We start from the raw sequence: 144,179 nt of genomic DNA, 5'->3' as shown, positions 1-144,179 counted from the left end.
GCGCCGGGGCCCCCAACACAACCAGGGCGGTCGCCCCCTCGCGGTCTGGAGGAGGCACAAGCCCTCCTCCGGTCCTCCTGGGCGTCCCGGCTAGGCTCCACCCCCAGCCGCATGCGACAAGCTGTTTGGATGTAGCAGAATCAACAATATAATATTGTCTTTCTGAACTGAACTGAATCCATCAATTCATTGATTCATGCATTCACTTCTAAATTAGCTTCTTTCTGGTCAGGATGGAGTAAAATAAAATGCATTCTAACATGAACAAGTGGAAGGCAGTAGCTTACCCATAGTGGTATGTCAGTGAATCAAAGGACACACTCTTATTACCCACAATCACACTCACATACACCCACAAGTAATTGCAAATGCCTACAACTGGCCAATCCAAATCAAGCACCAAATTGGTATAGGAATGCGCATTAAAATTTTTATAACCTAAAAAGATTGACTGGGATTTTTTTTTTTGGACTTACCACTGAGACACACTACTGCTGTGATACAATGCCGTACATTGTGATTTAGGACTCGAGATGCAGCTGTACAATGGGTGACACCTCGGCACCACACTTGTACAAATGCAATGGAGCAGTGTGAGGTTTTTTTACAGTGGCTGGAGTGCCAATCCTGCCACCAACCCCCTGAGTTCTCCATTGAGCAAGACCCTTAACCTGCAATTGCTTCTTCCTGGGTAATAACGTTAACGGGCATCCAGCCCTGCAAGCAGATCCTCCACCTTGCTAAGGAAAATTTGGGGGTTAGTGGCAGGATTGGCACTCCAGCCACTGTAAAAAAAACAAAAACTCACAGTGTTCCAGTGTTGTGCTGAGGTGTTATCTGTAACATGGCTACACTCGAGCCCCAATCCGGGTGTTTTGTCATGTGGTGGGTTCAGCAATGTGCTATAAAATCAGTGCATGCTCCCAACCTCTCTCCCTCTCTCTCTATATACTTTGTGATGGTGTAATACGAAAAGTTTAGGAAGATCTTTTACAATTAACACTCATGAGTTCTTGCTAGCTGTGGTAATAATTAAATATTATAATAAAGAAAATGTGGGCCTTCATAGATTTAGTTAAAGAGGAATTTCTGTTGTGTTGATGACATGAAGTAGACACTCCTCCGCTATAAACTGCCACACTGTTAGTGAAAAGTGTCTGGATTAGAAGGGAGCTTAAAGGTCAGTTCTACTTAGTGTTTTTTTCTCTATATTTAAATATATTTGTAATATAGTGAGTGGCTACATAGAAATTATTGTCTACTATTTATAGGAACCACTGAAAAATGTGAGCTGTGTGATTTGTTGAATTTCCTACATATTGAGAGTTCTATACCATATATTCTTTTTTATATTCTAATTTAATTAGAATTAATTTCACCATTTCAGTTCCAGATCTTCATTGACTATTTACAAAGGAATAAAAATAATAACTATTGGGGCTATATATCTATCTATCCATTGTAAAACCTATCAAGCAGCAATCTATTCTAAAATTAATGGGAAAAAGGCAAGCAGCAAACCTTGAATGGGGTATCTATCCATAGCAGGAGGTAAGTGTAAATAATGTCCAAAAAATTTAAAAAAAATTAGAGGTAATGGACAGTTTGTCATAAAACTGAAATCTACAGGGTCCCCTCACCTCTGCATAATTAAAATGCAGAGAAGTTCTAAATCTAATAGTCTGTCACACTCATTTTGGCCATTTGTACCATTAAGGTGGGTTACATAAGCATCAAAGCTTGCATGCTCTTTTCTTGATACCAGCTGCATTGTAAAAGTGGATTCAGAGGAGCTCCTGGGGTTAGTTTTGACAGAAAGGAAACCATACTGGACCAGAGATCAATAACCAGCTAATTAAAACATATAAAGAGAACCAAGCAGGCAAATATTGTTATGAATTACCTTTAAAATGCCATAGGTGTCCACAGAGAGTGAAAAAAGAGATCTAATGACCAGGAAATGTGCTTAGGGCTCAGTACACGGTTTACATATTCAACCCTCAGAAACAAATCAGAGCCAACAATATGCTCTTTCATGGAGAGATGGTACTGTTAGTCACAGAATAGAAAACTCTTAGATCTTCATAAAGGCCTAGTAATGTTGGATCAATACATTTTTTTGTAGGCAGGACTTGAAAGAGGAAAGGCTTGTGCAATCATGCTTAAATGCTTCAAAGTACTAGTGTTTTCACATTTTTTTACGAAAGTACCTGAGTCCACACTAAAATTAACAAAAACGCATAGAATGTAAATGTTCATCTACACTGGGCATATGCACGCATTGACAGAAAACTTCTTGAAGGGATGGTAATGCTGCTGATCACAGGATTTATTATAATATAGTAGTAGCCTTTAATTATTTGCTTTTTGCACGTGTACTGTATTCAGCATTTGAACTGTACTTAACGTAATTTAGATGCATGCCGGTAAACAACACAACAAGCACCATGGAAAGCAACACTTCTTTGTGTGCCATGTTGGAATATGTTTTTCTTCCACGAAGGGTGACTAATCTGAGAACAAGACATTGCAATGATCGGGCTCAAATCAGAAAAGGACTACATAATAAGCATGAACAAATCAGAGCGCAGTTAGCGTATGTAGTTTTGAAAGTCTAACCTTTCACCCATCCAGATTGGAGTTTTCAGAACTACACGGCACTGGACAGCATTATCAAAATTCTTCATTTTTGGTGGTTAAAGTGTGGACGAAAGGTGAAAGTGGAGATTAATGTCTGTGTTTTTAACTGGAGAGGAACAAAAGTAACATTTGGATATTTCATAGTTTGAGTGAGTAAATAGCTTGGCTGCTGAGTTTTAGATATACTGTACTACAGTTTCTCGAGAGGTTTGAACAGGGGAAGGGATGCTTAACGAATTACAATACTTCAGATGTTATGGTTATGAACCAGGAGTCCCAAACGCTAAAGAATTCTAAACTTCCAAAAATGCCCACTAGAGGGGGATATCAACATGAAGCCCTGGCTAGTAATAAAAGCAAATGCAGAATCTTTATAAATTAAAAGATTTATTCCTCACAAAAAATATTTTACTCACAATGAAGCTCTGTGGATCACAAAGGCAAAAAGGAATTGCTTGTAACAAAGGCAATACAGGTAGAACAAAGTCCCAATACAGAATTCAAATAGAGTGGTTGAAAAAAACAGCAAGAGGGTCAAAATTCCAAAATATATCAAAGACACGAGCACAGCAAAAACACAACTCACTGACTCCAGTGTGCATTCACAATGAACCGCCAGGAACAGTGGAAGACTCTCTGGATTTACAAGGTGGAGGGCAGTTCTTGGCGGTGCACCCACCTCTTGGAGAGCTCACAAAACACATGGAACACAACAAAGACAGCTTATATACATAGACTAAACCAAAAATAAAGAATGATGCACATAATCAATAAAAATAAAAGAATCATAAAGGAACAAAAGAGTCACGAAACATGAATTTGAATTTGAAAACCAGCCAGGGAATAAACCCTAGCTGAGACATGACAGTTTGGTAATGAATGTCTGAATTAGGATCTTTGCATGGTAAAGTGTGGAGTTGGTCAATGTTATGTCTGTGATAGAACGCTGGACGAATGGATGGACAGCGTTATCGTCGGATCGACGGAGAGCCATGACAGTTTTAGCTTCTCAGAAATAACATTGATGTTATAAACTGTACAATAAGGGGGTAACTGTAGTAACATGTGACTTCAGAGAAAAATCACAGACCTATGAAAGAGCAGCCCTACCCATAGGATCTCAGTCATTTTATGATTTAACTTAAGGAGATAAAATACCATCTAATGCTTAATATGCCAGAGGCAGTCTGTCAGAAAAGAGGGTGGAATGGGACCGGAGTGATGGAGGAAATCTGGGTGTTATGTGCATTGAAATTAAAATTGCACAACCATGCTAAATAATAATAAGCTAAGTGGAAACATGTACTGTAAGCGATTAAAGAAAAGACCTGATAAGATTCATAAGATGGGACTTCTGGAAAAAATGTACCAGTGTGAGTCTTGTGTTTTCAAACAGAAATAAAATGCAATTTATCAGCAAGGAAGGATTTGAATCAGGCTAAAACAGCATCACAAATTCCAATGTGAGATTTAGGTCATGTATTAAAGGAAGATAAAGTTGCAGATTTGTTAATGCTATTAAGAGTACTGTTGGCCCTTCTGAGCTGTGAAGGAGCCCCTCTGAGAATGAAGGCGAAAGTCTGAGAGCTGTGTGTATGATGAATGAAAATGAGGTGTGGCCAGTGAGGGCAAAACATGAGCCAAAGTTAGAAGGAAAAAAAGGATAAGAATAATCAAGTGGAAATGCTGAAGAGAATAATTCTACTATGTAGATTCAGACTGAGGGAGCCCATGCATGGGAAGTGAAAGACAGTAAAGGAAGGGGTGCACTGCAATATAGACATCAAGACCAAAGAAGATGTACAGGGAAGCAGAAGTGTATGAGAGGAAGGAGTTTCACCTCTATGGATGCCACAGAAAGTGAAGAAAGGGAGTTTAGTGACATCCTGAATAAAGTCTAGGGAGGTTGGTGACCTCTGGTGGCCTCTGACATTCAAGAAGGTGCAATGACGAGCAGACATGCAATATACAGTGTTCTTAGCCCTCTAGTCCACTAAAGTAGTAGTTGAATTAATGTTAGTAAGAATGTATTATGTAACATAGCTATCTGCTTTTCCATTAAACTTTAATTTATGTTGTGCCTGTAATAATTGTCATAAAGACTGCAATTTTTTTATTATCAAAACAAATTCAGTTTAGTGGATTTAAAGTAGGATTTTAGTACAAGGTCTAATTTGATAAGTAGATGAGTCACTAGAAGGAAAAGGCACAATAAGCATTAGAAAATGATTAATGCAAGGTGAAGAATATTTAAAAATAACACATGTTTTAAATAATAGGCTGCAAATAATATTCAAGAAACATACTGTATTAATGAAGGACAATGAAGGAGAGGGTAGGTTTCATTTAAATTTCCTCACTAATCTAGGAGGCACTTCATAAATATGCATGAGGAGAGAGCAAGTACCACAATGTGTAATGATATTTTTTTTAACAATTGATGGATAAAATGGTTCTGAAGAGGTAGAAATCCAGCGTGAGAAAATATCAAACACCATTGATGAGAACTTAACATTAATGCCGGGTTTTCTTACCAATCAAATTAAGATCTAATTGAGCATAACATGCTGCTTTCAGCTATGCATGAGCCTACAATGGACACATGAGCATTAGAAATGGACAATGGAGCAATGGAAGAAGATGAATCACATGTACGTTTAGATCATTAGGATGGCTGTGTGTGTGTGTCATTTACTTGGGGAAGAGATGGCAGCAGGATGTACTATGGGAAGAAGGCAAGCTGACAGAGGCAGTGTGATTATCTGGTCAGTGTTCTTCTGGGAAACCTCAGGTCCTCGTGTTCATGTGGAAATTACTTTGACACATACCACCTACCAGTGGTGGGTAGTAACGAGTTACATTTACTCCATTACATTTACATGAGTAACTTTAAAAAAAAATTGTACTTCTACAAGTAGTTTTACTGCACCATACTTTTTATTTTTACTTGAGTACATTTGTGAAGAAGAAACGCTACTCTTACTTCTCTACATTGGGCAACACTTGACTCGTTACTTTTTTCCATTTACACATTTTATACGCTATATTTTACTCGGAGAGAAGTCGCCAGTGGATCTAATGCATGAATGTTTCACCAATCAGACGTAGCAACAATAATCACATGACTCCGTTTCACCAATCAGATGTAGCAACAATAATCACATGACTCAGTTTCATTAATCAGACGTAGCCATGCAGTCACATGACCACAGACAAACTTCCTGCGTCTGCAGCCTGTGAGAGACTTTTTAGTCATGTGGGGCTTCTGTTCACTGCCAAACGGTCACAGCATCACTGCAGGAACCTTGACAGCCAACTTCTGCTGAAGCTTAACCATCACTTTACTGAGTGAAGAACAAGCACGTTTTAACCAAACATGTACATACACAGAGAATCAAGGTAAAGTGAGACTTCTTGTACGTGCACAAGCTGCCTTGTTCTAATTTTATCACAGGAATTTCTATCAGCTGTGCTATTTGAGGTCTCAGGAGCAAGTGCATATGCAGTATTATACTGTCAGTGTACAGCATATCTTGTCACTGTAAGTAGTTTGCACTGTTCAATCATATATGTTAACTACTGTAGGAATTGGCTTCAATCTTGCTTTGTTGTGTTCAATCATATAAAACTGAGATTTGGAACTTTGTGTAAAAACTGAGATTTATTTGTGCATCTTTATTTTGTAAAGATGTTATTTATGTTTACTCATTTTTTATTTTATTTGGAAATAGCAGAATTTTCACATTATTTTATATTTTTGTCTGTCTTATTACAACATTTCTAAAGAAGAAATTATTTATTATGATCAAACAGTTACTCAGTAGTCTTTTCACCAAATACTTTTTTACTCTTACTTGAGTAATTTTATGGATGACTACTTTTTACTTTTACTTGAGTAATATTATTTTAAAGTAACGCTACTCTTACTTGAGTAAAATTTTTGGCTACTCTACCCACCTCTGCCACCTACCTAAAGGTTGTTGCAGGCCACATACATCTTTTCATTGCAATGATATTCCTTGCTGGCAGTGGCCTCTTTATGCAGGATAATGCATCCTACTACACGCAGAAAAAATTGGTCAGGAATGATTTGAGGAACATCACAAAGAGCTCACAGCTAACAGCTTGGTGCCAGATACCATAGGACACCTTCAGAGGTCTTGCGAGTCCTTGCCTTGATGGCTTAGAGCTATTTTGTCAGCAGCATAAAGGGACCTACACAGTACAAGGTAGGTGGTTTTAATGTTGAGGCTGATCAGTACATGTTTTTCTTTAATGAACTTGTGGAGTATTTCACTGCATATTGTACTGTGTAAAGAATTGCATGTGACAAATTGAATTAAATAAAAATTTGATTTGATCTGGAGTCACAATCTGAAGAAACATTTTATTTTGTGGGAAAATATTGAGAATGCAGATTTTTTTCACATTTAGAGTAGGCCTGATGCTTTAACTCTTTGAGGGCTGAATATTTTTCCAAAAAACAGTTTCTGAAAGCAATGGTTTCAAACAGAAAGCAACATAAAACATCTGTTGCTGCATGCTGCGGCTGCCAGTTTGCCAAGAATGTGCAGCAGGCTTGCTGCCAGGGTGTCTTTGCGTGACTGGGGCAGCAGCAGCAGGAGTCATGGTCGCAGTGCATTGCAATCTGGTTTCTACCTCTTATCATTGTTAAGTGTCAGTCCTCCTGGCGAACAGTGCCGTAGGCATGTCAACTAGATGAACCTGTTCAGCACCACAAATAGCTGGGGACCAGTCAGCTAAAGCTGGAACCTCACATTCGTTTTCGATCACTTGTATCAAAATTGGAGTCCGGCAAGTCATAGTCCAGTTCAGAGATAATAGGCGAAACTTCGTCCATGGAGTATTTTGCTTTATGCCTTCGCTTTGATCTCTCGCTAGATGTCAGTCCCATTTTTGCCGTTGTTTGCGCCCTGCTACTCACGCGAGCACAGGAAATCTCGGTCAAACCAATGAAGCTAACTTTCCTTCTAGCAAAAAGAGACCAACTAAAAGATAACAGTTGGATTTGTCACCATTTATAGTTCGTCAACTCCTCCTTTTGACGGAAGTCGACAACAGCCCTAAAGGAGTTAACTGAGTTCTTTGCATAGGTACATATGGTAAAGATGGAAAAGTCCTAAGTGGGGCTCTGAATTGAACCACCAAATTCAGCAGTTGAGGATGAGCCCTTCTTGAAGATGTGAAAGAAGATGTGATACCTCATTATGTAGATAATCTGAAGACCTTTGGTGAGTTACCATCTAACACAAAGTATGAGAGATATGTAAACTCTTTTGGGAAATTTCTCAAGGACTTTCTCAATGGCTTTCATAAATGCTAGAAGGTGAACAATGATGTGTTAAGATAGCTGATTAGTAAGGTCTAATATTGAGCATATAGAGTATGAGTGGTAAAGTCTTGAGTTAGAGGTGTGTAGGCACAAACATAAGTCATAAGAAATCATGCTTGGCAAAAACTGCAACCTTTTTCCTTCTTTTTTCAGATGGTCCTAACACTAGATGATAAATGTTACCTCCCACAGGACGATTTGTTTGTATCCGTGACCTTTACCTTCAAAACTAACAACCTGTAGAACACACAGAAGGTTAATTTTTGTGTTAAGAAAAATGTGATGTTTCAATTATTATTGATTTATCTTTCATTAAAATCTGCTATAAAAATGTTTAAATGTCTACTATAAGAAAATGGCATATCAAAAATTGTATGAGGGCAGAGATGAGTCAGTGAACCTTTTGCAGTTGGATGGTAAGCTGATTATTAGAATCCTCCCTATGGTTTGATCAACAATATGCCATTGTCTCCTCAAACCACAGGAGATCACGTTGCACTGAGGCACATCCATGTGCCTCAGCATTCTGTCGCTTATTTACATAGATTATCATTGATTTTCACATTTTTAACAGTGGTAGTGACATATTAATCAATACCAAAATTAAAAGAAAGTGAAAAAAAAATTCCATTAGTTCATTAAAAAAGTAATTTAAATAACTTAAGAGGCAGAGTTCAGGAAACAAGTAAAATGAGTTAACAGTTTTAAAAACGTCTTCAGTTGCAAACGGCAATATCAGTAGTGATGTTACCTGAAGAGACATTTGTTTGCTTCCAGTCACTTGTTCTGGTGACCCAGCTTAGGTTGATCAAGGCACCTCAAGGTCCTTTGTGTAGGTCTGTTCTGGTCCTTATGGTCTTTCTCATAAAAACACTTGTGTTGCCACAGACAATATATTTCCTGAAAAGGAGTGTGGACAAATCTTATCATGCTATTCACCTTTGTCTTAGAGTTGATCTAAGATGAAGGACTATTCTGACACCACAAACCTAAAGGAATACTCCACCCATAAATGAATGTTCTTATATGTTACTTACCCCATGTATGCTGTAGTGATTGCTAAAAAAAATTTAATCTCATGTTTTCATCCAGAAGGGAGATAAAAAACTTCACAATATGATGCAAGCTAAAGGTGACCAATGGTGTACAATGGTAAACACTGTGGAAAGCATCCATTGCATATTCTATGTATCAGTTATCCAGTTGTATGCTCAGCTTGTACAAAATGCATGTATTTTTAATAAAATATTGCTAAAAAGATCCTCCTAGAAAAATCTGCACACATCCCACAGACTATTCACAAGTCCCGTTAGGATTGCCTCTTTGAATTATTCATCCACTTTTCCCCCTCATTCTTTAGTCAAGAGTCTTACCTTCAATTCAATGAATATGAATTCCAACATGCAGTAAACAGGGGCAAAACTTTCAAGCTAGAAAGTGAGGTATATAACTAAACTGAATAGATTTGTCACCACCATCCCTTACAAATACATTAAATGAACAGTTTTTAGACTAAAAAATAAGATGCAGCAAGATGGATTTCCAACATACAAACAATAAGAAAACATCTCAGCCCTGCTGTGTTCCAGCAAGGAAACTAAAATTTGGTGCCAGTCAACTGTTTTTTACAGCATATTTTCAATTCCCCACAGAACAGGGAGATGTTCTAAAGTCCTTTAGGTTGGGCACTGTAATGCCTTCTCCAACCACATCCAATATGTTCTGTCTCAAAGACTACAGACATGACAACCTGAAATATGTCACAATGAAAGCATTTGAATGATTGTTTAGGGTGCTTGACTTTATATTAATTTGCCTGTTGAGAAAACAAATCTGTACACCCCTGATTATTAGTTGTAAATGAAGACTGTAAAGAATAATACATTTAATGACGACACCAATCTTGCATGATTTATCTCACATTGTGTGTAACTGATGTAATGAGATTATTAAACTGATTAATGGGTGTAGAGCAAAGTAACAAAGAAACAGTCAATTCGAGCTAAAGGAAGAAAAATAACACTGGCCCGAGAACAGATGTTTTGAACTTTTGCATAAATTATATATATATCAGTCATATGAAAAAGTTTGGAAACCCCTCTCAGTCTGCATAATAATTTACTCTACTTTCAACAAAAAAGATAACAGTGGTATGTCTTTCATTTCGTAGGAACATCTGAGTACTGAGGTGTTTTCAGGACAAAGATTTTTAGTGAAGCAGTATTTAGTTGTATGAAATTAAATCAAATGTGAAAAACTGGCTGTGCAGAAGTATGGGTCCCCTTGTCATTTTGCTAATTTGAATGCATGTAACTGCTCAATACTGATTACTTGCAACACCAAATTGGTTGGATTAGCTCGTTAAGCCTTGAACTTCATAGACAGGTGTGTCCAATCATGAGAAAAGGTATTTAAGGTGGTCAATTGCAAGTTGTGCTTCCCTTTGACTCTCCTCTGAAGAGTGACAGCATGGGATCCTCAAAGCAACTCTCAAAAGATCTGAATATAATGATTGCTCAGTATCATGGTTCAGGGGAAGGCTACAAAAAGCTATCTCAGAGGTTTAAACTGTCAGTTTCAACTGTAAGGAATGTAATCAGGAAATGGAAGGCCACAGGCACAGTTGCTGTTAAACCAACTCAGGTCTGGCAGGCCAAGAAAAATACAGGAGCGGCATATGTGCAGGATTGTGAGAATGGTTACAGACAACCCACAGATCACCTCCAAAGACCTGCAAGAACATCTTAGTGCAGATGTTGTATCTATGCATCGTTCTACTACAATTCAGCGCAATTTGCACCAAGAACATCTGTATGGCAGGGTGATGAGAAAGAAGCCCTTTCTGCACTCACGCCACAAATAGAGTCGCTTGTTGTATGCAAATGCTCATTTAGACAAGCCAGGTTCATTTTGGAACAAAGTGCTTTGGACTGATGAGACAAAATTGAGTTATTTGGTCATAACAAAAAGCGCTTTGCATGGCGGAAGAAGAACACCACATTCCAAGAAAAACACCTGCTACCTACTGTCAAATTTGGTGGAGGTTCCATCATGCTGTGGGGCTGTGTGGCTAGTTCAGGGACTGGGGCCCTTGTTAAAGTCGAGGGTCAGATGAATTCAACCCAATATCAACAAATTCTTCAGGATAATGTTCAAGCATCAGTCACAAAGTTGAAGTTACACAGGGGTTGGATATTCCAACAAGACAATGACCCAAAACACAGTTCAAAATCTACAAAGGCATTCATGCAGAGGGAGATGTACAATGTTCTGGAATGGCAGTCACAGTTCCCTGACTTGAATATCATTGAAAATCAATGGGATGATTTGAAGCAGGATGTCCATGCTCGGCAGCCATCAAATTTAACTGAACTGGAGAGATTTTGTATGGAAGAATGGTCAAAAATACCTCCATCCAGAATCCAGACACTCATCAAAGGCTAAAGGAGGCATCTAGAGGCTGTTATATTTGCAAAATGAGGCTCAACTAAGTATTGATGTAACATCTCTGTTGGGGTGTCCAAATTTATGCACCTGTCTAATTTTGTTATGATGCATATTGCATATTTTCTGTTAATCCAATAAACTTAATGTCACTTCTGAAATACTACTGTTTCCATAAGGTATGTCATATATTAAAAGGAAGTTGCTACTTTGAATGCTCAGCCAATGATAAACAGAAATTCCAAAGAACTTTTTCATATGACTGTGGGTGTATATATATTTATATATATATTTATATAGTGATGGATGGCCGGCACACCCAAAGAATGGAAGGATGGGAGAAGGCAGCTACTTTAGGACACTGCCTCCCCCAGGATGCTAGATGGTGATTTCCCTGCAGCATGGCGGTGTCCTCAATTCCCGCAGGGCACCATGGGATATGGAGTTCGGATTCACAGCCCTGCTGGGTACCGTGGGTGTCACCAGGGGACGCTGCAGGGAGACAGGGGAATTTTTGCTTCCCGTATAGCCTGGAAGTACTCCCAAGTCATGGGGATGGAAGCTCCGAAGTACTTCCAGGCTGAAAAAAACTCAAGCCCTCCATTTGACCCTTCCATTCTTCCTCCCATGTCACTTTCCAGCACTTCTGGGTCAAGGACTATTTAAAGGACTGTTGGGAACCGAGCAAGCGAGCCGGAGTTAGGAGGTAGATGATAGAGCTTGCTGGGAGTTGTGGAGGAGAGATTCATATAGAAAGAGAGAGAGAGAAAGAGAGAATTGTGTACTTATAATTGTAATTATTATTATTACTTGCCTGTGTATGGTGGTTGGGGTGCTTAGAGGCACTTTTACAGAAAAGGAATAAATTAAAACACATTTTGTGCTTTTACCTGGTGTCCTGGACGTTTGTCTGTTGGGTTAGAGGAGCGACAGTGCCCTCTAATGTCACTATATATATATACTATATATATACAGTATATATATATATATATATATATATATATATACACTCTCTAGGCTTTGACACATGGGGCCTGGGGTTTTCATGGTTTCCCTTTTTCTTTTGGTGACTTTGTAAGCCTCAGACCTTTCATGTGAGTGTAGGCCATTCTTTGTACTATTCAGACCTTTTTGAATTAGTTTGGTCCAAATCATAACACTGTTACTAAATCAATACATTGTATGTTCATATCTTTACCAACGATAGGAAGCAGCTAGAGAGTGGTGTGCAATGGTCCTGCAATCATAGGGAGCACTGTCTCCCCTCCCTCAGACTGAACAGTAAGGCTATCAAGACATTTTTTAAGATGCTTATCTTGATTTTTCTGTCCTATCTCTTATTGTTTTGTATCATCTTGGCTTATTATATCTTACCTTGCCATATTTTGTTTCATCTTCTTTCAGCTTATCCTGTTGGTTTGCCTCATCTTATGTCTAGTTATTGACTTAGATCTTGTGATAAATAAAAAGCACAGAGACACAGGTTGTGTGTTAGGGAGCCTCCCTGTATACTGGTTTCAGGTTCCAGTATAGTCAAACGTCGTCAAGAAACTCAAACAGAAAACAAAAAAAAAATGCTTCGACTTATATGGAGGCTAAACAGCAAATTAAATTAACACCAGCTGGTGTAAATAGAAGGTAGTAGTGGGCGGAGGTGACGTCGGTAGCAGAGGGGTGGAACTGCAGACATCAGAAGGGGATCGGAAGTGAGGTATTTTCTTGGAGTCGGAAGAGAAGTCTCCTTATTACAGTCGGGATGGTGGTGGATTAGAGCGTTATGTTGGGTAGGAATGCTTTTTTTATTATTCTGTTTTTCTGTGGATGGAAGGAGAGAAAAGCATTAGTGCCCCATTCCAGTTCCCCCTTTCTAGGTTTTCTACATGCCATCAATCCTTTTGACTGTTCTCTAATTGCACGTGTGTGAAAATCTATAACAACGAGAACAAACAGATTTGATAGTAGTGCTTACCTAAATGCTGTAAAGTACATGAACTTGACATCTTGACTTGAAATTAACTTAAAGAATACCTTCAAAGTTGATGTCACATTACACAATTCCAGCCAGAGGGGATGTCAAACTTGAGGACTGAAGCTGCTGAGCTTGTCACGTCCAGATGTCAGATTACACAACTAGAAATCACAACGTGTGTCAATGTAGATCAGTATGTAATGACTTTTTCAGTCATTAGAATTGTGAGCTCACTTCATTTATTTGACAGCCAATAACGTGTTTTTTTGCATGAGTCCATGTCCATGCAAAAGACTTTAAATGTACAATGAGTTGTGTTGTGGAATGTAAAACACAAGATATGAGACAGATGAGCCTCTCTTCTTTTTGTCAGGTCCAGAACCCCTGCGTTCTTTATTCCTTATAGCAGCATTATCTGTGCTGTACTTTTTCTGGGTGAGTACTCATTTTTTGTCAGCTCTTACATGCACACAAGCCCTGAGAAAATCAAACCTGTTTGAATTTGCCAGGGTGAGTCTTAACTAGTTGGAGTGAGCTGATGGATATGTGGAACTACATGACTGGAAATCACAGACACATGCCATGACTGCCTCCGACTAGGGAAGAGTATGACAATAAAGTCATAAAAGTAGTGTAGTGTGACATGGCTTTAAGTCTATTTGTTAAACGTTTTTTTTTTCTGGCTTCTGGAGCGCGATTATTGTTGTCATTACACTGTATATGTACAGTACCTGTAAAAAGTATTCACCCCCTTGGAAGTTTTTACATTTTATTGTTATATGACATTGAAACACAGTGGATTTAATTTGGCCTTTTTGACAGTTATCAACAGAAAGAGTCTCTTTAATGTTAAAGTGAAAAAAGATTTCTGTATAGTGGTCTGAATTAACTACAGATATCCATCCATCCATTATCCAACCCGCTATATCCTAACTACAGGGTCATGGTGGTCTGCTGGAGCCAGGCAGGGCGCCATCCCACTGCAGTAACTACAAATATAAAACACACAATAATTGATCACATAAGAATTAATTTCCTTGTGAAAGCATGTCAGTGTAGGTGGCTCAGTGGTAGCGCTGCTGCCTTGCAGTTAGAAGGTTTGCTTCCCGGTCCTCCCTGTGTGGAGTCTGCATGTTCTCCCCATGTCTGCGTGGGTTTCCTCTGGGTGCCACAGTTTCCTCCCACAATCCAAGACATGCAGGTTAGGTGCATTGGCGATCCTAAATTGTCCTTAGTGTGTGCTTGGTGTGTTGTGTGTATGTGCCCTGCAGTGGGCTGGCACCCTACCCAGGGTTTGTTTCCTGCCTTGCGTCCTGTGTTGGTGGGGATTGGCTCCAGCAGACCCCCGTGACCCTGTACTTAGGATATAGCGGGCTGGATAATGGATGGATGGATGTCAGTGTATTACCGGATTTAAAAAAACTGCATTTATAAACAAATATTAAAGTATTTACACACTTTTATTTCCACATTAGGAATTTCAGTTTATACAGCATAGTAAAACCAATTTGCCACCATTTCCACTGAGAGCATAATCAAAATATGCTGTAGCGAGCAACACAGAATACATTAACGTACAGGGCACATGCAACAGTCGATTCCATCTTGCACTGTGTGTACTGCTGCTAGGTTACGTTTCAAATGTTACAGAATCCTGAACAACAATAACCAGGTTTGGGAAATGCATTAAAAGACAGAAAGGCCCATATTACAACTGACCAGTTTAATTGACGAACAGGTCTCTCCTAGGAAATTAGTTCTGGAAAGATTCAGTAATGTGATGATTCTCTGAGACGGTCTGCACTTGCTCTTATGGTGTAGACAGACATATATCAAAGACCAATAGTTGCCTTCATTTACATGGCTTCTCTTAAAATGCCGAGCGCTCTGAATGCACTTAACTGTCATGTTTCGGAACTGCATTCATTTTGTTATTCTGACTGCATTTCTTTGCCTTTTTAATGCAGCTGAAGGCTGCCTTCATATACAAAACCGGAGCAGAGTGTGACTTGCACTTTCTCTTACTGTGTAAATTCAAGGAGGAGAGCAGTTGCTAGGCAATGTTAGACATAAATGCAACCCGATGCTGAGAGCTGATAAAGACACACATTTAGATGGCTACATAAACATCTTCTACCGAACAGGCTCAGATTATTAAGATTGCACACTAAAGAAGATGAACAATGGTAGATAATGGTGTCATTGACATCACAAACTTCTACGCCGCTCATGAATTATTGAACATCTGGTGTTTCATTACCATGCACATGCCATGGAGGTTTTAATCTACTTCACGTATTCATCATCACATAAGAGGACAGTGCCAAAAGTAGAAGAAAATGAACTCTATAACTCAGGAAAATTTTTTTTTTCCGTTTTTATTAATTTTTTATGCAGAATTGTTTTTACCAAAACCAGTTAAAATAAAACACACCACAACATCATTTTTAGATACAATATTGACACAGTAAACTACATAATATTGTAACTCATGAAAAAAACTGAATAAAAAAGCTGCAAGGCATAAACAGCACAATTAACAAATGCACATAAAAAATAGCAAGCTTCAAAACAAGTATTTTACAGAAAGAAAAAAAAATTCCTGTAAAACTAAGATGTCAAAATTATTGGGATTTCCGGGTCTAATTTTGGTGCAGTCACATTTAGCATGTAGTTTAGTGCAAGGCCTAGAATGCCAGAGGGTCCCTGGGTGGGACTGTGGACCATCTTTCAGTGCAGCAGACTTTGATGACTTTACATCCCATACTATTTTCAGAAAGCAATGGGAAACAATACATTTATAATCTGTTTAACAAATATTTAACATACTGGGAATAATTAGGCTCCACCACGTTTGTGTTAAATAATGAAAGAACCTCATAAAAGCTGACAACATTGATAGAAACTGCATTAATATGATTAATTTTCTTTAAAGCTAACAGTGTTTTTTCCTACAGTGTTTAATGGCTGTAGTGGATCTGTTGCTTGTCTCCGCTTTTCACAGCAAGGCTGCATCACTGATGGCCACTCTCAAAGTTCAGCTTAAATATGCATTGTGTTTTCTGTGAAGCAACAGCACTGACATCCACATCAAGTTGGTGTGATTTAGTGAAGGGAAGCAGAATGCCCCCAGTCCTCTGTCCTCTTTCCACTCCATGGCAGAATTCTCTCCATGTCTGGGATATGAACTGCAATGTAAGGACACCTCTATAAACTTCTCCTCCTCAGTGCAGCTAACATCTGCTGGTGCTGTGAGAAGACCGTGCACTCTCAGCCACTGACGTCAGATGCACGCTCAGCCACAACAGGAAGTGCGACCGGGGAGTCTTTTCCTGATTGCTAAGTTGGTACGTTTGCTAGTTATAGTCTTACCATTTATAAACGATATGGAATAGTCTGAATCATGTTAACATGTGCATATTCACGTTGTTTGGCTGACCTGTGTTGGTTTATTAACATGTTTACCATCTTAACAGATCAAGTTAGCCAAGGTAAATGCTTGCCTGTTATTGTAATTACTAGCATCATGGCCGTGGTAGCGTAGCAAGAGCGCTGATGTTTAGAGCGTGCTAGTTTACTGTTCCCGCTGTTCACCCAAGGAAAAAACAATTATGCAACCGTCATAACTTGCTAACATTATTTAAATTTAATGTATACATTATTTACGTGTGAATAAAGAGTAAAATGAAAATAAAACAAATAGAAACAATTCTGTGTCGTTAATAATCTTTTATATCAGAACTGTAATACGTACTATACTTTACATGTCATGAGGTACCAAACTGTGATTAATAAATGGTGGAGGGAAAAGGACATTGGACACATCAGTAATCAAGTGTTTATATATTAATATAAACATAAGGACCCCCCCCTCAAAATAAACCCCAACAACAACAAAACACAAAACAATAAAAAACATTAATTTAGTTAGGGAGGCAGCAGTACATAGTGAACTTCCTGCAATCCACCATTTCTTCTAAAAATCTGTGCATGTCTTGCACATGGCTAAACCCAAAACAAAATGGAGGCCGAACATCATGGGGGTATTTTTCGTATGTGGATTACTCGTGGGGTGGCACGGTGGCGCAGTGGTAGCACTGCTGCCTCGCAGTTAGGAGACCCGGGTTCGCTTCCCGGGTCCTCCCTGTGTTGAGTTTGCATGTTCTCCCCGTGTCTGCATGGGTTTCCTCCGGGCACTCCAGTTTCCTCCCATAGTCCAAAGACATGCCGGTTAGGTGGACTGGCGATTCTAAATTGGCCCTAGTGTGTGGGTGGGTTTGTGTGTGTCCTGCGGTGGGTTCTTGCCTTGGGCCCTGTGTTGGCTGGGATTGGCTCCAGCGTGACCCTGTGTTTGGATTCAGCGGGTTGGAAGATGGATGGATTACTCGTTTAACCGGATGTAATTGTTGCCGATTTGGCGTGATCCTGAATCTGTCGTTTTTTCGAAACTCTTGCTGGATGTGTTGTCATAGCAGCAGATCCAAATCCTCAAACCTGATCGGAGCAGGTTTGTTCGATGTAAACAAGGATTAACTCACACTCTTAATCAGTTTCCGTGGCTTCACCGTTCATGAATGAGCTACTAATTGATATCGGTGCGCAAATTATAAGAAGAGAATTTCATATAGAGAGGGTTTTGCGTGATCGGCAAGATCATTGATTGCTCCTGGAGGAAATTCTTTTCGAAAGATACCGCTTTAGCCAAGGGGGAATATTGTAACTCAAAGATTTATTAGCACCTTATATTCGAAGTCAAACTAGGTGAAGTGGGGCTCTCACAACCGGTTTGGGCTGCTTTTACAGTGTTACCCCCTTGTGCATATTAAATTTTGAAATTCTTCATATTCTTCGAATAAAAGGTCAATGCACCCGTTCTTTCGTCATTTTGTTGCAACCTATCAAAGACTTGCGGATCATGTTTTCTAGACTCAATATATACAGGCTTTTTAATCGGCGCGGGTGCGCGCATTCATCTTGGATGATTAGATTCAGCTAGACTAATCTACTACATGGCTGCGTTTGAAAAACTGACTTATCCCGGATGAGCTTTACCGACATTAACTCATCCAAGATGAGGCATCTGATCTAATCTCTATTAACTAGTGAATCTTCCTCTGCATTCATTGCTTCGTACTCCTGCAGAGCCTTCCCAGCATCTTCCTCTTTCATAGTCAGTATCTGGGGCAAATGGACCAGACCAATGAATTGGTGTTGGCTGTCACTGCACCACTGACTGGCTGTTTTTGCATGTGCAAGGACAGATACCTTAAATAGGAATAAAAATTAATTATTATTATTATTATTGTTATTATTATTATTATATCAAAAACTGATAAAAAAATGTACTTGTACTAGCGGTATTGACGCATCCTCACAGTAAAGTATAGTACTTATTACAGTTCTGATATATAAGATTATTAACGACACAGAATTGTTCTATTTGTTTTATTTTCATTTTACTCTTTATTCACACATAAATAATGTATACATTAAATTTAAATAATGTTAGTAAGTTATGACGGTTGCATAATTGTTTTTTCCTTGGGATAACAGCGGGAACACTAAACTAGCACGCTCTAAACATCAGCGCTCTCGCTACGCTACCACGGCCATGATGCTAGTAATTACAATAACAGGCAAGCATTTACCTTGGCTAACTTGATCTGTTAAGATGGTAAACATGTTAATAAACCAACACAGGTCAGTCAAACAACATGAATATGCACATGTTAACATGATTCAGAATATTCCATATCGTTCATAAATGGTAAGACTATAACTAGCAAACGTACCAACTTAGCAATCAGGAAACGACTCCCCGGTTGCACTTCCTGTTGTGGCTGAGCATGCATCTGACGTCAGTGGCTGAGAGTGCACGGTCTGCAGCCAGACCCTTTTGGGTGCTGCTGCACTGAACGGACCGCAGATCCAGCCATGTTAACTACTGTTTCCTGGGAAATAATTTTGAAAATACATTTTTAGGGCTCAAATGTTCCTCATGAGATAAGGAATCGCTGAGATTTCGTCACTTCACTGCTCTTAATGAATGCTAACAAGTTCTCAAATGTTACGAGTCTCTGGCTCCAGCTTTCTAGTGAAGGAATTAATCTTGTAATCCACATACAGCAGAGCTTTGTCCTGCAAGTGCCAATTTAATTCACCTGAGAAAATTTTGCAAAGGTAAAAAGTTTTCATCGCCAACATATTATCAAAAGAGGTGAACTCAAGTTCATCTTCAGTTAGGTAGCAGTCTAATATCCTAAAATGTTCATCAGCTGTCGCTCACTTGGGACGTATTTAGAAAAGAACAAAACTTCCGTAAATGACTTTGTATTGACATAACAATATAATCAGTTAGTGAACGGTCTTTGCCTCTGTCCATCTGCAGAGTGAAGCATTAGTCTTTTAGTTCGATCATAAGCTGCTCCTCCAGATCATTTGATAGGTCACCTATAGGTCTTGAAACAGAGACATGGCTTTTAGTTTTATGGAGGTTGTTGCCATATTGATTGCAGTAGGAAGTGTGTGTGTGTGTTTTTTTGTATCACGTTATGTGCAAATTTGGCCTTTATCATGCAAGTTTAATGTACAGGATATTGCTCAAGATTCCTCTGAAAAAGAAAAACACCAAGTGATTGGTTCACATGGCTGCGATGCCCTGTCATAATGCACATCCCTAACTTGTTGGGCTTCGTATTATCAGCCTCCAGTGTTCTCAGCTGATACCCGCCACTTCTTCATTATCAACCTCAACATCCACATCCAAGCATCTTTTTTTAAATGTCTGCATTTACATTATGTTTCATTTTTATAATCATTTACAACCCAAAGCTTTTTATTTGTAACTTATAGGGTACCACTTCAACTGAATTGTTTTGAACAGAAAGAAGTAGATTGTACTCCTGCATTTTCTGTAGGCTACACAAGGTAGTGATAAACAGGGTTAAAAAAAAATATATCTTTAAAAACATTTCAAATTTTTAAATGACAATGATCAAGCACTCTTTCCTGCTATGCCCAACAAAATTTGTATAATGGTCTACTAAATGCTATATAACACTAAATATAAACAACAGTAAACTGTCTGTCAGTTGTTCATAATCATAAGAACTTACACTTGATAATGAATTCTTAACACGTATGTAACGCATCCTGGGGGATTCTCAATAGATGGCATTCCGGGGTCTCAGTATGCATCTCTCTGTCTTTGTCATTCTTGCATTCTGTATCCTGCACTTGACACCCAGCAGACGTCGCTGCTCCTATTCCTATGCTTCTCTTCTTTGTCTTCTTTCTATTATGTTCTTGCCACATAATTGGCTTCTGTTATTTGCTTGACGCTGAACAGATGTATCTGCTGTTCTTTTTGCCATGTTACTTTCTTGATCACTTTCCCATGATAACCAAATGATGTGAAGACAGTTTGCTGTGGTTGCCACTACCTAAAATTCTTTAAATTAAATTTCCAGAATGCATCAGGTCATTAACATTTCAATAAGGGTAAAATGAAGGTTCTTGCACCACTGGTTTGTGGGTAATCATGTAATACATAGACAGCCCATCCATCCATCCATCCATCCATCCTCTTCCGCTTATCCGAGGTCGGGTCGCGGGGGCAGCAGCTTAAGCAGAGAGGCCCAGACTTCCCTCTCCCCGGCCACTTCTTCCAGCTCTTCCGGGAGAATCCCAAGGCGTTCCCAGGCCAGCCGGGAGACATAGTCCCTCCAGCGTGTCCTGGGTCTTCCCCGGGGTCTCCGCCCGGTTGGACGTGCCCGGAACACCTCACCAGGGAGGCGTCCAGGAGGCATCCTGATCAGATGCCCGAGCCACCTCATCTGACTCCTCTCGATGCGGAGGAGCAGCGGCTCTACTCTGAGCCCCTCCCGGATGACTGAGCTTCTCACCCTATCTTTAAGGGAAAGCCCAGACACCCTGCGGAGGAAACTCATTTCAGCCGCTTGTATTCGCGATCTCGTTCTTTCGGTCACTACCCATAGCACATGACCATAGGTGAGGGTAGGAGCGTAGATCGACTGGTAAATTGAGAGCCTTGCCTTACGGCTCAGCTCCTTTTTCACCACGACAGACCGATGCAGAGCCCGCATCACTGCGGACGCCGCACCGATCCGCCTGTCGATCTCACGCTCCATTCTTCCCTCACTCGTGAACAAGACCCCGAGATACTTGAACTCCTCCACTTGGGGCAGGATCTCTCCCCCAACCCTGAGAGGGCACTCCACCCTTTTCCGGCTGAGGACCATGCTCTCGGATTTGGAGGTGCTGATTCTCATCCCAGCCGCTTCACACTCAGCTGCGAACCGATCCAGAGAGCTGAAGATCACGGCCTGATGAAGCAAACAGGACAACATCATCTGCAAAAAGCAGTGACCCAATCCTGAGTCCACCAAACCGGACCCCTTCAACACCCATAGACAGCCCATAGCATTTTATATAGATAAATAGATGGATACAGTAGATAGGCATAAAATATACTACAGTATAAGATACAGTAGATAGATAGATAAGGAATAAATGCCACTATATGATAGTACATCACTTATTGTAAATGTTTCTACAACATATTTTCCATTTCCTTTCAAATTTCAAAATTACATATTGCAATGTATAACCAAAACCTGCTGGTATTACTAAGCTACTAACGTGATTTTCTCAATAATAATACAACTTTTAGTATTAGTATATGTGTTTTTAATATTGTTTTTGTACTTTTCCTTCACTGTCACACTCCAAAGTCCTACCCTTTAAAATGTGCCTAATGTTCATTATGGCATGCTGTGTTGGACACTCAACATGACCAAAAGAAGCATAATGAATACTGGGTGACCCTACAGTAAAGGATTATGAAGAAATATAAAATGTACTTAACTTTTTAGAGTAAAGGCTGCTGGTGGGTTCACCTGGGATAGAAGCCTCCTGTCCGGGAGGTGCTTTAGGCAGGGAGCCAAACCAGAGCAATCGATTCTCAGTGGGTATTTGGCTCAATCCAGCCTCGTGTGTAGTTTAGTAGGATGTGTAGATTTAGAATTTTTATTAGGTTTTATATGACTCATTCTTTTATTAAGCAGCAAGAAAATGCCACTTTAATTGTTAATTCTAATACATTTTATATTCTTTCTTTATTGTGTGTGTGTTCACCCTCCAGTGGGACTCGCGCCCCATCCAGGCTTCTTTCTTGCCTTGTGCCATAAGCTATCTGGGATATACTGCAGCAACCCTCATGACCCTGGTCTGGATTAAGTGGGCAAGAAAATACATCTCATATTTTCTACAAAAAAAAAAAAAAGTAATAATTGTCACACTTCTCAACATTTGAGTATTTGTTCAACTTTTAGTAATGCTGAAACTGATTTCAATAGAATTAAATTGCAAAATGGAAGTCAGCATCTTCTGGGTTACAAGAGATCATGTTGGCACATTTTGGATGCATGTTCTCCTGTGTCTGCGTGGGTTTCCTCCGCGGTTTCCTCAATCCAAAGACCTGTGGATTATAAAATTGAATTTCTCTTGGATGTTATAGTCCATATGGTCTTGTGCTTACCTGCTTACTGTATATACTAGCATTTAAGTTCTCCTGCGGATAAGTTGGGGCTTGATTTTACCATATAATTTACGCTATTTTATAATGTCGGTCGTATAAGTCGAATGTGGAAAACTCACACTATTGGTCCAAGAGATTATGATATGCCAACGGCCACCTAAGAAAGTAACCATGAAGAACACTGCCTTTTTTATCTACAGTATGTGGGTACGACACTGTATCAGCGTGTGCTCCTATCCTCTCTCTATTGTGCCCACGTGACCACACGGTAATACCCAAACTATTTCGAAGCGACGTTTGCACTGATTTGTATTTTTTGTATCTCACACCCTCATACACCTTTATCATAAGAGCATCCCTAATCTACGATGGAGCGTTTGATCAGAAGAAAATATGAAGCTGGTTTTAAATTAAAAGTCGTTGAAGTGGCGAAAGAAATTGGTAACTGCGCTGCTGCAACAAAATTCGGTGCGTCTGAGAAACTGATGAGATTGGAGGAGGCAAGAAGATGAAAAAAAAAATTTACGTTGCAGTTTTGAACGGGCATAGAAGACTGATTTTATGATCGATTTTTTGGGTTTCAAGACTCGACTTATACATGAATATATATAGTACTTGTGGATTATCTGATGAATCTGGATTATAAATATGCTTCTCTGCCTGGTAGTTTTATTCACTGTATCACTTCTGTCTCTTCAACTGGATTATGTCTACAAGGTGCTCTTTTTCTGAGTGCTGAACCCATTCAGACATTTAGGTATTCTGTGCTGGCCAATGTACTATCATAGAAGCTTGTGTCGGAAGTTTGACTATTATCATTCTGTAAATAACATTGACTTGATCTGGACACTGTTTTATTTATGTTGCTGTTCTGCTATCACTACTGGACTGCCTCCTGCTGTAACTTTTGAGAACTTGAGGCCGTTATTATTAATGCATTGTATGCCAGAATGCTCTCGTGATACGCTAAATCTGCCCTACTCAATGTCCCCTTTTAATAGCAAATCAACTTTCATTGTGGACTTTGTTGTGGAGAATACTATAGATTTTTTTTTGCTTTAGAGAAACTTGGCAACAACCTAATGTCTATTTGGATTAAATATACTGTAGCTGTTCCACCCTACTATTGTTTTCTGGAATGCCACATATTACTGGTCGTGGGAGTGGTGTCATAGTTATATATTCGTCTAAGTTTAGAGTCAAGCCAGTTTCTGCTGCCAGTGCTTCATTGTTTGAGTATTTGGCATTATTGCTGCCTGGCATAAGGCCTCTGTTGATATACTGTAGCTTGTCTTTCGTACTCAAAAACACTCATCTGTCTTCTTGGCAGAACTCACCGAGTTGCTCACTTTTCTGTGTTCTTTGTATCCTCTTGTGCTACTGCTTGGTGATTTTAATGTACATGTACATTCTTCAAATTCTTTATGTGGCCAAGTTTTTTATTATACTTCAGTGCTTTGATTTTACTCAGCATACCAAGTTTCCCACTCATGTTAGAGGAGACACACCTGACCTTGTGTGTACCTTTGGTATTACTCCTGCTAAGCTGTATGGTATTGATTTATCTATCTCTAACCTTAAGACTATTTTGTTTGATATGCTTATTCTTGGTCAGTCGCATGGGCAACAATTACCTCGTAATATCACCTTTAGGAGCATGAAAAATATCAGTGACCCTGCTCTGGTAGGAAAATGGTGGTACTGTCCTCCTCCTTTATCGCCTGCTATCTTAGTTCTGTGCTAGTGCAGGGTGGCTGCAGACTACCGGTTCCCTACAGAAGCCTCTTGAACTTGATGATGTTCTCATGTCTCTGTATCTGTTCTATCTGTCGTTTTTCTTTCTGTGTCTCTTCTTTTTTTGTCCCGTGTTGGCTCCTTATATACTCTACTGTTTAACTGGGTATGGGTGTGAAGAGCAGACCCCTCCGCAGCACCACTGAGGCGCCTGACTGATCTGTCTGCCTCTGCATATGTATGCGGTGCAGTCAGCCAGCTCCTCAGTTAACCACAGGGTGTACCACACTCATGCACACGTGCACCCAGTTGACACCTGCACCTCCTTCACAAGTCCTTCTATCACCTTCCTATCACAAGTTCATCATTATGACAATCAACTAGTCTGGATTATCTTGCTCCACTTAAAACTTGTAGTGTGACATTTATACACTTTGTCCCTTGGTTTTCTTCTGAGCTGCTTGTGGGCAAAGGCTTAAAAGCTTTAGTAGAAAAACAAGCTTGGCTGCCCATACAACTGCCTATAAGGAACATACTGCTCTCTATAAGCTGGCACTAGAGAGAGCTAAGATTGCATTTTATACTAATAGCATTCTGTGTCGTCAGTATAACACTCAAACATGTTTGTCTACTGTGAGTAAGCTACTTAAACTTGCAAATAAGAGTCCTTTGATTGCCTCCTCTGACCTTTGTCAGAAATGTCTGTCCCTTTTTTAATAATAAGATTGATCTGATTTATTATGAATTTCCAAAAGGTCCACTCATTCAGTCAAAGCGTTCTCCTGTCTTAACTGGAAGCTGTTTATCTAATTTCCCATTGGTGGACGATCCTGCAGTCTGTAAGCATGTCATGACCGCCAGGCCAGCTGCCTGTATTCTAGACTTCATGCCCTCTTCTTTGGTTAAGGCTGCTTTGCCTTTTCTTCTTATTTTTAACACCTGATTATCAATAAATCTCTTTATACTGGCTTGGTCTCTTCCAGCCTAAAGACAGCTGTTTTTACACCTGGCCTCAAAAAAATTGGACTTGACCCTGAGGATTTTAAAAACTGACATATATCAAAACCTCCCTTTCTTAGTAAATTTTAGAACGTGCTGCAGCGGGCCTTTTGAAAGACCATCTTGGCTCTAATGACCTGTCTGAGGAATTTCAGTTTGGTTTTAGGGCCAATCACAGTACAGAGGCAGCACTCGTCAGGGTGACTAATGAAATCCTAACTTCTTTTAAGACTAATGATCTTTTTAGGCCTTTTGATATGGTACATCATGACATTCATTTGTTTAGACTTCAGAACGAGGTAATTATTGGTGGAAATGCTCGTGTGGTTTAAATCGTACCTTAAGGACAAACAGTAATTTGTTGCAGTCAGTAGGTTTAGATTTGACCCATTTTATTTGTTTCAGGGTGTCCCTCAGGGATCGTTTCTTAGCCCTCTGCTCTTTATCATTTATATGCTTCCTCTCGGTGCCATTATTAGATGACACGGTTTACAGTTTCATTGTTATGCTGACGTTACACAGATTTATTTATACAATGGATGTATGCAAACATTACCTCCTCCTGCATAGGTTGCCTGTTTGGCTGATATCAAACACTGGTTGTCTGAAAACTTTCTCAGACTAAATAGTGATAAAACTGAGTCTTTAATTATTGCATCTCCAGGCACCTTAAGGGAAACAGATAATGTCTCAGTAAAAATCCTTGGCTTTATTACAATTTTGTCAGCACAGGTTAAAAATCTTGGTGTTATTCTTGATCCCACACTCTCCTTTGATTCACATATTGATTACATTAAAAAGGCTGCCTTCTTCCACATTAAACAGATTTCATGGCTGCATCCATTGCTCTCTGATACTGCAACTGAGACGCTTATTTGTGCTTTTGTTACTTTTGCGAGCATATTATTTCTACACTCATAAAGTTACATGGGCTACCTCTCCCTTTCCACATTCAATATAAACTTCTCCTTTTAGTCTTTAAGGCTCTTCATTGTGTAGCCCCACCTTACTTGTCTTCTTTATTATGTCCATATACCCCAACACATTCATTTCGTTTTTCTGACTCCTAGCTGTTAACCAGCAGATTGCGCACTATGGGTGACAGAGCTTTTAGTGTATTATAGCCACAGTTATGGAATGTCCTGCCTTTGGAACTCAATACACATACTTCACTTTCTGTTTTTAAATCTAAACTTAAAAGTTACCTTTTTAATAATGCTTTTTTTTAATCCAGTTAATTACGTTTATATACTGGACTGTTTGATGTTATATATATTGTTGTACAGTGTCCTTGGGGTAGCTTGAAAGGAGCTTTTAAATAAATTGTATTATTATTATTACTATTACATATTCTAAACTCCTGTAAAAAAAACTAACCCAGTAGTTTTACATTGGCTGGCTTCCCTTATATGGGGAAATGACATAAAAATCATGTTGAACAAAACTAAGTAAAGTAATCCAAGCCCAAATCCTAATGTGCTTTGTAATCTCAAATATTATCTTGTGCTGATTTAAATATTACTGTAAAATGCTTTGTGATACTACTCAGTGTGTAAAGTGCTACTCTGCAGTGTATCCGGAAAGTATTCACAGTGCATCACTTTTTCCACATTTTATTATGTTACAGCCTTATTCCAAAATGGATTAAATTCATTTTTTTCCTCAGAATTCTACACACAACACTCCATAATGACAACGTGAAAAAAGTTTACTTGAAGTTTTGCAAATTTATTAAAAATAAAAAACACTGAGAAATCACATGTACATAAGTATTCACAGCCTTTGCTTAATACTTTGTCGATGCACCTTTGGCAGCAATTACAGCCTCAAGTCTTTTTGAATATGATGCCATAAGCTTGGCACACCTATCCTTGGCCAGTTTCACCCATTCCTCTTTGCAGCACCTCTCAGGCTCCATCAGGTTGGATGGGAAGCGTCAGTGCACAGCCATTTTAAGATCTCTCTAGAGATGTTCAATTGGATTCAAGTCTGGGCTCTGGCTGGGCCACTCAAGGACATTCACAAAGTTGTCCTGAAGCCACTCCTTTGATATCTTGGCTGTGTTCTTAGGGTCGTTGTCCTGCTGAAAGATGAACCGTCGCCCCAGTCTGAGGTCAAGAGCGCTCTGGAGCAGGTTTTCATCCAGGATGTCTCTGTACATTGCTGCAGTCATCTTTCCCTTTATCCTGACTCGTCTCCCAGTTCCTGCCACTGAAAAACATCCCCACAGCATGATGCTGCCACCACCATGCTTCACTGTAGGGATGGTATTGGCCTGGTGATGAGCGGTGCCTGGTTTCCGCCAAACGTGACGCCTGGCATTCACACCAAAGAGTTCAATCTTTGTCTCATCAGACCAGGGAATTTTGTTTCTCATGGTCTGAGAGTCCTTCAGGTGCCTTTTGGCAAACTCCAGGCGGGCTGCCATGTGCCTTTTACTAAGGAGTGGCTTCCATCTGGCCACTCTACCATACAGGTCTGATTGGTGGATTGCTGCAGAGATGGTTGTCCTTCTGGAAGGTTCTCCTCTCTCCACAGAGGACCTCTGGAGCTCTGACAGAGTGACCATTGGGTTCTTGGTCACCTCCCTGACTAAGGCCCTTCTCCCCTGATTGCTCAGTTTAGATGACCGGCCAGCTTTAGGAAGAGTCCTGGTGGTTTCGAACTTCTTCCACTTACGGATGATGGAGGCCACTGTGCTCATTGGGACCTTCAAAGCAGCAGAAATTCTTCTGTAACCTTCCCCAGATTTGTGCCTTGAGACAATCCTGTCTCGGAGGTCTACAGACAATTCCTTTGACTTCATGCTTGGTTTGTGCTCTGACATGAACTGTCAACAGTGGGACCTTATATAGACAGGTGTGTGCCTTTCCAAATCATGTCCAATCAACTGAATTTACCACAGGTGGACTCCAATTAACCTGCAGAAACATCTCGAGGATGATCAGGGGAAACAGGATGCACCTGAGCTCAATTTTGAGCTTCATGGCAAAGGCTGTGAATACTTATGTACATGTGCTTTCTTAATTTTTTTTTATTTTTAATAAATTTACAAAAATCTCAAGTAAATATTTTTCACGTTGTGTGTAGAATTCTGAGGAAAAAAATGAATTTAATCCATTCTGGAATAAGGCTGTAACATAACAAAATGTGGAAAAAGTGATGTGCTGTGAATACTTTCCGGATGCACTGTGTATACTTGGGACTGGAATTAGTAATTACACTAAACATTAAAATATATGTTGTTTACTGTTTAAAAAAAAAGTTCCTTTAAGAGACAATGGTTTAAACTGCAAAGAAAAAGTTAGAAATTTAAGATGGTAACTGTAGCACATGATTTACAGTATGTCCACAAATATTTCAGAAGAAACTCCATCAACTGTATTTGCTTATGCCAGAAAATCGGCAATGTTATATGACAGAAACAGAATATGCAGAGCAATGCAGACAGTGAGTGTACCAGCAACTGCTTTTGCTTGGAAACAGAAAGGCAGGACTCCGATTGGCAGTGAAAATGCTTTGATTTATTATTTAATACACATTGCACTGTACATTTTACCCTAGCCAAAGAAATTCTTCATGGATTCCAATTGAAATGTCACAACTGCTATCTGTCACAATCTGGAGCTTGACTGCTTGGTTACCTACTGAAAATTCTCCATATTGCAGATTTCTTGAAAATACTTAACATAAGCGAAACATGCATACAGTATGCACCAATTATACAGTACCTTAAACAAATAAAAAATTAGGGGGAAACAATCACTTTAGAAAATAATCATGAATTATTAAGGAAGTAAACTGTTGCTTTTAAATACAATTCTTTATCAAATATACTCATGTATTTCATGTTTACTAACATTTTGAAGTTTGTACAAATCATTCCATTACAGTACTTCAAACATTACAATGATAAGGAAAATGACCTCTACATTACCAATAGTGGTTTATTATAGATTTTGGAAAACAGTTCATCAAAACCACTTATTTTTTACTTTTGCATTAGAATAAAGTAGCACTAAATAATTATGTTGATTATATAATTAAACAAATAGTATAAAATCAGCAGACTACAACATGAAATGACCACAAAAATATTTTTATGTAAAAATAATGTATGTAAAGCACATTTAAATAGGAAATAATAGAGTATTCTAAATAAAAACTATAAAAAAAACACATTTACTGTAAATATTTGATGTAACCGGCCATTAACAAAATAAATATTATGCACTGCATGAAAATATAATTCAGTATATCTATAAAATGTAAACAAATTACATGAAATGTGGAAGATTAGAACAGCCTAGTTAAACTTTTGCTATAGTCTTTTGCTATAAATTTAAAGCATATTTTATTTGCGTGCATAGTAAGCAAATGCAAATAAAAATCTTACTCATGTATATAATATTTATATTCATCAGGTATATTAAACCATTAATATAAAATGCATAGAAAAATATGATGCTGCCTTAAATAGCTTCTCTTTATAAATTACTTTAAAAAAGAATTACATTCCTTATTCAAGAAAGGCATGAATTTTTTCTTCCGAGAATTCTAATTCTTGCAAAATCCTAAAAGGCAAAAAGAGAAAAGGAACACATGTATTTAAACTGCCATTGTCATAAATTCAATCACAATGCAAGATGGTACTCTGTCTGGTTTTGTATTAATGAATATTACTTGATTAAGGCGTTAAGATAATTTGATCGATGCCATTCTACCTAAAAATCACATACTAAGCAAACATTTAATATCTTTAAAGCACAGTATGAATTTGTCAGTTGGCAAATAGAATTAGTACAGTACGGCAGAGATGACATTTCTGAAGTTAAAAATAAAAAAATCATGAGCAGTGGAGGTGAATGAGCACTGATTACTGATTCAGCTGATTAAATGAAATGTCCTCTGTAATTTAATTCTGTTAGCACTGACATATTTAGACTCCTTGGTAAAATGGAGAGTTTGTCTGTATTCATATGCAGTTCTGGACAGACTCTGAAAAAGCTTTGCAAGATGTCAACCTTTGTGAATCACCTACTTTTGCTGAACAGAGTCACCTTCCAGCAAATGCATTTACATATTGCTTATATAATATATGTAATTTAAAACTTATTTAAAGAGATTTAAAGAGAACCGGTGAACCAGAAAAAGGGTCATGGATGTGCATGGGAGCAAAGGCTAGCTAGCCTGTCTGGTCCATTCCCGCAGAAGAGCTATTATAGCAGAAATTGTTGAAAAACGTAATGTTGTCCATGAGAAAAAGGGGTCAGAACACACAGTGTACTGTTGATTGATACATATGGGGCTGCGTAGGCGCAGACCAATCAGAGTGCCCGTGGTGTGCAATGTCCACTGGTAAAAGCACCAACAATGGGAATGTGAGCATAAGACCTGGACCATGGAGTAGAAGAAGAAGGTGTCCTGGTCTAATGACTCATATTTTTTTTAGATTATATAGACAGTGTTATTTACCTTGGAGAGAGATGGCAGCAGGATGCACTATGGGAAGAAGGCAAATCAGTGGAGGCAATATGATGCTCGAGGCAATGTTCTGCCCTGAACCTAGAGTCCTGGCATTCATGAGGATTTTACTTTGACATGTACCACCTACCTAAAAATTGTATTCCCAGCAGGCAGTGGCCACTTTCAGCAGGATAATGCGCCCTGCCACACTACACACATTTCTCAGGGATGTTTGAGGAACATAGCAAAAGAGCTGAAGGTGTTGAATTGAACTAGAAATTTCCCAGTTCTCAATCCAAATGAGGATCGGTGGGATGTGCTGGAAAAACAAGTCTGATCCACAGAGGTCCCACCTTGCAACTTACAGGATTTAAAAGATCGGCTAGCAACGTTTTGGAGCCAGAAGAGGTAGGTATTCAGAACTGTTTTGGAGAAACAATGGGGACCTACACAATATTAGGCAGGTGGTTGTAATGTTGTGGCTAATCAGTGTATATCAAAAGACATAATAAAGTGTTAACAATATTTTACAGAGAAAAAGCAACCTGTTTTATTGTTGAAGGAATGTAAAAAAACCAACAAGAAAAACAGTAATGAATGAGAACAAGAGAATCCTGTTTAATGGGCTAATGCCTTTACTAAAGTCAACTCACAAGACTGGAATAAATTACAATAGTATGCATATATTTTTTTTTTCAATAGGCTTAAGTTAAGTAACCTTCTGTGTCACCCACAATGAGTCAGAAATAAGGGAGTTAGCCAGGAGAATTACAATTTCATGTCCAATTCCCTAGCTCCTAGACCACATGCACCTTAGTTTATGCATGCAGATGACAGTGATGCATTAGGAGAGAAGATTCAGTCTCTGATGAAACTGAATATACAGTAGCCTAAGTTAAGAGTGCTTACTGTCACTGGTAATAAGCTTAGAAGCAAAACGTTTTAATAGAGGAAATGACTGACATTAACTAAGCATGTGAACAAGGAGTTCAAAAAAAGAATACACAAGCCAAACCTCGTACAGACTTTTCTTTTTGTGAAAATACTTTAAAGTACATGAAATATTACACATCAGCTTTCTTAAATGTGACTAATAAAGGGACACTATGTGTGATTCTTTCTTTTTAGAGCTAAAGATAACATAAAGGATATGGTACTCTCCTATTTCCACTGTCTAAGCTTTTAAGGGGAGTCAGGGACATAATAGAGCACTACAAATATCTAGGGACAATCACTGATAACAGGCTAAGCTTTGATCTTAACACAGAAGGAATTTTCAAGAATGGGGCTGACATGGCTTTTCTTTCTTGGGAAACTCAATAGTTTTAATGGCTCTTGCTTTTTTTTTTTTTTTTTTTATAAGTCTTTTATTGAGTCGGTTACTTTTATTTGTTGCTCTGGGAAACTCGGCCTTAAGAATATAAACCATCTTAACAACACTGTAAAAACTAGCAGTGAAATTAATGATTTGCAGCAGACCTCTGCCACTGAACTACATTTCAAGTTAGAAAGAAGGCTGACTCAGTTTTGTCAGAGAGTAGCCATCCTCTTTTTCTTAACCTTTAGTGGTTGCCATCAGTGTCCAGATTTAGGTTTCTAAAGGTAAAGAGCAACAGATTAAAGAAATTTTTTATTTGTACAGCTACAAGAATTTTGAATTCAGATACATTTGGGAATGCTGTTAAATTCTGAATTATTTTGTATATTGTTAAAGGTTAATCTTCATACAAATCTTTAGCATGTGAACTTCTGATAACTGCTGTTGGGTCTTTCCTTATTTTCTTGTATTTATGTTTCAGTGTGTTATGTTTATGTACTACCCTACTGTAAACAAACTTCCCTCTAGGATAATAATAAAGTCTACCTAAACATTTCATACTTCAGTAATATACATAAACTGGTATACTTTACTAAGAAGGCTGACTGTATGTAGTGCCTGAAATTTGTCTTCTCTGTATCTGGCTTCTGCTCAGTATTAAATCTGTTTCTAGCTTAAGGTATTTACTTTGTGCATTCAAGTTTTTGTGTTGAATATTAGAAGTATTAACAGCCCATAAGATGTAATAATGTTTTTTATTATAGCAATATTTGAAGATGCAGTATGTCACTTTAATAAATGCAAGTATAGGTTTGTGTGTTAAATCAGCAGCAGGCTGCAGCAAATGTGTTTCCGAAGTGAGTGAAACCCTGACAGAATGACTCACTCCTCCATGTCAAACACTGTGTATTAGTGAATGAGTCATTGCAAACTAAGTAGGAAAGTTTTATTTAAATCTACAACTTCACAGATCTTTGGTTCAATGCAACACTTCAAAAATAACCAGTAAATGAATGAATAAAGGCATATTAGTTAAGAAAGATACATGAGGCTTTCTTCTAAAATAAAAAATATACTACAGTATAACAATCAATATTTAGTAGATTAAAGGTGCATATTTTAAACAAAGGAAAAGTAAAAGCTGCTCTAATAACCTGTTTATACTACTTACTATACTTATCTCCCACTTAATAAATAATGAATCAATTATAATTTATAGTATATTAATATAACATATTTGAACAGGATGAAATAAGAATTTGGACTAGTTTATTCCTGAATTCACACAAAATGTAAATATTATCGGTACAGAACTTACATAAGTGTTTTCTCTGTAAAACGTATTGGACCGCAGATGCATACAAAACACTTGGAATCATTAGCGTCTTGGCTCATTAAATCAGATATATGTGACACTTCAATTGTGCCTCGTTTTCCAGTCCAGTGATGTGGCGGTTCTGATAGAACAAATTCAACTTTAAACCTGAAATACAAATCCAGTTGGGTGAGTAAATGCCAACAAAGTCCTTCTCATTGTATGATATGACAAAATAAAGGCAGGGCTGCTCCTCTTTAAAGATGTTTCTTTTAAACTAGAACAAACTGTGCAATGCTTACTTATCCTGGCAAATTAATCAAGCTGGCAGAAAAGCAAGATGAATCTGTTGTCCTTGGATTCTTGTTTGTTTGGCATGCTTCTTGTGTGTCAATATTAGGTCTGGAACAAGAGTGCACATTATTGGTACAGCCCAATATACCTAAGAAGGCATGAAGCATCTCTTATTATCCACTGGATGTACACTTAGATTCTCAACATAAGTGCAATCAGGTTATTGATAGATCATAATCATTGTTAACATGATTTAAGAATCCAGTGAGCACTTTTGCCAGTCACAGGAAACTATTGGAACACAGAGCAGGCAAAATACAATAAATTAACAAAATCATGCAGAAGGATACATTCAACATACCACACCAACAAGAATCCAAAGGAGAATTATTTATGTTCTCTTTCCAGTTTGCTGACTCAAAGGTCGTGTCTATTTATCCATTGTGCAATCACACTTTACTCAGGTAAACAATTATACTCACTCAGGGTAATCCAGATTTGCTTGTCAATCAGAGAGAATGTCCTTGAAGCATTACAAATCGTAAATGTTGCAGCCTTCAGTTGTATTAATTTATTGCACAAAATGTTTTATTGCAAATAAGCAGGAATTAAATAATTTTTAAAAATAAATGTGTTATCTGACAACATCATTTAAGTTTCTGACTTTAAGATAATCTGCTGAGAAAAACTTATTTAGTTTCCCCGAGTATGAGAGTTTGACCCCAATGTACAGACTGAACCAAGTGACCAGTAACATTTGAAAATATTTTTAAAGAGTACCAATATTTTTGGAAGGCAATGCAAATACAGTAGTGCACATGTAAGAAGATGTCCTACCATTTCTCTTAGTATATAACCTCAGCAGCAACTGCTTAACGGTTAGGTCACGTAACACAACTGTTAAATGACGTTTATGCATATAGCAGCGTTGGTGGTTTTCACAGAAGTATTTTCCTCATTTAAAGCCTTAAATTTATCATTTGAAATTTCAATTATCAATGGGGGAAGGGTTTTAAAGAAAAAAGCCCTCTGAATCTGAGGCAGCCAAAGACCACACAGAAAGTAGTTTAGGATGAGAGAGACAAGCAGTGGATGAATTTGCATTTAGATGGAATTTGTTACACCTTTTACAAGTTTCAATTACTTTTCATACAGTTCCCTTATATGGTAGGAGCAATGCTGTGTCAAAGCTCCAGGAGACTGGGATCAATACCTGGCCCATTTCTTCTTTGTGTGGCTTTTGTATTCTCTGTGCAGGTTTTAGTTTAGATACTCTACTCTTCCTTCCACCCGCCAAAGATATGCACAAACGTTTTACTTTTTTCTTTTATTTTACTTATAAGGATATGAGTGCTAGCATTCCATCACAAGGTTATTTGCATTGCCTTATGCTATTGAGATTGGTTCCTGCCTGCTAACATTCCAAAAATTAGATTAAAAACATTTAAAAGGAATGATCAATGAATAAGCATTTTGCAATAACAATACAGCTGCTCCTATAGTATATACTGATTACATATACATACACAAGATATAATATTTGATAATTACTGAATTCTGATGTGGTGGGCTGGCGCCCTGCCCAGGGATTTCTTTCCTGCCTTGTGCCCTGTGTTGGCTGGAATTGGCTCCAGCAGACCCCAGTGACCCTGTGTTAAGATATAGCGGATTGGAGAATGACCGACTGACTGAATTCTGATTTAAATTTAATTTCTGTAGCTATTCATACAGTACTAGTTTCTATGCCAGTAGCTCTCAAACTTTTGTTTTTAGTGAAAGTGGGATTGCCAAATTACCTGATGCCAGTGATGCCTGATAGTGTGGAAATGTGTTCTACATCACCTGCCCTGAGTCTTTGTGAAAATGAAATGTCAGTTAGGAGTGGTATCATGTATATTTTTAGATGTTAAATTAATTTAAAAGACAGAATAATTTATAGTGACATCAAAATATTTCTGAAACAATTATGGAGTAAGCTGAGGAGGCATGCCCCAGCCTTTTCAAAAACTGGTACAGGACATACACCGCATTCATAATTCCTGTGGTAAGGTCATATTTAATAATTCATACAATATGACTTACTTCAGTTTTTCCATCTGTTTTTGAGCCAGAATATCTAATCACCTTTCAAAATGGACTGTGAACTATCTGTGTTTTACCATAATCGTGCACTGTTTATTCTATGAGTTTTGGTCAACTAATTTTTCTTGGATCCAGCACAGCAGGAAGGAGAGGTCAAGTTTTCTCTATATGGTGGGGTTGTCATATTATAAATTTAATTTTGAAAAGCTTAAATCCCTCAATTTTTATTATTTTTTAATTTTACAGGCAGGGTGTGAATGTCATTATGAATAATAATACATTCATTCATAATGTCATAGAGTCCAGCAAAGTCTGTTTGAAAACCCTAAGCAAAGGTTTTTCTTTTTACAAATACACAATACTCTAACCTTTTAAACATTATTGTTGTAACAGTAAAATCTGTCATCAGCTGTTGTTTGAATGTCCTTGGTCATTTAATCAGGTAACACATAATTCACTTAATTTTACAAAAATCCCATTCATAGCCGCAGATGTTTTATAGTTTGCCATGTTGCTTTAATGATACACAGACTATTGATGTATAACATGTATACTGCTTTATGTTGCTAAGCACACCCCTATAACGACCGTATAATAATAATGACCTACCTTTCATCTTCTGCACTAAGCTGTTCCAAATGACTTTGCCAAATGATATCCTTTTCTGTTTTATTATAAAAAACTAGGTTTATTTTCCTTAAAGGAGAAAGAAATAACAAAAAGATCATAAATGGCTAATCAGTGGAAATCCTTATCATTAATATAACCAGTGTATATTGCTTGCAACAGTAATTTTAAAATAAACTGAAATAACTCCTCTACAATCCAAATCTTGAAAGAAAGAAAGAGGTTCAGTGACCTCATGACCCTGTCTAATGCTTTCCCAGTATGTTTATCAAATTCATAGGATGAGCCACCAGAGACATGAATGTTGCTACTGAGGTTAAGTAATACTCCTAACGAGGTCGACACTCTTTCCGCAGACAGACACCCTGCTGACAGGTATGCCCAAGAGGTCATTAAAGGTCTGCATATTGGTTTTTATCCAGAACACTCACAAACCCAGACACTCAGAGTCAAGATCAGTAAATCTTTCTTCACTGACAGATGCCCCTCAGCCGCTGGACCCCACGACCCTGCCTAACACCCAGTCCATGCAAGCACTAAACAGAGTAGAAGCAAGAACACACCCATGACGTATTACCATGTGCATATAAACATTTAAACTATGTCAATTAAACAGGAATTGAATACACATAAAACTGATGCATATATTTTCACATACTGTATGCCTGGATGATATAAAATATAATTATTATTTTAGAGACCAATGACAATGAAGTGTAAATCTGGGAATCATATCCTAAAAGTAATATTCAGTGCGCTAGTAATTAGGAGCTTTATCAGCATGCTATGAATACACGCAGTCCTGTAATCTGGCAATTTGTCAAAGCTAATGTCACCACTTTAAGAAACTGCAGATAATTTAAGCTACCAGTAAAAAAACAGCAAATGGTGGTGTATGCTTAGAATACTGGTTTCTCATCTGTCCAAATAAATATCATTCACAATGTAGATTTAAAAAGTGCAGTTTATTTTCAACTTGTTATTCCTGCCTACATTGTATAATGTATTTGATGACAAATTAGTTTAGGCACTGCAAAAATGCATCTATTACTAATTTACTATTATGTAACAAAACCTTAACACTCGGTTCTTTGGGTCTTCATAATGCAATATTCATCTCTGCAATAGGACCTACTAACACTGGTCTGAGGTGGCTAATCTGAGACACATTTCTTTTGATATTAGATATATAGTATAAGGGTGTGAATCAAGGCCAAGCGGAATGCGGCTTCGGTAGTTGCTGAGGCAAAAACTTGGGCATGGGAGGAGTTTGGGGAGGCCATGGAGAACGACTTTTGGATGGCTTCGAGGAGATTCTGGTCCAACGTCTGGCATCTCAAGAGGGGGAAGCAGTGCAGTGGGGATGGTGCGCTGCTGACCTCGACTCGGGACGTTGTGGGTTGGTGGGGGGAGTGCTTCAAAGATCTCCTCAATCCCACCAACATGCCTTCCAATGAGGAAACAGAACCTGGGGACTCGGAGGTGGGCTCCCCATCTCTGGGACTGAGGTCACCGAGGTGGTCAAAAAACTCCTTGGTGGCAGGGCCCCGGGGGTGGATGAGATACGCCCGGAGTTCCTCAAGGCTCTGGATGTTGTAGGACTGTCTTGGTTGATACGTCTCTGCAACGTTGCATGGACATCGGGGACAGTGCCTCTGGATTGGCAGAACGGGGTGGTGGTCCCCCTCTTTAAGAAGGGGGACCGGAGGGTGTGTTCCAACTACAAAGGGATCACTCTCCTCAGCTTCCCTGGAAAAGTCTATTCCAGTATTTCAGTCCCTGTACAGCTGGTGTCAGAGCTTGGTCCGCATTACCGACAGTAAGTCAAACCTGTTTCCAGTGAGAGTTGGACTCCGCCAGGGCTGCCCTTTGTCACCGATTCTGTTCATAACTTTTATGGACAGAATTTCTAGGTGCAGCCAGTGTGTTGAGGGGTTCCGGTTTGGTGGACTCAGGATTGGGTCACTGCTTTTTGTAGATGATGTTGTCCTGTTTGCTTCATCAGGCCGTGATCTTTAGCTCTCTCTGAATTGGTTCGCAGCCGAGTGTGAAGTAGCTGGGGTGGGAATTAGCACATCCAAATTCGAGACCATGGTCCTCAGCTGGAAAAGGATGGAGAGCCAACTCAGGGTTTCAGGCGAGATCCTGCCCCAAGTGGAGGAGTTCAAGTATCTCGGGGTCTTGTTCACGAGTGAGGGAAGAATGGAGCGTGACATCAACAGGCGGATCGGTGCGGTGTGGTGTTATGGGTCCACAGCTCGTTGAGAAAAGGCCATTTTTAAATAAATAATCATTGTGCTCGCGGCTTAGCGAGGGGACGTTGGGCAATAGTGGGCCGTGGGACGATCCGTAGGGTGTGGGCGTTTCTCACCTAGTGCACAGGTGAGGAACTGCCCACATTCATGATTGTCCCGCGGCTAATGCTGCAGCTGCTGTGGCCCTCGTCATTTTAAAAAGAAGCGCGAGTCGGTTTTAGAGGGAAGAAGAAAGAAACGTTCGGAGAGAGAATCGATCGGAGAAAAAGAAACGATCGGAGAATGAAAGGAAAGGACGGAGGTTATCGGGAGCAGTAGAGGAAGCAGGTCGGTGAGAGGGAGAGAGCCGCGAAGAGCGAGCGGACGTGCGAGCGAATGAGCACTCGTGGACAGCTGCATGGAAGCTGGGTGTTAGGCCGACACCCACGTGTTTGTGTTGATGTCGCTCCCGCTGAGCGAGCAGGTAGCGGGAGTGACCAAGGTGAAAGCGACGAGCCGCAGAAGGCCGCAGAAAGGCAGCGGAAGTCGGGAGGCTTGGAGTGGCAGTCCTTGGTGTGAGCGTCCTGGAGACCAAGGAGTCCAAGTCTCGAGGCTGGGATGAGAGCCAAACCGAAGCCAGGGATCGGGAGGTCTCCAGTCTTGCGTGTGTTTGAGGAGGGCAGCTGTAGAGAGCGTCTTGCCTGCTGCTTGGCCCATACGGGATAAGCAGGTGAGACGCTAACAGAAGAGCACCGTATTTGTTGATGGTTTTAAGACTGCTTCCTAAAAAGATTTTAACCTCTGGTTTTAAAGGATTGTTTTTTTCTATTTATTGGTTTTACTCCACGTTCTTTTTATGGATTATTTATTTAATGAATTGTGAAGACCTGCACTATTTATGAACACTGTTTTTGTTTTTGTTGACTGTTTTAAATAAAAGCACTTTTGCACTTTCTACCTTCCCCTTGCTCAGTAATTTGCCTCCATTGACTAGCTCATTCGGCAACATTATCGACGGTGTTGGGTTCAAGTGCTTCCAACATCAAAGGGAGTGTGGAGCCAGAACCCACATCGTCACATGCGGCATCCGCAGTGATGCGGGCTCTGCATCGGCCTATCGTTGTGAAAAAGCAGCTGAGCCGTAAGGCAAAGCCCTCAATTTACCAGTCGATCTACGTTCCTACCCTCACCTATGGTCATGAGCTATGGGTAGTGACAGAAAGAACGATATTGCGAATACAAGCGGCTGAAATGAGTTTCTTCCAGGGTGTCTGGGCTTTCCCTTAAAGATAGGGTAAGAAGCTCAGTCATCTGGGAGGGGCTCAGAGTAGAGCCACTGCTCCACTGCATCGAAAGGAGTCAGATGAGGTGTCTCAGGCATCTGATCAGGATGCCCCCTGGACGCCTCCCAACCGGGAGGAGGCCCCGGGGAAAACCCGGGACAGACTGGAGGGACTATGTCTCTCAGCTGGCCTGGGAACGCCTTGGGATTCTCCCGGAAGACCTAGAAGAAGTGGCCGGGGAGAGGGAAGTCTGTGCCTCTCTGCTCAATCTGTTGCCCCCGCGACCTGACCTCAGATAAGCGGAAGAAGATGGATGGATGGATGGCTGTGAATCCTACATATTAACAAATAATTTTACCATAATGTCAATATGCCACACTGCACAGAAATTATTAACTACTTGTTTTACAAGTGTTACAAAGACCAAAAGAAGCCTTTGTTAAGGTCTTGTTATATAAGAGTAATTGAGCAATAGATACATTTTTGCAGTACCTAAAGTGTTACCATGTATTTAAATACACTTGGTTTTCAAATAAGCAAATGTGTTAAAAACATAAATTTTCCAGCCTGGGTATTGTGTACAATAGGCTGTCTGGTGATGCTAACAGTACCCCCAAAACTAGTTTACAGTATTGAGGAAGTGCTTGTTTAAATCAATGGTTTATAAATTTAATCAATGGTCAATAAACTTTTAGGAAGTCAACCTTCTTGTGTAAAAAGGGGTAAATTCACAATAATAACAAGATTTTGCAGATCCAGCATTCTGGCTTTTATTCCCATGTTTATTTGATGTCCATTTGGTGTCTGAACAGTAAGCACCACTCCATTTTGTGTCTGTATTCTGGTTTTCCATTTGGTGTCTCCCATATCGTTAAAGATGTGCTAGTAAGGGTAACTGGTGATTCCAAACTGGTCTTATAAAAATGTTAGTACCTGGATATCATCCTGAACTGTGAATTAAATTTTAATATAAATGCTGTTACTCTTTTCTATAAGAAGTTGAAATACAATGACAACAATTTTTGGCAAACATACACTCTTTGTCTTCAACTGAATCTTTTTGATTTCTGCTTTGTCCTACCAGTTTGAAATTTTAAATCAGATGTCTAAAATAAACTACTGTTTATTCTAAATGCACTTTATATAATTTGCCAAGTTAGGTATTTATTTTTGCTTGATATGCTGACTTCCAGTATTTAATACCTTTGTGGAAAGTATTCACATTTACATGTATTTTCTGTAAAAGATAAAGAACAATAATATCTCAGTTTTAGCTATTTGTGAGAATCAACATAGTAAAGCATTTTAATATTTTCCAATATAAATGTTGCACAAGTATAAAAGTTATTTATTTTAATCCATCCCGGTTTTTCTATAATAAAAGGCATTTGGCTATAAAATCAATTAGATGGCACACTCTTTCTAGTGAGAACAGAAATAGCCTTTGTATAATTTTTTTTCATTTGTGCAAAATAAGCAAGGGCAGGATCTGATGCTGTCAGTGCTGAAAAGATTCCGATACACAATGCTCTGTGTATGTTTTAGTAGAGCGCTTGGGTTTATTTTAGGTTTTACAGGAAAGGAAATGCTTGGCATGAAACAAGCATTTTGAGAATATAGTCATATAAAAATCAAGTACTTCAGCATGCTATGATGAGTCCTATTGATATTCAAAATTTGTTAATATCTAAATGTGTACTACAGTTTCAAAATTTTGCAAGTCACCAGTGTGTGTGTTTTTTTTTTTTTTTAACTTCATAGGCATGAAGAAACATTGCAGGATTTTTCAAATCACCATCTCAACTTCATACTATAATTCCAGGATTAAGGCATTTATAGTTTTGGGTTGGGTAGCTTCTATTCTATTGTCATTAACAAGTAAATACACAGCCTTCTATCCAAGTAGGAACAGCTGCCTCTTCATTTTTAAAATCACAAAAAATTAATTACAGTTTGGCTACCAACTGACACGACTCAAAATTAGACAAAAGCATGCACATATAAATTAACCTTTTAACTGCCATGTTGAAACTTACAACACTATTAAACATCTTTCGGAAAATGTATTTTTTGCATAAAAGCATTTTTTTTGCTTCTATAATTAGATATTATCCCTAAAATAAGTATTAAATTGTTTTAAAAATGAGTTATTAATTATTTTGACTGGAATATTCAATCTGAATTTATATAGGTTTAATGTAATCTGTTCCTACCAAGTAGCAGAAGTACTTGATATATATTTCATAATATAACTGATTGATAGATTCTCTGCATGCACAAACTGTTACAATCAAAGGGTAACAGAAAGCAAAGTGCACACTTCACATGATGGATCTCTTTGCACCTGAAATCCACATTGGACCTACAAGAACTTTAAAATTTCTTGCACACCTAACTGCACATTTACTGTACATGCTTCCTAAGGGCACTTTATTGTTCTCTGCCCTAATCACCTAAAAGGTTGTCTCCATGTTAATCTAGCTTCAAATCAAAACAAAGATTTTTCTATGCCTGATGTTTAAATTGGCATTTAACAATCAGAACAGTGACCAATATGTTTTAATTAATAATCAACAGTACCATGATCTGACAGATATATAAAACTATATTATATAAAATAAAATATATTAATTGTATAATACAGTATGTGTTTGTGTCAAGGTTAAAAAGACTTTGCTGTTCATCCTAGCAACCTTTTTAACTAAGAATGTTCAAGTTGAATACCAATGACTACATAAGAATTATAATTTACTCCTGTATAATTATCCCTCCTGGCCATAGAGTAATATATTCTGTTGTGAAAATAGTTACCTAATATGCACAGCTATGACACTTTAGAATATACAGGGTGACACAGAAAAATGGGAACTTTTGAAATACGTAGTGGCAGCCATGTACAGTTGGCAGCACTGCAGAACAGGGACCTTGAGCTGTAAACAATCTCGCCATTTAATAATTTAGTAATCAATTGCAAAGCAATCAATGGCAGCTGTGTGAGAATTGTTCGGTAACCGTGTCTTCTTAAGATTCGGTGACATTCCCTGGCCCTCAAGATCACCGGATTTGTCCGTTTGTGATTTTTTCTTGTGGGGCTACCTTAAGAGTCGGGTCTACACGATTCGGCCAAGGACACTGAATGAATTGAAACAAAGAAGTCAAGACGAAATTCGTGGTATCCCAGCTGAGATGTTGCAGTGATCAATGGGGAACCTCAACAGCAGGTTGGAAGAACGCATACGTACAGGAGGACGCCATCTAGAGGACGTAATTTTCATACATTGATAATTTGTATTTCTGTCTCTTAAAAGGCAAGTTGTAGTGATTCAATTGCCGTCAATAAAATTTTTTTGTTGGATTTCTTCTATTTTTATTGGGTTTTTCAAAAGTTCCCGATTTTCTGTGTCACACTGTATTGATTGTTATAGCTCACTGTGTTTAATTTGCTTATTCAATGTATCCATCCTATTAATATAAAAATAATTGGACTATCCTGATTACAGCTGGCATATTACTAATATTGTGCTCTAGGATTTATTTTCTGTTGTTAATAAAGGTGTCATGTAACTCATATGGGAATATACATGCATACAAATCAGAAATTTTTAAACTTCATTCAGACATAATCTAATCAACGACAGCTCTGCTACAAAAGATTAGGGTTACTCTCAAAAGTTGTCACCCACCCATGTATTCATTGTGTACCAAAAACAGATGATCAAGTCTAACTGTGAAGACTGTTGAAATTCTTGAAATCCATTTCCACATTAAAATAAAAACAATAAACGGGATGAACTGACTCAAGAGTATCTTATTACGGGCAATAGTTCAGCAGAGTTTTGCCAGTGAAAATGTGATTTCAACTTAACTACTGAAAATAAAAAGGGAAAAACAAATGGTAAAATATTACAGAACTGAATAATCTGTTAACCTCTTTTGATGTCTCAAAAACAGTATGTGTAAGAGCAGGGGTGGGCAAACTATGGCCCGCGGGCCACATCCGGCCCGTTGGTCTTTTTAATCTGGCCTGCTGAAGATTGGTACAAAATTGCCCAAATCAAATCATATCATAATTATGACTGCATTTGTTTGACCTTGTCCTGTAATGCCTGGCGTTCCACCAGGTGGCGCATTAGGCGCAGTGATACATTGACTTGATTTTGCGGAGCCCAGGTTACTCTCTATTATTACTCTGCTACTGCTCTGAACCCATCTGCAACAATGAGTGGGCCAAAGAAAAGAAAAGTTGACAGTGAGTGCCGAGTGTTTAACACTAGAATTACCAGAGTCTACGAAAAAACTCGTAGATCCGGCCCACCTTAAAACCGTTCACACTTCTCCGCCAGCTTCTTTTTTCCTGTAAATGTGCCAATTAAGACGAGCAGCAAGCAGCCGGCTATTCCATCCCCCACCATCGCAGAACGTTCACTAAGTTCTCCCAGCTCATGCCTTGATTAATTACCTGGGAGTGAAGTGGAGTTTTAGAGTGGAAATAATAGATCGTTATTTGGAACACACGCATTTCATGTTGGTTCCGTTTCTACAGTAATCTGTGTAAACACATTGTTAAAACAGAAACTTTTTCATATTTTAGTAATAAACGTTACAAAATGTAGGCATAAACTATAGAATGTGTAAAAGCATGAAGTCCAAACGTCAAACACTTTCACAAAAGGCTGAAGGACATTAAAACAGCTTCTGTAGCGTAGTGGTAAGAGTCGCTGACTCCGCGCAGTGGGTTGACTGTGCTTTAGAGACCTGAGTTCAATTCCCTTTCTGGGGAGAGACTTATTTTTTTTTTTCTTTTTAACATCAAAACAGACATAAAACTTATAAACTGGTATGCACTGTCAGTTAATGAGATCGTTATATTTTCATGTGGGATGCTCCTTTTAAAATATTGTTTAACAATTGAGACTGCAATTAACATGAAATAGTGTCCTTATAACTGTTACTTTTAAGATCCATAACACACAGACAGACAGACAGAGCACTGCGTAATAGAGAGACAGACAGGCAGAGAAGTCACTAGATACTGTATATGAATAAATGGGGAAGGCACATATACTGAAAGAAAAAAAAAAAGATCAACATGTGCCTTGGTCCTGCTTGCACTGAATAAGCTCATGCGCTCTAACCCCTCCCCTCACCTTCCCCCGAGTAACAGCGCAAGTACAGACGCAAACCAAGTGTAATCAAGAGTCACCGGTTCAATCCCCACTCACTCCTATTTTTGCCATTTTCAGTAGTAAGCTGCTCTTTGTGTTAATATTATACAGTACACACATACACTTGGTTTGCGTCTGTACTTGCGCTGATACTTAGAGTCAGATCGGGGAAGGGGAGGGGTTAGAGCTCGTGAGCTTATTAAGTGCAGTTGGAACAACACACATGTTGATCTTTTTTTTCTTTCAGTACATGTGCCTTCCCTGTTTATTCATATACAGTATCTAATGACTAATCTGACTGTCTGTCTCTCTATTACGCAGTGCTCTGTCTGTCTATCTGTCTGTCTGTGTGTTATGGATCTTAAAAATAACAGTTGTAAGGGCACTTGTTCATGTTAATTGCAGTCTCAGTTGTTAAATATTTTAAAAGGAGAATCCCACATGAAAATATAATGATATAATTAACTGACAGTACATACCAGTTTATAAATTGTCCGTTTTGAGGTTAAAAAGAAAATACATTAAATCATTTATCAATCGACACACGCTGCACGCAGGCAAACGGGCAGTGAAAGTGGAGATAAAGACGCTAGATAGATTGTATACAACAGGCAAAAATAGCGACCACTTTATAACAGTATTAGCTATAGTGAATGAAAGCATGAATTAATCAACAATAATAACTGCAATCGACATTTTAAACTTAACAATTTACTTAGGAAAAAAAAAGAAAAAAGCCCCAGCACGCAGAAAGCAGACGCTTGCTGGCAGGCAGGCAGCGTGGCCATAGTTAAAAAGAAAAAAAAGTAACACTTTCTCCCTAGCGAGAAATCGAACTTGCGTCTCTGAGACATGGTAAGAATGCTGCACTCTAAGAGGCAAATCTTAGCACTACGCCACGGAAGTTGTTGTGTTGTTTTTGAACCTTTTGTGAAGTTGTTTATTTGATCTAGGAAAATCAGGCTTCACACATTCTATATTTTATGCCTACATTTAGTAACATTTATTACTAAAATATGACAAAGTTTCAGTTTTAGCTATGTGTTTACACAGATTACTGTTGAAATGGAATATACATGAAATGAATGTGTTCCAAATAACGATCTATTATTTCCACTCTAAAACTCCAGCAGTTGAGTCACTCCCAGATAATCAAACAAGGCAATTCTAGTGTTAATAAGGAATGGACATCTAAATGCTTTTTCACTGAAGTCAGGTCAAAGACTGTATGTCTTATTTGCCAAGAAACCATTGCGGTTTTAAAGGAATACAACATCAGCCATCACTTTTCCACCAAGCATGCTAATTACGCTAATAACCAATCAACGCAAGAAAAGACTGCTACTGCTCAGAGGTTGGCAGCTAGTTTGCAGGCTCAGCAAAACTCCTTTATCCGACAAACTGCCATCCAAGAATCAAGCACGATGGCAAGTTATGTGCTGGCATTCGAATTAGCAAAGACCAGCAAGCATTTCTCCGAAGGGGAGTTTCTCAAAGAGTGCATGGTAGAGACACCAAGTATCTTGTGTCCTGAGTGCAAGAAAATATTTGAAAAAATTAGCTTATCATGCAGGACAGTGACTCGCCGTGTTGAGCTAATTGACGAGACTTAGCTAGCAAGTTAAACAAAAAAGCGGAGTCATTTACATTATATTCCTTGGCACTGGACGAAATTAATGACAAAAAGGACACCGCTCAGCTTTTAATTTTTATCAGAGGGATTAATGACAATTTTGAGATAACAGAGGGGTTTTTGGTCATGGAATCCCTAAAGGGGAAAACGCGGGGAGAGGACTTGTATGACAGCGTGTCGGGGGTCATCAACAGGCACAAGCTACCTTGGAGTATGCTCGCCAACATTACCACAGATGGATAGCCAAATCTGACTGGAAAAAACATTGGGTTGCTCAAAAGAATCCAGGAGAGGGTGAAGGAGGACAACCCTGAGCAGGAGGTAATTTTCTTACACTGCGTAATCCACCAGGAAGCACTGTGTAAATCCGTATTGCAGCTTAACTACGTAGTGAAGCCAGTTGTAAAACTCGTTAACTTTATTCGAGCAAGGGGACTTCAGCATCGTCAGTTTATTAAGTTTCTTGAAGAAATTGACGCTGATCACCAGGACTTGCTTTACTACTCCAATGTCCGCTGGTTAAGTTTGGGGAAAGTATGTCGACGAGTGTGGGAGCTCAAACAAGAGATTATCTCATTTTTGGAGCTACTTGACAAAGCTGACGTTTTTTTCCTGAGCTGAGTGACACAGATTGGCTTTGTCATTTAGCTTTTGCTGTGGACATAGTGACACACATAAATTAGCTGAACGTGAAGCTACAAGGGAAAGACCAGTTTGTGCATGAAATGTACACAAACGTCAGAGCCTTCAAAAACCAAGCTAGCTTTATTCTCAAAGCAAATATCAAACAACTCACTCGTTCATTTCCCCACACTGGCTATGCTGAAAGAGGCCCCTCGACTTGTGAAAAAATACAGGAAATCACTGGACGACCTGCATGGAGAACTCTGCCATCGGTTCTCTGATTTTGGAAAAATTTACAAGTCACTTCAGCTGGTGTCATGTCCCTTCAGACAGGACCCTGAAACGGTGCCACAGGAGTTGCAGTTGGAACTGATTGATGTGACACCGTCTTAAAGGAGGAAGGAAGTTCAACTCTCTTAAACTGGATGAGTTTTATGCTTCATTAAGCACAGCCAAATTTCCAAACATCCGGAAGATGGCACAGAGGATGCTGGTGTTGTTTGGCTCTATGTACGTGTGTGAACAGACTTTTAGTGTGATGAACCCAACAAATTACCCCACAGATCCCAGTTGAGCGATGAACACCTCAGACCTGTTCTGAGAATTGCCACAACAAAACTAACACCAAACTTCGATGCCATGGCAAAAAAGGGTTATCAACAACACTGTTCCCACTAAAAGTGAATGTTGATATGCATGCATCTAGTGCTGGCCCGGCCCGTCTGTCAAATTTTAAAAGTCAATGTGGCCCCTGAGCCAAAAGGTTTGCCCACCCCTGTGTAAGACACTACTTCATGTTGGGCTTTCTGAACATACAGCTTTCCAGTTATGGTTCAATATTGAAATAGTTATAAAACATAAAACTACTGGTTGTTCTATAAAGGAAATGCCAAAAAAATCCTATTAACATACTGTAAATTAAGTAAAATTAAGTAACATGTTAATACAGTCTAATTGGCAAATCCACCCCTTATAATTATCTAATGAAGATTAAGCACTTAATTATAGAAGTGAATGTAAGTGCCATTTAAACAAAAAGAAAAGCAGATGCCTGTTTTACTGGTGTTTGAATGCTAGTGTACAATACACCAGTACTTTGCTTTTTTTTTTTTTTTTTAGAACTATGAATACATAATACAGTATAATACAAAATGGTACCTGTCAATTTATTATATCAAAAAGCCACCACTGCTTGAAATACATTTGCTCTTGCTTCTAAGGTTGTAAAATAATAATAATTTTACCTATATTTAGTAGTCATTATATTTTTTGTTTTTACTTGACATTAAAATGCCTGGAAGTAAAGAAAAAGAATAAATGAATGAGCCCTTGGTCAAAGTTGCATTTTTAATTTCAAAAGAAAAATTTTAAGGCAACTTTTTTTCTTCATACAGTTACTACTGAATGTCTTCTTTTCTGAAGAATTACTATTTCAGTTTAAGTCTATGCCAGTTTATACAGGAAAGAAAAATAAACTCTTTGTAAGACCTCCTAAATGTCTTGAATCTACCGTCATACTGATTTATCACTATTAATAATGATTAAATATTAATTTCTTGTAACTGTTTTAATACAAGTGTTTGAAAAGCCTATAGATATATTACTACTGGATTGCAATGTGACACTGCCTTTGAAGACCACTTTAGTAATTTTAAGCTAATGACAAAACAGTAATTTCTACCAGTGTTTTTGTACCAAGAAATCATCAACTTCTCTCCTAGACCTATTTTCAAACAGACTGTGAAAAAAAAATATTTGCAGTAATTGCAGGACCCACACTGGAATTTTTATAGAAGAAATTACATTTAGACTTAAATGATAAGACAATATTTAATTTAACAAAATATAACTGTACACAATGATATTTATACAATAAATAAATCTTACCGTAGAGCTGAAATATTTTTGAATGCATATTTTATTAGCTTGATCATTGGTGTGAAGCCTGTTCCTGCAGCTAACATCCACAAGTCTGTTACTCCTTGAAGAGAGTGCACATTAAATTTGCCTTCCGGATTACTCATATATAAAGTGTCCCCTTATAAAACAAAACAAAACTCAAATAAAATATACACTAACAAAAACTTTTTATACTTATAAAAGAATTTGTAAAGTTACCACAAGAATGACATTTTTATTTAATCTAACAAAAACACATTAAAATCTGAGCAGCTAGCCTATATTTGGATATTTTGGAGAATCCAATCTGAAACAGATTAACAAATGAATAAAAATAAAATTAGAAGCCATAACAGCCAATAGAGTCCTCTTTGGCTGTATTAAAATACAGTACATAGCAACACACTAAGTAAAGAGGATAGAGTTATTTTTTAATTATTTTTTGAATTTTTATGAATGAATTGTATTTTATTGCATACAGGCAGTGTGACAAACTGATGCCAATGGAGCTGGACCTTATGGTATGCCACAATTGCCATCTGCTCAGGTTTTTCAGTGGGGACGTTTGCATACATTTCACATCATCATGGGGACTGATCACTTTCATTTTAGACTCCTTCACAGTAATTTTGCACTCAATATGTAGACCCTGGTTTTTTAATTTAAAAAGATAAGATTAGATAAACTGTATTAACGCCATTTCTCTACTCCCAGTCCTAAAATTCCATAACATCCACCACACTGTTGTATTATTTGATTTTTGGAGAAATCATTGAAGAAGTGCATTTTTCTGTGTAAGATAAGTACCCAGAATTATTAATTCATTGCTCAGCATAGTTTTTCCTGTCCACCCAGGCCAAATAACATTATCAATGGACTGTCAATTCTGCATTTAAGGACTCTATTTCTCTTAAGTGTATATTTATTTTATGTTAGTGAGCATTATTTTTCTACATTATTCATGCATTACATTATTCTGATTTAATTTTAACTTGTTTTTCTGTGCATGTAACTACTGCTTCAACATCAGATTAAGCAATTTAAGCTACATCATTTGTATGAAAATGGGCTATAGAAATAAATGTTCGATATAAATATATTAAAAATGTCCTATAAGCACTAAGAGTGTTGAAAAAAATAACAAAAAAAGCCAGGAATATAAATCTATTCAGATTAGAAAAGAAATATGCTCTTACCAGGCTGCAGGTTAGCAATATGTGAGGTGAAAATTCCATTGCAGTATATCTTTATTATCAGGAATATATTCTTATCACATTCCGTGTCTTTTGAAATAAGTGTTTCACATACTGGGGTGTATGGTTTAACTATTTCCCCGTCTGCAAAAAGCAGATTAATAAAAATAAAATTACATTCAAATGCAGATAGTAATTATGCTGTAACCAGAAACAAGAACATTAAAAAATGGTTTCAGGTAATTAGGGAAAATAAATATTTTTGAACATTTTAAATAAAGACTTTATAAATTACACTAACATTTAAGTATGATTCATTACATAATTTCACATACAAATAACAATATACATACAACACTAAAACGATTAAAGTATTTTTTTTAATATAGTGTGTTGTTTTAATATACTTAAAAACAGGAATAAACTGGAATAGTGGCTATTAATACTTCAAGTGTAGCACAACTTTCAAAGGTTCACAATAGAGAATTGTTTTTAATGCAGTAATTATTTTCAGCCAGCTGATTAATAGCATAGGAGAAATCAGGTTTGGAACTTGAATATGAATGGCATATTCAGTACAAGTTTTTCTTTTTTTTTTTAACATAATTCTTTCACTTATTTTGGTGTGAAGGGTAGTTTTCGTTAAGCAGTTACAGTGGTGCTTGTTGCAGATGTGTCGTGATATTTACTTACCATTTCATTTGGGGAATTTGGCCAGAGATCAGTTTAATGAAGGTTGTTTGACAAAAAACTCAATGCTCTAGGAAAGAAATAAGCTTTGCACATGCCTCCTTGAGCCCATAGTGGGAGGAGCAATCTTCTAGTACATTTTTTTTTCCTTCTAGCACACATACAGAAATGAAAGGTTTCAGAATAAGCTTAATAATAATAACTTTGAACTTTTCAAATGCATATTTGCTAATGGTGTTATAAACAGTACAATAGCAAATGATAGTGCAGAAAATGATTAATTGAGGGAAATAAACATGTGTGTATGGCATTTATAACACTGAACTTTTAAAACCGAACTATTTCATGTGCAGAGTTGTATTTTATTCAATGATTTGTGTCCAACAGCAAAGTCAATGTTCATATGGGTATATAATGGCACACACCGAGCTCCTTTAATAAATACTTGCACACCATATTTCAAATATGGATTACACTAAAATTATATAATAATAAACTAAGAAGTCTATAAAGATTTAGACTTGGAGTAGAAAAAGGGTAGTGTATTAGACTGGAATCTGTGAGAGAAAAATTTACTTGAAACTGCCTGCCTGTTTAACTAGGACATCCTAACATTTATACCAGTACACTAAAATCAGAAAATAAGATCAATTACAAAATTGTAACATTATTTTGATCTCTGGTAACAGTTTACATATAAGAAGTCTTATTTCTTTTAACCAGATATTCACCTATGCCTCTTCATTATTAACTATTTTGGGATTTTACATAATACTTAACAGAAGTGTGTTTCTGGAACATTGCAGCCACAGGTGAATAATAAATTAAAAATCAGTCATTTCAATCATTAATATTGATTTGAAACACTAGTAATGTCTTGGCTATATTTTTAAAACAATTTAGTGGTAAGTTGGTGTAAATAAAAGATGTCCATGTTTGAATTTAATTTATAACTATGATGGCTCAAGACTCTTTCATTTAGTAAGTATTTTCCACAACATGTCCTCACTTATGATGCAGGTCATTTCTTTTGAGTCCTGCTTAGGTTTATGCAACATACTTGGACTACTTCTTTCTCTTTGCTCTAATAGGGTATAGAGGTCTGTGATCAACTGGAACATGGCACTGACCTGGAGAGTAGTGACATCTGCTTATATAGCTGTGCAGAATCCACAGCTTTACTAATATTGTGTACTGATATGCTCTAGAAAAGTGGCTCTTAGATAACACTGTAATAATAAAATTTAGACAAGTAAAATAACTGAGGACAGGAGCAAAAAGTCTCGATTTATTTTAATTTTGAAATTATACTCTTGGTTTACATAAGTATTTGTTTACCTTGTCTTTCATACTTTTTCTATCTTCACAGCCCATAATATAATACTAAATAGGAAACACTCAGACCTCAAGTCCTCGAAAAAAAGATGGTTCATGCGATTGTTACAAAACACAACACGACATGTCATTCTGTCAAGGGTTCTGCCATCTTTTTTAGTGTCTTAACTGTGTGTACGACCACCTTTTATGCTTGGAGTATGTGACTCACGTTTTCAACAAAAACAATCAGTTGACCTGTGCAATGTCCTTCACTATCAGCAAATGTCACAAGTTTGTTTACTGTCAGCCATGCTGTATGCCCTCACCATTGCTCTTTTCCTGTCAGTTGTGCCGAGTATCTGTGTCATGGCGTACCGTGAAAAGGATCCAATTATGTGGCAAAGGAAGCTCCATGTCCAGTTCCTTGGTCAAGTATGACTTTTTTTTTTGTGTGCACTTGCAGGAGAAAAACTCAAAACCCATTTGTAAAGTAGCCTGCACTTACAATTCTTGAGTTGCGTTACTTTTATCACATCATAAGATCTTGATTAAGACCAAAATCAAGGTTCAAGGCACAGACAGACAACCCTTAGCATTTTATATATATATATATAGATTATTGTGGGAATGATCCAACTTGTCAAGTGAACTATCACACGTATTTTAACCTGCATAAATTTCCTAGTGATGATCTTGTACAGCAGTGATTAATCGGTGATTTTGAGATATTAAATGCATTTTCAGACATCTGAAATGTAATTAAAGATGTCACAGATCTGTTTCCAGATATCTCACAATGGTTTCTTTGTTATTTGTAATTAAAGATGTCTCAGATCTGTTTCCAGATATCTCACAATGGTTTCTTTGTTATTTTAAGATTACCAAAATATATTTTTAGAAACCTTAAAAAGACAGGAAGCCATACTGAAACAATACAATATTTTATACAAAGTGATTCTGAATTATCTTAAAATTAACGTCAAACATCTTAAAATGCATAGCATGTCAATTTGAAATGCCTGAAAATGTATCGGAGATATCTTGAGAACCACACTAAACTGCTCAGGTATCTTGAATCATGTAGTGCATTTCAGATACCTCAAAATGTAGTGTAAATCTGAAATTAGTTGAATTTCAGATATCTGCAAAGCTTAACTTGATTTTAACAAATCTGAAATTAATCTGAGGGTTTCAAAAAATGTTAATCAACTTGCCATAAGAGTTGGAGCCAAATCAGCATCTCATCAAATACTTTGATTAGTTTGTAATTTTTTTTAACTATGTAAACTTCTTTTTGAAATTATGTCTTAATAAATCTTGCCAGTTATTTAGAGTGGCTTTACCAAAACAAAAAGATAAAGACTGAATATTTTACCTTTATATGTAGTTTTGAGGTAAATATGTTTGCCTACAGGCACTTGACAGACTGTTCCCCTTGGAAGCTGTAAATGGTATAGTTTGGTGTCATGAGTTACATCACAAACAGATATTAAGGTGCACTTTCTGTAGAATATTTCTGGAAAGAATCACAATTAAATCATTATATTACTCATTATCAAATTAACACAGATTTTATAAAAACATTAGCAATTCTAATTTGATTGGCACAATACATAGACCAAAGAAGGAGAAGAATTAAACACACGATAAATGAATAAGATTATTTTTTGGAGACAATATAGTGTTTTTACTAATAAATCTACAGAACACTTTGTAAAATGCTTATAGAAAATGAAACAATCTCTGATATTAATTTGATAGAACTACTAGAAACAGAAGGATAAACTAATAACTTTCTTAACAGCCATTTCACTGGAATAATCACAGTGAATGGACGAACAGCAATACAATTTTTTTTAAACTTGTATTATATCTTTCTTGAATAAAATCAAAAAATTTACATTAACACCTTCCCTGTGACAAATAACTCAGAAGTATTAGCACTATGAAGAGACTGAATGTTAGACATCAGTGCTGTGTAATAAGAGCAAATTCATTTTGTTTTGCAATGCAGAAGGTCAATATTTTCTCATTTTCTATTTCACTTTGGCAGATTACTTGCCACATATTTGCTAGAGTGAGACCTGAATACTTATAGGAGAAATATAATGACCAGCTATGTCACAAATTATGTGTCAGATAATGAAAAAAGTTTGGTTTTCATTAGAAAAATAAAGTTAGTATTAAAAGTATTCATCAGAATACATGCAAATGCATATTCATAATTATGAATGAGAGGCAGAGTGTTGCAATTGTTTGTGCTTTTGTTTAACACCTCCAGTGACCTCTCCGTGACCAACAACATACATATCATCTTTAAAGACAAATCTGTATTGTCCTGGTATGATCAAATGTCGGTGTGTATAGACAAGTGTGCACTAGTGTGAGTAGGCCCAGGGTTCGATAAAGAGTAAAAAGCTGGGTGTTTGTACTTAACTATTTTTGAAGAAAAAAGTTTTTACTGTGTAATCTCATTTCATTTTATAAAAAAACACTCAGGTCTCAAATTCAGGCGGTCCATCCGGATAGGCACGTGGAACGTCTTGTCTCTCCGGCATGATGATCAGCTTCCTCTCCTATCAGAGGAGCTTACTAAATTCTGCATTTCAGTGGCGCCACTCTCTGAGGTGCGCAGACCTAACACTGGCCAGATCACTATAGGTGGGGACACCTTTTACTGGTCTGGTTGCTCTGATGGCTGTCATACTCAGGAAGTAGTTGTTGCTACGGCGGATCAGCTCCTTCCAATTGTGTCCAATGTCACTCTTTTCAATGAACATATAATGATACTCAGATTATGGCACTCTCTGGGTGCCTTGTCTGTGGTCTAAGTGTATGCTCCAATTGCGGTGAGTGATGTCTCAGTGAAGGAGACATTTTATTTGCAGCTTCGCTCAGTGGTTGATGAGTGCCCGCGAGGTAGCACTCCTCTGGTCATGGGTGGCTTCAATGCAGCCAATGGCACTGACAGCGCTGGCTATGAGGATTGTGTTGGTCCCCATGGGTCTGGCGACCATGGTGAAAGTGGCTCCAAGAAGGAGTGGAGGAAAAATGAAGGAAACAAAAAGAAAAAAAAAAGATTTTTGCTTGTTGGGAATTGAAGAAGAAACCTGTAAGAAGGTATCTGGTTTAATAAAAATTGTTTATTTATAACCTGGGGCTTTCTTTGGTCTAGTTGTGTCTGGGGTCCTGATTTATGTAACAGTAATACAAAACAAAACAGTCAGCCATAAAATGCTACAACAATCATTCTGAATAATAGCTCCCAATTTTGTTCTAACAACATACCTTGATTCTTGGTTTCTATTAACATATCATGTTTGATCAGGGGCGTGCCCAATTCAGTCCACTTGCAACAGGACTTTTTTTTCATGTTTAACTCTATTTTTCCTATGCCATATGATGTGATCACTGTTAAAAGAAAGAAAAAATTAACAATTAAAGCTTATAGTGGGATTTCCATTTATCACTCTAATTCCATCTATTCTTCATCGAACCAATTTTATTTACGTGCAGGCTTATATGGACCCGAGAAATTTCCTGGATGATGTCTCAGTTCTTTGCCTGACAGAAGCACAGCATTACTCATAGATACATGGCCAATTTTCAACATCATGTTAATCTATTTCTTTAGGTGTGAAAGGAAAATCACATTTCCAAAAGGAAAAACCCATGCAAACTAGCAGAAGTGAGAATGTGCAAACTCCACACACACACAATAGTTTGACTAAGGGCTTTAAAGCTAAAAGGCTGAAGCACTATGAACTGTGCGATCCTCCGGATTGTTCTGTGGTATCAGTCGCTATCTATCAATGACCATTCATCTGTGTGTTTTGTTCTCGAGTCAGTGGAAATATGTTATGACTATTAATAATAATTTTGTCAAAAAAAAAATCCAGTCACATCTGAAAATCCACCCTTTTGTCTTAAATCTTAAATTTGATATCCCTATAATTTAGCATTTTCTACTTCATTTAAATGATACTGTCAAGATATCCTTTTGCCCTCCATCCCTAGACCCTGATTTGGATGAAGGTGCGCTGAGAAACTTATTTTATTTTAAACTCTGTTATAACTACTCATTTACATTAAATCTGTTGTGTGCCATCTTCCAGTTTAATTGTTACATTGTTATTCTAATATTATGCAAAGTATAGATTACTGAGGAAACAAATAAGTCTCCGTGGCTTTTTAAGATATTTTTTTCTTATTGCTTTCACATTGTGAATTACCTATTTTTCGCACTATAAGACACACCTGACCATAAGACGCACCTAGGTTTAATATATTTAATAAAATATATCAGAATAATATTTCAATTATAACTAAATAAATAACAATGTAAAGTCAACGGCAGTATTAAGAACCATCATCACTGTCATTAACAAATGAGTAGAGACTTTAAGGTTCAAGCACTCTTCTAGTTTTCTGGAAACCCCAAGAACTCCTCATCGCTAGTGTCAGAATTTATGAAGCGGAGTTGCTCACAATCGCTGATATCACTTTTTTCAATATCTTCATATATGATACTACCTTCAGTTCCATCTAAGGCATTGCTAATGGCAGCTTCCACCTGCAGCTATAGACTCCTCAGTATGCAAGCGACTCTCCACGTTAGTGTTTAGATCTGGACAGTGCATGTGCCCAAAACATTAACATTTATATGTTACTTACAACAAAATCAGATTGAATGTTATTTACCTTTATTTATTTACTTACTTCCTACAGCGTAAAAGTGACAAGTAGACTGCAGAGCTTCCTGTGTTTCATCGACATGGGCATGCTCAAAAAATACACGTGTAATGCCACGATAAGTGCACAATGACACTTCAGTTCGTAAGCAATGGTACGAGAATGCAGTCAGACTTCTTTTATGGGCACATACACTGACCAGATCTAAACACTAGTGTGGACGGTCACTCGCATACTGAAGAGTTTATAGCTGCAGGTGGAAGCTGCTGTAGCTGTAGTTTGCATATAAGAGCCAGATCGAATGTTATTTATCTTGATTTATTTACTTATTCTCCAACAGCGTAAAGTCACAAGTAGACTGCAGAGCTTCCCATGTACACATACAAAGTACAGGGATGGCAAAAGTGCGACGTGTATTCTTTCTCCGATGTAGAACCCTCGTCATCATCAGAGTTCACCTGTTTTATAGGACGTCTTTATGTGAAAACAACAGTGTCAGATCAGGAGAAGCGTGAACGCGACTGAGAGAATAAAACTGAATAAAAAAAACCAAAGCTAACCTTTACAAGTACCATAAATTTACACCAGCTGTTACAGACTCAAATCAAATGTACGTTTTTATTCAAAAATAGTAAGAATAAGAGGAGCTCACTTCTCAAAACGGAGTAGTCCGGGGGTCGTACCTGTGAAATTTTGATTACCAATCAACAGCACCACCAAAGCGGTCGTATCCAAAGCGTGTTAATGTCGCACCCTAACGCGGGTTCTTTTTCTGCAGTTATATTCTTGAATAGAAGCGCACTTGTTCTGTTACATTTGTACCTTTTGTGAAAGTGTTTACCTGATATTTGGACCTCAGGCTTCACACATTACACACTTCATGTCTACATTTTGTCAATTATTACTAAAACATGACAAACATTTCTATATTAACGATGTGTTTACATGGAACACATATGAAATGTATGTGTTCCAAATAACGATATAGTATTTACAAAAGGTGTAATTTTGCTTGACTTCTCACTCTATACAACTCTAAGCAACTGACACGCAGGTAAACAGACTTAAGCTGAGAAAACTGTGTGTCGGTGGGGGGATGTGATAGCAGGCTAATTGCTGCTTTTCGACACATTCACAAGACAAAAGACGCTAACGGAGAGGTGTGAAGATATTTAAGGTGGGATGGATTTACAAGCTTTTTCGTAGGCTTTGGTAATTCTAATGTTAAGCGTCCCCAGGGGTTTCTCGTGGGCCTACCACTTCCTCTTCTAAGAGCTGTTGCTACCGCTGACTGGTCAGGTAATACACATCACGGTCTGTGACGCAATATTTGCTCCATAAGACACAGACATTTCCACCCACCTTTGGGGGAAAAAAAAAGTGTGTCTTATGGAGCGAAAAATACAGTAAGTAAGAAGCCACATGATTAGCAGCACATACATTTATTGCAAATGGATGTGAATTAGTTGGTAATCTCTCTGACACACTGTACTCAGTATTAACATAAGATTACCTTTCCACACTTAAGCACACACAGTTTACTAAGACATCAAATGTGGCAATTAATTATGAGTGAGTAATAAAAATACCTGGAATGAAAACCAGCAACCACAGTGATAATTCATAACTGAGACCAGGAATCTTAAGCATAAATACCCAAGCAAAAAAGGGTGTTATTCTATGCAGAAACTTACTTTTAGATCGCAAACCAAATTGTATATACAAGAGAATTAAATTTTAAAAAAAAGGATGCCAGTAAATATTTCTAAAGCAACTGAGCTATAAATAATTAAATCATTTAAATTCACCAACCAGAAAACTAGTACCTTTCCATTAAAAATAAAAAAGTTTAAATGAGCAGGCTAGATAATTATTATTTAGTTACTAACATCTTCAGCATTGTAATATTATTAACTTACCCTTAATATCATCTTCAACCTTACTAAATAATTCTGTAACAGAAACAAATTAACATAATGAGATACATTTTACTTTTAAATTAGAACCAGGGTCATGTGTTATTCAAAATTAAGCATATCAAGTATTTAACAACTTTAAAGAAATGTTAGTAATGTGTTAATTTAATTGTGGCTTTATTATGTACTCTGATTTATTTTACAGTTTATATTGTAGCAGTTTTAAATATTCACTGATTTTTTTAAAATCTTTTCGTAGCAATGTATAATTTACAAAAAACTGTTAAGCACACAATTACATGAAACAGTTGATGCAATTTATTATTGATTTCTTCAATAAAAACAACTGAATATTATTTCTCCTCCTTTCTTTAAGCCTGCTTCAGCATCCAAAATTTCCCATTCCTCTATGCAAAAAAAGACATGCTTCTTTACAATATACATCACTCCAAACAAATGTGCATGAACTTGATATTTAGATTTTTTAAAAAGATATCTATAGCACTATTATAGCAATATCTTCTATTCATTAATCTTGTCATATAGGTACTTGTCCAAAAGTGAATTTTTTTCAATACAATTTGAAGATTTATCTTCTAACATTGTATGAAAATTCATAAATAAAGAAATTACTGTCAAACTTACTTAGGTGAAGAAGATAGGATTTCACCCCAAGAAGTAGCTCCACTCGCAAATTATGATCATCAAGGTCCACAATAATACATTCTGAACTTATTTCCTACTAGGACGAAATACATATTCTTCAGAGACTTACATTTAATTTAAAAATTTGACTGTGCCTTTCAGAATATGATAATAAAGCTTTATCCAGAATTTTCTAAAAATAATATATAGGGTGAGTGAAAATTATGTTAACATTTGAATAGCGGAAACAACTTACTCAGAAAACATACTTCACATATAATTTACAGGAATGTCTCAACCTGTTTGTCACCATGTTCAACACATGTGCCATATGTGGCACATAAATTGTCCACAAAAATTGTATATAAGTATATACATAGCAGTACCATTAGTGTTAACATAATTTTGACTCACCCCGTATTTCTAAAATCTTCCTCAATGCAAACAAATTAATGTTTCAAAAAGGTAGGGAGTATAAATATCTCAAAAGAAGCATAAAAACTATCACTTATATTAAGGCAGCTATAAAAACTTATATTTGAAGGATGAGAATAGATTACTTCTGACAAAATGGAAAACAAAACAATATGTCTATACAGTATGTAGCAGGTTGTATTACATTGTAATATTATATATTCAAATTCACAGAAAAAAAGAAATTCTACACATAAATTTATGTATTTCAATTTTTTTTAACATTACTTACTATTATAAGACCAAAAGAAATATCAAGAGATTATTTAACTCATTCACACACTATTTTAGTATGACATACATAAACTAAATAAATCCCCCTCAGGCATGAAACTTTTTGATGAAAGGTAGGCAGCCTTCATATTGAAAGGGTAATATGAGAGAAAAGAACTCGGCATATGAGAACACTGCATCTGCTAGATGTTGGTAAGTTCTTAATGTATGCAGAGTGCTGTGCAGGTAAAAGTGGGTGTGTGTGTGAGAGAGAGAGAGAAAGAGCAGCCTCAGCGGAAACCAGCAATTATAGAAGCTGACCCAGTCAGCACAAGGGATACCTAATCCTCTACCCAGGGAAAACAAAACTTAAAAAGCTTTAAGTTCAAACTTTCAAAAAGCAATGTTATTCTATTGAACTGAACTCTTCCCTTCCTTTTGTTAAAGGTGATTTTATAAGGCTGAAATATTACATTTCCATCCTTGCATTTTTTTAACTTTTATATTCTTAAATAACACCAGGTCATGTTACTTGCAGAAAATCCCTGATGATTCTGCACTTATGTGGTGCATTGATAAAGGGGATAAGACAGAGTATAGTATCAGGTAGAGTAGTTTGTTTCTTGGTACAAAGAGAATTAAATGCATCTTAACATCGGCAAAATCAAAAATCTGGTTACAGACTTTCACTGCAACAAACAGCTTCTATGTCTGTTCTCTATTGGAGGAGTGGATGTAGAGGTGGTCCACTCCTACAAGTACTTGGGGGTCCACATTAATGACAGGTTGGACATGTCTTAGAACACAGAAAAACTATATAAGAGCAGAGCAGGCTCTTTTATCTTAGGGGACTGTTTTCTTTTAATGTGGCAGGTAATATCATTCAAATCTTCTATAACTCTGGTATGGCCATTGCATTTTTCTACTCTGTGGTGTGCAGGGATGTTAACATCACTTCAAGAAAGGCCCACCAAATCAACAAGCTAATTAAAAGGGCAAGCTCAGTTATCTGACACACTCTGTCGTGTAGTACGAAGGAGAGATTTAAAACAAAACTGAGTGCCATTATGAACAATGCTTCACACCCTCACACTGACACTGAGTACTTCAGCCAATGAAATATTCAGCAGAAGTGTGTCAAGAAACTCTACTGGGGCTCCTTTATACCAACAGCAATACAGTACATCTGTATGAAGCCTCACTATGGCTGTGACAGCCAAGAATTAGCTTTTTCCTCCTTTTTAATTTTCTTGCTTTATAGTCATTCTGGTTTGTGTTCAAATGAAAGTTTATGTGTTTATGTATGTACTTACTTTCTTATCTACCTATTTGTGTATTTATTTATTTATTTATTTAAATTGCTTCTGTAAAAAGTCATATTTTCCCCTTGGGACAAATAAAGTTTGTTTGTTTGTTCATTGGTTCTATCTGTCTCTATCTAAATATCTCTAAATCTATATTAAAGCATAGGACTGAGTATATCTACATGGCCAGATTTAACAGAACACATATACCATAATCAATCCTTTTCCATAGTAATTAACCACAAATGAAAATCAATTACATTCCAAGTTATTGAATATTAATGGTTTGCTTTGGATTTTTCATGTGATAATTTTTTTTTCTGGCAGCATCTATTAAACAAGACCATGTCAATAACAAGAGGACATTTTAAGAATCCTTTTAATTAATTACCTAGATGAGTACTTATTGGACAGAATACTAATAATTTTAAAACATTTAACATAGGTATTGAAGGCATACTACCTACCTTTTGTTTTGCATATATGACAACTGAAACAGTCATGTCATTCTGAAACCAGTCATATCTGCAGGTTAAAAGTTAAATACATTATTATGCAGTGTATCCTAACTAGTAAAACATTCAAATTTGTGAAAATAAAAACTAGAAATGTAAATCTCTACTTTTCAAAACCTTAAGTCAACATTTTTTGGGCTTCGAGTAGCAAAGAAAACATGCACAATTTCAATCAGAAATATATATAGAATATGTACTGCAATTCAATGTATTAAAAATACAACTAAATATCAATGGTGAGATCGCTTTTTTATTGGTGAAGTTTCTTCTCTGTTATAATGAAATTATCTTATTTCTATACATGTTAGTCTCCTTGTATTAAGGTGGAAATATCGTGAGGCTGCCAAACCAGCTAAATGATGCCTCAAGTGTATATTTATTCATATCTCTGAGTTGTTATTATTGTAGTGACTTCTTTGTGGGTAAAGGAGAAAAGGGCAGCTAGCGTCTTCATGTTCTTTTTCCTGTCTCGCTGCTATAGTTCCACACGCACGGTAGTCATAGCAGAGTCTCTACATTATATATTGTGTTGTCAAGACAAAAATATTAAACTTCAAAAGTTATGAATATGATATATAGACTCTACTTTAGTTTCCTTTTGATATGCTGCATATTTGCACTTAAGACCCCTTTTTGTCAGTATATATCAGCTACCTGCTGTCACTTCTCATGAAACTGGCCAACAGGTTATGAATATCTCAGCTTACCTTCTACTTCACAGAGAACTAGCCAAAAGGTTAGCAATATCTCACTCAATTATACCTACTGTATTGAAAGCCATTAAGAAGCCAACCAATGCACTAAATTAAATTTTTTAATGGTGTGGGTGCACAAGATAAAACAAAACATGTTTTTACCAACATAAAAAGGCAATTTGCAGTACTGTTCGGTTTTCTAACATAGTCAGAGCAATAAGGGAACCTAGCGGGAATTAAACTGCTTTTGCTCACCGTAAGCAGTGACATTTTATTAATCTTCACAATGCAGGGGAGAGGTGCTACAATCAGTGTTTCCGCTAAGCTGTACAGCACTTCTGAACTGCAGTGCAGGTGTTATTGTGTTGCTTAACAGGGCACAAAGCTTGTCAATTGTGTTTCATTGCTTAGGGGCACTCTGATCCCAGAATCATCAATAGTGTGCCTAAGCTTCATGGGGGACATATTTACAGCATTACTGCGATATACATTTACAAAGGTAAATTGTGTAGAAATGTGTACATGCCAGGTTTTGTAAATCTGATTTTTTTGGTGTATGCATATTTGCACACTCAAATCCAAGCAAAGTTTTATAAAAGAGACGCCTAGTACAGAAGTTTCCACTTGTGACATCAAGACAATGCTTAGAAAGTTTTGGATTTTGGAGAATTTCTGAATTTGGAATTTTGGGTTATGAATACTCAACATCTAGTAACAATAATACAGAAATCTGTGGTGAATGGTTAATGATATAATGTATACACTATACTACATACTAAATTAAATAAAGATAACAATATATTAAATACAGATAAATGTCTCACCTTGGTTTAGGGAGCATTCCATCTCTAAATGGTAACTGAGACAACTGATCTGAAACTTTCTCGCCTGTTACCACAAAGAAAACAAATTTGACAATTATGTATTAATTAAAACATATATGAAAATTAATGTTATTTTTTTCAAAGGTTAAATAAAATATAAAGCTTAATTATATTGAATTTATTCAGAGCACTATAAGCCAGAAGCTGTATGAGTGAGGATTTAGCCTTTCAAACCACATGCAAAAAACATGACTGAAGACCCAACAGACTGAAAGTTGACTTGATATTTTTACCTGCTGTTTTCCTTGCTTTGGTTTATCGGTTTTATTAAATTTTAGCCACAGGCAATTGTTTTCTATTTGGGTGCAGAGTACATAATAAATAAAAAGGTAAAGATGAAGATGAGAAGCATTCAAAATTTAATCTTGCATTGCAAGCTTTAGTAGGATTATAAATTACAAAGCCTTTCCAACACAAAATAAAAGAGTGTTATATATTAGAAAGATAAGTGTGCAAGCTTAAACCATTTACAACTCAGAGTAGCAGTAAAAGCTACAAAAACTCTAACATTGTGGCACATAGTTTAAAATGCATCCTCATGACAACAGCCTAATACTAGTATTGCAGTCTATTTAAAGGTGGAAAAGGGTCATTAGATGTTCAGGGAAAAGGTTACTAGGCAATGGAAGCTCTAATCACTATGCCAGTGTAACTGAAGCACCACTGTCTAAGAATATTAGATTCCCTAATCTATACTAATAAAAGGCAAAGCCCTCACTGACTGACTGACTGACTCACTGACTGACTGACTGACTCATCACTAATTCTCCAAGTTCCCGTGTGGGTAGAAGGCTGAAATTTGGCAGGCTCATTCCTTACGGCTTACTTACAAAAGTTGGGCAGGTTTCATTTCGAAATTCTACGCGTAATGATCATAACTGGCAGGTATTTTTCTCCATTTACTGTAATGGAGTTGAGCTCGAAAGCCATGGGGGGCGGAGTTTCGTGTGACATCATCACGCCTCCCACGTAATCATGTGAACTGACTGTCAACGCAGTGCGTAGAAAACCAGGAAGACCTCCAAAAAGTGCTGAAGAAAACATGCATTATATAATTGAGAAGGCAGGCAGCAAAACAATAAGAAGCGAGCGAGTGACATATACTACCATATTCATGAATGCTGCTACTACGGAAAGAAAGCAAGGTGTAAACCTAAACTTTAAATTAAGTTCATAGACAGGAAACTGCTGGCGTTTCACATGCCCACGGGAATGCGGGATACAAGTTTAATAAGAAGACGCAGGATATAAACGAGAGTTTTGATCACTTTGTAACTAAGTTAAAATTGTAGGTGAAGGGGTGTGCTTATGCAAATTCCGAGAGACTGTGTTTGTGGGGGATTGACAGTTAAGGCGGGTGGGGGAGTCACGTCATCATCTCACCTCCCATTTACCGCATTTCGCTCTGAGCTGAGCTCCGCAGCTAACGCCGTCTTCAAGCAACCGTCACACTGCCACCAAATACTCACAGAAAAATCCACAAGTTAATACACACGCTGTCTCTAGAGTTTCTCCACACTGAATCCTCCAGGCACTACTTACAAAAGCTTACATTGACAATCGTGTTACGTTATTTTTAAAATCTTTCCTTTTCTTAGCACAAGCACAGCTGAGAAGCTTCAAGGCATGTGCTCCATAACGCGTTAAAAAATAATGCATTTAATCACACTTTGCATTACAAGCAAAGGGGAACTTTTGTCAATGCATGATTTCCTGGTACACCGATTACATTGATCAGCGCATCCCGACTCATTTTACCATCGCACCACCTTGGTTTGAGAAGAAGTATGAAAAAATATGAGGTTAACACAGAAAAACAGATCACCAATTCAAGCTTTATGAATAATCGATTCGCCATCAATAATTGTTTTGGTAAAGCCATACTCAGTGTAATCCTCCTTTCATTTTTATAATTTTTCCGCCACTAGCCATGATTAAATGAACGGTAAAAAAAAGTAAGAGCAAAGCGAGGGTAACTTATTTAGGCAGGCATATATATGACAGCAACACTCATGACAATGTCAATCATGTTACGTTATTATTGAAATGTTTCCTTTTCTTTTTCAATACTTCTTTAACACACAACTTCGCTGTGAGGCGCGGGTATATATATATATATATATATATATATATATATATATATATATATATATATACAGTGGTGTGAAAAACTATTTGCCCCTTCTTGATTTCTTATTCTTTTGCATGTTTGTCACACAAAATGTTTCTGATCATCAAATACATTTAACCATTAGTCAAATATAACACAAGTAAACACAAAATGCAGTTTTTAAATGATGGTTTTTATTATTTAGGAGAAAAAATCCAAACCTACATGGCCCTGTGTGAAAAAGTAATTGCCCCCTGAACCTAATAACAGGTTGGGCCACCCTTAGCAGCAATAACTGCAATCAAGCGTTTGATAACTTGCAATGAGTCTTTACAGCTCTGGAGGAATTTTGGCCCACTCATCTTTGCAGAATTGTTGTAATTCAGCTTTATTTGAGGGTTTTCTAGCATGAACTGCCTTTTAAGGTCATGCCATAGCATCTCAATTGGATTCAGGTCAGGACTTTGACTAGGCCACTCCAAAGTCTTCATTTTGTTTTTCTTCAGCCATTCAGAGGTGGATTTGCTGGTGTGTTTTGGGTCATTGTCCTGTTGCAGCACCCAAGATCGCTTCAGCTTGAGTTGACGAACAGATGGCCGGACATTCTCCTTCAGGATTTTTTGGTAGACAGTTGAATTCATGGTTCCATCTATCACAGCAAGCCTTCCAGGTCCTGAAGCAGCAAAACAACCCCAGACCATCACACTACCACTACCATATTTTACCGTTGGTATGATGTTCTTTTCCTTTTACGCCAGATGTAATGGGACATTTGCCTTCCAAAAAGTTCAACTTTTGTCTCATCAGTCCACAAGGTATTTTCCCAAAAGTCTTGGCAATCATTGAGATGTTTCTTAGCAAAATTGAGACGATCCCTAATGTTCTTTTTGCTTAACAGTGGTTTGCGTCTTGGAAAGCTTTATAACCTTTACCAGACTTATAGATCTCAATTACATCTGTTCTCATTTGTTCCTGAATTTCTTTGGATCTTGGCATGATGTCTAGCTTTTGAGGTGCTTTTTGTCTACTTCTCTGTGTCAGGCAGCTCCTATTTAAGTGATTTCTTGATTGAAACAGGTGTGGCAGTAATCAGGCCTGGGGTGGCTACGAAATTGAACTCAGGTGTGATACACCACAGTTAGGTTATTTTTTAACAAGGGGCAATTACTTTTCACACAGGGCCATGTAGGTTTGGATTTTTTTTCTCCTTAAATAATAAAAACCATCATTTAAAAACTGCATTTTGTGTTTACATGTGTTATATTTGACTAATGGTTAAATGTGTTTGATGATCAGAAACATTTTGTGTGACACACATGCGAAAGAATAAGAAATCAGGAAGGGGGCAACTAGTTTTTCACACCACTGTATATATATATATATATATATATATATATATATATATATATATATATATATATATATGAATGAACTCCAAAGAGCACTGAGGTGCCGGCCTTTGAGACGCTGACTGCGGTTCTGCCTTAACACTAGAATTACCAGAGCCTACGAAAAAACTCGTAATTCCGTCCCACCTTAAATCGCTTCTTAAATCCCTTCACACCTCTCCGCCAGCGCCCTTTGTCTTCTAAATGTGCTGATAAAGAGAAGCTTGGAGCAGCCGACTATTCCATCCCCCCACCAATTTAGAACGTGCACGAACTTCTCTCAGCTCATGCCTTGATTGAGTATCTGGGAGTGAAGTGGAGTTTTAGAGTGGAAATAATAGATCGTTGTTTGGAACACACGCATTTCATGTCTGTTCCGTTTCTACAGTAATCTGTGTCAACACATTGTTAAAACAGAAACGTTTTTTTATATTCTAGTAGTAGATGACAAAATGTAGGCATAAACTATATAATGTATGAAGCCTGAAGTCCAAATAGCAAAGAAACATTTTCACAAGAATAACACAATTGCTTTTATTCAAAAATATAACTGCAGAAACAAAAGCGCCTTAACATGCGACATTGACACCAGTTTATTATAACTGCCTCTGTGGTTCAATAGACTCAGCACCCGCTTGGGAATCAGGAGGGTACGAGTTCGATCCTCGCCCTCCGTTTTGAGAAGTAAACTGCTCTTAGTCTTACTGTTTTAGAATAAAAGCATACATTTGATTTCAGTCTGTAACAGCCGGTGCAATTTATGATCCTTGTAAAGGTTAGCTTTTTTTATTCACTTTTCATTCTCTCAGTCGCGTTCAGAATCAATCCATACAACCCCATCTGACACGGCTGTTTTCACTAAAGACGCGCTATAGCTCTGCAGTGTACCACGATGCATACTAACGCCAAACACCCCCCGGGTTCTGACACACAAACGCTGGCGTAAGCTGCCTTCTTCGTATCTCACCGTCACTTGCTTTTCTTTTTATTCAGTTTTATTGAGTGTTCCTGCCAGTCCCGCATGTTGCTGTATGCTGTTTCTTTTGTACTCCAGGACATGCAGAGGAAAGAATGGTAAAGACCAGTAACTTCGGCGCTATATGCAATCATCAGACACTCCCCATCTGCCCGTGTCGTTCAAACACAGGAACATATATTGGTGTAAAAGTATAACAAAAGTGCACTTTTATTCAAGTGCACTTTTTCCATCGCCTTTTCCTGTAAGAAGCAATGTACACACTTCTCTCTATGCTGTGGTTTCTATTACACACCTGAAAGAAAGAGACAATATATGTGAAAATATAATCGCACTAATGCAATATTATTTGAAACGAACAGCGCCAGATCGGGTGTGAATTTATGCAGGAACTGGAAATTCTCTGATGCGGACCTTCCCCAGGGAAGAAAGTACAGTGTCAGGTGCTCATTCAGTGTAATAGAAACCATAGCACAGAGAGGTGTGTACACGGCAACAAGTACACGTGTCGTAAATGTAGGAAGGACGGTCCTTGGGTGTGTGGGAACTGTTAATATTTGAATGTGATGATTTTATATAGCACGGAATGAAAATCTGCACTTCTTAGCATTGCACCATGCAAGCTGTCGTATCAATCGCCTACTGTAACTTGCTTTCTTTTTCTTCGGTTATACAGGTAGTTTTGAATAAAAGTGCACTTGTTTTGTTTGCGAAATGAAGTGTCTGCGTGCACTTTTCGTGGCATTACACGTGTATTTTTGAGCATGCCCGTTTGAGCAGTATAAAAAGTATTGAAAAGTATAACAAAACAACGGGCAGATGGGGAGTGTCTGATGATTGCATATAGCGCCGAACTTACTGCTCTTTACTATTCTCTCCTCTGCATGCCCTGGAGTACAAAAGAAACAGAATACAGACGCGCTATAGCTCTGTTGTACCATGATGCATACTAACGCCCCCACCGGTTCTGACACACAGACGCTGGCTGAAGCTGCCTTCTTCGTATCTCACCGTCACTTGATTTTCTTTTTATTCAGTTTTATTGAGTGTTCCTGCCAGTCCCCGCATGTTGCTGTATGCTGGATATTTTCACATGTATTGTCTCTTTCTTTCAGGTGTGTAATAGAAACCACAGCATAGAGAGAAGTGTGTACATTGCTTCTTACAGGAAAAGGCGATGGAAAAAGTGCACTTGAATAAAAGTGCACTTTTGTTATACTTTTACACCAATATATGTTCCTGTGTTTGAACGACACGGGCAGATGGGGAGTGTCTGATGATTGCATATAGCGCCGAAGTTACTGGTCTTTACCATTCTTTCCTCTGCATGTCCTGGAGTACAAAAGAAACAGCATACAGCAACATGCGGGGACTGGCAGGAACACTCAATAAAACTGAATAAAAAGAAAAGCAAGTGACGGTGAGATACGAAGAAGGCAGCTTCACCAGCGTTTGTGTGTCAGAACCTGGGTTGTGTTTGGCGTTAGTATGCATCGTGGTACACTGCAGAGCTATAGCGCGTCTTTAGTGAAAACAGCCGTGTCAGATGGGGTTGTATGGATTGATTCTGAACGCGACTGAGAGAATGAAAAGTGAATTTAAAAAAAAGCTAACCTTTACGAGGATCATAATTCTCAAAACGGAGGGGCGCAGAATCGAACTCGTAACCTCCTGACTCCCAAGCGGGTGCTAAGTCTATTGAACCACAGAGGCAGTTACAAAAAACTAGTGTCAATGTCGTATGTTAAGGCGGCTTTTTGTTTCTGCAGTTATATTTTTGAATAAAAGCGCAATTGTGTTATTCTTGTGAAAATGTTTCTTTGCTATTTGGACTTCAGTCTTCATACATTATATAGTTTATGCCTACATTTTGTCATCTACTACTAGAATATAAAAAACATTTCTGTTTTAACAATGTGTTGACACAGATTACTGTAGAAACGGAACAGACATGAAATGCGTGTGTTCCAAACAACGATCTATTATTTCCACTCTAAAACTCCACTTCACTCCCAGATACTCAATCAAGGCATGAGCTGAGAGAAGTTTGTGCACGTTCTAAATTGGTGGGGGGATGGAATAGCCGGCTGCTCCCAGCTTCTCTTTATCAGCACATTTAGAAGACAAAGGACGCTGGCGGAGAGGTGTGAAGGGATTTAAGAAGCAGTTTAAGGTGGGAGGAAATTACGAGTTTTTTCGTAGGTTCTGGTAATTCTAGTGTTAAGTCAAAGTGAGCAATTTTAATTTTTTTCATCCTCCCCCTGAGCTATAGCCCAGACAAGTGCAAACACGGGACCCCTTTTCTACACCGCGGCAAACTAATATTAAGGCGATTCGCACTTTCTTTTGCACGTATACGATTATGAGGTCGTCAGCTCGGATTATGAAGACACGCACACGAGTGGAGGACTGACAGTGCCATCACAGCCGATTAATGGCAGGGATGTCTCACCAGTCTACACAAGACCCACTGCGACTGTCCCCAAAAGGCGATCATATCGTCAGCGAACACATCTCTCTATACTATATAAAAGAAAAAGGCAACTCTCCTTTCTTTACACCTTTTTTCCTAAACCAAAGCCTTTCTCTCTTAACACTGCAGAGGACACAAAACTAATTTTCTTTAATTGCTGCTAATGCCGGTAAGGCACATTACCAGAGGCAGAAATTTGAACGTTCACACAGAAAATTTAATTTCTATACCACAGCCGTTGTGTTGTGCCTTTCAAAAGGGATCTACTACCGAGAGATAATCCATATACATTTTAGCTGCTGTTAGTACTACTTACCTGTTGTGTTACACAGTCTTTAAAATATAGTTTACCCGCATCCACTCCATTAGTGCTCAATGTACCTGTACTTCTTAAAACGTTAATGTTTTACTGTTTAATAACTTATAGACTATATTTTATTATTTTTCCCTTGCACTCAGTGACCAAAGCTATACACACACATATAGACACATACAAACATACACACAAGTATATGTATGTGTATATATATGTATGTATGTGTATATATATATATATATATATATATATATATATATATACACACACACACACACACACACATACATACATACACACACACACATATATATATATAATTTGTGTGTGTGTATGTATGTATGTATGTATGTATGTATGTATGTGTGTGTATATATATGTATATATATATACTAGCAAAATACCAGCTTACTTGGAGAGTAGTGTGTTAAAGAAGTAATGAAAAAGAAAAGGAAACAATTTAATAAAAACGTAACACGATTGACAATGTAATTGTTTTGTCATTGTCATGAGTGTTGCTGGCATATACAGTATATATATATATATATATATATATATCAAAATACCTGCGCTTTGCAGCTGAAAAGTAGTGTGTTAAAGAAGTAATGAAAAGAAAAGGAAACATTTTGAAAATAACGTAACATGATTGTCAATGTAATTGTTTTGTCATTGTTGTGAGTGATGAGTGTTGCTGTCATATATATATATATATATATATATATATATACACATACAGTATATATACACACATAAACATATATATATACATATCCATACATATATACACATATATATACACACACACACATATATATATATATATATATATATATATACACACATATATATACACACAAATACATACACACACACATATATATATATATATATATATATATATATATATATATATATATATATATATAAACATATTTATACATACAAACCGGATTCCAAAAAAGTTGGGACACTAAACAAATTGGGAATAAAAACTGAATGCAATGATGTGAAGATGGCAAATGTCAATATTTTATTGGTAATAGAACGTAGATGACAGATCAAACGTTTAATCCGAGTAAATGTATCATTTTAAAGGAAAAATATGTTGATTCAAAATTTCATGGTGTCAACAAATCCCAAAAACGTTGGGACAAGTAGCAATAAGAGGCTGGAAAAAGTAAATTTGAGCATAACGAAGAGCTGGAAGACCAATAAACACTAATTAGGTCAATTGGCAACATGATTGGGTATAAAAGAGCTTCTCAGAGTGGCAGTGTCTCTCAGAAGCCAAGATGGGTAGAGGATCACCAACTCCCACAATGTTGTGCAGAAAGATAGTGGAGCAATATCAGAAAGGTGTTACCCAGCGAAAAATTGCAAAGACTTTGCATCTATCATCATCAACTGTGCATAACATCATCCGAAGATTCAAAGAATCTGGAACAATCTCTGTGCGTAAGGGTCAAGGCCGTAAAACCATACTGGATGCCCGCGATCTCCGGGCCCTTAAACGACACTGCACCACAAACAGGAATGCTACTGTAAAGGAAATCACAGAATGGGCTCAGGAATACTTCCAGAAACCACTGTCAGTGAACACAATCCACCGTGCCATCCGCCGTTGCCAGCTGAAACTCTACAGTGCAAAGAAGAAGCCATTTCTAAACAAGATCCATAAGCTTAGGCGTTGTCACTGGGCCAGGGATCATTTAAAATGGAGTGTGGCAAAATGGACACTGTTCTGTGGTCAGACGAGTCACGATTCAAAGTTCTTGTTGGAAATCTGGGACGCCATGTCATCTGGATCAAAGAGGACAAGGACAACCCAAGTTGTTATCAACGCTCAGTTCAGAAGCCTGCATCTCTGATGGTATGGGGTTGCATGAGTGAGTGTGGCATGGGCAGCTTGCATGTCTGGAAAGGCACCATCAATGCAGAAAAATATATTCAGGTTCTAGAACAACATATGCTCCCATCCAGACGTCATCTCTTTCAGGGAAGACCCTGCATTTTTCAACAAGATAATGCCAGACCACATTCTGCATCAATCACAACATCATGGCTGCGTAGGAGAAGGATCCGGGTACTGAAATGGCCAGTCTGCAGTCCAGATCTTTCACCTATAGAGAACATTTGGCGCATCATAAAGAGGAAGGTGCGACAAAGAAGGCCCAAGACGATTGAACAGTTAGAGGCCTGTATTAGACAAGAATGGGAGAGCATTCCTATTTCTAAACTTGAGAAACTGGTCTCCTCGGTCCCCAGACGACTGTTGAGTGTTGTAAGAAGAAGGGGAGATGCCACACAGTGGTGAAAATGGCCTTGTCCCAACTTTTTTGGGATTTGTTGACACCATGAAATTCTGAATCAACATATTTTTCCCTTAAAATGATACATTTTCTCAGTTTAAACTTTTGTTCCGTGATTTATGTTCTATTCTTAATAAAATATTAGAAGTTGGCACCTCCACATCATTGCATTCAGTTTTTATTCACGATTTGTATAGTGTCCCAACTTTTTTGGAATCCGGTTTGTACATATCTACATATATACATATACACACACACACACACATATAAACATATATATACATACATACAAATTCTTTTTTTGTTCTTCAAAGACACCAAAGCGCCGTGCGAACTCAGTGCGCAGTGCGCTCAGTTTATCAGCAAAATGCGTATTTGGGAACACCGCAGCCGACTTGGTTCAACATTACTTGGCAACAGGGAAAGTGGGGCAAGTTGCACTGGTGCATTTGTGTCTCCCATAAAAGTAGCTTCACTTGAAATCACTTTGTGATTTTGCACGGGTAAAAACGTCTGCTGAAGTGTCAGATTCTTCTTTAACTCTTTTGCTTTCTGTATCTTGTGCATTGCATTCAGGTCTTTCAGGTTATCTTGATGTTTTGTGTCATAGTGCTGTCTTAGATTAAATTCTGTAATTACAGCCACATTAGCTCCACAAATGAGACACACGGGTTTACCGGCAATGTCAGTAAACATATACTCAGCCTCCCATCGGTTTTTAAAGGCTCTATGTTCAGAATCACCTTTTCTCTTGGCATCGGTGGGCTAGCCGCAATAACTTGCAGCATCATAAGCTAGACTTGATTAACGCGTAAGTCGGCAAGGCAGCTGAAGCGCTGCATTATGGGATCTGTAGTTTATTGTGTTACCAGCGCTTCATCTCCCCAGGCCATTAATAACAATAATACAGTATATAAAATGATCTCGCGGGCCGGATTTAATTACACGCCGGGCCTGATATTTTTTCGAATGTGATCGTGCAAGTCAGATCAAGTTGACGCGCACTACAGTTCATCGAGCCCGTGTGCTATTGTGGTTTTGCCTGCGTGCCTCAATAAGTTACCCTCCCCTTGCTCTTACTTTTTTACTGTTCATCTAATGAATACACTGAGTATGGATTTACCAAAACAATCATTGATCGCGAATAAAGTATCCATTATTCATAAAGCTTCAATTGGTGATCTGTCTTTCTGCGTTAACCGCATATTTTTCATACGTCTCAAACCAAGGGGATGCGAAGTTAAAATGAATAAAAATGCATGCGTACATACTCAGGGCATCCCCTCTCAGGAATCGAACCTTGGACGTCGGTGCTAGAGGCGAAGCCTCTATTATTGTGCCACGGCGTGTGGTTTATCTATTTGAGCCTAGCAGTGTAATTTGGTTTTTGTTCAGCACTCTTTGGAACTGTTGATTTTTGTCTGCGCACTTCGTCAGTTCACGTGAGCCGCTGAATATGGTTTTATATGTCACTCGCTCGCTTCTAATTGTTTCGCTGCCTTCTTAATTATATAATGCATGTTTTCTTAAGCGCTTTTGGAGCTCTTCCTGGTTTTCACGTACTGTGTAATTACGTGGGAGGCGTGATGATGTCACACGAAACTCCGCCCCCCACGGCTTTCGAGCTCAACTCTATTACAGTAAATGGAGAAAGATAGCTTCTAGTTATGACCATTATGCGTAGAATTTTCGAAATGAAACCTGCCCAACTTTTGTAAGGAAGCTGTAAGGAATGAGCCTGCCAAATTTCAGCCTTCTACCTACACGGCAAGTTGGAGAATTAGTGATGAGTCAGTGAGTCAGTCAGTCAGTGAGGGCTTTGCCTTTTATTAGTACAGATATATATATATGTAGACTCAAACCCATTATGATAGCAGCAATCCAAGCTGTGAGAAAACAGTAAAAAGGAGGCGTGTCAGATGTCGTGGTACATTTTCTGATGCAGGTAGACGAAAACAACTTTGTGACGCTGCCACCAAATACACAAAACAATTACTTTGACAATCATGTTACATTATTTTTAAAATGTTTCCTTTTCTTTTTCATAACTTCTTTAAGACACGACATCGCTGCGAAGCGCGGGTATTTTGCTATATATATGTATCACAGCGACACTCATAGCGGGTTCACTTCCTGGGTCCTCCCTGCATGGAGTTTGCATGTTCTCCCCGTGTCTGGATGGGTTTCCTCCCACAGTCCAAAGACCTGTAGGTTAGGTGCATTGGCGATCCTAAATTGTCCCTAATGTGTGCTTGGTGTGTGTGTGTGTGTGCCCTGTGGTGGGTTGGCGTGCTGCCTGAGGTTTATTTCCTGCCTTGTGCCCTGTGTTGGCTGGGAAAGGCTCCAGCAGACCCCCGTGACCCTGTAGTTAGGATATAGCGGGTTGGATAACTTGTAGACAGGAGAAGATTAAAATAACGCGAAAGAAGCTATTGAAGCTGCTTCCATTTCCAACATCCTATCTTTGTGAGGCAGCGTTTTCTGCAGTGACAGCAACCAAAACGAGATTACGGAGTAGACTGAAGATAAGCAACACACTTCGCGTGTCACTGTCTTCCATCGTCCCCAGATGGGATTGTCTGGTTGCTGGAACGCCCACTGATTCTGCACTATGGTAAGCTGTATAATTTCTATTATGATATTATAACTCAATAATAATAGAAATGTAATGTACATTGAGCATAAAACTGCTCTACGAACCCACCCCAAACTGATCTCTAGAAAAATTTGCTTCTAGTAAAGTGGTCCTTGGTGTTAAAAAAGTTGGGGACCACTGCCCTAGCTCACTAGTTTGCAGCAGGGAGGTGCACTACAGATTGCAAAGCCTTGTGCTATGTATTACATTAAACAGGCATATACAGGGCTGGTTTGGAGTTTTATTAGGGCAGCCTCAGAAGTTTCATAAAGCAATCCTGATCCTGGAAGTGACCAGAACCTCAATCTGGAAGTAATCCCTGGAGGAGGCTATATGCTCCTTTAAATTTTAATGCAGCTAAACTTATAGTACTGAGAATTTAAATTAAGGATCAATGTGCCTTATTATTAGTTTTAGTTCTATTAGCTATTAAAAGCTTATGCCTAAAGCAGCTTAAAAGGTCACCATTTATTTTAGCATAAGGGCCGCTGGGCCCTGTCTTCTGCAGCCTGCCTGTCTTTTCACTTGCTTTGTTTTGAACTTCTGTGAGTCAAGGACATTGTGTTCTCTGCAGGAACTGAGCAAGCTGACTTTTGTTTTGGGAACACGGCTGCTGAAGGTTCCGACTGACAGAAGACTAAACAGCAGATTAAACAAGCTTCCACAAGCATTCACTGGCCGTTACTTTTTAAGAAAACAAAACAAGCTCTCATGTACATTTCAGATGGCATTCACATTTATATATTAAGGCTTATCAATACCTTAGGCGACTGAGTTAAAGCAAAATGCATTGTGTTAGCTAGCTTGAACTATATGAGTTTAAGAGTTGATTATTATAGGATAGGGTTTTTTTCTCACTTATAAGCAGATGCCTGTGAGCCTAAGGCCACCTGTTTTCATTCCTAGCAGCTCAGCCCCAGCGTTGGCAAGTCAGAGACAGCACAACTGCCTGTTTGTGCAGGTTTTCACATCAGCATGTATATATATTTTAGACAGCATTTAAGCTTATACTGTATGTCAATGCTTCTTTTTGAATCATTATAGTAACAAATCAAGTTACAGCAAAATGTATTAAACTAGCTAGCTTTAAGCTTTATAAGAGCAACTGTTAAAAGCTTGTATTTTTCCTTTCTTCCAAGAAGTCAAGATGCACCATGCTTGTCTGTTCAAGGCCATCTGCAGCTTAGCCATTATCAGTGAAGCTGCATGTTATCGCTTACTGGCACAACTGCCTATGATTTTAGCCTTTAGGATGTTAGTGCAACAAGTAATTATTAAATGGCTGGTCCAGTTTTCACATGTGGGTTCCCCTGATTTCAACTTAATGATGAGAACTGATTAACCAAAAGGCCATCAATCCTTAACTGCCCAGGATTAGGAACATGAGAATGAAGGGAGAGGTAATTGGATGATGCTCACCTCCAGGTGGTAAATATGTCCTTTGAGTCAAAGTGGCTGTTATGAGAGTGTAGATTACGAATGAAATTGTTATTAGAAGGTCTACTGGGACGGAGATTGTTATGGGAAAGTCTACAAGGCAAGGTTATAGATATGATAAAATCTATAAGAGTGGGTGATTGTTACGAGAAAAGGTATGGAGAAACCATATGAAGCCGATGATAAGAAACAGTGTGAAGCAGTGATATTTTGATATAAGAATTGTAATAAATATGAGGCTCACCCTGAGCACAGGGCTCACTCACTTCATTGAACTGAGACAGGCTTTATGTGCCCTACAATAAAGTCTACAGCATTCTGACTGCCTATCTGGAGACTGTATGTTTTTTCTGAAAAAGTTTTCTCCACGACAATAGCAGGTGGAGCAGATGTTCAGCAGTGGTAGGAAGAGAAGCCAGAAACGGTTAGAAAGGTTGAAAAGCTTTGGACAGTGTGTTTTGTGCTTGATTACACGGTGGACTATAAATGTATGCCCCCGATTGGTTAGCCAAGGGAAATAATCTCTTTGGAAAGGTCTACTAAGCAAAAGGTATTTTTTTTTTTTTTCCTCTGTTGATTGTATTATCTACTTTTTATAATATCCCCTCGCCCCATGCTACATTTTGTGTAATTAATTTTTGTAACTTTTTGGTTAGAAAGTGCACCCTACAGACTAAAGTAATAAGATTGTAACTAACCAACAGGCAGTTTTATTTCCTTGAACATATATGACTGATCACTATTGCAGCATTGTTACTTGTAGAATCATAGCCTTCTATCTGTGCTTAAACAGTCAATTCATACCTCTTTAAACGTACTTCAGAACTGAATCGGATTAAACTGTGAATAATAACAGACAACAGACAGCACTTTTATTCATAAAGCATTACATAACATTATTACCTGTATGAACTGTTGCTAAGCCTTGAATTACCAATGTACTCTACATAGTAGATATTGTTCTACAATTTGCCATTCACTCCAAATGCAGGGGCAGGGGCATGTGCAGGGGCATGAGCAAAAGCCACTCGTCACCATAAACTCCTAACACACCTGCTAAATTCAACGGTATACTCTGCATACATAACCAATATTATAAGAGCTCAAAATATAGCCATTTGCTCAGAACAAGAAAACCATAGAGAGTTAAAAACAAGCATATACTGTAAGGTAAAAAAACAATTACAGGATTCTTGCAACTTAGGTTCATAGACAGCTCAAGAGATTTGTGGAGTGATACTTTTACAGTTAAATGTGTTAAAGTAGTAATTTATGGCGTGCACAGGTGCAAATTCATAATGATTTAATGAAGGTTCATAATGAATTAATCTGACTTTGCATCACATTTAGCTGGTCTAATGTGCTAATATTTTTAAAATAGTGATTTAGCAGAACTTCACTAAATTTTTACTTCCAGCTTGGTATTTTCCATGTATGTTTGTTTTTTTCAGGTGTTAAATGCCTTCTAAGTTGATATAAATTGCAGGTTTATCCTGGTAGCACTACGTGTATGGCAGAAAAGAATCTAGAATCAGAATCTGTCTATCTGAGAACACTCTGATACAAGGATACCCTGTCTTACACAGACAATTTAGAGTCATCAGTATAACCAGCTTAATGTTTTTATATTGTGGAAGAACAACAGTGTTTTTCATATTTCCTTGAAATGTTTTGCTTTTAAGCTCTTTATTGTGATGCAAGTCCCCTTTGAAGCTGCTGTGCAACAGACAATAAAATCAAACTTAACTTCATACAGTTAAGTTACACACAGCACACCATCATAATGCATTAAAAAGGCAAACAACAAATGTAGTGCTTTTGCAAATTGGTGTTGGAAATTTAGAAAAAAAGCAAAAAAAAAAAACACACTGGCACAGTAGATAATGGTATATAATCTGGTGACAATAATACAAGCCTAGAAAGAGAAATGGCTTATATAAATGCTTTAACAAATTAAACAAACAAAACATGCTTCTTTTGAATATTCTGCCTTTTAAAAAATGTTTCATTATGTAGAAGACAGATTTTGTATTTATAAGCATTGTGGCACAATTTTTATTTTGCTCTGTTTATGCTCATAAAGATAATTTAAAAGAACCAGGGAGGAACAATGCTGCTTTTTTGTCTGTGCTTCACCAGATATATAGCCTTATGGGAAAGTGGAAAAGAGAAAGCCACTGTTTTAAAAAATGCATGTGATATCTTGGGTAGAGTTTGACAAAAGGCACGGCAGAAACAAGATAATGAAGTAATTAAAAAAAAGAATCTTAACATTGTAAAAATACAGGCAAACAAGGAACAGATGCTGGAATAATAATAACCCCTTATTCTTGTACATATAAGGCTTCTAGCAACATTCTAAACTTGAAATTTAGTTAAATGGATCTTGAGGTCAAGCAAGAGAACATTACAGCAACCCAGTCAAGATGACACAATGTTTCTTACTTGGCAGCAGCTGAGAGACAACAGAAGATTATGGAGATATTACATAAGTCATGTATAGACATTTTACAGACGTCATTATAAAACTTACTTACATCGCTGTGAAAATTACTTTATTTTTTAATGTAATATTGTGCCAAAGATGGGAGTATACACAGTATATCCTTTCTCTGGGGTTTTCAAAACAAAAAAAATAGCTTTATCCAGATTTAATGCAAAAACCACAAGATGTCATGTATTCAACCAAGTAAGTAGTTCATAAATCTGTGAGCATCAGTAGAAAAACACAAATATAGCTGTGTACCAATTTCATACTGAAGAAAACAAATATATTATCATTTCTGGTAATACCAGAAATGTTCATTGCATCTGTATTACCAAAATAAAAAAAACTGAAAAGATTACTTTTGCTTTTGGTAAAAGGAAGGCTTAATAAAAAATTAATCAATATACCAAAAAAAAGAAGATAATTGGAGTATTGCACTGTGTGAATAAGCAATCTTTATATATATGTTAATTAACAAAGATTCTTACAATGTTGCATAATTTTCTCAACAAAAAGCTAGTTGTCCTTCTCAGTGCTCAGTGTTACTGTTATTCCATTATTGTTCACATTGTAAAAGGACCATCTATTTTTCCATCTCAGCCATTGTACATATATAAGAAATGCATTTGAATATAATAATTATTTTAATGTTCATAATCTTTAAACAAGGCAATATAAAGAAGAACAAGGTAAAACATCCATTAGCCTAGGTTTCTATCAGCTAACCTAAATAACTGAAGCAATGGAAACTATATCCATTTTTTAAATTACTCCAGCCCATTTAGAATGTTAATAGGAAATATTTTGAATAACCTACCATTGCCTACTGGCTTTCCTTTCATGCTCAAGTGGCTATCTGAAACTGAAAAAAATGTGAAACGTCAGAAATTGCTCAAAAAATATTCTTTACTTCATATTGTCATAAAATGCACATTAACCTTACTGAACACATATGAAATGTAAAAAACAGTTACACCTCAAGATTCTTAATTCAACTGGTACAAAATTAAAAATCGAGGGTAGAATTAGGGTCTATAATTTGCACATACTGTATTATGTAATCTTTCCATTTTTTTTGTCTAAAAATATTTTACAAGTACCAGTATTACTAGGGTGTTGTACTGTGTTAGCCATTACGAATGCAGTGAGAATTCAAGCAAAATGACACCTTTTATTGGCTAACTAAAAAGATTACAATATGAAAGCTTTCCTGGAAACTCAGGCCCCTTCTTCAGGAAACACTACATCTTGCCTGAAGAAGGGGCATGAGTTGCCTCGAAAGCTTGCATATTGTAATCTTTTTAGTTAGCCAATAAAAGGTGTCATTTTGCTTGACTTCTCATTACAAGTTCCAAAAATTCACACTACAAAAGAAGAGTTATGATGTGACAAGCAAAAATAAGTTTCAGTGAAGCAAAATTAAAAATGTAAACATGTTTCATTAGATATACAATCAATCACATATATCACAAAATCAAATGACATTTGTAATCATAAACCACATTTAAAAACCTCACCTTCACTCAAAACAGACAGCACATTAGTAAAAAAAAAAAAGGTCCAGTATGCTATACAACTTCATATTAATTAAAACAATAGGAGCTTAGCAGGGCTGCTGCTAGTAGAATGGACAGTTATCTTATCAGAAGATCTTGCTCATGCACTGTTATCTTCTCTTGCTAAATGAATCTTAGGTTTGAGAGGTCTGTTAATATTTGACACTAAAATGTCTCATGTAAAGGTTCTGGTATTGTGGTTTTTTCCTGGTGTGTATATAAACACAGGCAACTCCAGTTTCTTTATTACACCTTGCCTGAAGAAGGGGCCTGAGCTGCCTCAAAGGTTTGTATATTGTGATCTACTCAGTTAGCCAATGAAATGACTTATTTAAGAATAACACTGTTGCCAAAACCTAAAGAAGTCTTGTACAGTATCATGCATTAAACATTGGAATGCTTGTACGTTTAGATAATATACAAATTTCCCATTGAGTTTTGGCACATACATTAGGATTCCTCCAGTTGAGCACAAGCAGTTAACACACTAACAATGCAGTTTAGGAAATATTTTTCTGTTTCTTCTCAGACAGTCCAAACACATCTGTAATAATGGGTGTATCTGCTTATTACGCTTGTTGATACAATATTGTATGACAAGGTATTACTACAGAGGAGGGGATGCTGGCGCATGCATGCAATTGTCGCTCCTCCCTGTTAACAACAATTTTCGTAAAATGTGCCTTAATCCTGCACTTTTTTATGTTTGTTTAATTTCTTTATTGTACGTATATTTCGTGGATGCAGCTGACTTAAATTGTATGGATTTGAATTAATTTTTACGGACTTTACCTTAACTGGGAACAACTGAATCTGTGGATCACGGGACAAGACCTATGAACATTTTTTTGTACCTGCCGATCTAGGAGCCTGGGATGATCTGTCTCTTTGATTATAGTTGCAATGCTGTTCTGCTCTCGATTAATTTTATTATGCTTTATGACTAAGAATGGATCTAATGTTCACACCCACATGGCTTGTGGCTCTGGGGTGATCATCCCTGTAATACGCAGCGTTACTTGTTTGTGGCTGTATGTTGGAACCTCCAAATCCTTCTACCTCCTCCTGCTATGCTTTCTGCTGCTTTGCTATCGAAGTATTGCACAGTATCATGCTAAAATACTCTCGTGACAAACTGCTTCATATTAAAGAGTTTGTAAAGAGCAAATGGTCTGACTGGAATATCCTAAAAGACACTGGTGTTTTGTGGCGCATGAAATATGTACATCGCGGGTCAGGTCACCGCCACCGCTGGGCTGCGAATGAAAAGATCACAGGCAGCATTGGCACAGGAATATGCCATTCTACTCATGGCCCTGGAAATAGAAGTGCTAGTGTGCCAAATTTACAGTATGTGAAAATAAACTCTGGTCACAGCTCTGTGCAAAAAGAAGTATCAACTTATATTGCATTGTTTAATTCAAGATCTCTTAATGGCAAAGCACTGGTGCTGTCAGAATTCATCATTGACACCAAACTTGATATGCTGTGTTTAACAGAGACTTGGCAAAAACCAAAAGAATTCATGTCTCTCTCGGAGGCATCACCACCTGGTTACACTTTCCTCACAGAGCCTCATAGCTCAAGATAAGGTGGAGAACTTGCTGTAATTGTCAGAGTGGAATTAAACATCAAAAGAATCCCAAATGATTATCCATTGTCTTTCAAGTGTCTGGCTCTTAAATTAATAACAGAATCAGGTCCTGTCTTACTCATTGTTCTTAATCATCCTCCAAAATACAATGCATCCCTCTTATCTGATCTGACTGAACTATTACCCCACTTAAGTTCCTTTTCCAAGAGAGTCATTCTTCTTGGAGATTTCAACATCCATATTGACACTACTACATCTAAACTGAGAAATGAATTCTTATCCTTACTGGACTGTTTTGACTTGACACAACATGTTGATTTTCCCACCCACTCTGGTGGTCATATATTGAATCTGATTTGTACTTCTGGACTATCTGTTGCCAACACTTAACAGCACTGATTTGGGACTCTCTGACCATAAAGCAGTACTTTTCACTGTCTCATTACCTCTCCCTCCTCTTACCTGTAAACAACAAATTTCTTACAGAAACCTTAAAAATATCTGTCCCTCTATCCTTTCTGGATCCATTTCTGATCTTTTACTGTAACCTATTCCATCAACGCTAGATAGTCTTGTTGACCACTATAATACAACCCTTCATTCAGCATTAGATAAAACAACTCCTTTAAAACATAAGGAGGTTTCCTTTAAGCTTTCAGCTCCTTGGTAGAATTCAGAATTGTGATATATAAAAGCAGCTGTCCGACACCTTGAGAGAATGTCACGTAAGTCTGGCCTCACTGTGCACATCCAGGCTTTCTTTGACCACCAAAGAGCTTACAGGGAAACATTAACTAATGACAAGAACACCCATTATGGCAGAATAATAGAAAGTGGCCACGATAACCCTCTACGTAGTTAATAAACTACTCCAACCCGCATCTGCCCCAACTACCTCTTCTACTGAAGTCTGTGAGAAATTCCTCTGTAATAAAATTAAAGATCTAAATAATTCAACTAACATAAATACATCATCTGTTTATATCTTTTCCTGTTTTCCCACTCCATTCAGCTCCTTCTCTAAGTTCTCACCAGTCACATCTGCTTTTGTTAATGACCTGCTTTGTAAGATGAGGCCGACTACTTGTGTACTGGACCCCATCCCCACCACACTACTTAAATCCTGCCTTCATGCCATAATCCTGACTATTACAACAATAATAAACTCATCTCTTGACCCTGGCTTTGTGCCGCTCACTTTTAAAACCGCTTCTGTAACCCCCATGCTAAAAAAGCCTGGTCATAATGCTGACAATCTTAACAATTTTCGGCCTATTTCCCACTTACCTTTTCTGTCAAAAGTTCTTGAGTGTGTTGTAGTTTCCCAACTCACCAACTACTTCACTTCTAATAATTTGATGGAACCCTTTCAGTCTGGTTTCAGAGTACAGCACAGCTGTGAAATTGCTCTGCTACAGGTAATCAATGATTTTCTTATGGCAGCAGACTCTGGACAAACCAGCATATTAATTCTGTTAGACCTCAGTGCAGCATTTGACACTGTCAGACATGACATTCTACTGTCCAGAATGGAGAACATGCTGGGTATCTCTGGCACTGCCCTCTAGTGGTTCAAGTCCTATCTGACTGATAGGCAAGAGTTTGTTAGTCTTGGCAACAGCAGGTCCAGCACAGCGCCAGTCATACAAGGACTTCCAAAGGGTTCTGTCCTTGGTCCTCTGCTTTTCTGTATTTATATGCCTCCCCTTGGCCATATTATTCATAGCTTTGGACTGGGTTATCATCTTTATGCAGATGACACTCAACTCTATTTCAATGTTAAAAGTCGAACTTCATCAGAGCTTTTTCAGCTCACAACTTGCCTAACTGAAATTAAAACCTGGATGGAGCAGAACTCTTTAAATTTAAATTGCAACAAAACTGAACTCCTGCAAATTGGGACTAAAGTGCAACTTAAAAAAATGAACTCATTCCCAGTCAATCTTGGCAGTGATCTCATCAGACCTGCCTCTACTGCAAAGAATCTTGGTGTCATTTTTAATTCCTACCTTTATTATTCCGTCCACATAAATCACACTAAGAAACATTCTTACTTTCACCTCCGCAACATATCACGTGTTCACTCCTTCTTCTCCTTTTCTAATGCAGAGAAAACTTGTCCATGCTTTTATTACATCCCACATCGTTTATTGTAATTCCTTACTGGCAGGTGCCCCTTCTAATCTTTTATCACAGCTCCAGCTCATTCAAAACTCGGTTGCAAGAGTCCTTACACGACCAGCAGTAGCGAGCACATAACACCCATCCTGCTTCACCTTCACTGGCTCCCTGCATCTTACAGGATTGAATATAAAATTCTACTAATAGCCTACAAAACCTTAAACGACCTTGTGCCAAACTACATCAGTGACCTTTTCCATCACTATGTGCCTGTCTGCCCACTAAGGTCCTAGGATTCTGACAATCTAGTTGTACAATCTACACTCCATGGGTGACAGGGCCTTCAGCTGTATAGTGCCCAGACTCTGGAATGACCTACTGAAATTAATTAGATCAGCTGATTCTATTAATTCTTTTAAAAAACAACTCAAAGCTTAACTGTTCAGGAAAGCTTTTAGTTCTACCTGACTTTACTACTCTTCTTTCAGTTTACCTCTATGTCAAGATGCTCATGTAACCTGTGTGAGTGTGCTAGACCATCAATTATGTTGTCTGTTAAGCTTTTTTCTCTGAATTTACAATCTTACTCTTCTTTACTTATTTATCTGGTTTAGTACAATGCTACAGTCATATGAAAAAGCTTGGGAACACCTCTTAATGCTTTGGATTTTTGTTTATCATTCGTTGAGCTTTCAAAGTAGCAACTTCCTTTTAATATATGACATGCTTTATGGAAACAGTAGTATTTCAGCAGTGACATTAAGTTTATTGGATTAACAGACAATATACAATATGCATCATAATAAAATTAGACAGGTGCATAAATGTGGGCACCCCATCAGAGATAATACTTAGTTGAGCCTCCTTTTTCCTAATATAACAGCTTCTAGACACTTCCTATAGCCTTTGATTAGTGTCTGGATTCTGGATGGATGTATTTTTGACCATTCTTCCATACAAAATCTCTCCAGTTCAGTTCAATTTGATGGCTGCCGAGCATGGACAGCCTGCTTCAAATCATCCGATAGATTTTCGATGATATTCAAGTCAGGGGACTGTGACGGCCATTCCAGAACATTGTACTTCTCCCTCTGCATGAATGCCTTTGTAGATTTTGAACTGCGTTTTGGGTTATTGTCTTGTTGGAATATCCAACCCCTGTGGAACTTCAACTTTCTGACTGATGCTTTAACATTATCCTGAAGAATTTGTTGATATTGGGTTGAATTCATCTGACCCTTGACTTTAACAAGAGCCCCTGTCCCTAAACTAGCCACACAGCCCCACAGCATGATGGAACCTCCACCAAATTTGACAGTAGGTAGCGGTGTTCTTCTTCCGCCATGCAAAGTGCTTTTTGTTATGACCAAATAAGTCAATTTTTTTCTCATCAGTCCAAAGCACTCTGTTCCAAAATGAATCTGGCTTGTCTAAATGAGCACTTGCATACAACAAACAACGCTGTTTGTGGCGTGAGTGCAGAAAGGGCTTCTTTCTCATTACCCTGCCATACAGATGTTCTTTGTGCAAATTGTGCAAAATTGTAGAATGACGTATAGATACACCATCTGCAGCAAGATGTTCTTGCAGGTTTTTGGAGGTGATCTGTGGGTTGTCTGTAACCATTCTCACAATCCTGCACATATGCCGCTCCTGTATTTTTCTTGGCCTGCCAGACCTGGGTTGGTTTAACAGCAACTGTGCTCGTGGCCTTCCATTTCCTGATTCCATTCCTTACAGTTGAAACTGACAGTTTAAACCTCTGAGATAGCTTTTTGTAGCCTTCCCCTAAACCATGATAATGAACAATCTTTGTTTTCAGATCTTTTGAGAGTTGCTTTGAAAAACTTGATCCAAGTGTTTCGAGCGACTGGTCAAAGGTCACAATTGCTCCTCCCTCCCCGACATGCTGGATCCTCTCCAATTTGCTTACAGAGCAAACAGATCTACAGAGGATGCCACTGCACTAACAACTACTGCCTTCACTCACCTGGAAAGAAGAAATACATATGTAAGAATGCTGTTTATAGATTACAGCTCGGCATTCAACACCATCATCCCCTCAAAACTCTTCTTGAAGCTTGACGACCTTGGGTTGGGGATGACCATCTGTAGATGGATTTTCTCTTTCCGCACAAACAGGCCTCAAGTGGTGAGAGTCGGCAAACACACGTCCAAATCACTCATTTTAAACACAGGAGCGCCACAGGGCTGTGTGCTTAGCCCCCTCTTGTATTCCTTGTTCACCCACGACTATGTTGCAAAACATGGCACAAACACCATCATCAAGTTTGCAGACGACACAACCATCATAGGCCTTATCACTGACAATGATGAGACGGCCTACAGAGAGGAGGTGCTGGCACTGAGTAATTGGGGCCTGGATAACAACTTATCTCTTAACGTCAGCAAAAGCAAGGAGATGATCGTGGACTATCGGAAACAGCAAGGTGGAGAACACCAGGCCATCTACATCAGCGGCGTAGAAGTTGAAAGGGTTAACAGCTTTAAGTTCCTCGGAGTAAACATCACCGAGGATCTCTCGTGGACCCTTCACATAGACACGGTGGTCAGGAAAGCTCGCCAGCGGCTTTAATTCCTGAGTAGGCTGAGGAAGTTTGGCATGAATGCCAACATCGTGTGGTCGAGAGTCTGCTGACGGGCTGCATTACCGTCTGGTATGGGAGCTGCTCTGCCAGCAGCCAGAAATCACTACAGAGAATGGTGAAGGCAGTAGAGCACATCACGGGCAAGAGTCTCCCTGCCATTGAAGACATTTACCTCCATTGGTGCTTGCGTAAGACAAGCAGCATCATAAAGGACCACAGCCATCCAGCACGCCAGCTGTTCTCCTTGTTACCGTCTGGCAGACGATACAGGAGTCTGGCTGCTCGGACTATAAGACTTAAGAACAGTTTTTACCACCAGGTCATTCGACTCAACAGCAACACCTGAACATCCACATACATCACACCTACATTGCACTACTCACACACAAACTGTACCTGCACACACTCGGAATACGGACTGGAACATGCATCTGCACTTTATGGAATTTGCATCTGTACTTTATAAAACATTATCTGTGCAATAACTGTAATTTGTGCTTGCTGCTCATTCAACTTATATTGCTCTATAACTTCTTTTAAAACATACACATTGTATTTTATATTGCTAGTCTATTTTTAACTTGTAATTTTTTTTTTTATTTTTTTTAGCTTTATTGGAAATAGGCTGAGTGACTTCTTTTTCTCGTCATACACATTTCATTGTATGTTGACCTTGTGTTAACCTATATATGATAAATAAACCTGTTTAAATGTCTTTACCTTAAAGTGTTTTGTTTTTTTTTATTAACAATGGTTCCATACTTTGAGTGAGTGAAGTCCAATCTGATTACTAGTATTTTGGCAATAATTACTAATGACAATGGCACAGGTAAGAACATACAAAGAGGAATTCTTACAAAATTTCCTTTACCAATCCAACCATGAAAGTGCATCTTCAACACTTTCATTTTCCATTGTCTGATATTATGTATATCTGCAACCCAGTGGTATGACTGAAAGTCAGGTAGCGCCATGCCACCTTTTAACTGACTTTTTAATAATTTGTGTTTTTGCCTTCCATATAAACAAGCTTTATAAAAAAAAAAAAGAAGAATTATTGTAGTACTCTGAAAGAGGAAAAGGTTTAAGAAGGATACTCATTTCAATAATATTAACTATGCCCTGCATATAGAGATGAAGAGCTGACTATCCATATTCTACCAAACTACAAAAATTATGTTTAAAAAGATGTTTAAGCTCCCTTGTAACTCTAACTCCCAAATACTTGAACTGTTTTGAAACAGCCAGCAGACAGTCTTCTAATCTATTATGTTCTAACAGATTTACTGGAAAAATAATTCTTTTTCCTGATTAATTGTAAATCCAGAGATAATGTAAACATCATATAGCACATTTATTAAATTCAACAACAATACATTTTGGTCAGTGATGAACTGAACCATATTGCCAGTGTGTACCACTCCTTACCTTATAACTCCTTTTATTTATTACTTTTGACAAAGAAAAAAATGACCAGTGCAAATAGAATTTGAGATATTGGTCAGCCTTGTCTAGTTCCATGTTTTAATCCAAAATAATCTGAGATTATATAGTTAATTTACAGAAAGACTCTTGGTCTTGAGTAAAGGAACTTGATCCAGGTAACAATGCCAAGAGAACACCCACATTTTCACAAAATAGTAAAGAGGTATTCATATTCTACTCTATCAAAAGGTTTTTCTGTGTCAAGAGAAACTAAAACTTATGGGGGAGCAGTTGCTAAAGACGTGTACAATACAGTAGACCCCCACAAAGTCATGGTTCAGAGTTTGCGGCCTCAGTCATTTGCGGATTTTTCCTTAGAACCTAACTAATAATTGTTAGCGGAAACCGCAAATACAGTTGTGCTTGAAAATTTGTGAACCGTTTAGAATTTTCCATATTTCTGCAAAACTATGACCTAAAACACCATCAAATTTTCACTCAAATCCTAAAAGTAGATAATGAGAAACCAGTTAAACAAATGAGACAAAAATATTAGACTTGGTCATTAATTTATTAAGGAAAATGATCGAATATTACATATTTGTGAGTGGTAAAAGTATGTGAACCTCTACGATTAGCAGTTAGTTTGAAGGTGAAATTAGAGTCAGGTGTTTTCAATCAATGGGATGACAATCAGGTGTGAGTGGGCACCCTGTGTTATTTAAAGAACAGGGATCTATCAAACTATGCTCTTCATAACACATGTTTCTGGAAGTGTATCATGGCACAAACAAAGGATATTTTTGAGGACCTCAGAAAAAGAGTTGTTGATGCTCATCAGGCTGGAAAAGGTTACAAAACCATCTCTAAAGAGTTTGGACTCCACCAATCCACAGTCAGACAGATTGTGTACAAATGGAGGAAATTTAAGACCATTGTTACCCTCCCCAAGAGTGGTCGACCAACAAAGATCACTCCAACAGCAAGGCGTGTAATAGTCAGCAAGGTCACAAATGACCCCAGGGTAACTTCTAAGCGACTGAAGGCCTCTCTCACATTGGCACATTGTTCATGTTCATGAGTCCACCATCAGGAGAACACTGAACAACAATGGTGTGCATGACATGGTTGCAAGGAGAAAGCCACTGCTCTCCAAAAAAAGCATTGCTGTTCATCTGCAGTTTGCTAAAGATCATGTGGACAAAACAGGCTATTGGAAGAATGTTTTGTGGACAGATGAGACCAAAATAGAACTTTTTGGTTTAAATGAAAAGAGTTATGTTTGGAGAAAAGAAAACACTGCATTCCAGCATAAGAACCTTATCCCATCTGTGAAACACGGTGGTGGTAGTATAATGGATTTGGGCCTGTTTTGTTGCATCTGGGACAGGACGGCTTGCCTTCATTGATGCAAAAATGAATTCTGAATTATATCAGAGAATTCTAAAGGAAAATGTCAGGACATCTGTCCATGAACTGAATCTCAAGAGAAGGTGGCTCATGCAGCAAGACAATGACCCTAACCACACAAGTCGTTCTACCAAAGAATGGTTAAAGAAGAATAAAGTTAATGTTTTGGAATGGTCAAGTCAAAGTTCTGACCTTAATCCAATTGAAATGTTGTGGAAGGACCTGAAACGAGCAGTTAATGTGAGGAAACCCACCAATATCCCAGAGTTGAAGCTGTTTTTTACGGAGGAATGGGCTAAAATTCCTCCAAGCCAGTGTGCATGTATTATCAAAAGTTACTGGAAATATTTAATTGCAGTTATTACTGCAAAGGGGGTCACACCAGATACTGAAAAAAAAGGTTCACATACTTTTGCCACTCATAAATATGTACTATTCGATCATTTTCCTTAATAAATGACCAAGTATATTTTTGTCTCATTTGTTTAACTGGTTTCTCTTTATCTACTTTTAGGACTTGACTGAAAAATCTGATGTTTTAGGTCATATTTATGCAGAAATACAGAAAATTCTAAAGGGTTCACAAACTTTCAAGCATCCTTGTTACGAAGTATCCTTCGCAATTTTTATGGCTTTTCTCGTGGCAATACTGTACTGTAGAGAGAACAGGAAGCAACTGTAGAGAAAACTGCGGCTTGGGATGGTGAAAGTAGCCAATGAATTTGAAACTGCAACTCCCAGCAGACCCTGCAGTGGCTCTGATTGGTCTTCTGCTGAGGGTGCTGGGGCTGTTTACATTAAAGGATGTAAATGCGGCTTTTAAAAAGGGGGCCGGTGACCAAAAGCAAAAAAAAAGTTTTTGTAAGTTGAGTTACCTGTAATTATTCATTTTGTCCTGGATCGTTTCGTATGTCTGGATTGTCTGCCGTCTGCCTGTGTACATGAGGACTATAAGTGGATTCATGGCCATCCTGAAAAGAAAAAAGTGCTCCTGAACCAGTTCACCGGTCTTCACCATTTTAGGACCTAGCAGTAGGACTTTCTTTACATTCCCATTCCACGTGCAGATCTCTGGACTATCTATTTTCATCATTACATTTCATTCGTTGTCGTTTTTCATGAACTTTTTCATGATTTACTGTGTGTGTTTTGTTTGTGCTTTGTTGTATTTAATGTGTAATCGCCGTAACGGGAACAGGGGTGGTATCGTTGTTTTCTTATTTCATTTGTTTTCATTACATTCTTTATTTGCTGTTTGATTACCAGTTTGCTTTGTTTTTGTCTCTGTTTGTGAGTGTGCGCGGGTTGGGTTTAAGGCTGGGTGCGTCCCCGGAATAAATAAATAAATCACAGTCTTCTCGACGGTGTGAATCTTAGCGGCACCGGAGCGCTACAGCGTTTTTCATTTCTCCTTGATGCTGACTGACTATGATGCATCTCCAGCTGAGTGTTCTTGTGTTTTCTTGGTTTCTCTTAACCCTTAAACCGTCACAACCGGCTATACAGTATTCATTTCCCAATGCCATTTGCGAGCACGCAAGAGGTGATCAGTCAGTGCCGTACATTCGTTGAGCAGCCAGCTCATGACCACTGCCAGCCCCATGTGAACAGGGGGGGCTGAACGCACCCCTAGAAGACACAAACACTCTTCAAAAACCCCTTCTTAAAAAACGCTGATAGATTACCTTCACATTGCTCCCTTACTTGCTGGGTTTACTTGCGGCTGTTCTGTCATGTGATCTGCTTATCGTGCGACACTACGCTTAATTAAAAGCCTGAACAGCACCTGTCTTTTTTGGCTGATTGCTTTGTTTCTTTTTCCTCCCCCACACATTCTCTGCTCCTGTGGGGAGTTGTGCTCCCCTATGTTGTTTGTCTATTTTTTAATTGATAACTAACTGCATACTGAGCTTCTTTTACTTCTGAAACAGAGCAGATGCCCTAAACTTACATTTTTCTGAGGTGTTTACTGCCAGAGGTAAACACAACTACTAAGGAGGTATGTTTGTTAGTGAAGTGCATCACAGGAAAATTAATGGAAGGAAATTAAGGATAAGATTGAGCAACACATGACAAGGACAGGAGTTATTCTGAACAGTCAGCATGGGTTCAGAAGGGGAGGTCGTGTTTTACTAACATGTTGGAATTCTATGAGGAGGCAACAAAGGATACGATAAAGATTAGCAGATAATTTGGAATCCGTTATATCATTAATTGCATACAGGCTTGGGCAGATTTGTGGCTAACTCATTGAGTACTTCTACAAGCTCTTGTCTCTCTCCTGTGTTTCTGTGCAATTCTGTGACCCAAGCGTGACACCCTGCAGTACTGTAACCTCACTGTCCCTGGGATTGAGCTGCTTCACTAGACTAGCCTGTAAGCATCAGTGCTTACCTCTGTGTGCTTGAGCACAGCCAGTTCAAGCGCAGTTGGCTCAGTGATTTACTGAGTTTCATCCATGGCATCAGTTGCACTTTGTACATATTGTTCCAGTACTTTTTTAAAATGGTTTTTACAGTTCATTTGCAGTGTGTAAAATGATCAGTGTTGAGTAATTGTGATGCACTTTGCATGAAAAAAAATGTGTTCCATTAAAATTTCACTTTTTCTTTGTTAATTGTGACGTTGACTTAAAGTGCAGCAAAAAAGTTTTTGGTGTCCAGGGATGTATTAACCCCCAAGTATGTGGCAACTTAAGGGTTAAAGCCCCAAGATGCCGCCGAAACGAGCTGCACCATCTAAGGCTTCTGGCCATGAAAACACACTTGCATGAATTACAGTACATTTAGCGGTAACATCGGTATTTTATATTCTAGCACTGTGGGAGACATAGCAGTGCAGTATACAGGTTTACCTTTACATTCTTTATTTTTAGGTAATGTATTAAGCTGAGTTTGAAATTAAATTAAAGTGTTTGGGGGCATATTTAGGGTTTAAACTATGAAAATAGGCATTTTTTTAACCACATCCAAAACTGGCGGGTTCTGCAACCCCCGCAAATTTTGGGGGTGTACTGTATATCAAACAAACAGTAAATATTTGACTATAGCTACCTCCCTTCAATAAATCCATTTTGGTCTTATGATATGACAGTATTACAGGCAACACATTCTTAATTCTTTTTGTTAGAACTTTGGCCAATACCTTAACATCATTATTCAGTAATCAGATTTGTCTATAAAATGTAAACTCAAAAGGGTGTTTTTTATTTGAAAAGGTAGTGATCAGCAGTTGTATTTTGCTTCTTCTAACATAACTAGCATTAAAGGAGCAAGTTTAGCAGCCATTTCTGGATAATTTTCTGCCCATATAGCTTTCTTACTTTTTAAGGAATTTATACCATTATGAATTTGAATAGGTTTGAGTAGTTTGTCCAGTTGCTCTACAAAGAGTGTACTAAATTGAAACAATTCAAATTTATCAAAAAGGTGTTAATATGAGCTTGTACTTTATTACATTCTGATGTGTATACAGACTTAAAATATTCTTCACATGTATTAGTCTTTGCTTTATGCTGATTAAACTGTGTCCCTTTTGCATTTTAATTTTTGCTATTCTGTTTTGCAGTTCCTTTTTATGTATTTGTTGAACTAAAATCTTCCAAGCATTTTATTCAAAATTTTAAGATGAATGTTGTTACTTGAAGATTATTTGTTGTTTCTCCTGTAAGCAAAAGATTAATTCCTGTTTATAATGACAGCTATTTTTGTATAGTGTGTGGCTGGGTGAGCTTGTATATTCTTGCAATTCCTGTTTATAGTGACAGCTTTGGAAATGTCAGTAACTAATTTGATGCCAGCCTAGTTTTCAGTTTACTTTAAAGAGACACATATCATAATCTCTTAATTTCACGTGTGAAAAATTCCCTAGTAATAAATCTGCCAGAGGAGGACAAAGAGGTACTATATATGGCATAGGAAAGGTAATATTTGGGGCACCAGCTTTAGATAAATGTCACAAACACACCAATAGGACATTTTCTAAGCAAGAAAACATCTTCAAAGATGCCCAAATGGTTGGTATATAGGGGTTCTGTTGCTTTAATCATAGACCAAAAAGCCCAAACATTTTTTCTACAAATCTTCCCCTTTATGTAAAAGAAAGTTAAAAGAAATGGTGCTAAGGTATTGGACGATGCTACAAGACTGGATATTATTCTGGGGATGGTTAAGAGTATATGCCATGGGGGATTAAATAGCTGCTACCTACCTGAAGTCTATGATGTTACAGCCAGTCATGTGGGATTGGTCGAAGGCTTATTTAATCGAAGGGTTTTATAGATACTGCTGTTTAACTTAAAGAAAGCAATTACAAAGCTCTCTTGCCACATTCTGAAACCCACTGATAACATTTAGTACATGTAGCCTGTCCTGAATAAAGCCATAAAATGATGACTTAAGTAGACATTTTAAATAACTAACAAGTCTGTGTTCCGCCTGAAACTACACATCAGCATTTATCAGGCTGTATGGATAGCAATATTCAAATGTACTTTGCTTAATGTTAATATTTTATGAGTATTATCAATAACACATTATTTAAGTTGTATCTTAACTCCTGTTTGTCCATTTACCCTGTGTAATTGTCTGAGGTTATAGATGTAGAAAGGAAGGAGGGGAGAAGTTATAAAGTAAAATAGCTTATAGTGGTAAGTCTATGGGATTTGAGGCACTCTGACAAAGGCTACGCATTAAAGACTACAAAAGGGGAAAGTAGAGTAATATAGAGCTCTACCAAGACAAAACAAAAACCATCTAAATATATGTCTTGTTTAATAATGACAACAAGCAATGAGGACAATATCTTCATTTTGTTTGCCAGTAAGCAACTTCACAATTTTTAAATGTAAAATTTATTTTATACTGAACCTGAAAAACCCATGGGGTGGAAGAAGTTCTATAATAGGTAGTGACCTAATGGGGCATATTAGAGCTACAGCTGATGTTTATTGGAAAGCTTTACCTGCTGCACCAGGAAAATTGAGAATGAGAGGATTATGCAGTTTAAAGAAAGAAGAAAATAAGTTATTAACATCTGAATCTTTTCATGTAAGGAGCCATTTGTTGGTGTGGAATCTTTTCATGTAAGGAGCCATTTGTTGGTGAGGAGAGGCAATCTGGGCATGATGAAAAATGTAAAGATGATGCCCAGAGAAGTGTGTGCAACACAAAATTGCTTACATTTAGGAAATCGTCAGTCAAAGGTACACAGAGAGATAAGAGAAAGGCTATACCAAGGCTGAATGTCTGGAAGATAAAGGAAGATAGTGTGAGAAGTAAGTTTGTGGAGATGCTAGTAGCAAGACTGGATGAGGAGGCATAAGGGGTTAAGGGGCATCTAACATTATAGGTAAATGAAAAATGATGATGAATGTCAGCTGGGATAAACAAAGGAGCTACGGAGAAGCAAAAGTCATGGCTTGATGATACAAAGCAACTGAGTAAAGGATATAAGGAGTGGCAGAAAACAAAGGTGAAAACAACAATGTAATATATGAGGAAGATGACTGGACAATGAGGTTCTCTGTGATGGGGAGGAAGGGATTTGTGCCCGGGGGAGGTGGGGTAAAAAAACGATGAAATGGAAACAATGAGTTTCAGAGCAGACAATCACAGGATCACAGAGATCGAATGAAAAAGATCTAGAGCACAACTGGCCAAGATGGGTGAATCCAAAAATGGTAGATAAACCAGTGCTGATGATGATGATGATGATAATGATTGAAAGGTTATAGCTGTTCCATTCATATCTGTAAATTATCTTAGAAACTGAGCTTTAAATAATGTGGTTGAAAGGCATGTTTAAAACAATCTTGGACTCAAAAAGTCCAGGACCATGACCTTGAAATTCAGTACAATGCTGGAAAATTAATAGTTCTGATACTGTATGAGTAAATAAATACATGAAACTGTCACAAGCACAGAAAATCCACCATGGTGCAGTGGTTATGGGCTATTCACCTCACATCTACCATTTTCCACCATCTTAAACAGTACTATGCTCAGGCAGCAGTAAATCATGAATGGAAGACACATTGTTTAGAGCTCATTAACTAATAGTTCATCTTATGCAACTTCTCATTGCTTTATTTTTCGCTATACTATTTTTTATTTTCCTATCCATAGTTTTATGTCCCAAATGTGTGTCTGTGATTCACGTGCAATGTGTAAAACATGCTCAATTAGTCTAAAACAATTGTGTTAACAAAACAAATCAAATACTGGTCCACTGCAGCCTCTTGGTTCACATTCTTTCAAACAATAAACTAGATGGATGGATGGAAGGATGGATAGATAGATACTTTATTAATCTCAAGTGGAAATTCACATAATTTATGTGAAATTATGTTAAACATTTAGGATATTCGCTATTTTCATTAATTAGTGGTGTTTTTCAGCTTATTCTTGGATACAACTACAACATTTTGCTGTTGACTTTTACTGGTGCTTCCATCTCATTTACGATTGCTGTCACATGGTTTACAAAATGTTACATGATCCTACACTTTTAAAGAGGATAGCATGCAATAGTAAGTGTTTGGGTTTTTGAATTAAAATAAAATCTTGGTTCAGATTAAACTAACAAGAGAAAAAGATTACATTAGAATTTCGAACCTTTCTGCTTGTATTTTTCCAACTTTAATTCTTGCTATGCATTTTGGATTTGTTTAAACAATCTAGTTGGTTTCTCTTTCCTACTTCTGGACCATGTTTCATATCTTTCTAATCATAAGATCTCTTTTTCCCTCTCTTAATCCACTTTTCTATTAACCGTACTTCTGGAACCACAAATTCTCACCTCTGGTGATATAGCACATACTTTATATATTAAGTAGATTCAATTGCATATGATTAAATGGAGTTGACCTCTTTATTTTTTTATAATAGTCCAAACTGTGTTTTAGAATAGAAAATTAGATTATTAGATATTAAAAACATAAAATGTTTTGTTATTGTTATAATGTATTTAGGCTTAGGCACAACACACTGCACTTGTGTGCAAATAACAGCAGCACAAAGCTAATTAGAGACTAAATATGTAAAGTAAAAATCATTTCTAACATCACTGCACACGTTAGTCCTTTTAAATTGCACTGACATGTCGTATTGAACAATAAGGAAAGAAACTGCACCTTTCTTTATGATTGCTAAATATGCAATATACCTTTGTAAATACTAAATGTACTGTTCTAGTAATTCTGAAATAAGTTATGTTCTTATATATAATTTTTAATTTCTGCAAAATCCTCTTCATACAGTAAGTCCCCTACATACAAGTACGAAAGAGTTCCATTCTGAGAGTGCGTTTGCAATTTGTAAGTCCAGCAAAGTTAGCTTATTCACTCAGCGAACACAATGCAACCCCCAGCTTTCAGTTCCTATAGAAAACATGTACATAAAAAAGTGATTTTAAAGGTTAATATTTGTATTTTTTGTTACACATTTCTAGAGAATTTTAACAAAAAAAAATAACTGAAAGTTATTTTTTATTTCCATTGTTTTCCAGCAGCTGATCTCGGTACAGTAGAATCACTTAATGCTAGAGAATGAGCCTACGTATGCCTATCTATCATGCCACTCTTTCCTGAACTCATCTAAAACATCATTTGTACTATATGTACAGTAAAAATAGCTTTTAAAAGTTAATATTTTTACTGTGAAATTTTTGAGACCCCAACAACCCCCCACTGCAATGTGTGCTGAAACTCTGCAAATGCAGGCAGGAATTGCTTATCTGCAGCCGGTGGGTACAACTGCAAGTTCAGAGGCTTGCTGAGTAATGAGTCTAAAGCCTGCTGGTTGATGTGGAGAAAAAGTGTGATCACTTGCTGTTTTCTCATGAAGTCTGTCTGTTCTTTAAATTTGAGAAGGGAGTGACTTCAAGATGACAGCAGTGTCATTGCGTGCATGCTGGGGTTTCTGAGAGTGCTGAAGAGACAGCTCCCATATGGATAACTTTGAGATGACAATAAAACTGATCTTTTTTTTTTTTTTTAGAAATCTAGACTCACCTTCTTCTCTCTAATGCAAGTCTGTGACCCACATATTATTTATGTACAGTATTTTTGTATTGATTTCAAATGCATTTTAACAACAAACAACGAAGTTCTTTTTTTCTTTCATGTTTTCAGTCAGCTGATCTCAATTACAGCTAGCAAGTTGGCATACATAGCAAAAATATGTTTCATGATCTTGTCCACAGGGCTGCTGTCTTCATTAAGGCAAATTAGGCATTCACCTAGGGCACAGCATAAGGGGGACATGGGGCTTACATAGCTGCACGGGTTAGCTACCAAAAAATCGGTTGGCACCCTGTTAGGCTTGGCCTAGGGTGCTAAATAACCAACCACCAGCACTGCTTGTCATTGTTCTTTAGAATATTCCTGAAGGTTGAATGGTTCATATTATATGAACAAGCGACGTTGACTATCTGTTCGCCTCTCTCTGCTCTCTCAATTATTTTCACCTTTGTTTGCATCGTTATCGCTTGGCAGTTCTTAGCAGTACATCACAGCTGCTATTATGCTTAATCCTAGACATCTTGGGCTTGAAAAAAAGCATGCTAACTCAATGTAAACAGAGATACAGCCAAAAGCAAAACCACTTGTAAAGGATGCACGCATGTGCTGAGAATGTAAGAAATACTAGCATGGGTTTTGCGTTCTGCCTAACAGCAGATATGAGAACTAATGTATGTACTGCCTCAAAATTTAAAGTTACAGCACAATTTGTGTAACTTTTCACTTATTTAAATAATTTTTAATTTATTGGACATCCACGTTCGTATCTCTGAATTTTTGTAACTTGAAGGTTCGTATGTAGGGTACTTACTGTATTGCTAATAAACAATTACTTTGTTTTTTTTTACTAATTGTGTCAAAGTGGGCAATTCAAAGTAAACTTTTTTGAAGAAAAAAAATAATGCCATTAATTACTTACTAGTAGAGCAATATTTTTTTGGGCTTAGGTTTAGTTAGAGCTCTTATTTGTTTTTTGTAGTTTTAAACAGCAGGTTTTAATTGTTGCCTGTTTCTTAACTAGCCACCCATTAATAATGAGGCACAAATGACAAAAGAACCACCAGCTCTCCAGCTAACATGCCTTAATTTAAACCTGCGTATATACAGTAAATCATGAAGTACTGTGTATGTATTAAAACAATGTTTTGAAATAAATGAGAGAGAATGTAAGGTCTAGACCACAAAACATAAGAATATTGTTTTTAGAAAATTAAAAACCCACAATATGATAAAGATTTGCCTTGGAAGAATCAAAGCACTAACAAGCCAAACAATTAAATACCAAGTTTCATTACTGACTTCTAATTATGAAAATGGTTAGAATGAAAACTTGCACCTACTACAGACCGCCAGGACTAGGGTTGTGTACCCCGCTCTAAATTTTTCCAAGCTGTTCCATAATAAATCATGCCCTCCATCAGTTTCAGGCTTATAGTCACAGGAAGGAGGGCCACATTTGACAGGCACTTTACAGCCCAATCGAGTCAAAATCCCTCCAAATACCTATTAATATATTTCAAGCGAGCAATCTGTCACCCAAATACACTTTCCTACCTCCCAGCTACAAACTTCTGTGAATGTCACTCAATTGATTGGCCAATGGGTCCATAATATGAATGAGTGGTTGGGGTGAGAGGGTTAAATTTTATGTGTATTTTTTCTCAAAAGGCTAATTTTCAATGTTATAACTCACAGAGAGAAGCTTTTAAATGTATTTCTTTAAATGCAGAAAATGAATGGTTTAAAAAAAAAAAAAAGAGTCCATTTAGCTATGTGTGTTGCATTTTTTTTTTAGTTGAAACAACATTACAGACAGTAAAAAGCTGTGTCCTTGTGCATCTGTGAAGGAAAAAAGTTACAAGGTTATTTCAATGATGAACAAGAAATAAGGTAAGAGACCCAATGTTTCAACTGTATAACCTTCATTGGGGGTGTTTTACCAAGATATTGGGTCTCTCACCTTCTTTCTTGTTCAGCATGGATGCAATAACCTTTTAATTTTTTTTTCTTATTGGAATGCTGCGACATAGCTAAACCCAAGCAATACAATTACAAATATTCTGGTGTAATACATTTTGTTGACACAGGACCGATCATATTCAAAGATATGCAACCAAATACATATATGTTTCACACAGTTTAATGGTTGCAGTCAAATAAGAATTACTTACCAACTATGATGCAGGCTTTATCCTTCGTATAATCTCAAATGATTACTTGTTTTAAGTCTCAGTTTCATAAGTGTGCTTCAAGGAATACCTCCCAGGTCTGTGTGTAAGGTTGAGAGCATGAACTGATATAGTGCGTTGCCGTAACCACCATATGACAAACCACTTTAGGACCGAGCGCAGAAGTGCAATGGGTGACACATCAACACCACACTAGTTCAAATGGAACAGTGTAAGGTTTTGTTTTTACGGTGGCTGTCAATCCTGCCACCAATCTCCGAGTTTTCCCTGCAAGTTGAAGGACCTGCTTGCACGGCTGGATGCAAGTTAACGTCATACCCAGGACGGAGCAATTCCAGATTAAAGGCTTTGCTCAAGGGCCCAATGATGTGGAATCAATTAAGGCATTTACGGGATTTGAACTGGCAACTTTCCGATTACTGGTGTAGATCCCTAGCTTCAGACCCACCACTCCACCCTGTGTGTAAGAGGAAAGAAAGTTCTGTTTGAGTACAACTACTGGAATTTTGATAATTTAAAATTTTTAGTAAAACATTTGTGGGAAAATATAATTTTACTTTGATCACCATTGTATCTATACCAGTGGTTCCAAAACTCGGTCCTGGGGACCCACTGTTGCTGCAGGTTTTTGTTCCAACCAGATTCACAATCAGTGATAATAATCGATAACAACTGATCTCATTTAATTAGCTGGTCTTTTTTATTCTTCTCTTATTCTGCATTCAGAAAGACAACAGTATGGTTTTTACTTTTTACATTTATTCTACATTTATGAGACATTAATAAATATTTTGCTGTTTTGTAAAGCTATAAATGTTTAACTTTCTTTTGTTGTTTTCCTATGTAGTTTGCTCCCTTCATTTAACCCTAAAAGTGACAATTAACAACCAGCATAGCAGACACCTGGGATTATGAAAGCTGCAATGACTTCAGTGTCAGGCTCTCTAATTAGTAAGTAATCAATTAAATAACCAGAACACCTGAAAAAGTAAAATGAAAATTAGATTGAAAATAATGTTAACGACTTAAAAAAAAGACATATCTATACTAATAAAAGGCAAAGCCCTCACTGACTGACTGACTCACTGACTTATCACTAATTCTCCAACTTCCCGTGTAGGTACAAGGCTGAAATTTGGCAGGCTCATTCCTTACAGCTTACTTACAAAAATTAGGCAGGTTTCATTTCGAAATTCTACACGTAACAGTCATAACTGGAACCTTCTTTCGTACATATATACGGCCATAGCCTGCAGCTCGGTCGCCTGTGAGGCGGAGTTTTGTCTCGCATCATCACGCCTCCCACGTAATTGAGTACCTGCCTATATAAGGCCGTCCGTCGGCAGCAATCCAATAGACACGCTGCTGCTAAATATTCGCGGGTGAAGGACTGTGCTTATGCAAACGAAGATGAGATGGTCATGGATGGACTAGTGTTTGGCACAAACTCAGCAAAAGTGCGAGAGAAACTTTTAAGTGCCGGGTCTTAGCTAACATGAAAATAAAGCCGTGGACTTTGCAAGATCACAAGACATACCACAAGCACAGCTGAGATCCTTCGATGCATGTACTCCAAGCGGCTCGCGTGAAATGACTGTGAACGCAGTACGCAGAGAACAAGGAAGAGCTGCAAAGAGCGCTGAACAAAAAACGCATTACGCAATTGAGAAGACAGCAAAAGAATATGAAGCGAGTGACGCATACAAGCATATTCATAAATGCAGCTACTGCGGAAACAAAGCACGGTGTAAACCGTAATTTTAAATTAAGTTTAAAGACACGCTGCTGCTGGCGTTTGTCATGCCTACGACAAATACGATATTCGCGAGATACAAGTTTAATGAAAAGACGCAGGGTATAAACAAGACTTTGGATCACTTTGTAACAGAGTTAAAATTGCTGTAACGGAGTTAAACTTGCTGGTGAAGGACTGTGCTTATGCAAACGAATAGGAAAGCAAGGTGTAAAGCTTAACTTTAAATTAAGTTCATAGACACGCTGCCGCTGGCGTTTGTCATGCCTAAGACGAATACGATATTCGCAGATACAAGTTTCTGGTGAGGGACTGTGCTTATGCAAACGAAGATGAGATGGTCAGAGATAGAATACTGTTTGGCACAAACTCAGCAAAAGTGTGAGAGAAACTTTTAAGTGCCTGGTCTGAGCTAACATTAAATAATTGCTGGTGAAGGACTGTGCTTATGCAAACAAATAGATAGCAAATGTTACGTTATTTTTAAAATGTTTCCTTTTCTTTTTCATAACTTCTTTAACACACTTCTTCTCCGCCGGGAAGTGCGGGTATTTTGATAGTTCCCCATATAACTGCTTATTAAATATCTGCCAAACTTAAATATGTTCTAGTGTGTGCAATTTGATTTAGTACCAAAATGTGGTACATGTAAAATTACAAATTAGTAACTGCAGTGTTTGACATAAAAAAAGAATATTTTGGCAGACAATGAAGTAAACACGCAGCATTTATTAATTTAAATAACTATATATTTTTTCCCTGAACTTGATAAAAACTATCCCTATGTACCTTTGTATCTTTCCCAATTTAAAGATTTCTTAGTTCTTGGAAGAATTATAATGTCAGTAAAAGTAACCTTAAAGTACTGATCATCTACTGCTAAAAGTCAAATCTGGAAAATAAGCAGTTCTTGTGTTAAGATTTAAGCTCAGATACAGTAGGCATTTTGTCAGCTAACCAAATGCTAGTAATCTGAAAGTTTTAGTAAATAACACTAGTCACTCTATTTATTAACTTTAAAAATGGAAAATGGTTGGAAAATGGATGGATGGATAATGTTTTTGACTCATTTAATACACAACATTGAGTTGGCCATCAAAACTTGAATAACCACACCAATTTAAGACAAGATTAGACTCCTTGATTCTGCTGAAACGGCTGTGCTAGAGGGAGCAATACCAAGGGAAAAGTTAGGACAGAATTTTTCTGATAGACAAACCAGTATCACAATATGGTTAAGTAATGAGCAATCTTGCAAAATAGCCAGTTAATACAGCTTTCTAATGTGTTATGTGGCAGTTGTGGCAACATTTATTTAGTAAATATTTGAATCTTCCACTGCTAGGTTAAAGCCTCTAACACAAGGTAGAGTACTATAATCAACATATTTTTGACAATTATTTTTTTCCAAATCTGAGGTTTTCTCACTACTGTATATGAAACACGTTTGTAATACAAAATGTAAGCTTTTACATTACTCTGCATACGTTAACTGAAACGTACTAACAGTAAACATTATAAATACCCATTATTTTTAGTGGCATTTTTCTCTTCCAAAAAATCTATGGAACAACAGAGACACCTAAAGGCTAATGGAGAACTTGATCAGCTTGCATCAAAAACATAATGATTACTACTTTTGTAAAACAGAAGGTAGATACTAGATTAATAGTGGAACGAAAACAGAAAAAAACATTAGTTAAATATTGTTAACTTAGCAAAAAAACAACTTTAGTACAAGTACACATTATATTACAAAAGCATTTTAGTATAACGTTTCACAAGCAAAAAACTGTTTAGTTGTGTTTGGCATGCATGACCATTATTAGAGTATACATAGTAACTCAAGGGTGTTCATTATATAAAGCATACTTTAGTGCATGACAGTTTAATTAAGTGAATGCTGGAGTGAACAGTTGTTCTTGAAATTAATATGAATGTAAGTTAAAAAATGCAAAGGAGGCCTTTGAAAGCAATCAACTTAAAATTGGAGTACAGCTGGAGTCTGAATAGAAACCTTATTAGTGATTGTCTGAGAGATACCTCTGTCTATCAGTGCTGTATTTAATTTTTATGTAAACAGATTCATCGTTTGATGATGGGTACTATTTTAAAACATAAGACTGCAAAAATTTTATACAGGTACCATTTTATTTTATTAAAGGTTCGGTTCACAGAGAAAAAAAATCTACATGCTTAATTCTCATGCCTACTTATTTTATTTTTTTTATTTATTGATTTTTTTTAAAAGCAAGTAACATTCTATACAATTACACAAAATGTAACAGAACTAAACTCAACCCCCACCCAAGAAGCCTACTTATTTTCAAATGGGTATGAAAGTGTCAGGAATTCGCAAGACAGAGTAAGCAAAATTAGGTTTTATTTTTATGTCTTTTTTTCAGTTGTTGGTATTGATGTTTTAGTTTGTGTTTGCTGAAGTGCCGCTGATGAATTAAATAAATACTCCACCAAAAGAGGATAATTTTATGTTTTTAATCTCGTATTCATGGGGAACTGAGATAAAGTTTCTGATAGAATGCCAATAAGGGGATCAACAAAAGAAAAAAAAAAAAAAAACTGAACAACAGCAAATAATATTCAAACACCCAAAATGTTAATGAAACATTTCCAGAAAATTACAGTGGTACATCAAATGTGAAGTATGTTCAAGCAAGTATGAGTTTTTAAACTAAAGACAGGGAGGGCTCTTGACCAATAAATGAGGAGGAGGAGGAGGAAAGTCTCCTTGAACATCCTACACTTTTATGCACTACTTTCAAAGTGTACTGTGCTACATGCAGGCAAAAAGAATATTAATTATAAATGCAAGACTGGAGAAAAAGACATAAGTGTTTACACTGATAAAACATTGCAGCCATCTAGGCAATATGTAAAAGAAATTAAAAGGTCAAATAAAATGTTAGGAGATATTGTAATACTGAATATAAATCAAAGATCATTATGCGCAGACTGTATGATGCACTAGTAAGACTGCATCTGGAGTACTGTATGCAGTTTTTGGCCTTTTTAGTAAAATGCATTTGATGATTGGATGGAGAGATGCTCTGTGTTTCTGCAGCGTAAGAGATTAGTTCCTGAAGAGGGAAAAGAAGATGTGGTTGAAAGAGGTAACAGAAGACATGACAAGAATTTGTCTTACCCACAAAAGATGCCAAAGACTGAGGAGAGTGGAGGAAAATGATTTTGGGGGCAACTTGGCTAAAGCTCAAAAAGTTAAACCAGTGATTATGAAACTTTAAATTGTTGGATAAAACTAACAGTCATGAAAAAATAAGAACACCCCATGGTTTTTGTTAATTATTTGAACAGGAAAACAGCAAACCCTCATTCAAACAGTGCTTACAGATAAAGGTGATATACTTGAATAAAATCAAAAAGAATTTGAATTTCAATTATTTACATAAACAAGAAAATCAATACATTGATCGGTCTACTAGGGAAAAGTTGATGACACTCTTGGTCTCAGAAGCTGGTATTGCCTTCTTTAACAGAAATTACTTCTTATAGGCATTTTGTATAACTGCCCACCAGTCTCTGACATTAACTCCATGAAATTTTGACCACCTCTCCATGCAAAATCCATTCAGTTGCAAGACATTTGTGTTTTTTTAATGCACTACCTGTTTCAAATCCCCCACAAAATTACAATGGAATTCAAATCAGGGCCTTGATTAGGCCAGTCCATAACCCTCCAGTGCTTCTTTTTGATCTATTCGTTGGTTGAATTGCTAGCAGGCTTTGTATCATCATCATGCTTAAAAAGTCCATTTCTGTTTCAGCTTCAGCAATCAGATAGATGGCCTCACACATTCTCCTAGAGTACACTTTCATATGATGCAGAATTCACAGTTGACTCAATGACTAAAAGCTGCCCAGGCCCGGAGGAAGAAAAGCAACCCCAAACTGTAACAATTTTACTGCCATGCTTCACAGTTGATATGAGGTTCTCTCCTGAAATGCTGTTTTTGTTTGTGCCAAACATGTCTACTGTTACTGTGGCCAAACAATTCTCTTTGATTCATCTGTTCAGAGCAAATTTTTCCAGAAGACTTGGTCTTTGCCTGTATATGTTGAATGCCAAACTGTAGTCTTGCTCTAATGTTCTTCTGGGACAGAAAAGTCTTTTTCCAGGCACACCATGCATGCAGTTCAGATATGTGTAGTCCCTTTATTACTTTCTCACTTTGAAGCCAAATTTTGCAACAGTTTTGGAATGAAATTTCAGAGTTCTTGGAGACTTCATTTACCATCAATTGGTTAGCTTTTGGGTTGAATTTGCTGGACCAGTCAGTCCTGGGTAAATTAGCAATGGTTTGAAATCTATGCTACTTGTTGATGATTGTCCTTATAGTGGAATGAGTTATTTAAAATAATTTAGATTTTTTAAAAAAAAAAATCCCTTGCCAGACTCAGTCATACACAACCTTTCTTTCTGAAGAAATTAGAGAGCTCTTTTAATCTTGGCATGATGACGACAAACACACATTAACAACAAAGGCAACACCAAGCCCTAGAAAACTACTGTATTGTTAAAATAAGACATGCTCCACCTGCATACTTCCCAACCAGGTTCTAATCTTTGGCACTAAGGGTGTACTCGCACTAGCAATTTGTTCCATGCCGGAGCACGTTTGTCCGCATGTGACCAGGCACGGTTCAGTAGGATTCAGGGGCCGAGTGATCATTAAACGTGCCGGGGCACAGAACAATGATGCAACATCATTTCATTCAATACCACTGGAGTTAAAACAGGTTTTTATTCTCACCTTACAGATGAACATGAATTGTAGTCTGCAAGAAAACCTACAAATTCCTCCCTTAACATCACATTTCTCTGCAAAAATCTTCTCGTACGTGCAAAAGGATTAACAACAAAACACTGCTCTGCACACTCAATAAATCTGTAAGAGGGAAGAGCATTATCCTGGTCTGCACAACTCCAAAAAAACACAAAATAAGGAAAATCATTTTTGCATGCAAGCTGTCACTGATCCATGATTACACGGATCTTGTTTGGGCTCTACACAAAGCTGAACGGTGATGACAAAAGCATGCTTGGGCCCAGAACATTAAAGTGCAGTGTGAAAGAAGGCCAGTAGGGGCTGGGGTTAGGGTGGGAGGACAATCGTACTTGTACACGGTACATAACAATGTTGCCTAGTGTGAGTACACCCTTAATCTGGAAAACCTGATTCTAAGTTTATGGATCTGAAGTGGTGATAAATGTTGGGGTGTACTTACTTTTTCCACATGACAAACATTAATTTTAGTTAATTTAGATTATGAGAATGAATACACTATGTCACTCTTATGTGTCATTTGTTCAAGTATATCACCGTTATCTGTAGGCACTGTTTGCATGAAAACATCAACAATTTCCAATGGATGTACTTACTCTAACACATGACTGTGTTTTCAGTTCACCAGTCAGGTGATGTGATACGATGCATTATGGGGACTGTGGTGTTGAACATTTTTTAGTAAAAACAGTGCTGCTTGGCTTGGGGGTAGATGGTGATTCACTGCAAAGCTGTGTAGCTGCATGGTAATCACAGGCTTCCTACCCTTCAATACCAGCAAAATTCAAAAACTTTTCAATGACTTTTCCATAGTGTCTAATCAAATTTCCATTCCTTATTTTTGCACAAACTGAGGCACAACTGAGAGAATGTGGTGGATGTTTGCTGACTCGCCGACCAGCCACAAGCGTTACCTGATAGGTAACCACCCAAATAATCAGATTGTGACTCAGACCTAAGAATGTAATACTCCAATCTTCACGCTGTTAAAAAGGTGAACCAGTCACCATGGTGCAACGTCAGAGACTTCGCCTCAGGTGCTGATGTCCAAGGTTCAATCCCAGTAAGGGGATCCAAAAGTAACACCTGACAAGCCACAATAAAGGTATAACACATGTTTTGTACTCTTTGTATTATTTGGCAGATACTGCATCATATACAGGGTGCAGCAGAAATAACTTTCACATTTCTAAAAATCACTGTGGGGTACCCAAAGCAGGTAGAGGGGTGCAGTCCGTTCTGTTAAGTACGGTACATAATAAAGTTTTCAGTCGTCACCATGCCGTGGTCAGGTGAGCATCGAGGCTTTGTAGTGGAGGCTTTTTTCAAAAATGGCGAATCTGTAGCTGCGACGCAGAGGGTGTTTCGCACGCGGTTCGATTTACGTGCTAATGAAAGTGTTCCAGACCGGAAAACGATTTTGCTGTGGGTTCAAAGAGTAAGGGCAACAGGAGGTTTTCAAACTTCGTGCTCGGTCCTTGGACCAACTAAAGAAGGCTATTCAAGAAGAAATTGAAGGAATTTCGCCCGACTTGCTAGTGAGAGTGATGGAAAACTTCCAAGAACGGCTCCAAATGTGTATCAGCCATCAAGGCCACCATTTGGACGATATAATTTTTAAAACTTAAAGTAAAAAAACGTTTTTATATCTACATTTGGGAAATAAAAAGTTTTTGGTGATACCTCATAGCATTTTTTTTCAATCCTCCTTTGAAATGTGGGAGTTATTTCTGCCGCACCCTGTATATAGGCAGAATAGCTGAAGCACTTCTGAGCTGACCAATAAAATAGGACTTGCTGGCCTCACAGAGGTGAGCCAGAGTCGGGTCGAAGGTGGACGAAACCTGCGAGGAGGAGACAGTGACCAAAAGACTTGTGCTTATTGCATACTTGTACTGTGGAGGAAACGCTTGGGGAAGAGTATCTCACACAATAAAAGACTCTTTTGTCTTTTTAAATTGTTTCCATACCTGTTTGTGCTGGGTTTTTGGGAAGCTGGAGCACCCCTTCTATCCACCATATATTATGGAACTTAGTGAATAGCAATATTATTCAGGATATGGGAGACCACAGCATTAATGCTCTTTCATATACAGCCACATTTTCTATCCGGAGGTGCTGACAAAATTTCAGCATAAATGTGTCACAACCTGTGACTTAAAAGTCTTCCATGCATGGAAGTCTGTCTTTGAATAGGCAGAAGAGGCTGGAAATGGAATAGTCCAATTCCCATTCGCTCAATCTATATTTATCATGAAATGCATTGTGGAGAATGTGAAGTCCATGTGATCCTACGTTGATCAATGTCTTGTTCACATCACATAAAAGCTCAGACTGTAACAAGTCTTTAACGCAGTTGTTTAACTTCTATTTCTCCATAATGTCTTTAGTAGTTGCATGCCCCATAAACTCTTCCTACATACCTAATTTTCACTTTTCCTCTATTCCATATCATCACATGTACATCCATTTTTTGAGCCAAGTGGTTAAAGGTACCATCAAAATGAAGGGCATACACTGCTTTTTAAAACACTTCTTTGACAATGATTTACAATAATGAGCAATATCGAATGTAGTAAAATCAGCATAATTTGCTTTACTACATGAAAATTAGGTTGAATTTCACTGTTGGTAAACATTGTTTTAAACAGCCGACTTTAAAGACTGATGCGTGATTTGTAACAATAGTCAGAACTATACTAATGTGCTAGCTGAAGAGGAGTTGAAAATGTATCCATACCAATCGTTTCTTGTGCTGCCTTCTCATTGTTGATATGTTTTTAATTTTTAAGCGACATACTAGCACAACTTCACATCAAACATTTTCCCACATAATTTACATTTCGTACATCCTGTGTCTTCATCTTAATGGAGTAATAGCTTACATTTTTCATTTGTTAACCAGAAATGATCGAACACAGCTTTACTCTGCATTTTGAAAAATGTGTTGCAGCTCACTACACAACCGTTGCAAGATCTCATAACATTAATAACTGTGATCCTCTTTTCAAGATTCGGCTAATTTACAAAAGTTCATGACATAGAACTCATTTTCTTTATATTAAAAAAGCAATGAGTTTTCTAAAACGTAGTGGTAATTTGATATTTCCAGAACTTTTTTAGGTCAGGAAAATTGAATTAAATTTTTTGTAACCTTTCCAGAATTTTCATGACAGTGGGAACCCTGTTAATGGTGAAAGCAAGCTGATTATGTGCAAGCATGCTCAGCTCAGTTGCTCCCCATTGACTTTATGCAGATTACTAGTTAAGCACCTGCACCCTTAAGCTAGAAAAGGAGGCTGGGAAAAGAGAAATACAGAGGTGGAGAGAATCATGAAAGATCCAGGACGGGAGAAAGGATGGTGGGGATTGAAAAAAAGAGAAAGATGGGATTGTGGCAGAGCCGTTGTTATAGTGAGGAAACATGATGGTGGGGAAGAGGCCCCATGCAAAACAGTGATGCTCCAGGGGTAGGGTTGAACATTGAAGCGAAGCAAGGATGTCCCTCTGTTCTGAGAGGTCCCATGGATGCTGAGGGATGATGATGGAAGAAGGGCTTGTGAGCTGCCCATGGATGTCAAGGGATGGCAGTGGGGCAAGAGCCAGTCAAGAGTTTGACCACCCTTAGTGGAGGGCGTCCTCTTCACCTAAGCAGTCCTCAAAAGGGGAGCTGCTGAGGCATACATTGATTCAGCAAAGACAAATTCTGACTATGTTTTTGGCCGACTTTAACCATTTTTGTAACTTCCATATGAACCACACTTCATTTTGCTTTGAACATTGTTTGGATTGTTTTAATATAAGTACTAAGTACCCTTTATACCACCCTTTTCTAGTGTGAGTCCTCATTGCACTGGTTCGTCCTTGGTACAAGACTATCAGTTAACTTGGGGTTAAAAGAGGGAATGCAAGCTGTGGACAACAACCTGGGCATCACTGGTGAAACCAAACTTTTTCTCAGTGGCAACAGGGACAAAACAGGACCCAACCCTATGCTGGACACTAGCCTACTGGAAGGTATGCTCATGTACTGACATACTGTATAGTCAGCAATCAACTTAACATACTAGATTTTAGCATATGTAAAGTAATGTAAAACAAGAAAAGGGCAAGTGTGCAAACTGGACACAGTCAGGTCAGGATTCTATACCAGGTCCCCTGAGTCTGTGAGGGAGAAGTGCTAATGATATAAATAGTGTAAAATGAGCTATACTGTGAGCTTTACTTAATGACACAAGTAGAAATCAATGCGCTGAAAGCAAGAACCAGGAGATAGACTTTCTCACAAAGATTAATTGGCATCTGGTAGTCACGCAGTTCAATCAGGTACTCTGTTATACATAATAATAATAATACATTTTATTTATATAGCGCCCTTTCCCATGCTCCAGGCACTTAAGAACAAGCTGGAAGAAATTCTGCAACAATTCTGATATTAGACAGCCAAGCTAACTAGATGAAAACAATTTATTTGTAAACTGTACTTAAATTAATCTGTATTTACAGCACCATCTGTAAACACTGAGGCATTTCATTCAATTACTGCACCTAGAAAATTATCCATCTTTTTTGTTGACTTATAGCTGCTCATACATTAGTATACTTATAATATTAATTAGTAAACCTTTATTAATTTAAATAATATAAACTATATATTTGTGCATCTAAAATTAAAAGAAAAAGTAATAGGCAGAAAGCAGTAGCAACTAGCAGTTTATTGCTAGAGCATATTGGTTGTCTGTGTCAGGTTTGTGTTACCTTTTGTTGCAGTTACAGCCTTCATTGCCATTTTACCTATCAGGCACTCTTTCAGCATGGATTCATAATTAACCCAACGATGAACCTGAAAGAATAAATAAAAAATGTTACTTTTTATTTTGGTTCAAGTAGGATAAGCATAGTAGCATAAATACATTTCATGGAACAAATGATTATCAGACGTGTTATAGCAACAAAATCTATTACCGAATAAATATTACAAATTAAGAAAGATGACACACATAAGATGGCATATTTTGATTTTACAACAAATCAATGTTGCTCGATTATAAATTCAAACTTACTTAAAACTAACATGGAGTCAAGCTTTACAAGAATAAAGAAATATCAAAATTAATAAATCACTTCATGACAACTGAGAAAATAACAGACTGGAGAGTTAAAGGCAAATAAATATCGATGAAGAAATAAGGTGTCTTCTATATCAAGCAATACCATCAATTTAAGACCAAGAAGAGAGATCTTTAAAACAAATAAAGAATTTAAAGTAGAAATACAACCTTAGCATAATGCTGACAAATGACTTAAACTGTCTATATACTGTACTTAAAATAAAAAAAACAAAAACATTTTTCTGAAATGCTGTCTAATACAAAAACAAATACAAGAAAACCTTTCATTTTGTCACACAATTTCTATATAACTTCTGTGCCTATCATGTGTGTGCCTCAGCAGAAATCAAGATTCATCACACCAGGCAGGTTATCCAGTCTTTAACTGCCCAGTTTTGAGCCTATTCCCACTGCAGTCTTAGCTCTCTGTTTTTAGCTAAAAGTAGTGGAATCGGACATGGCCAACTGCTGATGCAGTCTATCTGCCACAAAGCTTGATGTGTTGTGAATTCTGAGATGCATTTCTGCTGACCTCAATTAATAATTATTTGAGTTAATAAAGCTTTTCTGTCAGGGTGATCCAGTCTGGCAATTCTCCACTGACCTGTCATCAACATGGTGTTTCCAGGAGCAGAACTGCAGCACATTAGATGTTTTTTGCACTCTGGTGACTGTTATATGTGAAAGTCCCAGGAGATCAGCACCAACAATCATGAAGCAGTAAAAATACCTGAGATCACATTTTGCCCAATTCTATTGTTTCATGTGAACATTAGCTGAACCCCCTGACCTGTATTTAGAAGATATTATGCATTGTACTAATGCCACATGACTGGTTGATTAGATAACTGCATGGATAAGCAGGTGTACAGATGCTCTCAAAAATTTCCGCAGTGAGTGTACATACAGCACACATACACACACAGCATTCAGACACCCATCCATCCATCATCCAACCCGCTATATCCTAACTACAGGGTCACGGGGGTCTGCTGGAGCTAATCCAGGCCAACACAGGGTACAAGGCAGGAAAGAAACCCCGGGCAGGGCGCCAGCCCACCACAGGGTGCGCACACACACAAACACACACTAGGGACAATTTAGAATCGCCAATGCACCTAACCTGCATGTCTTGGACTGTGGGAGGAAACCCATGTAGACATGGGGAGAACATGCAAACTCCACGCAGGGTGGACCCAGGAAGCGAACCCGGGCCTCCTAACTGCAAGGCAGCAGTGCTACCCACTGGGCCACAGTACCACCCATTTACAGACACATGTAGCAAATATTATATACAATGAATCAGTTTAAAATGTTTGTGTGGTGGGCTCAAACAAGCACAAACAAGCAGTTCAAGTCAGGCAAACAATCCCACCTGATCAAAAAGATCTGTTCCATCCATCCCTGCTGCCTTCATCAGTTCATCTTCTCCACCAGGATGATATTCCATGTAAGGTGTCACATTATAAACTAAACCTAAAAGGGAAACACTCATTTACATGACACTAAGATTGAACTATTTTACTTCTAAATCAATGTTCACTGTTAAGAAAAAGGATCAACAATTCCTAGTTAGGAAAAGAATCATACTCATATAATGCATTTATTAAAGAACCTGATTAAAAGCTTATATTGCATTAATGTTAAGAAATATTTCTTCACATGAAGAAAAGTAGATGTGACTAGATGTGACTACTTTTACTGTTGAAAATAGAATTTTGGATATGATGACAACTTTATACTAATTACTTGAGACACATGACATCAATAAGAACTGATGAGTTTCATGAAAAGATATGTATGAACAGGTATTAATATTTCCTAAAAATTCTTTATTCCTGGTCATTATAGCAATGAACTGAAACATGTCCTGGCAGCTACAAGCAAAAATCAGGAATTAGCCGTAGAAAGCATGATAGATTATCACACAGTACACTCACAAACATTATAGTGTTTAATCCAGTCAATTTTGAGATGTAATTACACCTGACTGCATTTATTTGAATTGCAGCTTGGAATTAAACCATGATCAAAATTTTAGGAACCAAAAGTGCTACACCACAGTACCATTCCATTTGGTGATGAAATACTAAACTACATAATCATCCAGATTCTCAGCTTACAAACAGTTAAATGTGTACAAAAGTGACTCATCTTTTTACACTTTACAGGAACCAACTTTATGTACCATTTAAGGACTGTTGCATAGTGGTGCAAAGACCATGTGCAACAATTTGCAGATGACGTTCTGCTGCCTCACCTATTGGAGATGGATGAAGTGGATGCTGTAGATGTTGTGTATGAATTTACTCCTATAAAAGATGATCCACATGAAGATGAGAGAGAAGAAAGACTGGGCCCTTTTTTGTATCGCATTTATTGGACATGCAGTCCAATAGCCTTGAAATTCTGTTCTACTATTGGATTTTTCCCAGGTATCAATCTTGGAAGAATTAATACATAGTTTTATGACAAATAGATCGTGTCAAGTTTGCAGGCACACACTTCACTCAATAAAAAGTATAAACATTAACAAAATACAAATTTCAAGTAAAGAATTATTATGATACAGCTAAAAACATTTCCAGAGTTAAATTATCTTGAATAAATAAGGTTCTAAATAGCTTCTATTCTCTCTCTCGATATATATATATATATATATATATATATATATATATATATACACAGACACGTGAACACACATATACATATATATATATACTGTGTATATATATATATATATATATATATATATATATATATATATATATATATATATATATATATATGCACACACACACACATTGAACGTGGTATGCAAAATTGTTATACAAATAAATGTTACATTTCTCTGTAATTCTCATAGAGATAGACAAGTTTCATTTCTCTCTGCAGCTTATAAATGTGTACAGTGCATCCGGAAAGTATTCCCAGCACATAACTTTTTCCACATTTTGTTATGTTGCAGCCTTATTCCAAAATGGATTAAATTCATTTTTTTCCTCAGAACTCTACACACAACACCCCATAATGACAACGTGAAAAAAGTTTACTTGAGGTTTTTGCAAATTTATTAAAAATAAAAAAACTGAGAAATCACATGTACGTAAGTATTCACAGCCTTTGCTCAATACTTTGTCGATGCACCTTTGGCAGCAATTACAGCCTCAAGTCTTTTTGAATATGATGCCACAAGCTTGGCACACCTATCCTTGGCCAGTTTCGCCCATTCCAGTTTGCAGTACCTCTCACGCTCCATCAGGTTGGATGGGAAGCGTCGGTGCACAGCCATTTTAAGATCTCTCCAGTGATGTTCAATCGGATTCAAGTCTGGGCTCAGGCTGGGCCACTCAAGGACATTCACAGAGTTGTCCTGAAACCACTCCTTTGATATCTTGGCTGTGTGCTTAGGGTTGTTGTCCTGCTGAAAGATGAACCTTCGCCCCAGTCTAAGGTCAAGAATGCTCTGGAGCAGGTTTTCATCCAGGATGTCTCTGTACATTGCTGCAGTCATCTTTCCCTTCATCCTGACTAGTCTTCCAGTTCCTGTCGCTGAAAAACATCCCCACAGCATGATGCTGCCACCACCATGCTACACTGTAGGGATGGTATTAGCCTGGTGATGAGCGGTGCCTGGTTTCTTCCAAACGTGACACCTGGCATTCACACCAAAGAGTTCAATCTTTGTCTCATCAGACCAGAGAATTCTGTTTCTCATGGTCTGAGAGTCCTTCAGGTGCCTTTTGGCAAACTCCAGGCAGGCTGCCATGTGCCTTTTACTAAGGAATGGCTTCCGTCTGGCCACTCTACCATACAGGTCTGATTGGTGGATTGCTGCAGAGATGGTTGTCCTTCTGAAAGGTTCTCCTTTCTCCACAGAGGACCTTTGGAGCTCTGACAGAGTGACCATCGGGTTCTTGGTCACCTCCCTGACTAAGGCCCTTCTCCCCCGATCGCTCAGTTTAGATGGCCGGCCAGCTCTAGGAAGAGATCTGGTGGTTTTCGAACTTCTTCCACTTATGGATGATGGAGAACACTGTGCTCATTGGGACCTTCAAAGCAGCAGACATTTTTCTGTAACCTTCCCCAGATTTGTGCCTCGAGACAATCCTGTCTCGGAGGTCTACAGACAATTCCTTTGACTTCATGCTTGGTTTGTGCTCTGACATTAACTGTCAACTGTGGGACTTTATATAGACAGGTGTGTGCCTTTCCAAATCATGTCCAATCAACTGAATTTACCACAGGTGGACTCCAATTAAGCTGCAGAAACATCTCAAGGATGATCAGGGGAAACAGGATGCACCTGAGCTCAATTTGGAGCTTCATGGCAAAGTCTGTGAATACTTATGTACATGTGCTTTCTCAATTTTTGTATTTTTAATAAATTTGCAAAAATCTCAAGTAAACATTTTTCACGTTGTCATTATGGGGTGTTGTGTGTAGAATTCTGAGGAAAAAATGAATTTAATCCATTTTGGAATAAGGGTGTAACATAACAAAATGTGGAAAAAGTGATGTGCTGTGAATACTTTCAGGATGCACTGTATATTGGCATCAGAATCGGCAGATAAGTACATAGACATTATTGGATATCACCATCGGCTCAGAATTCCCATATCGGTGCAACCCTAATTTAAATTATTCTTACACCTTAATATTCACACTGTACAATGACTTCACATTGCCACCCAGACCTAGCTCACCTCGTATGCATATCCAGCAGTCGTCATTTTTATTGTGTCTTGCAAGCTCTTCTTCTGTTACTTCAATCAACCTTCCCTTTAGACCGGTCAAATCCTTTCCGCTCTTTGTAAGCCGGATCCAATCCATTAAGCTCCTACCTGGTTTCAGAGGCACCTTATGAAACAGAATAATTACAGATTGAGCAACAGTGATGATTTTTATTATTCAATAACTACTTTTATGAAGGGAGGCTAACATGGTCATATAACTCTGAAATGTCTGCATGTTCCTTTAAATTCACTTGCGATTTTTTCTAACCCGGCAATTACTGATTAAGATAACATGCATCAAGTAGCCTGATTTCTCAGAAAGGAAAAAAAAGATCAAAGTATTTTGGTCTTCCTATTTCAATCCGAAACAGGCTTTAATAAAAGTACTGGTTAATGCAAATTCAGCCACTAAAAATTACCAGATGCCTAAGTTCACACCTAAGCCTAAGTTAACATGCACTAGTGGTGAATTTATAAATGCATAAATGATGCTTGAAAGACCTACAGAGGTTGCTGATCTTTCATTTACTAAGCCTTTACTTTTTTAATAATTTTACTCTTCATTACACTAATGACTAAAAAATTGTATTGCCTTCCCGAATTGTTTTAATGTTTTGTATCCACTAAAGAGTGTTAGGCACATTGTTGTCTCTGGTGTATACTTAAGTTCTTCTTTTACATATTATTGACAAAATTAGTTAAATATATTTATTAATATTATAATACTTTTAGATCATCATATTTGGAATCATGTCCATTGATATGTCCTTCACAATTTAGTGTGAAAACCTTATTTATTACAGTAATTATGAAGATTACTCAACAATTGTAGCTGATTATTGTATTTCAACTCAGATTGCATGTCTATTTTTAAAGTTATTCTGTGTATTTTTTACTAGTTATTTGTAAAGTTATGTGTTTAAATACTTAAATATCTTTTACGGCTATTTACACTTTAAATTTTTAATAGATCTTTAGATTACTTGTGGTATTTATCATAAATATATTGAGGGTTTGCAACAATTAGGCCAGGGTTGACTTTCCAGGTGCTCCCTGTGTGGAATTTGAATGTTCTTCTGTTGTCTACATGGGTTTCCTCCCATGAAATGGGCATTGTTAAATTCGCCTGTGTGTGTGTGTTTTCACCCTGTGAATGCTTGCTGGGATAGGCTCCCACGACCATGCCCTGGGTAACAGGGTTAAGAATGTTGCATGATAAATATGTTTTGTAACAATTTTCCGATTACCTTGTTTTATACACGTTATGTGTTTACCATTATGTTGTTGTTGTGTTGGTATATGTAGTTAGTATAAATTTTTCATATGTTCCCCACTTAATTGTTTTTAGAAAATTAAGAATCTTGTGTAATTTGTTCTTGACATATAATTTTTTTGGCTACATTACTAGTAACTTTCTATGACATTACACTCACCAGATATGAAAACATTCATAAATTTACCGTTCTTATATATCAGTCAGTCGTTGTCCAACCTGCTATATCCTAACACAGGGTCATGGGGCTCTGCTGGAGCCAATCCCAGTCAACACAGGGCGCAAGGCAGGAACAAATCCCCGGGCAGGGCGCCAGCCCACCGCAGGTTCTTATGTATTACATCCTTAAATAATAGATCGTTTCCACCCTATACTAAGTTTCTTTTTTAATTCAGATGCTGTTTACTTGTTCTTCACTTTTAATGCTGGAAACGCAAAAATGTTCGCACATTGCACGCAACACTAAGCAAAACTAGCTCACCCAGGGACAACCCAGCAGCCATGGGGAGTACGTGTTAACTCCATACTAAGAGCGAATCCGATCAGAACTGAACCCAGGTCCTTGCAGCTGGAAGATCATTTACGCTACCATACCGTTAGTATAAAATCCCACAGCTAAACTTTCCACCTGCTCAGCTATTTTCCTTGTACAAAGGCAGGTAAATAAAGTTTGATTTGTGAAATTATAAAGACGTTTTGAGAAGACCATCTAACACACCATGACTGCAATACAGACACTTTCTGGATAGCCCCCTTTAAACGCGCTGCCCATTCATTTGCCCAAAGTCGATATGGCTCACCTTGCTTCTTCCCTGCGCCGAAGACACGCGCTGCTGTGAACTGGGGGCTGGGAAGGATTGTGATGGAATGTTTAGCATGTTCTTCTTTTGTGTAACCTTTTTAATAGTGAAAAATAACAAGTGCAAAAGGCAGAATTCAAAATACTCCTTTTCGCAAACCGGTAAAATATAGAACAGTTTTGTAAAGCTTGTCAAGACGCATCACGTATGTTTATTTCAAGTTTTAAATTAAAAGCGAAAAACAGTGAATGAAAAAGAAACAGTAATCCACTCAGATACAAAAAAGTGAAAATATCCCATTAGATTTACAGCAGCGTGAAAAGTTCTTTCCACGATCTATTTCCAGGCTCTAGCTAACAATCAAGTATTATCAATGAGCGCTTCAGAAATCCAAACCCAATTACACTCGAAGAAACGAACCACTTCCGTGTACACAAACCATTTCCCGTCGCACTTTTTTGACGTTATTATTAAACGCACCAATGAGCGTCACTTGGTTTGAAGTTTAACCCAGGTCTTGTAGCGCAGCCTGCCGACCGGAGGTGAAATCATAAGTTATTTTACTTTTCGATCAGTCTCTGGTCTACAAAACCCAGGGTATTGCTATCCGTCTATTCATTATCCAGACCGCTATAGCACAACTACAGGGTCACGGGGAACTGCTGGAGCCAATCCCAGTCAACACAGGGCACAAGGCAGGAAACAAACCCCAGGCGGGGTGCCAGCCAACCGCAGGGCACACACACCAAACACACACACTAGGGACAAGTTAGAATCGCCAATGCACCTAACCTGCACGTCTTTGGACTGTGGGAGTAAATCGGAGTACCCACAGGAATCCCATGCAGACACAGGGAGAACATGCAAGCTCCACTCCATGCAAGTAGGACCCGTGAAGCGAACCAAAAACATATGAAGTAATTAATGATAATTCTTGATTTGTTTAAAAATATTGTGATCTTTTATTTATTTTTGATACATGCTGATATTCATTATGCCGTTGAATATTGTCATTGAAGTAAAATACTCTTTTTTCCTCTTTGTATTCAGTTTTCTATATTAATCATTTTCAGTGGTGTGTCTGTAGATGAAAAGACAATTTAATAAGGGATTCACATGTCACGTATTACAACAACAACATTTATTTTTGTAGCACATTTTCATACAAACAATGTAGCTCAAAGTGCTTTACATGATGAAGAAAATAAGAATAAGAATTAAAATTAGAGAACACTAATTAACATAAAATAAAAGTAAGGTTTGATGGCCAGCAGGGAGGACAGAAAAAAAACAACGGCTGGAGAAAAAAATAAAATAAAGTAAAATCTGTATTAGTACAGAAGAGTCATTTTTTAATTTCACAAGTAGTTCCATTAATTGTATTCACATAATGGCAATTAGCGGAGGGGGGTTTAAACATCAACTTAGCCTGAAAACTTCAGTTACATGAGCGATCCTGTGATAATGTCTATTGAGGCAATCATTTTGACAAGATTTGTAACAAGGTCATAAAATCAAGAAAACATATACTGTTAAATTTGTGTAAAAATGCTGAAAGAAATGTTAGTTTTGACAAAAACAAAGATAGAAAAGAAAATAGCACTGTTAAATATGGGTAATGGAAGGGTAAAACAGAGATGTACCTGAGTTCTGAATAGAATTAAGTGCACACATAAATGAATAGATGGATAAATATAAATTCAGTATTGTTATTCTTCAGCCACATCAGAGAATCGGTGAACATGTGTACTAGCAAGTCAATTTTTTTGCACATGACAACCAGGTTTCTGGTGTTACAAGACGTTGTCTTCTGTTCTAACATTATAACCACACACTATTTCAGTCTTCTTTTTTGTTCTTTATTTCACCTTATACAATTTCTTCTATTAGGAATTTGTTGATTTTGGCATACCTCTTGGGGTCAGAGTGCAGGGTCAGTCATTAGACAGTGGAGCAAGTGTATGGTTAAGGGTCTTACTCAAGAGCCCAGCAGAGTAGGATCTCTTTGGCAGTAACAGGGATTCGAACTGGCAACCTTCCGAATACCAGTGCAGATCCTTAACCTCAGGGTATTAATATGTTCAGTTTTTGGCATTTTGAAATAATCAAACTCTATTTTTTAATTCATATTTACACAAAGAAACCAGTTCCTTTCTTTTATTAACCAAATTTCTTCTCAGGCAGCTATAAATTTTCTTTTTCTTCTTTCAACTGCTCCCGTTAGGGGTTGCCACAGTGGATCATCTTCTTCCATATCTTTCTGGCCTCTGCATCATATTCTGTTACACCCATCACCTGCGTGTCCTCTCTCACCACATCCATAAATCTTCGCTTAGGCCTTCCTCTTTTCCTCTTCCCTGGCAGCTCTATCCTTAGCATCCTTCTCCCAATATACCCAGCATCTCTCCTCTGCACATGTCCAAACCAACGCAATCTCGCCTCTCTGACTTTTTCTCCCACCCATCCAACTTGAGCTGACCCACTAATATACTCATTTCTAATCCTATCCATCCTCGTCACACCCAATGCAAATCTTAGCATCTTTAACTTTGTTACCTCCAGCTCTGTCTCCTGCTTTCTGGTCAGTGCCACCGTCTCCAACCCATATAACATAGCTGGTCTCACTACCATCCTGTAGACCTTCCCTTTCACTCTTGCTGATACCCATCTGTCACAAATTACACTCTTCTCTACCCATTCCACCCTGCCTGCACTCTCTTTTTCACCTCTCTTCCACAATCCCCATTACACTGTACTGTTGATCCCAAGTATTTAAACTCATCCACCTTCGCCAACTCTACTCCCTGCATCCTCACCATTCCACTGACCTCCTTCTTATTTACACACATGTATTCTGTCTTGTTCCTACTGACTTTCATTCCTTTCCTCTATAGAGCATATCTCCACCTCTCCAGGGTCTCCTCAACCTGCTCCCTACTCTCGCTATAGATCACAATGTTATCAGCAAGCATCATTGTCCAAGGAGACTCTTGTCTAATCTCGTCTGTCAACCCGTTCATCACCATTGCAAATAAGAAAGGGCTCAGAGCCAATCCCTGATGTAATCCCACCTCCAACTTGAATGCATCCATCACTCCTACCACAGACCTCACCACTGTCACACTTTCCTCCTACTTATCCTGTACAACTCAGGCAGCTATAAATAATTTCTGTAATTTTGAGTACAGCCAAAGGTAAAGTTTCCCTTTTTCCCAGCAGTGTGCTGCTCCCCAATAACACAATAGGAAAGCAGAGAAAAATACCTGAACAAAACAAATCCTTAAATACCCCCCAAACTGTGCCATCCCAAACAGGTTTTTTGTTCTTTGTGTCTGTGTTTCTGACTTGCAACTTGAATAAACTTCACAAAATATTAACCCTTGTCATTTCTAGTGTTTCATCATTGAGTTATGAAATGGGGTATTCTTTTACTTTGGATATAATGCAATTAGCTGTATAAATATGCTGCTGCTAATGTAAAAAGTGTTGATTCACCAGGAATAACCCTATTTAGTAGCCATTGGTAGGTTAAGGTAATAAGTTTAATATGAGTCTTCTGCACACTCCTGCGGCTAGTTAACAAGACATCAAGTTTCTCAGGGATAATTGGTTTTATCTTGGCAGAGGCCATAGAGGTAGAGCTAAGGGTTATCTTCAGGGGGTGATGTTCTTTTGGGGTATGGGAAAATGACAAAAACAGGTAAACAAATGTTAGTCAGTCAGTCATCAATCAACTTGCTATATACTAAAACAGGGTCATGGGGGTCTGCTGGAGCCAATCCCAGCCAACATAGGGTGTAAGGCAGGAACAAACCCTGGGCAGGGCGCCAGCCCAACGCAGGTAAGCAAATGTTTCACCTCAAAATCATATTCCAGTGTATACTTATAATTCTTTTCCATAAGATGCAGACCAAGCCCATACAGCTGACAAAATGTCTGACGTTTTTTTCTCAGAAAGTAAGAGATCTAGAGAGTTTTGATCTAATGAAGGTTCTGCTCTTCATGTATTAAGCTTGTTTATTTTGCTGTTTTTTGTTGATAAATTTTGGTTATTTCTCCATGTTAATGCTTTTGTTAGGTCCTGTTATTAGATATTTTCTTACAGCGTGTTTTGTTTTTTCAATTATTATGTTATTGTTATTTATGTCATGTTAATTTGTTATTTCCTTGTTCTTTATAGGTTGAACCAAAGGGGAAGGGAGCCCCCGATACTGCAGCAATGACTTCCCTTCGTCTGTCTGAGATACCTTCATGTAGTACTGAGACATTAGCACCTGCTTGTGTGGTTCAGCCCTCCTTTCTTGAATTCCTATTACTGAAAAATATGTAGGTTCTGATTTTCATTATTTTGATTTCTGAATATTTTTCTCTTTCCTTGGTTCCTGATTTTCATCTTTTTGGTTAGATTTTCATCACTTTTGGATTGCCTTTTGGATGTAACAATTTGTAATCTCCTAGAATTTTGAATAAATGTTCTGTTTTGTTTTTGAACATCTTTTTGAAAAAAAAAACTTGTTCACACTCACTATGCATTCCATTTCATAACATCACATTCTTAAATGTCTTATTCCAGCTTACTGTCATGGAGAGTATCTTTTGCATTCAAAGATCCATACAGTATGTCAAAATGTAATCACAATACATCTTGGATTCATGTGTATTTAAATGTCCACAATGTCTGTATCTAGCATCTGTCAATTAAAAATGGTTAAAAATGGCCAAATGAAAAGTATTATTTGCTTTTTGTAAAATCCTAACAGCACTAGATCTTACAATGTCTCTTTTATTATCCTTTTCACAGGTGAAACAACAATCTTTTAACTTAAGCATTATCTTCTTTTAAAAAACAAAACTGTTTTAAAATTAATCCCACCTCAGTCTGTCACCCCAAAAAATAATTTTGTTTTTAATACACAAAATCTTTACTTAATACATCTTGACTTGTTATTTTACATGCAATACTAATACTATTTCTAATTCTCTAAAGCTGTGCTAATGAGAGATTAGGGGGTAAAGAGTGTCAGGCTATCAGGTCATACATTTTTATGTACTTTTGCATGTAAATTGTATAAGTTAAACCACATTAAAAAAGATACTAATTTTCCTTTCTCAGAAATGTTATGACCAAGATCCTTCTGCTTACTGTCTACTGTACAAAATTGCACTCTCACTTTAAGGAGTGCAGTATCTTCAGCAACCACTGTCCTATTCTGGTGAGTGTCAGTTACACATAAAAGTAACCCAAGCTTCTGTTTTCACAGTTTCGCAGTTTGTCAGCTTGTCAATATTTTATTCCAATATTGGCATTTATCTACTCCCAAGGTTGATTATTAATGCCTTAGTTCTTCCATTTCAAATAAGAAATGTGCATGAATTCAACAGTGTAAGGATTTATACAACATCATCTCCTGAACTGAAATGAAGCTAAAGTCAAATAACACAGAGACTCCACAACAGAATACATAGAAGGCAACTACAACAACTAAATTTAACTTTTCTACCAAGCATAACTTGCAAATATTTATTGTTTTAAGAGAGTTGAGTTTTAAGAACAGTGAATTAAACTGAATAAAAACAAAAAATGAATAACAAATGCAAAAGAAAGTGGGTGCCAGCACTATGCACACAAATCATTTAACAGTAAAAGTATAGTTATTACTAGGTCCTGATGCCTTTTCTCTTCCTCCCTCTTCAGACTGGATGATTGACATCACTTTGTCCACCCACCTGGACCCTCTTCTTTCTGCCAGAATGACTCAGAACTGGAAGCTCTGCCATCTTTGTTATTTCCTTGGAAATCAGGTCTGCTTGTTTTTTTATTTTGATTTGACCAGTTATACGTGGTGACCATGATGGTACTGTTTATTATTCTCTTGTTGTCTTGTCCTTCTCTTATTATAAACTAGCAGAGTACCCGCGCTTAGCAGCGGAGAAGTAATGTGTTAAAGAAGGAAAGAGAAACAAAAGGAAACATTTTGAAAATAACGTAACATGATTGTCAATGTAATTGTTTTGTCACTGTTATGAGTGTCGCTGTTATTTATATATATAGCAAAATACCCGCGCTTCGCAGCGATGTCATGTGTTAAAGAAGTTATGAAAAAGAAAAGGAAACATTTTAAAAATAATGTAACATGATTGTCAAAGTAATTGTTGTGTGTATTTGTTGGCAGCGTCACAAAGTTGTTTTCGTCTAGCTGCATCAGAAAATGTACCACGACATCTGACACGCTTCCTTTTTACTGTTTTCTCACAGCTTGGATTGCTGCTGTCATAATGGTTTTGAGTATATATATATATATATATATATATATATACATACATACATATATACATATATACACATACATATCTTCATATCTATATACATATCTACATATACATATACAGTATATATATACATACCTATCTACATCATATATACACACACATACATACATACACACACACAAATTATATATGTGTGTGTGTGTGTGTATATATATATATAATGTAGATAGGTGTGTGTGTGTATATACACTGTATATATATATATATATATATATATATACATACATACATATATACATATATACACATACATATCTTCATATCTATATACATATCTACATATACATATACAGTATATATATACATACCTATCTACATCATATATACATATCTACATATACATATATATATATATATATACATACCTATCTACATCATATATACACACACATACAGCGGCTTGCGCTTGCTAGGGCCTCACAAAAATTAAAGGAACACTAAAGGAACACAAATTAAAAGGAACACTTTTTATTGGGCCTGGCATGAAATCAATTAAACCTGTCTGATAATTTTCTGGTTGGTTAAGCAGCTGAGGTCATTGTTAATCACTTTCAGCTGTATTGGTGTTCATGGACTTAACGACAGGTGCACTAAAGTGGCAACAATTAGAAAACCCTCAAAACAGGACTGGTTTTACATGTGGAGGTCATTTCAAGTTTCTCCCTCTTGATATTTTTTGGCTGGTTTTCCACTTGTGCTAGTTTTGGCTTGAGTAATCATCTCTACTGGCAGTATGAGGCGATTCCTTAACCCTACAGAAGTTGCACAGGTTGTCCAACTTCTCCAGGATGGCACATCCACACGTGCTGCAGCAAGAAGGTTTAATGTGTCTCCCAGCACAATCTCCAGAACATGGAGGAGATTTCAGGAGACTGGCTGTTATTCTCGGAGAGCTGGACAGGGCCGTAGAAGGTCCTCAACCCATCAGCAGGACCGATACCTGCTCCTTTGTGCAAGGCGGAACAGGCTGAGCACTGCTCGTGCCCTACAGAATGACCTCCAGAGGGCCACTGGTGTGAATGTCTCTACCCAAACAATCAGGAACAGACTTCATGAAGATGGCCTGAGGGCCCGACGTCCTGTAGTGGGCCCTGTGCTCACTGCCCAGCACCGTGGAGCTCGACTGGCATTTGCTCAAGAACACCAGAATTGGCAAGTCCGCCACTGGCGCCCTGTACTTTTACAGACGAGAGCAGGTTCACCCTGAGCAGCTGTGATAGACGTGAAAGAGTCTGGAGAAGACAAGAAGAACGATATGCTGCCTGCAACGTCGTTCAACATGACAGGTTTGGTGGTGGGTCAGTGATGGTCTGGGGAGGCATATCCATGGAGGGACGCACAGACATCTACTGCGTAGGAAATGGTGCTCTGACTGCCATAAGGTATTAAGATGAAATCCTTGAACCCATTGTCAGACCCTACGCTGGTGCAGTAGGTCCTGGTTTCCTCCTAATGCACAACAATGCCCGGCCTCATGTGGCAAGAGTATGCAGGCAGTACCTGGAGGATGAAGGAATTGAAACAATTGAATGGCCTTCACGATCCCCTGACTTAAACCCAATAGAACATCTGTGGGACATTATGTTTCGGTCCATTAGGTGCCGCCAGGTTGCTCCTCAGACTGTACAACAGCTCAGGGATGCCCTCATACAGATCTGGGAGGAAATGCCACAAGACACCATCCGTCGTCTCATTAGGAGCATGCCCCGACGCTGTCAAGCATGCATACAAGCTCGTGAGGGCCACACAAGATTCTGAAAAGCATTTTGAGTAGCAGAAATTAAGTTTTTGAAAAAATGGACTAGCCTGCCACATCTTCATTTCACTCTGATTTTAGGGTGTCTACACAATTGAGCCCTCTGTAGGCAGAAAACTTTTATTTCCATTAAAAGACTATAGATATCCAACTTCATATTGAGATCTGATGTATCTAATGTGTTTCTTTAAAGTGTTCCTTTAATTTTTGTGAGCAGTGTATATATATACACATACATACAAACATACACACAGGTATATATATACAGTATGTGTATATATATGTATGTGTCTATATGTGTGTGTATAGCTTTGGTCACTGAGTGCAAGGGAAAAATAATAAAATGTAGTCTATAAGTTATTAAACAGTAAAACATTAACATTTTAAGAAGTACAGGTACATTGAGCACTACTGGAGTGGTTGCGGGTAAACTACATTTTAAAGACTGTAACACAACAGGTAAGTAGTACTAACAGCAGCTAGAATGTATAGGGATTATCTCTCGGTAGTAGATCCCTTTTGAAAGGTGCTACACGACGGCTGTGGTATAGAAATTACATTTTCTATGTGAACGTTCAAATTTCTGCCTCTGGTAATGTGCCTTACCGGCATTACCAGCAATTAAAGAAAATTAGTTTTGTGTCCTCTGCAGTGTTAAGAGAGAAAGGCTTTGGTGTAAAGAAAGTAAAGTTGCCTTTTTCTTTTATATAGTGTAGAGAGATGTGTTCGCTGACGATATGATCGCCTTTTGGGTAGCCTGCGCCACCACCACCTACTCAGAGCATCATGATGCACCAACATTGATGGACTGAAAGCCAGAAGTCTACGTGACCATCATCATCAAGTCCTTCCATGAAAACCCTAAATACAAAGAGGACTGTTTGATTTATGTTAGGTAGATTGCCCGGAGGGGACTGGGCGGTCTCTTGGTCTGGAATCCCTACAGCCTTTGGAGTTTTGTTTTTGTTTTTTCTGTCCACCCTGGCCATCGGACCTTACTTATTCTATGTTAATTAATGTTGACTTATGTTTATTTTTTATTGTGTCTTCTATTTTTCTATTCTTCATTTTGTAAAGCACTTTGAGCTACATTTTTTGTATGAAAATGTGCTATATAAATAAATGTTGATTGATTGATTGATTGATATATATATATATATATAGCAAAATACCCGCGCCTCGCAGCGGAGAAGTAGTGTGTTAGAGAAGTAATGAAAAAGAAAAGGAAACATTTTAATAATAACGTAACATGATTGACATGGTCATGAGTGTTGCTGTCATATATATGCCTGCCTAAATAAGTCACCCTCGCTTCGCTCTTACTTTTTAACCGTTAATTTAATCATGGCTAGTGGCGGAAAAATTATAAAATGGAAGGAGGATTACACTGAGTATGGCTTTACCAAAACAATTATTGATGGCGAATCGATTATTCATAAAGCTTGAATTGATGATCTGTTTTTCTGTGTTAACCTCATATTTTTTCATACTTCTTCTCAAACTAAGGTGGTGTGAGGGTAAAATGAATCGGGATGCGCTGATCAATGTAATCGGTATACCAGGAAATCATGCATTGACAAAAGTTCCCCTTTGCTTGTAATGCAAAGTGTGATTAAATGCATTATTTTTTAACGCGTTATGGAGCACATGCATCGAAGCTTCTCAGCTGTGCTTGTACTAAGAAAAGGAAAGATTTTAAAAATAATGTAACACGATTGTTAATGTGACCTTTTGTAAGTAGTGCCTGGAGGATTCAGTGTGGAGAAACTCTAGAGACAGCGTGTGTATTAACTTGTGGATTTTTCTTTGAGTATTTGGTGGCAGTGTGACGAAGTTGCTTCGGAAGACGGCGTTAGCCACAGAGCTCAGCTCAGAGCGAAATGCGGTAAATGGGAGGTGAGATGATGACGTGACTCCCCCACCCGCCTTAACTGTCAATCCCCCACAAACACAGTCTCTCGGAATTTGCATAAGCACACCCCTTCACCTGCAATTTTAACTTAGTTACAAAGTGATCAAAACTCTCGTTTATATCCTGCGTCCTCTCATTAAACTTGTATCCTGCATTACCCGTGGGCATGAGAAACGCCAGCGGCAGCCTGTCTATGAACTTAATTTAAACTTTAGGTTTACACCGTGCTTTCTTTCCGAAGTAGCAGCACTCATGAATATGGTTGTACTGTATATGTCACTCGCTCGCTTCTTATTGTTTCGCTGCCTTCTCAATTATATAATGCATGTTTTCTTCAGCGCTTTTTGGAGGTCTTCCTGGTTTTCTACGCACTGTGTTGACAGTCAGTTCACGTGATTACGTGGGAGGCGTGATGATGTCACACGAAACTCCGCCCCCACGGCTTTCGAGCTCCACTCCATTACAGTAAATGGAGAAAAATACCTTCCAGTTATGACCATTATGCGTAGAATTTCGAAATGAAACCTGCCCAACTTTTGTAAGTAAGCTGTAAGGAATGAGCCTGCCAAATTTCAGCCTTCTACCCACACGAGAACTTGGAGAATTAGTGATGAGTCAGTGAGTCAGTCAGTCAGTCAGTCAGTCAGTGAGTGAGGGCTTTGCCTTTTATTAGTATAGATAGTGTATATACAGTATAATGTTTTAATTACACTTTTAATGAAGATCTGCTTGTCTTATTCATTTGGAACAAATGTAAAATGGGAAACATATTTTGAGGGTACTGTATGTGTAGCAGTCAGAGCCTTTAGTAATTTAGATTAATCCACTGCTTCCACATGTGGATCTCTATAGGCTCCTTAAAATTACACTTACAGTCTGTGTCATTTCAACTCTTATGCTCCAGAATAAGTCCAACACAGGTTATGTGTATTGGAATCTTTTATTGCATAACAATTGCTTTTAACAAAAAAATCAGAATAGAAAACCATTTCCTCTGTGGTGCCAACGTGAAGAATTATTCATTTTATAAATCCTCATGCTGTTATTGTATATTTTGTCTTCTAAGAATACTTTGGAGAAGTAGTTACCTCAAAGGAATCCTTCTTTGTAAAATATTTAATTCCTTAAGCACTGAGATGACATCTCATTTTCAAACATGCTTAATCAATGGCATAGTAATAAAAAATCCTGTCACATCTGTTGACATTTTATATTGATGCACTTCTAATATAAACCCAGATTGTTGCAAAGCTTCTTACATAAGGAACTGAAAAAATAGTTTACTTTTATTACTGTAATATTTTATCCTAAAAGTAAAGTCTTAGTTGGTATAAGATTCTAAAATTAGTTCTGTACTTTATTAGCTACGGTGAAACTAAAAAATACATGCAATGAAGGGTATTATAAAGTTATGAAAATCTGCAGACATAAAGGGTGTCAAATTTCTAGTGTAACAGCAGCAATTGCGTGAATGGTTAATATAATCGTCTGGGACATTAGGCTAGATTTATTTATTTGATCCTCCTTGAAAGTGATTTGCTGTTTTATTGCCAACAGGTGTCAGCCATGTGTGAAAATTTTTATCAGCTGCAGTGAAATTGATCAAACATAAAAGCAACATTTATTGCAAGGGCTATAAATTGTACTTCTTATTTGGATCACATTATCATCTTAAGATGCAATAAGTTTTGCTTAATTAAAACTGACATATTGGACATTATTGCTATTGCTTAGCATTTCTACTACTGATAAATTCTTAAAGCAAAATGATTTACTTGACATTACCATGCGCAATGATAAAGATGTCAGTTAATAGTATTTGTAACTGTAATTTCTTATAGAAATTTATTAATAATAGAAAAGTATTAATGGATTCATTACTTATTAGTATATTATTTCTAAGTTATAAGATGAATGGGAATGCATTGTGTAACATTTAATCTTCATCCAACTCTTGATGTTTGTCATTAATTATTATTGAAAATCTATTGGAAACTATTATTTCTTTGCAAACATTTACACATGCACCCAGAAATGTTGAGACAAGCTGACCCATCTCCAAAGCATTATCTAGTGGCTAAAGAGCAACAAAAGGCAGAAAGTGAAAATGACAAGTCAGAATACCACATAAATATTGATTCAATTGTAAATAATCTGGGTGCTGGAGTTAGGATCTGTGAGGATGTTGCAATGAGAAAGGTCTGTTGACAGCCTGGTAAATGGGCAATATAAAAGGTTAAGTGGTTGAAATAATAAAAGAACATGGCAAGCAGTAGAAAGGCTTACATTATGTGTACTTGTAGGCGTTTGATCTGCTTACTGGTTGGAGACACTATGATGGCTTACTGAGGTGTTCAGATCAACAGGTGCTTTCTTCTGTTATGTTGTCTTAACTTCCTCTTCAGGTTTTATCAAAAATAAAATACAGCACATTGACTAAATAGACTCATTATTTTTAACCTCACATTGCACCTATGATAATTTTGTAGGTATGTAAATAGTAGCAGTGACATATAATACTACAGATCAGGTCAAACTCTATGATTGTACAATAACATTCCAGTCATCTGTCCATAACAATTGAGCATATCTCCTTACTGCTACCTGTTACACAGAGCAATTATTGCTTCATTAGCTAAAACTCTTCACTGTCCTTACATTATAAAATAATTCCTTCATGTGAATGACTCTACTTTTTTGACACTCAAAGAAATATTTTCAGGGCAATATTTAATTGGGCTGTTTACTGTTCAGTTCCAACCTGGTACATCGTGCCTGAAGCAGGGGCCTGAGTTGACTCAAAAGCTTGCATATTGTAATATTTCAATTTAGCCAATAAAAGGTGTCATCAGCATCCTAGTACTACTGTTCATGGGAAAAACAGCAAAAAAAATCTGGTAGCTTTGGAATCTAAGGGAGAAAAGATTATACTATCATATTAATCTGCCTGGTACAAAGTTAAATTGTAGAATGACCAAATGGGTGTGGGTGGCAAGTTGGCCCTAGGTCTCCAGAACAGTAAATGTGCCTTACTTTATCTTTTGAATTTGCATTATAACTGACCATGGACACCCAGAGGACCAGAAGTTTATTTTCTCCAGGGACGCTGTTCACTGGAGTCTTGCTTTTCTCTTCTTCATTGTTAAATAGTGAAAGATTTTATTTGTATTAATTAGGCTGAAATTGCTCATTTTACTGTATGTTGAACTAATCTCTACATTTATGTGTGTATATATTTGTAATTGTATTTTACCTGTGACCTTGTTAAAGTGCTCTAAGATTGCAGACTGTTACACAAATATAAAGTGAATTGAACTGAATATTACCTATATTTAACTGTCCAGCTTCCTTACATCTTTCACTACAAAATAATTATTTGTACACTTAAACACCCATCTTTTTAACTTTATGTAGGGGTGGGCAAAAATAGGCTTACAGTGAGGCTGGCAATTTGAGCATTTATGAGGTTGGACCCAAGGATGCTATGCCATTGTGTTCTTTTGAGTTAATAAAGTTAATAAAGCTATTAACTTAATAAAGCTATTGTAATACTCCACATGTCTTTTTGAATATGTACAACTGTAAACCTACTTTTCCAACCCCTGCATATGTACTGATAAGCCATAATATTAAAACCACTGACAGGTAAGGTGAATAACATTGATTATCTCATTACAATGGCACCTGTCAAGGAGTGAGGTGTATTAGGTAGCAAGTGAACAGTCAGATCTTGAAGGTTATGTGTTAACAAGAAGCAGGAAAAATGGGCAAGCATAAGGATCTGAATGACTCTAACAAGGGCCAAATTATGATGGATAGATGACAGGGTCAGAGCATCTCCAAAACAGCAGGTCTTGTGAGGTGTTTCTGCCATACAATGTTTAATACAAACCAAAAGTGGTCTAAGGAAGAACAACCAGTGAACCGGTGACAGGGTAATGGGTGTCCAAGGCTTATTGATACCTGTGGGGAACCAAGGTCTGATCCCACAGAAAGCTACTGTAGCACAAGTTGCTGAAGAAATCAATGCTGGCCATAAGACAAAGGTGTCAGAACACATAGTGCATTGCAGCGGACTGGTCAAAGGGCCCATGCTGAACCCTCTCAGCATAAAAAAGCATAAAATTCTGTGAGATTGTGACGTCTAGATGACTAGGTCAGAGCATGTCTATAATGGCAATCCATGGGGGTCCCATCTCACAATTTAGAGGACAAAGAATTTGCTGCTAAGGTTTTGGTGTCAGATACCACAGGACATCTTCAGAGGTTTTGTGGAGTCCGTGTCTTGATGGTTCAGAGCTGTTTTAGTGGCATCAGGGGAATCTACACAAAGTTTTATATATTTATATTTATGCTCTCTCTCTCTCTCTCTCTGTTTTTATATATATATATATATATATATATATATATATATATATATATATATATATATATATATATATATATATATATATATATATATATATATATATATATATATATATATATATATATATATATGCACGGTGGCGCAGTGGTAGCGCTGCTGCCTCGCAGTTAGAAGAACCGGGTTCGCTTCCCGGGTCCTCCCTGTGTGGAGTTTGCATGTTCTCCCCGTGTCTGCGTGGGTTTCCTCCGGCGCCCGGTTTCCTCCCACAATCCAAAGACATGCAGGTTAGGTGGATTGGCGATTCTAAATTGGCCCTAGTGTGTGCTTGGTGTGTGGGTGTGTTTGTGTGTGTCCTGCGGTGGGTTGGCACCCTGCCCAGGATTGGTTCCTGCCTTGTGCCCTGTGTTGGCTGGGATTTGCTCCAGCAGACCCCTGTGTTCGGATTCAGCGGGTTAGAAAATGGATGGATGGATGGATGGATATATATATATATATATATATATATATTGTAATGGATGGCCGGCCAATACCCCCAAGCCGCCAGGTGGAGCCCTCCTTGCAGCGTGGAGGTCCCCAGAAGACCAGCAAGGCATCATGGACATTGGAGTTTTTATGCAAAGCCCTGCTGGATGCCGTGGGGGCCACAGGAGGGAGCTGCAGGGAGGGCTTCTTCGTGCCCTGTGACCCGGAGGTTCGTCACAGGAAGAGCGAGGGACTTCCGGGTTGAAGAAGGGGACTATTTACCCTGACCCGGAAGGAATAAGGACTTGTGGACTATTGGGCAGAAACACTTCCGGGTCAGGAGATATAAAAGGATTGTGGGAACTCACAGACAATGAGCTGAGCTGGGTGGAAGGGTGGCAACGTGTCTGGGAGCTGGAGGATTGTTTATTATTGTGGTTTATTGTAATTTAATGAGTATTGTGGTGGAGAGTGTGCTTTGTGCACTGTGGCGACAAAATAAAGTCAACTTGAGGACTTTTACCTGGTGTCTGGAGTCGTTGACAGGGGTTCAAGGGAGCGAGATCGCCCCCTATCATTCACAATATATATATATATATATATATATATATATATATATATATATATATATATTTGTGTGTACATATTACATGTTTTGCTTAGCCTCTTTTCTGTTATATTATATCTGTAAATATGAGCATTTCCTAAACTTTTCAAAGAGAAGTTTACAATATAACAATTATGATGAATTATAAATTTTATTCTTTTTTATATAGTGCACACTTTGATTAATGAGCTCATATATATAAATCACAAAATTACCTATTAATACAAAAATATTATAGCACGTGAATTTAATAAGTCTTCAAAATGCATAGAACAGTAGCACCTCTGTATGTCGTAAGAGGAAAGAAAATTTTTCGAACAGAATAAAGGTTGGGGTACCAGCTGATAATCCCCACTTAATAATAGTAATGGAAAATGACAAGACAAATGTACACACAGGTGCAAAACCTTGGCATGCAACCAGTTAAACCAAAGTAGCTCTGAAATATGGCTCTGTCCTCTTCAAAGTCTGGTCTTTGACTGAGCACCCACTTCTGGTGGCTTCGCAGTGGAAGTGAATCCCGGGTCACTCGTCATCTGGCTGGTAAGCATCTGAATTGTAGATGGAAAATGAGATGGAGTTAGTGATGGTGCCTCCGCTCTACACAGGGTGGTAAAAGGGTGGAGTGCCCTCTCAGGGTTGGGGGTGAGATCCTGCCCCAAGTGGAGGAGTTTAAGTATCTCGGGGTCTTGTTCACGAGTGAGGAAAGAATGGAGCGGTAGATCGACAGGCGGATCGGTGTGGCGTCCCCAGTGATGCAGGCTCTGCATCGGTCTGTCGTGGTAAAAAAAGAGCTGAGCCGTAAGGCAAAGCTCTCAATTTACCAGTCGATCTACGTTCCTACCCTCACCTATGGTCATGAGCTATGGGTAGTGACCGAAAGAACGAGATCGCGAATACAAGCGGCTGAAATGAGTTTCCTCCGCAGGGTGTTTGGGCTTTCCCTTAAAGATAGGGTGAGAAGCTCAGTCATCCGGGAGGGGCTCAGAGTAGAGCCGCTGCTCCTCCGCATCGAGAGGAGTCAGATGAGGTGGCTCGGGCATCTGATCAGGATGCCTCCTGGACGCCTCCCTGGTGAGGTGTTCCGGGCACGTCCAACCGGGAGGAGGCCCCGGGGAAGACCCAGGACACGCTGGAGGGACTATGTCTCCCGGCTGGCCTGGGAAACACCTTGGGATTCTCCCGGAAGAGCTGGAAGAAGTGACCGGGGAGAGGGAAGTCTGGGCCTCTCTGCTTAAGCTGCTACCCCCGCGACCCGACCTCGGATAAGCGGAAGAGGACGAATTAGCTAATATAATTGGTCTTAGTTTATTATTTACACATCGTTACACTTCTTTGCCGTACTGCTAGTTGAATTTTAGCTTTACTTGTCTCTGAAATCCCTCACAACATATATATTATACCTCTTAATCATCTTATGAGAAATATATTGTCTACATTATGTGCCGTTTCTGTAAATTTAAATAATTAATAACATGCGCTAAAGGAACCATATTAGTAATCTATTCACATGCTTAGTTAAAATTGATTAAACTATATAATTTCCTTGCAGAGGATGTCATAGGTTTATGGGTTCACTGCTTAGTCAATAAACATTTCCTGGAATCTTCCAAGAAATGTTCTCTTGACTAATGCATGTTTTTGAGTAGGAATATATATTACAGTATTATTACTGCAGGTTAGGGCAATTCTAAAACGACCTTGCGAATGTGGGTTTCTGCATGAATGTGCTTGCAATTGAATGAGCTTGTGCCCTGTTCTGTTGAGCCAGGCTATGACCATGACCCTTGTGTAGATTAAATAGATTTGAGGATTTTGTCTTCCATTGATAATATGAAAAGAAAACATTTCAGTGAAAATCAAAATAATCCTTAATGATATCTGCATTGAAACCATGAGAATGTGGACCATGATTGACACAAATATTGTAGTACAATTCACACATTTTAATTTATTTTAAATTTTAAAATATTAAACACCTTTACAAAAAAGACTTAATGGACCTATGGCCACGGGATGCAAAGGCCAGCATTTTCTGATCTCTCTATTGTTTATATTCAGGAGTGACTATGCTTGTGGGAACAAAAATCTGTCACAAAAACACACTGTCATTAGCACACAACGTACTTCACCAAATTATACCATCTACACGACTTTCTTAAACTTTTTCAGAGCATTAAAGTCAACCATTCTTTACCATTTGTAGTATGATATATGGCATACTTTATACAGAGAGACGCTATAGGAAAAAATAATGTGTTGGCTCAGGCAGCTAAGATTTGACATTTAGAATACATAATTGAGTCTTCTTAAGATGAAGTTTTCATCATTAAATTTACTGAAGAAGTAAAGTTTTATTTGTAATCCTTGGAATTTCACCTTATCTTTGGCTCAGAAAGAACATAAGCTTTGGTTATGTGAATGGTCTAAAGCAAATGAACCAAATGTACTAAACTGATGGCAAAGTAATGATGGATCTTTTAATGCAAACAGGTCCTTGGAATGTTTCTTTCATTGAATACACAGAAATAGCTCACTTCTAAGGGAAAGCAGTTCGTTAAACTGTCTTGTTGGCATATTGTGCAGTACTAATTACTAACATAGAAAGACAACACTGCAGCCTTCTTCTCTGCTCCCTGAGGTGATATTTTAGAGACTAATAATTATGAATGTTTTGTATAGGAAGAACATTTCTTAAACTACCAAAGGCAAAGTGATGTTAGTTTTCTAATATGGACTGTAAAGCTTCTCCTTAACAATATTGGGATGAAAATTAATTTATTTTTAAATATTATATGTAAAAATCTAAATTTAAGATCAGTTGTTCAAATTAACATCTCTCCTCAATTGAGGAACTTCTTTTACAGTTTAACTCTCTCTCTCTCTCTCTCTCTTTATCTATCTATCTATCTATCTCATTTTGAACACCTTGAGGTTTTGATCTTGATCCACTTCAGGTCACCAAATAAAGATTAGCAGTAGGATGCTGTATGTGCCACTGAGATCCTGACAATACCATTCATACCAATACCATTGTATGAATCTGAATGTAAATTTGCCATTTACTAGCTAATTACATCTCTCAGTGATATCAGTGTAAGGGGGTCTAATATTGTAACTTCTGAATCCCAGATTCTACAAAACTAGTGTCTTATTCTGAGTGACATCTTTGTTGAACTCCTCAACAGCACTCTGAACTTTATGTAATATCGTGGCTGCTGTCAAATTGTCTTTATCACCTATTTTTCTCTTTAACTGAAGAAATATTATATCATACCATTATTGTCATTTGCTTGCATCCTCCTTAAGGATGTAAAAGTCATGCAGGAACCTATAAAAAAATCTATCCCACATAGAAGTGGAAAAAGATGATGAGGAAGACTCCTTCAGAGGTTTACAAGCTTAATACAGTTACAAAATACTTCATGACACTCACACACATATTGATACACTTTCACGTCTCATATCTTGGCCACTACAAAACACACACACACTGATTTTTGGGATGAGGACAAAACCAAAATGGAGAGAAAACATTCAAATTCCAGACTAAGTGCTAAACCAACACCTTCTCCACCCTGCTGCCAATTAGCAGATTCAAATTGGTTCAAAATGTTGCTGGTAGAGAACTTGAATAGTCCAGTTATTGCATCACCAATAAATGGGCTTCTACACAGTTGCTACCTGTTCAATTTTAAATTATTTTTAAAATATTTTCTTTTATATTGTATCTCTTACATCCTAAAAATCTATTTCGAGAGCTGTCTTGTTTAAATCTACCTCAGCACTAACTTTGTTTATTGCAATCTCTAATCAACACTTTGTATGTACTGCAATAATGTTACTTCCATTGTGCTGTTATTCAAGTTCTATTCTCAATCTACTGCACTATACAGTATCTCATTTTATTTCTCCTGTAACTTCTTTTTAGTGTTTTTACAATTATCTTGAGATAAATTAAAGTTTATTGACATGTACATAGTACAATTAAATGTGTACGGTCATGTCTCCTTAGAACAGTTCCCAAAAATATAATACAGAAAATAAAATAAACAAAAATCAACTATGTGGGGTTGATGTGCTTGATCACCTTTCTGCAAACGCCTCCTTGCCAGTCACGCCCTTTCCCTTCAGATCTTCTTTTACTTTATCCTCCACTCTTTTACTCACATATTCATTGTTTTCCATCATCACATGTTAATATCACTTCAACCTACTTTCCTAGATATCTCTCCTACTTTTTTCGTACCTCTAAATGTTTCATTCATTACTGTGGCCATTTTTGTAACTCCAAACATCCATCTCAACATTTTTATTTCTGCACATCTAACAACTTTTCCTGTGCTCCCTTTACTGTCCATGTCTCAGCTCCATACATCATTGCTAGTCTTACCACTGTCTTAAAAACCTTACCTTTAACCCTCACCTTAATTCTTCAAACACACTATACTCCTGATACCTTCTCCATCCACACTGCACTCTGTGGGTTATCTATGCATCTTGGGCTACCACTGATCATAGATATTTAAATGTATCCATTGTTTTAAGTAGCTCTCCCTGCAGGCTAACTTCTGAATTCTGATCATCATTAAACCTCAAATGTTCTTCTTCTTCCTATTTATCTTCAACTCTTTACCTTCTAAAGCCCTACTACATTCTTCAAACTTCCATTCCACTTCTTCTTTTGTGGTGTCACATAACACAATGTCATCAGCAAACAACATTCACCAGGGGGATTGGTCTTTTATCCCATAACTCAACACATCCATAACCAGATCAAAGAGGCCAGCACTTAAAGAAGATCCCTGGTGCAGACCTACTCTACAAATAAATAAATAAAAAATATACTTCTCACAGTGCTTGTTATGTTATAATATTTGAATTGTTATGATTGACTATTCTCAAAACCCTTACATCTTGTGGGCAGAAGCTGACTCTGAATGCAATGATGCAAGTGTCAATAGCCCTGTACCATTTACTAGAAGGAAGGAGAGAAAAACTGATTGTGTAGGATAGCTTAGGTCTTTAAGTATACTGTTTGCCTTTCTAAGACAGCAAGTAAATATATACTGGAGAGAAGGCAGTTAGGTGTTGATAATATTCTGTGCCGCCTTCACTACCCTCTGCAATGCATTATGATCTTAAGCCAAGTAAATACAGTACCAGGATGGACTCCACTGGGCAGTTGCAGAAATTTGTAACAAAGATTGCAGAAATGCAAACTGTCATTGGATGTCTGAGAAAGTAAAGGCCTTTTTGACAAAAGCCAGTATGTGTTGTGCCCACTGCAGTTCAGTGATGGTCACTTCAAAATTTTAAAGCTAGTCACCCTTTCAACAGCATTCCCTCCAATGTCAGTGTGGTTTGCCTTCTGCTTTTTGAAGTTTATACAGTAACTAGCTCCTTAATTTTGCTGACATTAAAGGTGAGATTATTGTCCTAGCACCAGTGGGTCAGCAGGTACACATTTTCTCTGTAAGCTGTCTCATTGTTGTTGGTGATAAGACCTATGATGGAGGTGTCATAAGCAAATAGACAAAGCAGTGTCTGACTACATAGTTAGAAGAGAACATTGCTGCAGTCTGAATAAACAGGATTCTGGCATAGACGTTTGCATTATCCAGATGTGACAGGATGATGTGAAGTGTAAAGGATATGGAATTCTCAGTAAAAGTACCACTTAATATGTAAATCTAGCATCACTATTTAGATCATCATATATCTGTGAACAATATGGCTTAGAAAGTTGTGCTGCTCACACGTTTTAATTCTCTTTATATTTCTAGAAAAGGTTAGTACTTTTTTTTTGTTTCCTTCCATTTTTAATTTATGGACATCCTTTCAACATAACTGGAAAGGTTTCTAGGAAATGGAAAACCACAACAGTGCTTTCATGGACATTTACACAGCTTTGCTTAGGTTTTCTTAAGTAGCATTAATGATCTGATTTGAAGTACAGGAGTGGCTATTAGAGATGTAAAATAGGAAACAATGTAGGAGTGAGAGTGGGCAGCCTGTTAAAATTAGCTTTTATGTTGAGGTGACCACAGTGTTTGAAATGGACAGTCACTGCCAGGAGATAAACTGCAGATGAGAAGGCAAGACTGAATTTTACTAACCGCTGTCTTCTCTTTACAAAATGTTGCTGTGAAATATACTTTCCATTTTGGTTACTTTGTATTTACTAAGCTGATTGTTAAAGTCTCCAAAAATTCTTGTATTTGTTTTCTCAAATTCCCTTTGAAGTTAAATATAAGTCTGGGAGTATAACAAATAGACAAAGTTTAGTCAAAGTTTTAAAAGAAACACAAAGCATACTATACCTACAATATTCATGTAGACAGTAATTTATTCTTGATGTATATTTCATATAAAACGTTAAGCAATTTTTAGAAGATAAAAGTAAACATTTAAGCTAATTATCCTCCTTCAAAAATAATTACACAATGGAATGAAGGAAACTAAGCTAAATTAAAAATTATCCTTGTATGAGTTTAAAATATAGATCAAATAAACCAATTGATCAATCTTTATATTGTACCTTTTAAAAAAGTCCATTATTTCAAAGCAAGAGTACAAAGTAATGTAAGATAGCTTAACAGATTTCACGGCTACTAAATAAATCCAACAGAAATGCAGCAACACTAGATGTAACTCACAGATGTTCAAGCCAAAAAGCTCAATAATATAATGTAATCATATAACATTTCTGTCTATCTCTTGCAGCACCAGGAACAAGGAACCAGGAACCAACCTGCCTTATACTATTGAATGTAACTGCCATAAGTACTTTATTTAGCCAAAGAATGATTGCTGCAAGTTAAATCTCTTTAATTTATTATAGTTTTTAGAAGGCATTGCAATGATTAATTTGTTATTCTGTAGACCTGAAAAAATATAAGCAAAACATGACAAAGTTACAAAAAAATGTTATGTTAATTCTGCAGTCCTTTTTTCCACAGGAGACTTGTTAGGACTTACAAATGATGTTCCTGTTTTCTATGTTGGCTCAACTGAGTGTGCATGCTTAGGGCTACAGAAAACTTTATATACCATGGGGAGTCCTGGTTCATGGTTCATTAAATGACCTATCTGCTTTTGCGAATCTCCCCAATGTTGATCCGAATCAAATCAGAGCTTCCCTTGAGCCCTGTAACTCCTAAGCTGTTGACAGGCACAGACTGAATTATAAAGCCTAGCTTTAGGGAAAACTTTACTCTGTTTTACCAGTGTTTTATTTGCTGGATGGTTAAGTTGTCTAAATGTAGAAACCTAAATAAATATTTTTTTTTCAAAAATTGCTTTGATTTGTGATGTTGCAGAACAGAATGTGAAGAAATAACTTTATTCAAAAAATTTTATAGAAGGCTAATATTGTCTTGAATGGTTATTTCAGTTAATAGTCCTTTTTCACAGCTTCCTAAAGTACAATGTCCAAAGTCTGGGCATCCCTCAGCAAGAGTGATTTAAATAGGATTGCCATGATTACCAGAATGTCAGCCTTTTGAGGTGAGCAAAGGAGCCTGCATTAGAAGGACCTCTGGGAAGAGCTGAAGGAGCCGAAGTACTTGTGTGAGGATTGTAGGAGAATTTCCTCAGTTGAAGGGGTATAGAAAAGAATGCATGCAGTAAAATGGCCAAGGAGGCAGGAGCCTAGTTCCCAGAGTAGAAGAGACTGTGAAGGCTCTGCCACAAGTCTGAAGTGCACAAGGTGAGATAAGTCAAGACATATCCTAGTGTTGGGGTGAGTATTTGTTTATTTAGAGGCATTTCCATGGGTCCCCATAGTTGCTTCGCTGCACTAGGATGAAGCAATACTGGGAGACAAGCATTGAAAGAATTCTAAACTTTTGAAACTAAAGTAATGATCAGGAAATATAGTTAGCCAAAGGGTCTAGCAAAAATAGTAACCAGAAACAAGCAAGAGTTCATTAATGAAAAAAAGGCAGACCAAAATATAAAATCAATCAATCAATCAACATTTATTTATATAGCACATATTCATACAAAAAAATTTAGCTCAAAGTGCTTTACAAAATGAATAGAAAAATAGAAGACACAATAAAAAATAAACATAAGTCAACATTAATTAACATAGAATAAGAGTAAGGTCCGATGGCCAGGGTGGACAGAAAAAACAAAAAAAAAACTCCAAAGGCTGGAGAAAAAAATAAAATCTGTAGGAGTTTCAGACCACGAGACCGCCCAGTCCCCTCTGGGCAATCTACCTAACATTAGTCAAACAGTCCTCTTTGTATTTAGGGTTTTCATGGAAGGACCTGATGATGATGATGATGGTCACGTAGACTTCTGGCTTTCAGTCCATCAATGTTGGTGCATCATGATGCTTTGAGTAGGTGGAGAAACCGGAAAAAGAAACAGAAGAGAGAGTTGGGGTCAGTATGGATTTTGGAGCCACTGTGAATAGTTATTATGAAGAATTGAACATACAGAGTATCAGTATTAAGTTAAAGTGAAGTTATAAAAAGGCCATGTTAAAGTAATGTGTTTTCAGCAGTGTTTTAAAGTGCTCTACTGTATTTGCCTGGCGAATTCCTATTGGCAGGCTATTCCAGATTTTAGGTGCATAGCAGCAGAAGGCCGCCTCACCACTTCTTTTAAGTTTAGCTTTTGGAATTATAAGGAGACACTCATTTGAAGATCTAAGGTTACGATTTGGAATATAACGTGTCAGGCATTCCGATATATAGGATGGAGCGAGATTATTTAAGGCTTCAAATCAAAAATCAAATCTTATAGTTTATAAATGGATAAAAAAAAATCTTATTCTGACTAGAATTCTCTCTCCTAGCTCGTGGTAATTTTTTCAGATAAGTAGTTGCTTCTGTATGTACCACCATCATAAATAAGTGGAAAATGATGACTCAATACAGTATGCCACATAAGCTCAACATCACATAAGAGCCACAGCCACCATAAAGAATATGGCTGTGGCCATGCAGAAGACTTCTCAAAATGTACACAATTACAGACAAATCCATACAAAGTTTGAAG

General features: G+C 37.6%; 1 protein-coding gene across 2 annotated transcripts; it reads right to left on the bottom strand.

Moving 5' to 3' along the window:
* Positions 1-29,967: 29,967 nt before the first annotated feature.
* On the bottom strand, positions 29,968-120,170 carry LOC120525509 (cytochrome b5 reductase 4). 2 transcript variants are annotated; one of them, XM_039747866.1, is made up of 16 exons: positions 119,729-120,170; positions 117,626-117,779; positions 114,295-114,395; positions 112,567-112,651; positions 81,126-81,170; positions 64,117-64,180; positions 62,550-62,607; positions 60,092-60,185; positions 59,450-59,482; positions 56,127-56,249; positions 54,214-54,354; positions 50,835-50,975; positions 49,627-49,777; positions 36,783-36,869; positions 33,801-33,965; positions 29,968-30,272 (listed from the first exon to the last, which is right to left on the bottom strand). In XM_039747866.1, the coding sequence occupies exons 1-16, from the start codon at positions 119,804-119,806 to the stop codon at positions 30,218-30,220; spliced, it is 1,575 nt and encodes a 524-aa protein (XP_039603800.1). In that variant the 5' UTR covers positions 119,807-120,170; the 3' UTR covers positions 29,968-30,217. The 2 variants fall into 2 exon arrangements, with proteins under 2 accessions (XP_039603800.1, XP_039603802.1); XM_039747868.1 differs by lacking the exon at positions 119,729-120,170 and adding an exon at positions 119,116-119,168.
* Between the last annotated feature and the right edge of the window lie 24,009 nt (positions 120,171-144,179).

The sequence above is a fragment of the Polypterus senegalus genome, chromosome 3 (genome assembly GCF_016835505.1).
Source record: "Polypterus senegalus isolate Bchr_013 chromosome 3, ASM1683550v1, whole genome shotgun sequence".
NCBI lineage: Eukaryota > Metazoa > Chordata > Cladistia > Polypteriformes > Polypteridae > Polypterus > Polypterus senegalus.
Note: the sequence above shows the minus strand (reverse complement) of the source record. Positions and strands in the feature narration are given on the sequence as shown.

Excerpts from the sequence above, each read along its gene's own strand:
- LOC120525509 (XM_039747866.1), bottom strand. The coding sequence starts at position 119,806 with ATGCTAAACATTCCATCACAATCCTTCCCAGCCCCCAGTTCACAGCAG. Across the intron at positions 112,652-114,294 it reads GAACAGATCTTTTTGATCAG|GTTCATCGTTGGGTTAATTA; the intron begins GTGGGATTGTTT and ends TTATTCTTTCAG. Across the intron at positions 49,778-50,834 it reads TATTGCTAACCTGCAGCCTG|GGGACACTTTATATATGAGT; the intron begins GTAAGAGCATAT and ends TTGTTTTATAAG.